The sequence below is a fragment of the Salvelinus alpinus genome, chromosome 22, assembly GCF_045679555.1.
Source record: "Salvelinus alpinus chromosome 22, SLU_Salpinus.1, whole genome shotgun sequence".
Lineage (NCBI taxonomy): Eukaryota > Metazoa > Chordata > Actinopteri > Salmoniformes > Salmonidae > Salvelinus > Salvelinus alpinus.
In genome coordinates this window covers 11121413-11264108 of record NC_092107.1, presented here as the reverse complement: position 1 = coordinate 11264108, position 142696 = coordinate 11121413, and the positions used below count along the sequence as shown (strand labels likewise).

General features: G+C 43.8%; 7 protein-coding genes and 1 long non-coding RNA gene across 24 annotated transcripts; 4 read left to right on the top strand and 4 right to left on the bottom strand.

Annotated features, from left to right (window-relative positions):
* Window positions 1–818: 818 nt before the first annotated feature.
* LOC139548988 (mitogen-activated protein kinase kinase kinase kinase 5-like) lies at window positions 819–23404 on the top strand. Of its 4 annotated transcripts, none has more exons than XM_071359008.1 (31): window positions 819–1089; window positions 7736–7793; window positions 8698–8788; window positions 8963–9027; window positions 9795–9850; window positions 9980–10027; window positions 10325–10367; window positions 10478–10550; window positions 10663–10794; window positions 11147–11209; window positions 11320–11428; window positions 12542–12658; window positions 12858–12939; window positions 14797–14849; window positions 15302–15363; window positions 15535–15579; window positions 15697–15717; window positions 17998–18043; window positions 18760–18919; window positions 19122–19222; window positions 19371–19412; window positions 19725–19880; window positions 20125–20185; window positions 20297–20399; window positions 20664–20722; window positions 20926–21029; window positions 21297–21474; window positions 21603–21671; window positions 21835–21927; window positions 22059–22182; window positions 22277–23404. In XM_071359008.1, the coding sequence occupies exons 1-31, from the start codon at window positions 982–984 to the stop codon at window positions 22371–22373; spliced, it is 2619 nt and encodes an 872-aa protein (XP_071215109.1). In that variant the 5' UTR covers window positions 819–981; the 3' UTR covers window positions 22374–23404. The 4 variants fall into 4 exon arrangements, with proteins under 4 accessions (XP_071215109.1, XP_071215110.1, XP_071215111.1 ...); XM_071359009.1 differs by having other exon boundaries at window positions 821–1089; window positions 11347–11428; XM_071359010.1 differs by lacking the exon at window positions 819–1089 and adding an exon at window positions 2644–2788.
* Window positions 22973–24932, bottom strand: LOC139548990 (uncharacterized). Its single transcript, XR_011669813.1, has 2 exons — window positions 24543–24932; window positions 22973–24349 (listed from the first exon to the last, which is right to left on the bottom strand). It is a non-coding gene; the product is annotated as an uncharacterized lncRNA (long non-coding RNA).
* On the top strand, window positions 24074–32702 carry LOC139548989 (WD repeat-containing protein 20-like). The gene is made up of 4 exons (XM_071359012.1): window positions 24074–24442; window positions 25189–25371; window positions 29535–30908; window positions 31122–32702. The coding sequence occupies exons 1-4, from the start codon at window positions 24074–24076 to the stop codon at window positions 31167–31169; spliced, it is 1974 nt and encodes a 657-aa protein (XP_071215113.1). The 3' UTR covers window positions 31170–32702.
* Window positions 32703–42660: 9958 nt separating this feature from the next.
* On the top strand, window positions 42661–61193 carry LOC139549724 (hypoxia-inducible factor 1-alpha-like). 4 transcript variants are annotated; one of them, XM_071360431.1, is made up of 15 exons: window positions 42661–42812; window positions 47393–47580; window positions 47765–47919; window positions 48820–48904; window positions 49001–49116; window positions 52017–52204; window positions 54164–54270; window positions 56730–56877; window positions 57022–57227; window positions 57497–57636; window positions 57758–57850; window positions 57992–58122; window positions 58596–58707; window positions 59411–59522; window positions 59715–61193. In XM_071360431.1, exons 1-15 carry the CDS (start codon window positions 42781–42783, stop codon window positions 59774–59776), a joined length of 1875 nt encoding a protein of 624 aa, XP_071216532.1. In that variant the 5' UTR covers window positions 42661–42780; the 3' UTR covers window positions 59777–61193. The 4 variants fall into 4 exon arrangements, with proteins under 4 accessions (XP_071216532.1, XP_071216531.1, XP_071216530.1 ...); XM_071360430.1 differs by having other exon boundaries at window positions 47762–47919; XM_071360429.1 differs by lacking the exon at window positions 42661–42812 and adding an exon at window positions 45411–45709.
* Window positions 61194–63743: 2550 nt separating this feature from the next.
* Window positions 63744–71577, bottom strand: LOC139549725 (sushi domain-containing protein 6-like). Of its 2 annotated transcripts, none has more exons than XM_071360432.1 (5): window positions 71369–71577; window positions 69067–69173; window positions 68462–68665; window positions 66417–66558; window positions 63744–64657 (listed from the first exon to the last, which is right to left on the bottom strand). In XM_071360432.1, the coding sequence occupies exons 2-5, from the start codon at window positions 69158–69160 to the stop codon at window positions 64333–64335; spliced, it is 765 nt and encodes a 254-aa protein (XP_071216533.1). In that variant the 5' UTR covers window positions 69161–69173; window positions 71369–71577; the 3' UTR covers window positions 63744–64332. The 2 variants fall into 2 exon arrangements, with proteins under 2 accessions (XP_071216533.1, XP_071216534.1); XM_071360433.1 differs by having other exon boundaries at window positions 63744–64654; window positions 71369–71574.
* Window positions 71578–72576: 999 nt separating this feature from the next.
* On the bottom strand, window positions 72577–102084 carry LOC139548987 (serine/threonine-protein kinase PAK 4-like). 2 transcript variants are annotated; one of them, XM_071359007.1, is made up of 10 exons: window positions 86598–86881; window positions 82220–82441; window positions 81474–81697; window positions 80920–81352; window positions 80334–80783; window positions 79909–80042; window positions 78965–79091; window positions 76462–76587; window positions 76240–76374; window positions 72577–76143 (listed from the first exon to the last, which is right to left on the bottom strand). In XM_071359007.1, the coding sequence occupies exons 2-10, from the start codon at window positions 82418–82420 to the stop codon at window positions 75988–75990; spliced, it is 1986 nt and encodes a 661-aa protein (XP_071215108.1). In that variant the 5' UTR covers window positions 82421–82441; window positions 86598–86881; the 3' UTR covers window positions 72577–75987. The 2 variants fall into 2 exon arrangements, with proteins under 2 accessions (XP_071215108.1, XP_071215107.1); XM_071359006.1 differs by lacking the exon at window positions 86598–86881 and adding an exon at window positions 101874–102084 and having other exon boundaries at window positions 75852–76143.
* A 10983-nt stretch (window positions 102085–113067) lies between these two features.
* Window positions 113068–136307, bottom strand: LOC139549723 (coiled-coil domain-containing protein 9-like). 4 transcript variants are annotated; one of them, XM_071360423.1, is made up of 16 exons: window positions 136188–136307; window positions 135579–135636; window positions 135108–135212; window positions 130910–131071; window positions 127560–128039; window positions 123388–123471; window positions 123101–123268; window positions 122706–122890; window positions 121743–121811; window positions 121352–121392; window positions 120568–120688; window positions 120343–120487; window positions 119670–120213; window positions 118677–119441; window positions 117954–118070; window positions 113068–114969 (listed from the first exon to the last, which is right to left on the bottom strand). In XM_071360423.1, the coding sequence occupies exons 2-16, from the start codon at window positions 135579–135581 to the stop codon at window positions 114965–114967; spliced, it is 2994 nt and encodes a 997-aa protein (XP_071216524.1). In that variant the 5' UTR covers window positions 135582–135636; window positions 136188–136307; the 3' UTR covers window positions 113068–114964. The 4 variants fall into 4 exon arrangements, with proteins under 4 accessions (XP_071216524.1, XP_071216526.1, XP_071216527.1 ...); XM_071360425.1 differs by having other exon boundaries at window positions 135579–135629; window positions 136188–136295; XM_071360426.1 differs by having other exon boundaries at window positions 135579–135633; window positions 136189–136260.
* A 266-nt stretch (window positions 136308–136573) lies between these two features.
* Window positions 136574–140278, top strand: LOC139548985 (putative nuclease HARBI1). Of its 6 annotated transcripts, XM_071359000.1 has the most exons (11): window positions 136574–137320; window positions 137408–137584; window positions 137675–137736; window positions 137819–137905; window positions 137993–138034; window positions 138103–138276; window positions 138356–138391; window positions 138490–139044; window positions 139114–139229; window positions 139326–139437; window positions 139532–140278. In XM_071359000.1, exons 8-11 carry the CDS (start codon window positions 138573–138575, stop codon window positions 139900–139902), a joined length of 1071 nt encoding a protein of 356 aa, XP_071215101.1. In that variant the 5' UTR covers window positions 136574–137320; window positions 137408–137584; window positions 137675–137736; window positions 137819–137905; window positions 137993–138034; window positions 138103–138276; window positions 138356–138391; window positions 138490–138572; the 3' UTR covers window positions 139903–140278. The 6 variants fall into 6 exon arrangements, with proteins under 6 accessions (XP_071215101.1, XP_071215102.1, XP_071215104.1 ...); XM_071359001.1 differs by lacking the exon at window positions 139114–139229; XM_071359003.1 differs by having other exon boundaries at window positions 138490–139229.
* The last annotated feature ends 2418 nt before the right edge of the window (window positions 140279–142696 follow it).

Below are 142696 nucleotides of genomic sequence, written 5' to 3'. Positions count from 1 at the left end.
GTCAAGTCTACACCCGTTGTATTTGGCGCATGTGACAACATTTGATTTGACAATATCATGCTATATAGCCTGCTGTCATTCTAACAACAGTATATGCATATTATTGTACAATGTTTTTAGTGCTCTCAGCAGGTCCAGAAAAGGTTTTCTCTTTTGTTTTCTTACTAATTTCTTATCACCAATACTGGAGCAATGTGATGCCTTTGACTTATGTCCTTTGGTAGTCAGTGAGTCAGAGAATTCAATAAATTTAGTATGCGTCAGAATGTTTTTTTCAAGTTTCCTCATTGGAAGTAATATTTTAGATAATGAACGCTACCACTCTGAAGCATGGTAAATAATGGTTTAATGTTTAACACTATTCTTGTTTCTCATGTGTATCGACATGCTACTGTTGCTCTACAGGAAGTCAGGCCATTATAAATGGCTCCAAACGAGAGCAGTGTTGCAGATTTGTAGCTCACACCTCTGCAGGCTTGCCCAAGTGACAAGAAAGAACCCACACAGAAAACCGAGTAGCGCAGCTGCACGCACGCACGCACACACCGCACACACACACCGCACACACACACACACACACACACACACACACACACACACACACACACACACACACACACACACACACACACACACACACACACACACACACACACACACACAAATAATGTAAAAATACCAATGGGGAAACTAAGTCTCATTCCCTCTCTCTGACTCTCTCTCTTTCTCTCTTTCATACACTCATACCTTCACAGACATACACCCAACAGGAAATAAAACCAGAGTAAATGTAAATGAGCTTCACTGAGCATGCAACAGAGAGAGAAGAAAGAGAGAGACCAGAGGGAGGGGGGTCTAAGTGGTGAGTGAAGAAGGAAGGTGAGAGAGAGTGTGGTGTGGTGTTTGTTCGCCTCAGCAGGAACAGCAGTCAGTGGAGGGAGTTTGCGTCTGTGTGTGTGTTTGTGCCATGCCCCAGGAGTAATGGACTCCCAGAACCGGGCTGCACTGGACATCTCCACCCGGAATCCCCAGGAGGACTTTGAGATTCTGCTCCGGGTCGGTGGAGGCACCTATGGCGAAGTTTACAAGGTCAGAGATTAAAACAACTCACAGCCAGGACATTTTCAGAGAGTTTTATGCTACCTTGTTGTTGTGCTTTTAACTTTTTTGTCATGCTTCTAATGGTGGCATGTGTTTCGAATGTCAATAGTCTGATTAACAGTAACATTTTCCATTTAAGATTGTATTTGTGGGGGCAGGCAATGGTTTGATTTCATGTAGGCCTAAATCATGTCTCAAGTAAATTAACCCTGTTGGATTATTTCATTCACATTCTCAGGGAATTTAGACTTCGGTTTTTTTGTAATTCCTGTTAAGTGGTTTTAGAAAAATATATTTTAGATTAACTTTTTTCATATACAGGTTTCCTTTGTCTCTTCATCTTTCACTTTTGGTTAATCAATATGGCCCTTTATATTACAAAAGTGTATTACATTAAAGCACACTTGTATCACTCTTGCTTTATCTCAGTTCTGTGGAATATGTTTCCTCAAATAGTGAAAGATTGGCTCATAGCTCACCAGGGAATAGAGGTTGATCTATGTTGTCTTTCTTGAGGTAACTGAGTCCTATACTCTTACCATGAGGTCAGTTGTGTTTACCCCTCACAGCTCAACCCCAGCCAGTTACACTGGGGCTTTGTATGTAGCAGTTTTGTTCATGGGCAGAATGTCTTCTCAGTCAGTAACTGTGTTGGAACAAGACAAATTGTCACTGCTCTGGAGAATTCACTGTCCTAAAGACACATTTATTGTGACCACATTAGATACACAATGTGTTAACCTTGAATCAGGATAGGTGCGTAAAGGATGTGACCATGAAGTGAGTTGGAACATCACATCCATTAAAACAAATACAGGAGCTTAATCATTGATATGCATGGATGTTGGGTCGCAATATAAAACTGTATCCTGCAGTAACACTTGTTTTCTACAAGTTGCAAGGACACATTCTATCTCTGAGTAAGTCATATTGTCGCCTGTCACAGAACTTTGCAGAAATGCAGTGTGCTTTGCACCTGTTTGAACACCACATGATGAGTGTGCTATTCAGCACCAGCCATGATCATTTCATTCAGTTGCTATGTGCCTTCTCTGTGTTGGACGCTAATGCTACAGTATAGCATGAATTCAATGTGAAGCACACCGTTTTAACTTTTATTCCATAAGGAACATTTGGTGCAAATTGTGTATCTTATGTGGAATGTATACCCCTTTCCAGGATCCTACAATGTCAATAATGGTATTGTAGAAAAATGACAAAGATTTTACAATATCATGAATGGCCTTACTGAACGAGCATTAGCAGAGTATGCCAGCTGCTATGTTTAGGGGCTTGCCCACTGTACATGTGACTGATGCAAAGTATGAGGGATATGGAGCGCACTTCCTCTCCAGAGAGAAACGGAGGCCATCGATAGATTCTGCTCTATTTTCACAGTACTTTGCATTTTTTCAACAACTTATGGTAGCAATGTCTGCAAACAGTTTTTTCTGCAAAGTGAATAAATACACATTCAAAGCATTGAAGCCACAAGGGCTTTCACAATAATACACTCACCCACAGGCACATACACACAAGCCGACACATACACACACATAGACACACACACACTTATCCACTCTCTAAGGCCTATGTGTTGATTCAACAAGCAGACTGAACACTGATGGAGACCTGCAGATGCGGCAGTTTGCTTACCCACAGTGTCAAGGAAACAGGCCAGCCTTGAGTGAGCATTTTAATTTTTTATTTTACCTTTATTTAACTAGCATGTGGGGGAGAGGAAGAACATGTTTGGTTTGCATGCTGTCTACGTTAAGTGTCTGGAGGGGCTGGGGTGGGGGCGGTCAAGGAAACAAAAATAACACCAGAAAAATACCTGGACTTCTGCCAATGTTTGTCAATGTCTCATATGTTCATTATCGTGGCAAGTTGTTCTTGTTGGGCAACAATATGAAGCTAAGTAATTGAAAGAGCTGTGGGGTTTTATGTGTTGGTAACTTTGTATTCCTGCTTCGGCACACTGTTCTATGAAAGTAGAATAATTTTTTGGGTACACATTTAGCTAAGACTCTTGTTTCAACTTCAACTCCTATCCTCTATCTAGGTTAAATCCATTTGAATTCAATCACTTTTTAATAGCACCCCTTTTGATTTGAACTAAACCTTCCAAACATACAGTATTTGCCCATTGTAGAAGTTGTCATAAAAGTGACTTTTTGGACCTGAATGCCAAAACATTCAAGAAATAAAGGTGCTCAAAGTTTACCTATTTTGTATACCCCACCATACCACGAGACAGTGATCACTGGAAAAGATAAACAGTTGAGATTTATTTCATTTAAAAGCTTACAAACAGGTTTTGTCAAAAGGTTTTATAATTCCTTGAAAAAAACAGTTTTTTTTATAACAATTTCATATTTTGATAACCTTAAATGTAAATTATCTAAAAATACGTAAATCTTTTTTTTCTTCTCATATTTGCATATGTTGTAGCTTAGACCCTATTTTACATAATCTGAGGGTTTGTGTTGTGTCTGCCATCAGTTGAGGCACAACATGCTCTTGAATACAGGGTAGGTGTCATGTTTTGGCTGATAAATGTACTAAAATGGGAATAAAATAGAAATGGTACCACAAAGATGGTTGGAGGTCCACACATCATAGAATGTTGACGTTTTTTGGTAATATCTGTTGTTTTAAATAATTACGTCAATCCTCCATAGGAAAGTATTGAAATCCTAGAAATATAGATGATAGAATAGACATTTAAGTTGACATTCGACGGTGGGTGGACCGGCGGCCATCTTTGTGGTAGTAATTAGAAGTAGAAATGTAAATTCTATTTAAATGTCAATGGTGTACCAGCTAAATTGCAGTGGTCTGAAGGGGTAGGTCCATTCTATGAAAAAAAAATGTAATGATTGAAATGATACCCACCCTGTATTCAAGAGCATTTTGTTTCTCAACCGATGGTGGGCTCAACACAAAAACCTCAGATGATGTAAGGTAGGGTCTAAGCTACTACATATGGAAATATGAAACAAATCTGAGTTCACGTGTTTTTCAATAATTTACACTAAACGAAAATTTGTCATAATCTTAATTTTAAAAATATTTTCCAAGAAGTTCTAAAATAGTTTGACAACCTTGTTAGTAAGCTTTTAAATTATATCAAATTCCACCGTTTATCTTTTCCAGTGATGAAGACATGGATGACTCATAGTATGGTAGGGTATGCCAAATTTGAGCACCTCTATCTCCTGAATGTTTTGGAATTCAGGTCCAAAAAGTCACTTTCTGACCACTTCTTCCATGGGCAAACATATATGGATACTTCCAAAAAGTGGTTGAATTCAAATGGATTTACCCTCTATGGAAGTAGACTTGTTTTGTTTGTAAGCAGGGATCCTACTGATGTGACATTCAGAAGAACTACTTACACAATCTCAAGTTCTCGATGCAATAGAATTTATCCCACAGGCTCAAATGCATTGACTCATCATGTACCAAACTAAGAAGGACAGGATAAGGTTGAGTTTCAGTCCGAGCCACAATACTTATAATTCTGAAAACAGTGGGTTACTGTAATGTGTCTCTGCCAATAAAATGCACTGACATGCTGTGCCAGGTGCAATCTTTGACAACAGGCCAGAAAGTGGAAATAAAGAAGTGAGAGAGTCATTGGTATTTATAGTATCTACACTTCACAAGAAATAGTGTGTGTGTGTGTGTGTGTGTGTGTGTGTGTGTGTGTGTGTGTGTGTGTGTGTGTGTGTGTGTGTGTGTGTGTGTGTGTGTGTGTGTGTGGACTTGTGTGGACTTGTGTGGACGTGTTTAACTAGACTTGTAGAAGTCCCCACAAGAATAGTAAACGCAAAAATTTTTTGAACCAACTGGGGACATTTTGTTGGTCCCCACAAGGTCAAATGCTATTTCTAGGAAGTTGAGGGTAAACGTTAGAATTAGTGTTAGTGTTAGAATTAGGTTTAGGGTTAGGGTTAGGAGCTAGGGTTAGTTTTAGAGTTAGGAGCTAGGGTTAAGGTTTTTGGGTTAAGGTTAGGGTTAGGCTTAAGGTTAGGGTTAGGGGTTAATGAAAATAGGATTTTGAATGGGACTGAATTGTATGTCCCTACAAGGTTAGCTGCTCAAGACTTACACTGTAATGGTAAATGGTGACAGGTGACCTTCAAGAGTGTCCCTGTGTTTGAACTTTTTGAACTCATAACACAACTTCCTCCCAGTGGTACTTCACAAAGTAGAACTGTAGATGACCTCTTACTTTTTGTTTAGCCAATTTTTTTCTCCCTTACTCTTTCCCAAAGTTTTCAGAGTTAAAGAGATAAATCACAAATCAGTCTAACCTATACACACATACACACACACACAAACTCCTCCGCCCAAAACATCTTCTGCATTCGCCTATTTTTATAGATTTAATTTGAGGGATCATAAGTCACTCATCATTATCGACTGCTGTGCTTCTTAAGACATTTGTCACTTCATCCTCTATGAGTATAAGAGCTGGTGAGTGTCTGCATCTGTGTGGTGTCAATCTGTCAATAATGTCAGTGACGTCACCATGGAAACGGCCTGACTTCGATCACAATGTTTCCAGTGGTCTGTGAGTTTTGTGGCTTTCCTTCAGTGACCATCTCTCTCCACTCAACCCAGCCCCCCGCCAGCTAACCCCACCCTATTGTCTGCCTACTTTCCACTGTGCACACCCAGGGGCTACAGTTGAAGTCGGAAGTTTACATACACTTAGGTTGGAGTCATTAAAACTCGTTTTTCAACCACTCCACAAATTTCTTGTTAACAAACTATAGTATTGGCAACTTGTTTAGGACATCTACTTTGTGCATGACACAAGTCATTTTTCCAACAATTGTTTACAGACAGATTATAATTCACTGTATCACAATTCCAGTGGGTCAGAATTTTATATACACTACGTTGATTGTGCCTTTAAACAGCTTGGAAAAATCCAGAAAATGATGTCATGGCTTTAGAAGCTTCTGATAGGCTAATTGACATAATTTGAGTCAATTGGAGGTGTACCTGTGGATGTATTTCAAGGCCTACCTTCAAACTCAGTGCCTCTTTGCTTGAAATCATGGGAAAATCAAAAGAAATCAGCCAAGACCTCAGAAAAAAATTGTAGACCTCCACAAGTCTGGTTCATCCTTGTGAGCAATTTCCAAACGCCTGAAGGTACCACGTTCATCTGTACAAACAATAGTACGCAAGTATAAACACCATGGGACCACGCAGCCATCATACCGCTCAGGAAGGAGACGCGTTCTGTCTCCTTGAGATGAACGTACTTTGGTGCGAAAAGTGCAAATCAATCCCAGAACAACAGCAAAGGATCTTGTGAAGATGCTGGAGGAAACAGGTACAAAAGTCTCTATATCCACAGTAAAACGAGTCCTATATCGACATAACCTGAAAGGCCGCTCAGCAAGGAAGAAGCCACTGCTCCAAAACCACCATAAAAAAAGCCAGACTACGGTTTGCAACTGCACATGGGGACAAAGATCATACTTTTTGCAGAAATGTCCTCTGGTCTGATGAAACAAAAATAGAACTGTTTGGCCATAATGACCATTGCTATGTTTGGAGGAAAAAGGAGGATGCTTGCAAGCCGAGGAACACCATCCCAACCGTGAAGCACGGGGATGGCAACATCATGTTGTGGGGGTGCTTTGCTGCAGGATGGACTGGTGCACTTCACAAAATAGATGGCATCATGAGGTGGGGAAATTATGTGGATATATTGAAGCAACATCTCAAGACATCAGTCAGGAAGTTAAAGCTTGGTCGCAAATGGGTCTTCCCATTTGTTGTGGCAAAATGGCTTAAGGACAACAAAGTCAAGGTATTGGAGTGGCCATCACTAAGCCCTGACCTCAATCCTATAGAAAATTTGTGGGCAGAACTGAAAAAGTGTAGGCAAGGAGGCCTACAATCCTGACTCAGTTACACCAGCTCTGTCAGGAGGAATGGGCCAAAATTCACCCAACTTTAAAAAAAAATCACTTATTGTGGGCTACCTGAAACGGTTGACCCAAGTTAAACAATTTAAAGGCAATGCTCCCAAATACTAATTGAGTGTATGTAACTTCTGACCCACTGAGAATGTGATGAAAGAAATAAAAGCTGAAATAAATAATTCTCTCTACTATTATTCTGACATTTCACATTCTTAAAATAGTGGTGATCCTAACTGACCTAAGACAGGGCATTTTTACTAGGATTAAATGTCAGTAATTATGAAAAAATGAGTTTAAATGTATTTGGCTAAGGTGTAAACTTCTGACTTCAACTGTATGTTTAGTGTTGTTGTGTCAACCAACAAACAGGGTCTCACATTGGTGTTCTCTAGTGTAAGTCGGGTGTGTGATTGGGCAATGCAGAAGTAAATAGGACAGTCCTGGTAGGTGTTTCCTCACAGCAGACCACAGATCTTTTTAGCACAGTAAACAAAACAATGAACACCACAGTAAAGCAACACCATATCAACTCTCAACAGATAATGAACACAGTTTTTCAAATGAAAGCAATTGCCGCATAAACTCATAGACCCAACATGATCTGTCCTGAGGTCAGTAAATCAGGTTATACTCCCCTTCCATAACAAGTCCACTGACTGATGCAGCTGTCTGTTACTCAGGCTCGGAACAAGCAGAACGGGGAGCTGGCGGCCATCAAGGTCATCAAGATGGAGCCAGGTAAAATAACCTCTCTCTGTTACTACAGATACTAGAGACCACACATGGGCTCAAATCAATTATTTATATATACACTAGATGACTGATATGGGGCGCTGTGTTGACATGCCTCCATCTTGGTACTCCTCCACCGTTGTAAAAAACGTTTTGGAATCTATAGAAATGCATGTATTAATGTCAAACATTTTTTTTGCCATGTTTATTCTATTACAGACACCTTAATGCATACTTTAAATTAAAGTATGTGAGCTAAACATACACATAAAAAAATATCTATATATTTTTTGTCCTTAAAGTATGATTTTTTGAGATTACTAATGTTACTGTCCCCACTACAACAACAACAAAAATACTTAAATACATGTAATTTTGTCCTTGAAACATTTAATTGAAATACTGTAGAATTCCATTCATTCCTATGGAGGACAGCTCCTACTGGGGAGTGCCAAGATGGCCGACCGGTGGCTTCGAAGCCTCTCAATGGCCAATGCAAAGCATCAGCAATCCAGGGTTTATATACATCATTGGTTCAAATACTATTTCATATCTTTCAAATACTTGCAGCGTTTGCTTTAACCTGTCTGGAGTGCCAGGTGGGTGGAGTTTGGTCATTCTAGACATTTATATTGGTTCCATCACAACAGGCAGGCTTAATTGAGCACAAATATAATATTTGAAATTATTTCAAGTAGTATTTGAATCCAGGTCTGAAAGAAACAAACCTTTCGATCCACATTGGTATCAGATTTCCAAGGTAATGCCGTTGTCAAATGTTACCGTTCCACAAAAATAATTGGTTACAAACCAAGATGATGTTGTGGTGCTATATTGTGACATCATCTGGCATCCATATACATTGCAGTGTGGAACATGGTATAAAATGATATGACATTTTCCCACACAGATGAGGACTTCTCAGTAATCCAGCAGGAGATCGTCATAGTGAAGAGCTGCAAGCACCGCAACATTGTGGCCTACTATGGCAGCTATATACGGTGAGTGGGCACTGAGCAGGCCCTGCCACACACAGCCACATATCATAGTCTAGTTGGAATGGGATGATACAGACTAATTGGGAATATTATCAGTTGTGATCATGATAAAGTTACTGGGAGTATAAACCTTTAATATGACAGATGTGTGTGTGTGACATGCGTGTGTGTTTCCAGGGCCAACACGCTGTCGATCTGCATGGAGTTCTGTGGAGGAGGCTCTCTCCAGGATGTCTACCATGGTGTGTGTGTGTATGTGTGTGTGTGTGTGCGTGCGTGTGTGTCAGCTTAGGTTGATTTGTGATGTATTAACTGAGAAAACTCTGAGGAGGAAGGTGAAATTGTTAGACTAACAAAAGGTGAGAGGTGATCAACAGTATGTGTGGATGAAAGAGACATAAAGCTGTTTGATCAGGCTTTGACTACAGATCAGTCTCACAACCAGCAGGGTTTACTCTGTGAAGTACCTCTGGCAGGAAGTTTTGTCACGTTAGCATGTGCACATAGTTCAAACACAGCAACACTCTTAAAGGTCACCTACACTCTTGTAAAAAAAGGTGCTATCTATAACCTAAAAGGGTTCTTCAACTGTCCCCGTAGGAGAACCTTTTGAAGACTCTTTTGGGCTCCATGTAGAACCCTTTCTACAGAGAGTTCTACATGGAACCAAAAAGGGTTATCCTATGAGGACAGCCGAAGATCCTTTTTGGAAGACTTTTTTCTAAGAGTGTATCACCATTTACCATTACGCTGCAAAACCCCTCCGCCCAAAACATCTTCTGCATTCGCCTATTTTCATAGATTTAATTTGAGTGATCATAAGTTACTCATTATCGACTGCTGTGCTTCTTAAGACATTTGTCACATCGTCCTCTAGAGTAATGTGTGTGTGTGTGTGTGTCTGTGTGGGTGTGTGTATGTCGGTGAACTGGAGCAGATTACGATCTACAACTGTGACAGAGTTTATAAAACAGTGTCCTACTTCACACCCTCTCTTCTCTCCCTCTAGTGACCGGACCTCTCTCTGAGCTTCAGATTGCATTTGTCTGCAGGGAGATGTTGCAGGTTAGACCACTCATATCACACATTACAATATAGCATGGATAACATGTCACTTGGCTGTTTTAGGTAATAGTTTTGATATCTCCAGCTTTGATATCAACACGTAACAGTGTACTAACTGTCTACCTGCAGGGTCTGGATTACTTACATGGCCAGAAGAAGATTCACAGAGATATAAAGGTGAAATGACCAGGGTTGACTCCCTAATCTGCTAGGATGAGTTATGCCTCTATAACGGTTATGAATGGCCCATAGGGGCAGGCGCCTATCTCCTGTTTCAGTAGCATGAGGAAACTTGATGTACTAGTACAACTCCTAGACAGGACGCTAGTCTGTCGCTATGGGCCGTTCTGGCTCAGACAAGGCTTGCTTTAAATTATGATGCAATGTTTGTTATGTTTTCATGGTGTCCAGACAGCATATACTGTACATATTGCTCTGTCGTGATCGCTTTTGTCTCTTCTTCCTGTTGTCCAGGGTGCCAACATCCTCCTTAATGACCAAGGAGAGGTGAAGCTAGGTTTGTGACTGTGAAGCCCTAATGCACTCATCAGGAAGTAAATAATGACACTGAAATCATAGATTTTTGTCCTCACATTAAATAAGTGACGTATTTATCTGGCTGTTTAGCGGACTTTGGGATTTCGGCACAGATCACGGCTACTCTGGCACGGCGGATGTCCTTCATCGGGACTCCTTACTGGTGAGGTTGAAGGTCAAATGAGTCCCCTCCCTTTGGCTCTTCTTGAGGTTGTATCTGATGTCAGATGGTCTTGATGTTGATGGTAGTGGTTGCGGTTACCCGTGTCTTCCAGGATGGCGCCAGAGGTGGCTGCCGTGGCGATAAAGGGGGGTTACAATGAGCTGTGTGACGTGTGGTCTGTAGGAATCACTGCTATCGAGCTGGCTGAGCTGCAGCCCCCATTGTTCGATGTGCACCCACTACGGTAATCACACACACACAAACACACACACAAATCATTCCTCTCACAGACACACACACATGCACACGCACACACACACACAACATTCCTTCTTACATTCACACTCCCCACAGAAAGAATCAAGACGTTCCTCTTTCTACACCCCCTCATGTTCCAGTTGTATGTACATTCATGCATGCCGTTTACGCACATACCGTTTACCCACTTTTTTACATTTCATTTCACCTTTATTTATACAGGTAAGTCAATTAAGAACTAATTCTTAGTTAAAATGTCGACCTGTGATGACACACACACACACACCCACAGACAGACAGACACACAAACCTCACATCAAAGTCTTGTCTTTTCTCAGGGTGCTGTTCCTCATGTCCAAAAGTGGCTACCAACCTCCTAAACTAAAGGAAAAGGCCAAATGGTATGCAGTAAAACCATTACTATCCACCTGAGCTGTGGCAATGATACTTGTATTCTTAAATTCCGTCAATTAATCTACAGTCTGTAATATGCTGTTGGTTAAAACAACAGTATTTTCTTCCACCACTTTCATGTTAGGTCCTCGATTTTCTATAACTTTGTCAAGGCAATGCTGATCAGGAACACTAAGAAGAGACCCAGTGCCTCAAAGATGCTGACAGTGAGTAAACCTCAAGAAACTCAGAGAATGTCTCTCTTCTCTGCTAGATCTCACTCACCCACCGGTCCTCTTTCTCCTTCCCTCACTTTCTTCAAATGCACTAGCTACAGTAGTGAAAGATCACAGGAGTGCAGCAGAGTAGTCTGTCTGACCTGTACAACAGAGAAGGGGTGAGAAAGGCAGAATCCATCCTGTCTGACTGTTCCCACCCCCTACAACATGAGTTCCAGGTCCTACCCTCTGGCTCCCAGTGTAGATTCCCCACTGTTAAGTCTAACAGGTACAGGCACTCCTTCACCCTTATGGCCATTGCCCTTTTCAATACAGGGAAGAGAAGGAGGTAGGCTAGGGATGATGATGATGTTGAGGATGACGACCGTAATATGTTGTTGATGATGGTGGTGTTGACGCTGATGATGTTGTTTTTTGTTTTTGTCGGCATGTTGTCGATATGTTGTTGACTAGATGATCTGAAAATGCACTGAGCACTTTACTCATTAGGTGACTTTGGCTTGCTATACTTTTGTGCTGCTGCTAATGTCAGTCACTAGTAGGCCTATTGTATACACTCAGTATACCAAACATTAAGAATATGGTATTGATATTGAGTTGCACCCCCTTTTGCGCTCAGAACAGCCTCAATTATTCAGGGAAAGGTGTCGAAAGAGTTCCACAGGGATGCTGGCCCATGTCGACTCCAATGCTTCCCACAGTTGTGTCAAGTTGGCTGGATGTCCTTTGGATGGTGGACCATTCCTGAAACACACCAGAAACTGTTGAACGTGAAAAACCCAGCAGCGTTGCAGTTCATGCCACAAGGCCTAAAAATCCTTCTTTAACCCGTCTCCTCCCCTTCATCTACACTGATTGAAGTGGATTTAACAATTGACATCAATAAGGGATCATAGCTTTCACTTGGATTCACCTGGTCAGCCTATGTACACTCAGTGTATGTGTCTATTGATGGCTGCCCTATGACTTCCTGTACTAGCACACAAATAAAGTTGAAACTTGAGCTCATCTATTCATCTCTTGTAATCACTGTACGCCTTTTTCTCTCCTTGATTTCCCTCTCTTTCTCTCTCTTTCTTTCTCTCTCCCTAATTCCTGCAGCACCTGTTTCTGACCCAGCCGTGTCTGAGACAGGATCTGATCTTGGATCTGCTGGAGAAGCTGCGTCACCCTGAGAAACTGAAGCCCTCGCTGCCATCTGAGGAGGAGGACGTGGAGGTCAGAGCATCACACACATACCCTCCACAATCAAACACACACACACACACAAACACACACTGTAATATCATATAGTAATATACCTTGTATACACAATACACATTAATGATACACATCAATAAACATGATCACACATTGTAAAAGACATGTAAAATGTAAGAATGCAGTACTCATGGCTATATGGTGATATCTCCTATAGGTTGTGGTACCCGGCTCCCTGAGAAGGATTTACTCCATTAACAGACACAACCAGGCAGAGAGAACCAACTCTGACATCAGCTGTGAGATATATATATATATATATACAGTGGGGAGAACAAGTATTTGATACACTGCCGATTTTGCAGGTTTTCCTACTTACAAAGCATGTAGAGGTCTGTAATTTTTATCATAGGTACACTTCAACTATGAGAGACGGAATCTAAAACAAAAATCCAGAAAATCACATTGTATGATTTTTAAATAATTAATTTGCATTTTATTGCATGACATAAGTATTTGATACATCAGAAAAGCAGAACTTAATATTTGGTACAGAAACCTTTGTTTGCAATTACAGAGATCATACGTTTCCTGTAGTTCTTGACTAGGTTTGCACACACTGCAGCAGGGATTTTGGCCCACTCCTCCCTACAGATCTTCTCCAGATCCTTCAGGTTTCGGGGCTGTCGCTGGGCAATACGGACTTTCAGCTCCCTCCAAAGATTTTCTATTGGGTTCAGGTCTGGAGACTGGCTAGGCCACTCCAGGACCTTGAGATGCTTCTTACGGAGCCACTCCTTAGTTGCCATGGCTGTGTGCTTCGTGTCGTTGTCATGCTGGAAGACCCAGCCACGACCCATCTTCAATGCTCTTACTGAGGGAAGGAGGTTGTTGGCCAAGATCTCGCGATACATGGCCCCATCCATCCTCCCCTCAATACGGTGCAGTCGTCCTGTCCCCTTTGCAGAAAAGCATCCCCAAAGAATGATGTTTCCACCTCCATGCTTCACGGTTGGGATGGTGTTCTTGGGGTTGTACTCATACTTCTTCTTCCTCCAAACATGGCGAGTGGAGTTAGACCAAAAAGCTCTATTTTTGTCTCATCAGACCACATGACCTTCTCCCATTCCTCCTCTGGATCATCCAGATGGTCATTGGCAAACTTCAGACAGGCCTGGACATGCACTGGCTTAAGCAGGAGGACCTTGCGTGCGCTGCAGGATTTTAATCCATGACGGCGTAGTGTGTTACTAATGGTTTTCTTTGAGACTGTGGTCCCAGCTCTCTTCAGGTCATTGACCAGGTCCTGCCGTGTAGTTCTGGGCTGATCCCTCACCTTCCTCATGATCATTGATGCCCCACGAGGTGAAATTTTGCATGGAGCCCCAGACCGAGGGTGATTGACCGTCATCTTGAACTTCTTCCATTTTCTAATAATTGTGCCAACAGTTGTTTCCTTCTCACCAAGCTGCTTGCCTATTGTCCTGTAGCCCATCCCAGCCTTGTGCAGGTCTACAATTTTATCCCTGATGTCCTTACACAGCTCTCTGGTCTTGGCCATTGTGGAGAGGTTGGAATCTGTTTGATTGAGTGTGTGGACAGGTGTCTTTTATACAGGTAACGAGATCAAACAGGTGCAGTTAATACAGGTAATGAGTGGAGAACAGGAGGGCTTCTTAAAGAAAAACTAACAGGTCTGTGAGAGCCGGAATTCTTACTGGTTGGTAGGTGATCAAATACTTATGTCATGCAATAAAATGCAAATTAATTATTTAAAAATCATACAATGTGATTTTCTGGATTTTTGTTTTAGATTCCGTCTCTCACAGTTGAAGTGTACCTATGATAAAAATTACAGACCTCTACATGCTTTGTAAGTAGGAAAACCTGCAAAATCGGCAGTGTATCAAATACTTGTTCTCCCCACTGTAATTATTTATTCTTTCCTTTGTGAACCTGTCCAGGAAATGTAATCGGTTGTATAGATGTGCGACTAATCACTGGATTTGTGTGTGTGTGTGTGTGTGTGTGTGTGTGTGTGTGTGTGTGTGTGTGTGTGTGTGTGTGTGTGTGTGTGTGTGTGTGTGTGTGTGTGTGTGTGTGTGTGTGTGTGTGTGTGTGTGTGTGTGTGTGTGTGTGTGTGTGTGTGTTATCAGTGGAGCAGCTCTACACCAGGAGGCCAGTAAAGACAGCCTCACCAGAAGCAATGGTAAGTGTGTGTGTATGAGTATGTGTGGGCAGTGGTGGAAAAAGTACTCAGTTGTCATACTTGAGTAAAGGTATAGATACCTTAATAGAAAGTTACTCAAGTAAAAGTGAAAGTCAGCCAGTAAAATACTACTCGACTTAAGTAGTACTTTAAAGTATTTTTTACTTAATACATTGCATAAAAAAACATGAGCTGGCGCACACCCAGAATAATGGTTTGTGTCGAGGTGCTGACTAACGGCGAATAAACTATAAACTATCAAAATAAAGGAGATATTATACATGGAGTGTGTGACTTTCTTTATTTTGATAGTTTATACTTAATACTTTACACCACTGTACCTGTGGTGGTATCCATGCCTGTGCATCACTGTGCTTCCTAGTGTGGATACAAATGTATGCCTGCGTATCTTATTGATCAGAGTCTTCTGTCATTGTCTTTCTGTACTTCAGGTACGGTCTACAGTGCAGTGGCACACACTGGGATCCACTGGCAGCGACAAGAGCCTAATCAGGTATGGGGATTACTGCTCAGCAAACCAATAACACACTGACTGATGTCTCCATCATCTCCAAGTCTTCCACTTACAGGACAAATTATCCAATGAGTAATGAGGAGACCACTATTGACTACCGATCTTATCTGGCACTGTGTTGATCTCCTTCCCTTTCTCTCTTCCCCATAGAGACCAATGCATGGACTCAGATGATGACTATGATGACGTGGACATGTAATCATAACGCACACTTGACTATTCATTCATTAGTTTATTGAAATATCTTCAGTTGTACATTTATCTGAGCTGTTTGACAACCCTCTCTCCCTTCTCTCTATCTTCTTTCCACAGTCCGACCATCTGCACCAGAAGGTAAGCAAGCCTACTGAGACATACTTCACCCATTCACTCTCATCTGTATTTCTGAGCCCATATTCATGGATCAGCACCACCTCTCTTATCCATTATGATAAAACTGATCCTAGATTAGCACTCCTACTCTGAGACACTTAGTGAATACAGGTCCGGATGTACACTCTTAGAAAGAAGGGTTCCAAAAGGGTTCTTCGGCTCTCCCCAATGGATAACCCTTTTTGTAAAGGGTTCTAGGTGGAACCAAAAAGGGTTCTTCAAAGGGTTCTCCTATGACAAATAACCTTTTTTTTCCTGTGTGTACTGTATTTCTCGGTTGGGATGGAGTGGATGGACTTGGTTAGGTTCTGAACAAATGGAGTAAAAACTCACAGACAACTAGTAAAAAACTCAAACCAAGTTTATTCACCCACTGGGTCAAACAGCTGTCTTATACACATGTCACGCTTCACATATCACTGTTGTTGACAACACACATAACCAAAATGATTCACAATTGTCTTCCTATTTCCACATAATCTGTCACAGTTCCCCGCCCCAATAGGGCATAAACCAACCTCTCTCCTTATTGCTACTGCTAAGACACACAAATCATGTTCAAACAACGTTTGAATATCTTGGATGGGGCTCTCATCCAGAACTTATAGGCAACCTTTTATCACCATCCACATTCCCACTCACTGACCATGTTTCATCAGCACAGATATTCTCAGATATCTCCTATTCTCCATCGTATGCACTTCTGTCCTTTGTCCTTCTACATGGGCTACTTCTCTACAACCTTTCGTACTAGTACACAAGCATGACAATTTATCCATACACACGCACACTCTACGGCCTCACGGCCACCACGGCTGGGACTTTCGTCCCAACTACGGATCTTGCAGGGGAACAACCCCACTAGGGACCTATCCTACACGGAACCTACCCTACACTGTAGTGTCACCCACGAATCTAGCAGAGAACCAGCTCCACTCGGGACCTATCCTTACGGAACCTACCCTACACTGTAGTGTCATCCACGGATCTCGCAGAGAACCAGCTCCACTCGGGACCTATCCTTACGTAACCTACCCTACACCAAATATTTACGACTGGTCATTACACAATGAGCCTACTGAATAAACTCAGGCTTTCTAGGTCCGTATCCTATAATTGGTTCAGCCTACGACTCTCATCTTCCCAAGATGTCAGAATGAATGGTAAAAGGTATAGGAACTGTGCCTACCTTGTTTTTAGTGCCGGCTCCTGTTTCACTGATTCGGACTCTCTAGTTCGACTGTAAATCGTGGTGAATCCTGCCGACAACGCCAACTGTTATGTTCTGAACAAACAGAGTAAAAACTCACGGACAACTAGTAAAAAGCTCAAACCAAGTTTATTCACCCACTGGGTCAAACAGCTGTAAAGACATGATTACACAGGCACATATATTTATACCCCCCTACTAGGAGTCAACTCCTTGCACATCTAGACAGCCAATACATCTCTATTGCCAGTCAGTTTTATGAAATGTGATATTTTAATTGTATATAACTGCCTTAATGTTGCTGGACCCCAGGAAGAGTAGCTGCTGGGGATCCTTAATAAATACAAATACAAATGGGACAAAATAGACAGGGTTGGCTTAGAATGTTGACAACGTAAACTATATTTTAGTCTCCAAATGTTTATTGAAAACATAAATACATTTGCACAATGAGCACTTGATGTCTCTCAAATACATCGTTACAGTTGTTGGTTAGCTAGCTAGCGAATTTTTGCCAACCCTTAGGAAAAAAGATTGTGGTCAGAGTGCAGTATAACTGCAGTACGCTACAAATACTGTGTCCAAAATAACACTGTTTTCTTTTGCAGTGTAATTGCAGTTACAGTACAGTATTACTGCAGTTCAACTGCAGTTCAACACAGTGGACTGCAGTTACTGCACTTTTATTGCAGTTCCAAAACTGCAATCTTTTTTGTGCTGGATATTAGTATAGACATGTCGTCAGTCAAAACACCTCAAAACAAGACATGGTATCAATAACAAGATACAAAGAGCTGAAATGAGCCACCTACGATTCCCCACATGGCAGCTTCTTGTAATTGTTGCTAGCTAGCTGACCGTTCAGAATGATAACAACGCCCACCTTCTGGACACATTGATGCGCACATCATTTTCGTGACATTGTCAGCCGACCCGTCTATATAACAGACCTTCATGGGAAAAGAGATCCGAAGATTTGGATGAAAACAACAATCTGAAACACTGAACTATTTCTGTTTCTCCCTGAACAGTGTAACAATCCCACTAGATGACATCCCACCCCCACTCCCTCCTAAGGTAAACAAACACTACATTTTCTAAACTATGGCCATTCGTTACCTCTACATATCCCATGTGTCTATGAATATGGTGTTGACATAGCCTACAGCATAAAGTTGATAAAAGTCACATTTCCAGTGCTTGACCTCATATGCCTACGCAGTGGTGGAAAAAGTATCCCATTGTCATACTTGAGTAAAAGTAAAGATACCTTAATAGAAAATGACTCAAGTATAAGTCACCCGGTAAAATACTACTTAAGTAAAAGTCAAAGTATTTGGTTTTAAATATTCTTAAGTATCAAACGTAAAAGTATAAATCATTTAAAATTCCTTATATTAAGCAAACGAGACAGCACCATTTTCATGTTTTTTTTTTTTTTTACAGATAGCCAAGGGCACACTCCAACACTCAGACATAATTTACAAACTAATAATTTGTGTTTAGTGAGTCCGCTAGATCAGAGGCAGTAGAGATGACCAGGGATGTTCTCTTGATAAGTGTGTGAATTGGACCATTTTCCTGTCCTGCTAAGCATTCAAAATGTAACGAGTACTTTTGGGAGTCAGGGAAAATGTATGGAGCAAAACGTTTTTTAGGAATGTAGTGAAGTAAAAGTAAAAGTTGGCCAAAATATAAATAGTAAAGTATTGTACAGATACCACCAAAAAACTACATAAGTAGTACTTTAAAGTATTTTTACTTAAGTACTTTACACCACTGTGCCCACGCAGCCCAAAGTTTGTCCCAGTTCAGAGGAGATTGTGACAGGAGAGGACGAACATGGCCGGACACTTCACTCCCTCTACGCCCCCTCGCCCCTCCTCCGGACCTTTAGTGCCACCCACACACGCCCCGTCCCCCGTCCGCGCTCCCGGCGAAACGTCAACTCCGGTGAGTGTCAGCTCCACTCTTATCCCTATTTGTTACCTACAGTTACCGTTATAGGATCTTCATTTGATAGCCCTGTTGTCCCTTCTGAATTGTATACTGTACCATATACAGTGAATGACCTTTGACCTATGACATTTACCCTGAAGCACATCTTCTCCATGCTCTCTAATGTACAGTAACAACATGATTGTGTCCCCTGTAGACCCTGTTTCCTTCCCATTACACATAACAGACAGACCAGCGGACCTCCAACCACCTGAGCTGCCCCCCAAGAAAGACAGGAGAAGGAGACAGCCCCCCCAGGTATGGATGGGACCAGGAATTAAAACACCATTTAATTTTTCCTTCTGAGAGGAGGACCAGGAAAACGCATCACTTGTTGGCTCGCAGAAATGTGGATAAACTGATTCCAATATGCATGTTTAGAGTATGTGTCTGTTTTCTATTACAGGATCCAGTTGAATGTGCCAGCCCTGTGCTGAAGAAACCTCCAGTAAGTTTGTCCACCAGTCTCACGAGTATGTCGCTCTACATCTTACGACAGTTACTGTAACTCTGTATTGATGCAATGAGACTTACTCACACCCTTACCTGGAACACTATACACACACTACGAACAATGACAGTGACTTCTGGGCCCATATTTATAAAGCATCTCAGAGTAGCAGTGCTGATCTAGGATCAGTTTAGTTTTGTTTATCATAATGAGTCAGATGATATGGACACGGGGTAACTGATCCTAGATCAGCTCTCCTACACTGAAACAGTTTATGAATATGGGTCCTGTTCTCTACCTCGTCTCTAGGTGTACTTTAAGAAAGTATTCCATGGCTGTCCGTTGAAAGTGAATTGTTCAACGTCGTGGGACCATCCGACAACTAAAGACCACCACCTGATCCTGGGAGCAGACGAGGGGATCTACAGCCTCAACCTGAACAGCTCAGAGGCCACCATGGAGCTGGTGAGAATCTGCTCTAATGTCTTTCTATGTCTGCAGTGAGGCTAGATCTGGTCCCCTGTTGAACGTGTCCTAACGCCCTGGACCAGAGCTACAGTGAAATTAAGCTCATGCTACAGTATGACTGTACAATTCAGTAAAATGGATGTTATAGCTGCAGTATTGCATTTTGCTTTGATATTGCTTGTAATCTCTACCTAACTTGAAAACCCTTGAAATGTTCTCATTGCCCGAATCTCTCCTGCAGCTCTATCCAGGAAAGTGCAGCTGGGTTTACACAATTAGTAATGTCCTCATGTCAATATCAGGTGAGATCTGCAAGCCATAGACATGCTACAACACTAACATCTGTCAAATAAATAGACTGAAATATGTGTATGTGTGTGTGTGTGTGTGTGTGTGTGTGTTTTCGTCCACAGGTAAGTCATCCCAGCTCCATTCTCACTTACTGAAGGAGCTGTGTGAGCAGGCCCGAAAAGAGCAGCGAATGGTGGCCTTGCCAACCCACAGACTATTGCCTAGGTAACCCTACAACTCATTGCCATATGCTAGTGCTGGGTCTTATTCATCAGTGAACACCGTAGCAAAGCCTTTCCCAACAGAAAAGCAAAACAAGCATTTCTTATTCTTATTTCTTATTAAGTTCAGTAGTAGTCCCACCCGTTTCGGCCCGTTTCCTTCCGCTTCGTTCCTAGTGAATACAACCCTGGTGTTTGTTGATTATAACAATGTATCCCCCTGTAGTTAATATTACGTATCAACATACATTTTCTTTCTTATTTGCAGGAAGTTTGCGGTGTCATGTAAGATACCGGACACCAAAGGCTGCAAGATCTGCTCAGTGGGTGAGAAAAGACAAGTTGAGAAGTTCTGTTTAGCTTGATAAAAAAAGGGTTCAGGCGGTTTAGTCACTGAACTTTAGTTGTAGTATTGTGCTTGTAACACGAGTGGGTTTGAAGTCAAAGTTGATTTAGATCAATGTGTCTGCTAAATGACTGTTATACTAGAATGCTGAGGTCCTCTTCTGTCCTCCCCTTGCTCCGTGCAGCCAGTAACGTGCAGCAGGGCTGTGTGTTCCTGTGCTGTGCCCTGGAGACCAGTGTGGTGCTCCTGCAGTGGTACGAGCCCATGCATAAGTTCATGCTCATCAAGGTGAGTAGACACAGGATCCCACAGCATCCCTTCTCACCATCCTGCTGCCCACTGTCTTCCTGGGTCCTTCAGTAGGGCACATCGTAGCAAAACAGTTTGCAAAAGATCTTATCGGATAAGTTCAGATAATTGTTCCCTGTTTCACACCGTTTCAAATCGTTTTCTCCCTACTAGAGACAACCCTGTAGTCACGTCTGCTGTCACAGCTGACAGACCCTGACTACTTCGCTGACTACTTCGCTGACTATGTGTATTTGTCCCCTGCAGCACTTTGACTTCCCCCTGCCCAGTCCCCTGCATGTGTTTGAGATGATGGTGACACCGCAGCAGGAGTACCCTCTAGTGTGTATTGGGGTACACAAGGGTCCCAGTCCTGAGCAGCCCATTAAACTGGACAACATGAACCTCAACTCCAACACCTCTTGGTTCACCAACACTGGCTTAGGTACTATGAACTGAACACATCCCAGAGCATGCTTGTTTCTATGAACATACAGTTCAATGGAATTGTGAGCTTTGTTCTTAGTTTGGACAATCTTACAGTTGTGTTGTAACTGTGTGTTTGTGTTCCAGAGAGCCGGTGTCCTGACACAGTGCAGGTGAACCAGCTGGACTGTAACACTCTGCTGGTGCTCATTGACAGTAAGTAATGTTGTTAACATCACCATCCTCAGGAAGAGTAGGCTAGTTACACACCAAGTCTGTTTTAACCCCTGAATGACAGTGTCTCTATCAATCTATATGAGGAAAATGAAATGTGTAGGAAGGGCTAATGTGTGTGTGTACCTCTCTCGCCTTTGAATAGATTCAGTACATATTGTGGACCTGGAGGGGGTGCAGAGGAGCCACCGGATAATTCAAGGCGAGACCACTTTCACTTTTGATGTGGAAGCTGTAGGTAAGAAGGGGAGGAGTAGAGGAGCATGGTCATCATGATAAATCATTGTGAGGTTTGAGGGGTGTGGGTATTGGGAGACGGAGGACCTAATGCGTATTCTCTCCGTCTGTCCGTCTGTCTGTCTGGTTCAGTGTATTTTGAGAACACTCTGCTGGCTGTGTGGCGTCATGGCTGGCAGAGGAGAGGAGAGGGCCCAGACATACTGCAGGAGATCACAGACCCCAAGAAGACCTTCCGTCTAGTGGGATCAGACCGGTATGTGTGCCTGTATACTTCCATGGGATACACACTCACACACACACAATCAAGTAAATATAGTTTTGATTAACACATTAATAACCCCCTGCAGGATAGTTGTCATGGAGACACGGCAGAGTGAGGACAATTCGGGGCTCTGTAACCTGTACATCCTGGAGATTGCGGAGAACTATGTCCCAGTACCTTGAGAACTCTAGCACATGGGACCAATCTCAAGGTAGCACCACTGCAAACACTCCAAGCAGCAGCCATGGCACTGTGTCCATGCCCAACAACACTGCTGTGCTGCTGGTTTAAAGGAGCACAGACAGAATTCATCCCTCACAATCTAGGAGCAGATGGAGCGCTTCCACTGCCAGCCCACACAGGCAGTGTGCCCAGACACACATGTGCATTCATTCCTCCACAAATACCTATTTATCCTGTAACAGTACTACAGTACTTGACCTCTGCTGCAACCTGGTCTCAGAGCATTTCGTATTATTCTGTATGTGAATCAGATTATTCTGTATGCGAATCAGATTATTCTGTATGCGAATCAGAGACACTCCGTTTGGTATGATATGTTATGTTTCGTAATGTATGTATTCATTTATGGATTACCATCACCCATTTCATATGTTACGAATTACAATTCATATTATATGTTATGAATTTCCAAATGTATAATGTGTTACGAATTTGCGAAAATGTACAATATGTAACGCATTTGCAAAATGTATGATATGTTACGAATTCTAGCTAGGTGGCGAACATTAGCTAGCTTGCTAACATTAGCTAGGCTAGGGGTTAGGGTTAAGGTTAGGGTTAAGTTTAAGAGTTAGGTTAAAGAGTTAAGGTTAGGGTTATGGGAATGGTTAGCTAATGTGCTAAATGGTTGCAAAGTAGCTAAAAAGTAGTAAATTGTTGAAAAGTTGCTAATTAGCTAAAATGACGAAGTTGTCTGTGATGATATTTGAAATAGCAACCTTTGGGTTGATAGATGTTTGCGTTATAAGCCTACCCATCCACCCCACTTTCATTTTTGCCTTATGTAACAATCTGTTTTACGTAACCATACCAAACGTAACATGGCATACTAATTTGAGTGTCCCGGAATTAAGTTTACTATGTTACGTCTACTCTGAGACCAAACTGTATTTTTTCATCCTCAGGCTCACAGACACACTTCCCATCACAATCTATTCAAATAAATGGGGAACATTACCCAATAAAGATCTTCCAAGTCTGAATTTTTTCTTCATAATACTGTAATGTCAACAAGTGGCCAAATGGTTTCACAGTACATGAAAGTGTTTTTGGAGTGCCATAAAGTTTAATTGCCCATATACACTATTCTGAATGGAGCTCCCATCTCTCTGAGGTCTGCGCAGACTGCACTGAAGGCCTCCTTCAATTTGTGAGTTGTCCTGATAATCTTATCAGGAGGTTGCTGCAAACTGATGAAAAACCTAGTGAAAACCCTAGTTTTAAGTTGAATATTATTTGCTAGTTCATGATGGTCAGCCAGAGGAATGAATACCAACGCTTTAAATCACCTCATTCTACACATCAGTAGCCAAGCTGCAGCTCCTCATTACAGATGTATAGCGACTGCGCAGCGCAGCTCGCCGACACACAAGTATTTGCAGCACCACTCGCACTATTCGATGGGGTGCGCGCCCCTGTGCTGCCGATAACTAGATAACCGTGACCAATGATTTATGACGCTTAAAGAGGGTCTTTCACCTTGTTAACTGAATAGCAGTCTTTTAAAAATGCGTTTGAAGACTCATTAATTTCTTGGATCAACAGGCTATGCCCGTCGCTCCCATTTTCATTGTAGTTTCGATAATTATTTCCAGGTCAATTTCAGTTTCCTGTGCGGCTTGTTTGTAGGCTACTAAAAATGGCCGGTGATGGAGGCGCTCTGAAGGATATCAATGAGATTAAATCCCAGTTCAGGACTAGAGAGGGTTTTTACAAACTGCTGACCCTCTCGGATTCACAACAACGAGGCGGACTACCTCGGGGTCTGTCCGCAGGTACCACGGTTGGACCGGGTTCGATACCCGGTGGTGGTTTAGGTCTGGTGCAGGGGCCCGGAGGTGCCTCCTCCTCCAATGCCGCAGCCAACTCCTCTCCGGCGGGCTTCCTCCCTCCTGTCAGGGTCTCCATGGTGAAGCTTCAACCGGAGGACCCGAGTGAAGAATCCGAGAGAGTGTGTTTTAACATCGGAAGAGAGCTTTATTTCTACACTTACACAAATATCAAGAAGGTAAATTGAATAACGGCGTTGCAAGTAATGAACTTAGTAATGACTTAGATCTATTATAAACTAACGTTAGCCAATTTGCTTTAGTTTGTTGTAAACTCACCTATTTTCTCGGGTGACAGTAGCCGCCATGTCCCAGATTATACTGCTCTAGTGGTGTTAATCCAAATTGCATATCCAGTAAAATCGTGATCACGTTATTTTGAGGCAATCAAGTCGTGCATTCATTATTGTTTTGTTATTTTTTTCATTTATTTAACCTTTATTTAACTAGGCAAGTCATTAAGAACAAATTCTTATTTACAATGACGGCCTCCGTAGACCACAGAAAATGTTACATGCACGTAAAGGCGTGTAGACGCGCTGGAATGCAACAATGTTGCAACATTTCAGAAATACAGTTGCAAGAATGTAGCTGCATTGATGTTGCAAGTAGCGCGTCTTTTTTGATAGCAAATGTTTGCATCCGGTTTTACACAACAATCAATCTTAGTTTGTAATGCAAAAAATGCCTCAATGGGGGGGGATCTCAATATACAACAGTTATTTCCTCTAATATTCTATACTCATAAAATGTATTTTAAACATGTACCAAATTGAACTTTCACAAAGGGGACAAACACTGAAGTAGAACACAGAAACAGGGAAACATTTTTGAAAAGGTTCTGTTGGATGACCTTATACCTTCACTTGTTCTTTTTAAAAGCTGCTTGCTCCTAACTCTCTTCCCCTCTGTGTTGTCTGTGTAGGCTGTGGACCTCAGTAAACCCATAGACAAGCGTATCTACAAGGGCACCCAGCCCACCTGCCATGACTTCAACCAGTACTCTGCCACAACAGACAGTGTGGCCCTCATTGTGGGCTTCTCAGCAGGCCAGGTTCAATACCTGGACCCCATTAAGAAGGAGACAAGCAAGCTCTTCAATGAGGAGGTGCGTCTGTCTGTCTGTGTGTGTCTTTGTTTTTGTCTGTCTGTGTGTGTCTTTGTTTTTGTCTGTCTGTGTGTGTCTTTGTTTCTGTCTGTGTGTGTTTCTGTGTGTCTTTGTGTGTGTGTCTTTTGTGTGTGTGTGTCTTTTGTGTGTGTGTGTCTTTTGTGTGTGTGTGTCTTTTGTGTGTGTGTCTTTGTGTGTGTGTGCGTCTTTGTTTCTGTGTGTGTGTGCGTCTTTGTTTCTGTGTGTGTGTGCGTCTTTGTTTCTGTGTGTGTGTGCGTCTTTGTTTCTGTGTGTGTGTGCGTCTTTGTTTCTGTCTGTGTGTGTTTGTGTGTTTGTGTGCGTCTTTGTTTCTGTCTGTGTGTGTGTGTGTGTGCGTCTTTGTTTCTGTTTGTGTGCGTCTTTGTTTCTGTCTGTGTGTGTTTGTGTGCGTCTTTGTTTCTGTCTGTGTGTGTGTGTGTGTGCGTCTTTGTTTCTGTCTGTGTGTGTGTGTGTGTGCGTCTTTGTTTCTGTCTGTGTGCGTCTTTGTTTCTGTCTGTGTGTGTGTGTGCGTCTTTGTTTCTGTGTGTGTGTGTGTGCGTCTTTGTTTCTGTGTGTGTGTGTGTGCGTCTTTGTTTCTGTGTGTGTTTGTGTGTGTCTTTGTTTCTGTCTGTGTGTGTGTCTTTGTTTCTGTGTTTCTGTGTGTTTGTGTGTGTCTTTGTTTCTATGTGTTTGTGTGTCGTGTGTCTTTGTTTCTGTCTGTGTGTGTCTTTGTTTCTGTCTTTGTTTCTGTCTCTGTGTGTGTGTGTGTGCGTCTTTGTTTCTGTCTGTGTGTTTGTCTGTCTGTGTTGGGAGGGGGGTTGAGCTATAGCCTATGTCTGTGTTGGGAGGGGGGTTGAGCAATAGCCTATGTCTGTGTTGGGAGGGGGGTTGAGCAATAGCCTATGTCTGTGTTGGGAGGGGGGTTGAGCAATAGCCTATGTCTGTGTTGGGAGGGGGGTTGAGCAATAGCCTATGTCTGTGTTGGGAGGGGGGTTGAGCAATAGCCTATGTCTGTGTTGCGAGGGGAGTTGAGCTATAGCCTATGTCTGTGTTGCCATTTGCTTTATTTCATTGTAATATTTGGAAAACTGCAAATACTTTTTCAAGAGCTCTTCTTTTGAAGTACTGCCTGCCTTCTTGGAGAATTATGTTCTTAAAGGCCCAATGTAGCCATTTGTATATAAATATCAAATAATTTATAAGTAACAATTAAGTACTTTACTGTAATACATTTCCATTAAAATGGGGGAAAAAATATTTTTTTGCAAAAAACATTCTAAAGCAAGAATGTTGCTAGTGAAACTGAAAAAAATCTGTTATTGACAGAGAGGTTTGTAGCTGTCTTTGTTATTGGTTTATTAACTAATTTACAGAATGCTGATGTCACTATGGAAATCCAAAACTACTGGAAATGCAAACCTGCTGATTAGAATGTCCTGTGTAGATTGTATTTTCAACCAGCAGCTATCAGGATTTAACACTGATAAAAATTTTCATCAGCTGTTGTACAATATGATATTAAAAACATAATTTTGACTGCACAGGGACTTTAATTAAATTCAGATGATGGAGTGTGATGATGAGTGATGATAAACAGTACTTCTCTTTGCCTTTGCTTGGTTCCTCCTCTGTCAATGAACCTCCTCCGGAGCACTGGATCTAAATCCGCTCTCTCTGCTGTTCTATCTCTGTCACAGAGCTCAGATATATCAACATGCCTCACTTTTATCATAGGATAACATAGAAAGTGGATAATATAGAAAGTGGATAACATAGAAACCATAGAAAGTGGATAACATAGAAACAAGTTGATGATATACAGTGCCCTCTGTAATTATTGGGACGGTGAAGCATTTTTTTCTTCTTTTGGCTCGATACTTAAAAAGTTTGGAAAGAATGACCGAGGTTAAAGTGCATACTTTAAATTTGAGGGTATTTTCATCCATATCGGGTGAACCGTTTAGAAATTACAGCACTTTTTGTACATAGTCCCTCTATAGGCGAGCAAAAGTATTGGGACAAATTCACTTAGTGGGGAGAACAAGTATTTGATACACTGCCGATTTTGCAGGTTTTCCTACTTACAAAGCATGTAGAGGTCTGTCATTTTTATCATAGGTACACTTCAACTGTGAGAGACGGAATCTAAAACAAAAATCCAGAAAATCACATTGTATGATTTTTAAGTAATTCATTTGCATTTTATTGCATGACATAAGTATTTGATCACCTACCAACCAGTAAGAATTCCGGCTCTCACAGACCTGTTAGTTTTTCTTTAAGAAGCCCTCCTGTTCTCCACTCATTACCTGTATTAACTGCACCTGTTTGAACTCGTTACCTGTATAAAAGACACCTGTCCACACACTCAATCAAACAGACTCCAACCTCTCCACAATGGCCAAGACCAGAGAGCTGTGTAAGGACATCAGGGATAAAATTGTAGACCTGCACAAGGCTGGGATGGGCTACAGGACAATAGGCAAGCAGCTTGGTGAGAAGGCAACAACTGTTGGCGCAATTATTAGGAAATGGAAGAAGTTCAAGATGACGGTCAATCACCCTCGGTCTGGGGCTCCATGCAAGATCTCTCCTCGTGGGGCATCAATGATCATGAGGAAGGTGAGGGATCAGCCCAGAACTACACGGCAGGACCTGGTCAATGACCTGAAGAGAGCTGGGACCACAGTCTCAAAGAAAACCATTAGTAACACACTACGCCGTCATGGATTAAAATCCTGCAGCGCACGCAAGGTCACCCTGCTCAAGCCAGCGCATGTCCAGGCCCGTCTGAAGTTTGCAAATGACCATCTGGATGATCCAGAGGAGGAATGGGAGAAGATCATGTGGTCTGATGAGACAAAAATAGAGCTTTTTGGTCTAAACTCCACTCGCTGTGTTTGGAGGAAGAAGAAGGATGAGTACAACCCCAAGAACACCATCCCAACCGTGAAGCATGGAGGTGGAAACATCATTCTTTGGGGATGCTTTTCTGCAAAGGGGACAGGACGACTGCACCGTATTGAGGGGAGGATGGATGGGGCCATGTATCGCGAGATCTTGGCCAACAACCTCCTTCCCTCAGTAAGAGCATTGAAGATGGGTCGTGGCTGGGTCTTCCAGCATGACAACGACCCGAAACACACAGCCAGGGCAACTAAGGAGTGGCTCCGTAAGAAGCATCTCAAGGTCCTGGAGTGGCCTAGCCAGTCTCCAGACCTGAACCCAATAGAAAATCTTTGGAGGGAGCTGAAAGTCCGTATTGCCCAGCGACAGCCCCGAAACCTGAAGGATCTGGAGAAGGTCTGTATGGAGGAGTGGGCCAAAATCCCTGCTGCAGTGTGTGCAAACCTGGTCAAGAACTACAGGAAACATATGATCTCTGTAATTGCAAACAAAGGTTTCTGTACCAAATATTAAGTTCCTGCTTTTCTGATGTATCAAATACTTATGTCATGCAATAAAATGCAAATTAATTACTTAAAAATCATACAATGTGATTTTCTGGATTTTTGTTTTAGATTCTGTCTCTCACAGTCGAAGTGTACCTATGATAAAAATTACAGACCTCTACATGCTTTGTAAGTAGGAAAACCTGCAAAATCGGCAGTGTATCCAATACTTGTTCTCCCCCACTGTATGTGTAGTAAAAGTGTTGTATTTAGTCCCGTATTCATAGCACGCAATGACTACATTAAGCTTGGGACTCTACACATTTTTTGGATGCATTTGCTGTTCGTTCTGGTTGTGTTTTTATTTCAAATCCAAACTTTGAGTATAGAGCTAAAATAAGAACTAATGGTTCACTGTATGTCTGGTTGTCCGGACAAACCTTAGTCCTGGACTTAAATCACTTTGAGTGGAGAATCTCCCTTGAACATGCTTCTTTGTCCAGGACTGTAATCTATGTCTAGGAAGCTGACCCATAGTCTTTCACTCCAGATGTCATTTCATTTAGGCTGTTGTTTTTTAACACTATTTTATGAGGACATATAACCTCTAACAGTTCAGATATTAGTTACAGTTGTTGTGACACCTGGCGTCCTCTTTCAGAGAAATCTCTTACCACTGTCACTGAACATAGCATATAAGCTTATCAAATGTACCAGTGTTGCTAATATCAAATTCTTCATGTTGCCTTTCAGAGGATGATAGACAAGTCCAAGGTGACCTGTCTGAAATGGCTGCCCAAGTCCGAGAACCTGTTCCTGGCCTCTTACGCCAGTGGCCACCTCTACCTCTACAACGTGGAGCACCCGTGTGGCACCGCCGCCCCGCAGTACTCCCTGCTCCGCCAGGGCGAGGGCTTTGCAGTCTATTCCTGCAAGACGAAGACGCCCCGAAACCCGCTGCTGCGCTGGGCCGTGGGCAATGGAGGCCTCAACGAGTTTGCCTTCTCGCCAGACGGCGTGCATGTGGCGTGTGTGGGCCAGGATGGCTGCCTGCGCATCTTCCACTTTGACTCCATGGAGCTGCAGGGCGTGATGAAGAGCTACTTCGGCGGCCTGCTGTGCGTCTCCTGGAGCCCTGATGGCAAATACCTGGCCACGGGCGGCGAGGACGACCTGGTGACGGTGTGGTCTTTCGCAGAGAGCCGCGTGGTGGCCCGGGGACACGGCCACAAGTCCTGGGTGAACGTGGTTGCCTTTGACCCCTTCACCACCAGCCTGGAGGACGAGGAGCCCATGGAGCTGAGCGGCAGCGAGGAGGACCTACAGCAGGGGCCGCTGCACTTTGGCCGTGTGCGCACAAGCAGCACGCTGTCACGCCTCTCCCGCCACAGCTCCAAGGGAGGCTCGCCCTCCGTCACCTACCGCTTCGGCTCGGTGGGCCAGGACACCCAGTTCTGCCTGTGGGACCTGACGGATGACGTGCTGTACCCAAGGCTGCCCCTGTCCCGTGCCCTCACCAACACCTTCGGCCCCACCATCCCTCCCTCGGTCAGCAGCACCATCAACAACACTACAGGTGGAGGGGTCGTAGGAGTAGGAGGGGTAGAGGGCCACCACCACCCCACCACTAACCCCCACCAGTCACCCCCCATGCCCCTGCCACTCCCCCGCTCCCTGTCGCGCTCCAACTCCCTCCCCCACCCCGCCGTGGCCAACGTCTCTAAGGGCCAGAGCACGACGGAGGGCGGGGGAGGGAGCGGAGGGGGCAACGCCACCCCCTTCAGTATCGGCCGCTTCGCCACGCTCTCCCTGCAGGAGCGTAAATCGGACAAGTCTGGAGGGAGCGGCGTGGGCGGGGAGAAGGAGCACAAGCGCTACCATAGCCTGGGCAACATCAGCAAGAGCAACGACAAGATCAACGTAGCGCCACGCAGCAGTCGCCTGGACGCCGCCAAGGTCCTGGGCACCACCCTGTGTCCGCGGATGCACGAGGTGCCCCTGCTGGAGCCCCTGGTGTGTAAGAAGATCGCCCACGAGAGGCTGACCGTGCTGGTGTTCATGGACGACTGCATCATCACCGCGTGCCAGGAGGGCCTCATCTGCACCTGGGCACGGCCGGGTAAAGTGGTGAGTCCTGCGCCCAGCGTCCGTAACGTTATGGTAGCAAAACATCTATCAATGAATAATGCTCTTTAGGCTGTCCTATCAGCTTTTAGTTTACTAGTTTATACTCCAAGTTATTAGAAAGGACTTGAGGGTATTTATGGATTACTTGCCATGAGTCTAAACTTTCTTCCTTCCTTTCTCTCCCTCCCTGATGCTGCCTGCCCCCTCCTCCAGAACTTGACAGCACAGAACGGGAACTCTCCCAGTGGCACGGTAGTATAGCTGGAAGTGGAACTTTGACTCCCCTCTCCCCCACCAAACCCCATCATGGCTGAAGAGGGGCCAGCATCTGCACCCTATCATCCCAGTATTGACCCCTGATGTATCCCCTTGCCTCTTCTCAGCCTCTCACCGCTTCTCTTTAGGAAGACTACAAAACAAAAATGGGGACCGTCCCTCTTTTCCCAGAAGCATAGAGAAGGCCGACTCCTCTCCACCCTGCAAACACGAAAGTAATTGTATTTTATTTATTTACCTTATCTCAAGACTGAAGTAATTTATATTGTAAATAATACGAATACTCTATCAATACAAATGACAAAGAGTATCAAAATATTGACTCAAGCGAGTGGAAAGACATAAAATATTACTATATGAAGATCCTATATTGTACATAGCGACACAGTTAACATTGAATGTCTGCAGTTAGGGACCTGAAGATAGTGTTTTTGTGTGATAGAGGTCCTTGATTTGTCGTCTCTTGAAGCAAACTGGTTTGTCGATGAAGATGGATGCATTTAGGGTCTCCGGCATCAAAGACTTCACCCTTGTGCAGTACAGAGAACAATCTTCCTATGGCTGCTACTGTACTCTTCAGCTGAGACTGTACGCTCCCAATGATACTTGTTCCTAACATTACTGCACAGTGACACACCGTACGCTTTCAAGCAGTGTAGCATCCATTAGCCTCCATTCCCCCTCACACCTGTAATGCCTCTTGCAAGATTTTGCACATTCAACATTGGTCATTTTAGCCCACAAAAGGAAACTGGAGGCAATTTGTCTTGTGATTTTCCATTTGTGTTTTGTTAATTGACATGGCTTTTATTTCATGTCATTTTAAGCTACTGATTCTAACTCGGCTGTATTATTTGTGGATTATTCTGTGTACGTGACATCCATGATATTTTACCAACCTGGATAAATGACAATGATCAGTGGGTCTTGCATCAAACCATTGTTTTACCTAGAAATGATTTAATGTGTGGGGTTTGAGGTTCGGTATGCTGAAAGGCATGCGACTGTCATGAATCAAAGCTACCGGTGTAATAACACCAGACTAGAAATGGTGGTGGACCAACTAAAATTATTTGTAGAGAAGAAGTGACTGTGTTTAGGATCTGGCCAGTTAAGATAAGAACACTGTTTATAATGGAATGTACACTGAAGACTACCATTTTATTAGTGTGTGTATGTCCTAATAACAGTTATGTGAAATGGCAAAAGGTGACACTAAAACCATCAACACTAAAATCATTTACTGTACACTGAAGAATACCCTCTGATTGAAGGCCTTTTTCAATACTGCAAGAGAATGGGAACTAACCATTTTATGCCAAGGGAAGAAAACCCATTACATTTGTTTTTCTTTTTGACCGTTTACAACAGACCATAGCATGTAATGTCATTTTTTTTATTCAGTGTGCATTATACACACACTTACATGTGAGGTGGTAAAGTTAGTGGCAAATTATATCACAGTATTAAGTTTGTATATAGGGGGATCTGTTATTAAAATTCTAAACCCAAATGCTACCTGTTACTCTCAGGCTATAGCCGTCTCATTGATTTGCAATAGGAATATCTGAATCGAATTCTGTTTTTTGTAGTTATAAACTCTCCAAGTTCTTGCACTTTATAATCCCAAAATATAGTGCTCTTGTCATCCAATATCTATTATCTTGTTATCAAAGTTAAGTTTTTCATGACTTTGATAAATGTGCAGCTGTATGACAGAACGCAACTAGTTTCTTTAACATTGAAACCCTGTCATGATTGTAATCATCGTGGGCATCTTTCATGACAAATGTTGAGTCAAAAACATGCCAGAGAATGGTAATTTAAAGAAAGAGCAATATGTAGACAGATATACTTGCGTTTGACAGAGACAGACAGGCTTGTTTGAGTTTGCAATGAGAGTTTTTATTTCACTGAGCTGTAAGATTGAGTCCAGAGAAATTACATTGAATAGGATTAAAACCGTTTCTTGCTCAGACAAGGTAAGCAGAGAAACAAACCACCTTATGCACCCTGACTTTCAGTACAAATGACATGGAGCACATAAATGACATAGATCTGTCAATACATCTGACTTAGTCGTTATTGTTTGGAAAACACTTCACATTACCTATGCATAACTATAAAGGAGTAACCTATGGAGTAATAAGTAAATACAGTCACGTAGTAATGTTTGGTAACGTGTATGAAGAACATCATGAAAAGTGTGAAGGTTGCTCACTTTAGCATGTCATTAAGGGACATGCTCCCCTTGTACTGTAAAATAGTTTGCACACCATCCCAAGAATAATTACGACCACAAATAACTGTAGCGACCCTGTGTTTGTTTATAAGCGCGGATATCGACTTTACCACTACCAGCATGCTTTTGTGGCGCAGTTGATGCCATGCACGGCTAAGGTTGAGGGTTCGCCTACCACCACGGACGAGCTCACTCTCTCTGCCTGTTTCATTACACTACGATCAGAGCCAGCTGCAGATGATCAACTAGGGGGAAATAAGATTTTCAAAATGTAAATGCTATATAATTATATAAAATATATGCAATGCATTTTCCAACAACACATTTCTGTGCCAATGCCCCAAACAACCAATAAGCAAAGCATAGCATCCCCGATTACCGACTTTGGGCTCTTCAAAATCATGGTTTGCGTTTACAACACCAAAATCAAATAGACTATGTCAATCTCGACAAAAATAAAATACATCCCTTCCTACCTTGTACACAGTATCGAAGGCTTGACAATCTCATAATTTCAGTCGTTGGTGTTTTGTAGCAGATATCTCTTTCCATTCATCAGTTTGAATGCTGGAAGTATATTAGAGTAGAGTGGACGAACGTGCGCAGGTCGGCTATAGGAGACTTCTGAAGTAGCCTAATCAGATTAAAACATGGTACTGGGCACAGCACATCATTTCAACGTGGAGAATTTGGGTAATATTAGGTAGAAACGTTGATTAATCAGATTCCAACCTATTTTCAACCACTCAAAAACTGCCAAAAATTTGTTGAATTGCCAATGTGTTATCACTATGCTTTCAACCATATAAAAACACAACCAAATTCCAATGGAAAATCATTGTAAAATGTTGTTTATTTAAGTACAACTGAATGTGTTATCACTGTTCTTGATCTAATAGCACAGCCAAATGACCTGGATTGCAGAAAATTGAGATTACATTAAAGTACATGGTGCAAGTGATCAATGCGTTTGAGGTTTTATGTAGATTATTATAACAATTGAAGATTTCTACAGACCTGCAGAATTGTGTTTGGTTGTCAGCGCAACCAAATATCAATTTATGAAGGAGATGTATCTTCTGATTGGATAGCTCCATCTGTGCCACTGAGCCTGGCTTTAATTCCAGTTTGTCTACAAATTAATAATTGATATGTTGGATTCACGTCTTCATTTCAACCAAATCTAAATTGAGGAATAGGACTACATTTTAAATGTATTTTAAATACAGTTTGATTTGATTTAATCCTATTCTTTAACTTTTATTTTTGGTTGAGATGTGAATCCAACATATTTTATACAAGGTTTGTCTATGTTGAAATTACTTACCACCATGACATAATCCTGTGGTTGAAATGAGTTCTCCTCAAAGCAACAGTTTACGTTGATGACTTTCTTCAAATCCAATGTATTTTCCACATAGATTACAAGTCACAATTCGTTGACAAATTACGTGGAAACAATTTGACTCCAATGCATCCCACAGTTGTGTCAAGTTGCCTGGATGTCCTTTGGGTGGTGGACCATTCTTGATACACACGGGAAACTGTTGAGTGTGAAGAACCCAGCAGCGTTGCAGTTCTTGACACACTCAAACCGGTGCGCCTTGCGCATGCTACCATGCGCTGTTCAAAGGCACTTAAGTCTTTTGTCTTGCCCATTCACCCTCTGAATGGCGCACACACACAATCCATGTCTCAAGGCTTAAAAATCCTTCTTTAACCTGTCCCCTCATCTACACTGATTTGAAGTCGATTTAACAAGTGATATCAATAATGAATCATAGCTTTCACCTGGATTCACCTGGTCAGTCTATGTCATGGAAAGAGCAGGTGTTCCACAATTTGTCAACTTATTCATTTTGTGTATGGTTTCCTAGAATCAAGGGTGGCTCAATTTACCCTTTTAGCCCAACTTACACCACTCTCCCCTCCACCATGGACACATGTCCATTTAATATCAAATTTGGTGTGTCAATCTGTCTGTTATATTTGTTGTTTGTGCACCACGCTGTGGGCATTTGTGATGCTCTGGACTGGATACTGGCCCCTTTAGGGATTGGGGGACTCTGAGGACTGTCATGTTATTCACAGCCCTACAGGGGGCACTCTACTAACCTTCCCCTGGACAAGGTGAGTCTCACACAAGCTCAAAGTACTTTTCTTTATTTTAAAGGAGTCAAAACAATCAAACACCACATTTGTTCCTTATAGATACATTTTCAAAAGGGTGAATTAACTATTTGTGAAATTTAGCTGTTGCCAATATTACACAATGTTTGAGACACTACCCTTTGTATTATTGGCCAACGTGCAATCATTGGAAAACAAACTGGACGATCTAAGATTAAGACTATCCTACCAACGGGACATTAAAAATTGTAATATCTCATGTTTCACGAGACGTGGCTAAAGGACAACACAGATAATATAGAGCTGGCTGGCTTTTCCTTGATTCTGTAGGACAGAGCAGCTACCTCTGGTAAGAGAAGGGGCAGGGGTGTGTGTCGATTTGTTAATAACTGCTGGTGCGCAATGTCTAATATTAAAGAAGTCTCAAGGTATTGCTCGCCTGAGGTAGAGTACCTCATGATAAGCTGTAGACCATACTATCTACAGAGAGAGTTCTCATCTATATTATTCATAGCCGTCTTTTACCACCACAAACCGATGCTGGCACTAAGACTGCACTCAACGAGCTGTATAAAGCCCTAACCAAACAAGAAAATGCTCATCTAGAAGCGGCGATCCTAGTGGCAGACAAACAAATCTGTTTTACCTCATTTCTACCAGCATGTCACATCTGCAACCAGAGTGAAAAAAGCTATAGACCACCTTTACTCCACACACAGAGACACATGCAAAGCTCTCCCTCGCCTCCATTTGGCGAATCTGACCATAATTAAACTCAGCAAAAAATGATACGTCCTCTCACTGTCAACCGTTTATTTTCAGCAAACTTAACATGTGTAAATATTTGTATGAACATAACAAGATTCAACAACAGAGACATAAACTGAACAAGTTCCACAGACATGTGACTAACAGAAGTGGAATAATGTGTCCCTGAACAAAGGGGGATAAAAATCAAAAGTAACAGTCAGTATCTGGTGTGGCCACCAGCTGCATTAAGTACTGCAGTGCATCTCCTCCTCATGGACTGTACCAGATTTGCCAGTTCTTGTTGTGAGATGTTACTCCACTCTTCCACCAAGGCACCTGCAAGTTCCTGGACATTTCTGGGGGGAAGGACCCTAGCCCTCACCCGCCGATCCAACAGGTCCTAAACGTGCTCAATGGGATTGAGATCCGGGCTCTTCGCTGGCAATGGCAGAACACTGACATTCCTGCCTTGCAGGAAATCACACACAGAACGAGCAGTATGGCTGGTGGACTTGTCATGCTGGATGGTCATGTCAGGATGAGCCTGCAGGAAGGGTACCGAAGGAGGATGTCTTCCCTGTAACGCACAGCGTTGAGATTGCCTGCAATGACAACAAGTTCAGTCCGATGATGCTGTGACACACTGCCCCAGACCATGATGGACCCTCCACCTCCAAATCAATCCCGCTCCAGAGTACAGGCCTCGGTGTAACGCTCATTCCTTCGACGATAAACGCAAATCCGACCATCACCTCTGGTGAGACAAAACCTGTCAGTGAAGAGCACTTTTTGCTAGTCCTGTCTGGTCCAGCGACGGTGGGTTTGTGCCCATTGGTGACGTTGTTGCCGATGATGTCTGGTGAGGAACTGCCTTACAACAGGCCTACAAGCCCTCAGTCCAGCCTCTCTCAGCCTATTGCGGACAGTCTGAGCATTGATGGAGGGATTGTGTGTTCCTGGTGTAACTCGGGCAGTTGTTGTGGCTATCTTGTTCCTGTCCCGCAGGTGTGATGTTCGGATGTACCGAGTCAGCTCGGTCAGCTGTCCGTCCTGTCTCCCTGTAGCGCTGTCTTAAGCGTCTCACAGTATGGACATTGCAATTTATTGCCCTGGCCACATCTGCAGTCCTCATGCCTCCTTGCAGCATGCCTAAGGCACATTCACGCAGATGAGCAGGGACCCTGAGCATCTTTCTTTTGGTGTTTTTCAGAGTCAGTAGAAAGGCCTCTTTAGTGTCCTAAGTTTTCATAACTGTGACCCTAATTGCCTACTGTCCGTAAGCTGTTAGTGTCTTAACGACCGTTCCACAGGTGCATATTCATTAATTGTTTATGGTTTATTGAACAAGCATGGGAAACAGTGTTTTTAAACCCTTTACAATAAAGATCTGTTATTTGGATTTTTATGAATTATCTTTGAAAGACAGGGTCCTGAAAAAGGTAGGTTTCTTTTTTTGCTGAGTTTTCATGTTTCAAACATACCACTGTAGTCCCTGTGCCCAAGAAAGCGAAGGTAACCTGCCCAAATGATTACCTCCCCTTAGCACACACGTTGGTAGCCATGAAGTGCTGTGAAAGGCTGGTCATGACTCACATCAACACCATCGTGCCGGAAACCCTAGACCTGCTCCAATTCGCATACCGCTCCAACAGATACACAGATGACACAAACTCAATCGTAATCCACACTGCCCTTTCCCACCTGGACAAAAGGATCACCTATGTGAGAATGCTGTTCATTGACTACAGTTCAGTGTTCAACACCATAGTACATTTACATTTAAGTCATTTAGCAGACGCTCTTATCCAGAGCGACTTACAAATTGGTGCATTCACCTTATGATATCCAGTGGAACAGCCACTTTACAATAGTGCATCTAACTCTTTTAAGGGGGAGGGGGGGGTTAGAAGGATTACTTTATCCTATCCTAGGTATTCCTTAAAGAGGTGGGGTTTCAGGTGTCTCCGGAAGGTGGTGATTGACTCCGCTGACCTGGCGTCGTGAGGGAGTTTGTTCCACCATTGGGGTGCCAGAGCAGCGAACAGTTTTGACTGGGCTGAGCGGGAACTGTACTTCCTCAGAGGTAGGGAGGCGAGCAGGCCAGAGGTGGATGAACGCAGTGCCCTTGTTTGGGTGTAGGGCCTGATCAGAGCCTGAAGGTACGGAGGTGCCGTTCCCCTCACAGCTCCGTAGGCAAGCACCATGGTCTTGTAGCGGATGCGAGCTTCAACTGGAAGCCAGTGGAGAGAGCGGAGGAGCGGGGTGACGTGAGAGAACTTAGGAAGGTTGAACACCAGACGGGCTGCGGCGTTCTGGATGAGTTGTAGGGGTTTAATAGCACAGGCAGGGAGCCCAGCCAACAGCGAGTTGCAGTAGTCCAGACGGGAGATGACAAGTGCCTGGATTAGGACCTGCGCTGCTTCCTGTGTGAGGCAGGGTCGTACTCTGCGAATGTTGTAGAGCATGAACCTACAGGAACGGGTCACCGCCTTGATGTGAGTTGAGAACGACAGGGTGTTGTCCAGGATCACGCCAAGGTTCTTAGCACTCTGGGAGGAGGACACAATGGAGTTGTCAACCGTGATGGCGAGATCATGGAACGGGCAGTCCTTCCCCGGGAGGAAGAGCAGCTCCGTCTTGCCGAGGTTCAGCTTGAGGTGGTGATCCGTCATCCACACTGATCTGTCTGCCAGACATGCAGAGATGCGATTCGCCACCTGGTTATCAGAAGGGGGAAAGGAGAAGATTAATTGTGTGTCGTCTGCATAGCAATGATAGGAGAGACCATGTGAGGATATGACAGAGCCAAGTGACTTGGTGTATAGCGAGAATAGGAGAGGGCCTAGAACAGAGCCCTGGGGGACACCAGTGGTGAGAGCACGTGGGGCGGAGACAGATTCTCGCCACGCCACCTGGTAGGAGCGACCTGTCAGGTAGGACGCAATCCAAGCGTGGGCCGTGCCGGAGATGCCCAGCTCGGAGAGGGTGGAGAGGAGGTACCCACAGTACCCACAGAGCTCATCACTAAGCTAAGGCCCTTGGGACTAAACACCTCCCTCTGCAACTGGATCCTGGACTTCCTAATGGGCAGCCGCCAGGTGGTAAGGGTAAGCAACAACACATCTGCCACGCTGATCCTCAACACTGGGGCCCCCTTAAGGGTGCGTGCTTAGTCCCCTCTTGTACTACCTGTTCACCCACGACTGCGTGGTCAAGCATGACTCCAACACCATCATTAAGTTTGCTAACGACACAACAGTGGTAGGCCTGATCACAGACAACGAGGAGACAGCCTATAGGAGGAGGTCAGAGACCTGGCAGTGTGGTGCCAGGACAACAACCTCTCCCTAAATGTGAGCAAGACAAAGGAGTTGATCATGGACTATGGGAAAAGGAGGGCCGAACAGGCCCCCATTAACATCGACGGGGTTGAAGTGGAGCGGGTCGATAGTTTCAAGTTCCTTGGTTTTTACATCACCAACAAACTATCATGGTCCAAACACACCAAGACAGTTGTGAAGAGGGCACGACAACACCTTTTCCCCCTCAGGAGACTGAAAAGATTTGGCATGGGCCCTTAGATTCTCAAAAGGTTTTACAGCTGCACCATTGAGAGCACCCTGACCAGTTGAACCACCGCCTGGTATGGCAACTGCTCGGCATCTGATCGTAAGGTGCCACAGAGGGTAATGCGTACAGCCCAGTACATCACTGGGGCCAAGCTTCCTGACATCCAGGACCTATATACTAGGCGGTGTCAGAGGAAGGCACAAAAATGAAGCCCCAAAAGGGACACCCAAGTCATAGACTGTTTTCTCTGCTACCGCACGGCAAGCGGTACCGGAGTGCCAAGTCTAGGACCAAAAGGCTCCTTAACAGCTTCTACCCCCAACCCATAAGACTGCTGAACAATTAATAATATGGCCACCCAGACTATTTACATTGTTAATTATCTATGAAAAGTCATTTTTCAAATTCCCTCGACTAACCTGTACCCGCACACATTGACTTGGTACCAGTACCCCCTGTATATAGCCTTGTTATTGTTATGTAATTTTCTTGTTACTTTTTCTTTTCTTTTCTTTTTTACTTTAGTTTATTTAGTAAATATTTTCTTAACCCTATTTCTTGAACTGCATTGTTGGCTTGTAAGTAAGCATTTCAAGGTAAGGTCTACTACACCTGTTGTATTCAGCACATGTGACAAATAAGATTTGATTTGATCAATGTTCACCAATGCATTCTGCTTTTCGCCACCCAACTCTCTAAGCCAATATGTGGTGGTAGTCAGACAATGATAGCAAAATACCACTGATCCATCCATAGAAGTAGAAGAAGAAATTGGACCGCTCAAGTGGATCAATTTCCCTAAGTCGGTGAACATTGTTGGTCATTGCCTTTCAAAATGTCGACTGCATGTCGACTGCATGGCTACATGTCGACTGCATGAACTTTACAAAAAAACATGTAATCAAAGGTCCTGCAGTTTTTTTATGAAGTCACCTTCAAGTTGCTGCAGTTGCTTCTCACTGGCTGCACCATGCAGCCATCAGCCTGGCAAGTGGGAGGCACTATTTGTCAACCAATCATTAGGGTGTTTTTAAATGGTGAATCCCAAACCTGCCCCTCACCCCTGCCAACTAGCAGGGCTCCAGGTCGTCACGTGTTGCTGACGAAACTCTGAGGGTGACTTCCAGAGAGTGGTGAGGGGATCAATAAACCCATCGGGTGTGTTAGAGCAGTAAGGCTTTAACGCAGCCGACTGTAGACGAAAGTCAACGAGTGAAGTCGGAGGAGGGGCACGGTTTGCCTACAGCAAGAGAGAGACTATAAGGACACTGCTGACCTGCAAAATGACTATCCAAAATCTAAAACTGACCCTTAACTTTAACCTACACTAAATCCTTAACTACTTTGGTCCCAGGGATTATTTTAACTGGCTAAATCCTGTGTAACACCTAGTAATTACTTTGTATTTATGTAGATATTTAATGTCCTCTGTGATGTACTAGTGTGTTTATCTTCCCACTTGGATTGCACTTCCAAAAGCTTTAAAATTAGGGCCAAGTTGAGACCCAGACCCGAACCCTAACCTCATTTTTACCAATTCAGAAATGAAATGTAGATTTGCAGGTCAGGAGTGTCCATATAGCCTTTTCCCTACAACAAGGCTCCTAGCAACATGACAGTGTTGCCATTGTTTATAAAAATGTTTAATTGTTTGTAATGTCAAAAATAAACATGGAATAAGCAGCTACAGCGACTTGGAGGCGCTTGCATAAAAAACTGCATGACCTTTGATCACATGGGTTTTGCAAAGTTCATGCAGTTGACATGTTGATGCAAGGCAGGTTTGCAACACACTTTGAAAGGCATGACCACAGACAGAATTGATCAGCTCAAACTCCTCCATATAAAGAATAATGGGCCCGTTCGAGCTGATCACTTTTGTCATGTCGGTCACCGGCTTTCAAAGTCTATTACATTACTGGGGAAAAAATTGTCGGACTTGCACCTTCATGTCCACTGCATGAACATAAATCATGTGATCAAAGGTCATGACATTTTGACTGCAGTCGACTGTTTTGTTTCTGCAGTTGCTCTTCACCAACTTCATCCTGCAGCCACCAACTGCATTGTGGGAGGCTCTAATTGTCAACCAATCACTATTGTCTTTTTGTTTGACCTACAAAGACGTTACTGAAACAGGAACCAACTTTGCTGCAATTCATGTATACAGTGGATATGTACAAATTCATGTGATATTTGGGACTGTCACTAATTGATTGAACAATGTACACACATTTGATTTCAGTTTGTGCTTGCGTGATATGGAGGTTGGAGGCATGTTTATTTTGACATTATAAAGAAAAACTTTGATAAACAATGACCCCGCCATGTTGATCTGAGTCTTGCTGTTGGAAAACCACATTGGTGTCCGACCATTCGGCTGACACCAAATGCACCTCCCCCCGACTTTACTCCAAGTTATTCTACTGTCGTGGCTTCACTCAAACGAGCACAATAGACAAAGTTGTGCCAGGGGTTCGTTCAGTTCGATTGAATGTCTGCTACGTTACGTCATGGTTTGTACTGAACCGCACGTTTCCTCAGAACGTCCTTCAACGTTCTTGAACAGACTTTGAGGTACGTTTGGTGGGTATAGTTTTAAAGCAGTGAGTGACGTTTTTAAAGTGCCGGTCCCCAACCCACCATCTCTCCGTTTTTGAACTGGTCGTTCAGAACCGCACCATGTCCTTTTAATTGAACGTTGCAGTACGTTTTTTCTAACTGAACGCATCCCTGTTGTTCATGCGAATCTTCCCTCTCATTGGCTAGAATGTCTGCCAAGGCGGAAGCCAGTCGGGATGAGGCGTTGTTGTTAGAGCTTTCTCGAGTCAAACAGTCTCAGCATAGAATTGAACAATAATAAAACAAATCAGAAGTCTGATCCTTGAAGTTTAAGTGTTTAATATGGATACGAAGGAAGAGCCTGTTGGACAACGGTAAGACATTTATAAATTAGTTATACATGTGCGTTTTCGGTTTCAATTAAACATCGTCGACATATCACAAGTGTTCTCATAGCCTATTGTCTGCCGACTCAAATAACTTGGACATGCGCACGAATGTACAGATACGAGATATCAAAAAGTAAAATCAATTTCTTTTCAATTTTTTCCCCAAGTCTTCTCCCAGGGGCGTCATGCACCCAAATTCGAGGGGGCACAAAGTATGTGCATTTTCAAACACCTGAAACGGCTTTTTCCTGCAATCTAGGGCCCAAAATCTTGCTTGCCTTTCTGAAGTCTACGAACCTTGCCAGCAGGCATGTGTAGCACATGGGGATGTGTGAAACGTATTCCTCAGCCACTTCAGACTTTAGCTAGTTTTTCATGTGGCGCTGACTGGTAAGATGTTTCAGGGTGGCGGTCATGTGTGCTAGCAAGGCAGAGGTCCAGAGTTTGCGCCAGGTATGCTCCAACTCGGGATGAAGTGGTACTAGCTAAGCAAGCAACGTGACATCCTTTACACATGCCAGCTAAGATAATTGGACAAGCTAGCTACTCTAACTTGATTGATAGCCTGAAATGGCTTCTTGGTACCAAGTTATGAGGTTGGGATATTGGAAACCTATCTGGGCTAGCTTAACCCAACTTGATCAAATTGTGGCTAGTAGTATTACAGAGAAATATATATAATTTTTTTTTTACAGGACAAATCTGAGGGGGCACTTACCCCTGTGCCCCCTATGGGCATGACGCCTCTGTGTCTCTGCATTTAGATCTTGGCAGTGGAAATTGTGCAACAACTATTAGACAACCTTATTTAAGTATATATTTTACTACATAGTTTTGGTTGAGAGATTCTATATAGTTTAGGATAGGATTGAGCCTACCCAATTCACACATCTCAATATCATCAACTCATTTTGAGGCGGATTACATTTAGAGCCTAGTAAACCTGTAAAGTGTGGGGTTGAAGACGTCATTGACCTTATTCCAGGGGGGTAGAGAGGATAGGGTGGCTTATTCTTAATGTTTGTCCATAGGCTACCAGAGTGAAGACAGACATTTTTCGGAATAAACGTGGTGAGTGAAAAACTTAATGAAATAGCCCACTCCCTACCCGGTATCTTATTCTGCCGCTATACAACTTTGTATGTGTTGTTTGTTGGCAACCTTGTTATTTACGTTTTTGGAACAGATTCCTGTTGGACCGTTCCACAAATTATACCCACCCGAGAGTACATGTTCCATTGGTTTTCATTCATGTTTCCCAGGTCAAATTGACACTGCCTACAGTCAGTCTTGCCGTTAGGACTCCAATTGCCATGGGTCACTTCACGTAGCCTACCAAAATGCCGGGCGGGGTAAATGCTCTGACGCTGCCCAAATGCTCTATCTAAATATTGATACGCCTCGCTTTCGATCTACGGTTTTGGAACCCTTTGGAGCCTACATTTTATATCGACGATAAATGATTTTCAAAAAGTAAAAGGTTAAAGAGAGGCCTAGTTCAGTCAATCTATATTTGGGTCGATTTACCTTAACCTTGAGATGTCTAAACTGAAGACCCACGGTGACAATATATTCTTAGGAAACTTAAGCTTGCAGTGCAGCATTGCTAACATCGGGTTGGCTGTTTACATTCATGACATTTGACGATGCGGACTGTGGCAGAAGTAATAAATAGATTGTTGTGGATTCTGTCACCAGGGACCTTGAGACACAACTCAAGTTCAGGGTAATTAGACCCAAATATAGATTTTGACTAAACTATGCCTGAACAACACATTTTATAGGGCTCTATCCTGTTCCTGTGGAGGGCTAAAACAGTCACACACACTTTTTTCCCCACAGTGTTGAAGTCGTCAGGCAAGCTCAGTGGGTCAATATTTCATTCCAGTGATTCCCCAACATCTTGTCAACATGTGCACCAAAAAATGGAGCAGATATCTCATACCAATCTGTCTGTATACATGTTTATCCTTAACAAGGCCCAGGTGTCCTTTAGGTGTCAAAAATCTCTCAAATGTCAACTTGTGTAAAATATTTCCATTAATTCCTGTAATTTATGACAGTATTTGTATGGCCAAAATGGCATTCGTTGATATATACAATCATTTTTTCATGTTGTCTTGAGTGTTTGAGTTTAGGTCAATGTATGGTCAAAAACCTCTCCAAATACAATTATGTTTTTAGACATATTCACAAAATATCTTGCACTCTCTTTTGTAAAATCGGTGATACTATCAAGAGCAGTGTGTGGTTTCCTTTTTCCTTCATAATTTCAAAAGCCAACAGTCTGGCTGAGAGGCTCCAGCTCACTCAAATACCCCTCCCCCACTCTAGCATACCAGCCACTGAGCTATGAAGATCCCAGGAGCAGAAAAGGAGCTGACTCCATTGAACTGACCAATCAGCAGTCAGGGGGCTTGGCAGGCAGTGCACTCTAACCCCTTAAACACAACAACTGTTACTTCAAAAGCAACTAGTGTATTATGGGACAGTATGGGTAAGCTGCAGTATTGCTGTGAGATAGGAGTGTGACGTCTTTGCCTATTTAATCTCAGAGTCTATACAAGACAGGAGATAGAAGCACAATCCTCTATTGACAAACAAAATATTATTTTGCATAGTGTGGGCTGTAGCATTTACTTTTAAATTGTTTGAATAATTGAGTAACAATCAATCATGCACAATGCGCGGCCAGTGTTGGAGAAATGCAGAAAACCGCTCATCTGTAGCCCAAACCGTTCAAAACTAAAGACTGGGGCTGTAAATGAAGCTGCTTCACATACACCTAAAATAACTTTGCGGGACTGGGGTTGGATTCAGGACCAGTTCTTGCGGGAGCAGGTGGGAGTCGGACAAGAAGTCAGCGGGAGCGGGTGGACGCGGTATGAAAAGCAGCCTGAGCGGGATATAGAAATCAGTCCCGTACTGTACTGTATTATCTACTGTGGTGTACTTTGATGTCCAAACTTGTGAAACATAGACTTCTATGATTGGTTCAGATTTTGTCTGGACCAACCAAATTTGGTCTTGCTTGGTAACAGAGCTCATTAAAATAATAGCCAGTATGTAGAATAATACCCAAAATGCAAAGGAGGATATTGCATATTTCTATCGTTTTGTGTACCTATTTAGGATACATCATGAAGAGAATGACATTCATATACATAATTATGCATTTCTGTGTTGTACAGATCAGGGACCCATGAGGAAATTACATTACCGTATTTCTGTTACCAGGTGTAAATCCACGTTACTTACTGTAGTTCTGCACATACCGTTTGAATCTTTTTGAAAAACGTGGTCACATAAAAAAACGGAGGGAGATTTTATCAAAATTCTGTTACCAAACTTTGTATCTGCACAGTTGTTCCAGTAATGTTTTTTGTTGTTGTAACATTTTCAATGTAAATTGTTAAAGGTAGTCTTGTGCGTAGAGTTGTATGGTTTGTTAAACTTTGAAATCAATGTTTTTTTGGCATACATTTTAAGTGAAAAATCAAAATTCTGTTACCATGGAAGTGCCCTTATGTTGCCTGTTACTTAGGCTAATACTTTGAGATCACATATCTGACCATATTAAAATCAAACCGAGCACATTCTGTCACACCCTGGCCAATGACGAAACTCATTACTCTCACTTCATATTACCACAGCTGGTAAGGATCAATTACAGTTATTAAATAATCAATTACATTTTCTTTGGATAAACACAGATTGTGAGATGCTAAGGGACTGGGAGAACTCCTGAACCGTTTCACCCAGCCTGCAGTCATACATGGAGATACACATTGCTTCTGTTTAAACTTCCTGTGAAAAGCCAGGGGGAAAGAAGTGAGGGCACAATCTCAGAAGCTCTCTGAGACTATAGAGGACAGAGGGACAATGGAGGACACGAGGGGGGGGTCTGTTGATTGGGGTCAGATGCCATAAACGGGTTAACAGAGCCTGCCTGTATCCCCGTGGTGCGAAGGAGGAAGCTAAGGGGAGGGAGGTAAAAGGAGATTAAGGGCTGTGGTTCAGGGAGGATCGTTTCCCTGCCCCCTCACAGACACAGTGTGAGACTCGGAGAACACTTCAACTACACAAAGAGAAAACAATTTAGGAAATACATTTTTGTTCCATCTGTTTGTATGTGTGAGTTTGAATATTTGCCTATTTGCTTGTTCGGTTATGGAGGTGTGATAGAGTAAAGAGAGGATCAGAGACGTTTGATGAAGAAGAGTAATAAACAATGTTGTAATTTTGTTTGTCTGAGAAGGAAGTGAATATTACACTGTAGATAGTAAGTGGATGTTAATTATCTGGTTTGACTTTGTGTACACAATGACTGACTTCACAGAAAAAGTATATTGAAATGTGTGTTGAAAGGGTTTTGGGCGTTTTGTGATTTGTTAGAATTTCGCACATCGGAAAATTGGATTACATTTGTGAACGCAAGAAATCACAAAGGATTTATCTTCATGAACGAACACCTCCTCAGTATGCCTTGCTCCTACACCGCCTTGGTCTGTTCTACTTCTCTTCCTGATTCATCACTTCCTCACCACTCTTTTTTTTCTGTCCAGGTCGAGTACGGTTCAGCGGAAGGTGCGTTCCCGGGATGCGGCGCGCTGCAGGCGGAGTCTGGAGACGGAGCTGTTCTACGAGCTGGCCCATACCCTGCCCCTCCCCCGCAGAGTCTCCGCCGACCTGGACAAGGCCGCCATCATGAGGGTGACGCTCAGCTTCCTTCGCATGCACCACCTCCGCTCAGGTGGGCTCCCATTGGCCAGTCATGTCCGTGTCCTGTGAATGGTTGAGAGCCTACTTTCTGTACTACTTTCCAAGTAATAACCAACTCCCAAGATGGTGGTAGTCTAGACCCTTGAGTCGAAAAGGTGGTGACATGACGTAGGACGCGTGTATTTTCTAATGACGTGGGTTTTATGTCGTAGCAGGGGATACGAGTGAGGAGCGCGTCACAGATGGGGACGAGGACACGATGGATGGGTTCTACCCCCGGGCGTTGGCAGGCTTCATCATGGTGATGACAGAGGAGGGGGATATGATTTACCTGGGTGACAGCGTCGACAAACACCTGGGCATCCAACAGGTACATACAGCCGCACATGGTCTTGGTAACATCAGGGTCATGGGTTTGATTCCCACTGGGGCGATCCATATGAAAATGGATGCACTCGCTGTTGTAAGTCTCCTTGGATAAAAAGCATCTGCTTAATGGCATATAGTAGTACTATAGTAATATACAGTTCCACTGCTGTTGTGTGATTTTGTTTACAGTCAGTCTGTATCCACGAAGCTCTAATTGAGTATAGTCAAGTAGAATGAATCCGTTATAGACTTACTAGAATGTCGACTGCAGACTCGATACAAAAAGTGGATTCTCCCACTTAACGCATGGCAACGAGTAATGTTAATAATATTCAGTTATTAATGCATGTTTTACAACGTTTTTATTCATGGCCTTTGATGAACAATTTGGTTGTCCAATTGGTTAGTTTTATGTTGCATAATTGATTGGTTTTTCAGTGTCTGACGTGAGTTAAACCACACGTGATATGTGTTCTTTATACATGCTTCCTTTTCTTCCTTCAAAACAGGCTGTGGTCTCTGAGAGCCCTCAAGTTCTACAGAAAAAAACAAGTCATCTCTCCCCCCCCTTTCTTAGCTTATCTTTCTTTTTATTATTTGACATGCAGGCTTGTAGTACAATCATAGCCATTACAAATAATCATCCCACAATAGTGAAATGGGAGCTAAAAGTTTATGGTCCCCTAGATTACCCTGCGGAACAAATTTAAAAGTCTGGTTGGTTGGATTACCAAGAAAATGCAGACATCATGTTTGTAGAAGTTAGCAAATAGATGCAAACTACGAAGCACCAGGTGTGATATTCTCGGATTTGCAGTGCAGCTTTTCCTAATCTGCAGTTCATGGAAAAGGCGCCTGTGTGGCATTGTATTGACATGGTTGTATTATTGTTGTTGTCCAGCTGGAGATGCTGGGCCAGAGTGTGTATGACTTTGTCCACCCATGTGACCAAGAGGAGCTACGGGATCTCCTGGTGCCTAGGCCAGGTGAGACAAACTACCCTTTGTGTGTGTGTGTGTTCATCATGCATGCTCACACAGAGCTATAGGCCTAAAGCCTGGGACCTATTCTCTCCATCCCAGGTGTATTCAAGAAGAAACCAGTGCAGCAACACACAGAGATGACCTTCTTTCTCAGGATGAAGAGCACTCTGACTGTTAGAGGGCGCACTGTCAACATAAAGTCTGCCACCTGGAAGGTACGCCCCCACACACACACACACACAGCTGAGCCCTAATGAGCCACCAACACCCCAAGCCCCGTACACCTGCGTATTCCACACCTACATAGGGCGTTAGGCTTTGGCTGTATACCGGGGTATTTTGAAATATTCAATATCATCAATACCGTTAACTATTTGTAGCTTGTTTTTTCATAAATGTGAATATTTGTTTTTAAATAAATACCTGCAGTCAACTTGTGCACTAATAAGTTAATAGATAAAGCAGATCGCGTCCTTCATTTTGCACGTTTCGTTATTTTTTTCATTAAGAAGTCGTTCCCCAAAGCAGTTGATTGAGCCAGTCACATGGTATGTTGGTTTACAAAGAGCACACTGAGCAAATGGAAGCTTTGTGACATGACGTGAATATTGATCTTCACACTTGAAATTCACACTTGAAATGCACAACTAATGCTTGCTAGCAAAATGTCTTATAACTATACATTTGACTATCTAAGATGTGCCATATCAATTCTCTTCAGCTCTGCATTTGGTTTGCTAACTTCCTCTCTAGCTAAGTTGCTAGCTTTCAAGATTTACAGCAGAGACGATCAATCCTCTCCTTGATCAAGATCCCCGTTGTCTAATATTTATTTTGTGCATGCAGAAAAATAGTAGCCTTTTGAGTATAACTCTATGAGCTGGGCTGTCTGTTCTTGCGATTCGTTTATGTCCGATTGCGCTTGGAGAGAGAGCGCCAGGCGCAATGGAGAGAGAGCGCATACAAGGGGCTGCTATAACGGTAATACCATGTACCCCGCTATGGTACAGGATTGGTATGAAGGGAAAGGTACAACTTACTAGGTATCCCCAACTGAAATGCGTCTTCCGCATTCAACCCAACCCCTCTGAATCAGAAGGTCTGGATATGGCCAACCCTATTCGGGCCGTCTTTCACCATTCAGTGAGATTCATATGTTGCTGTTACCAGTGGCGTTGCTAAGACATTAGCGAAACATCCGAGCTATAAACATGAGATGTGTTTTGGATTCAGAAGGCCAGGACACTTAATCCAGCTGAAAGGTTAGGTAGGACAGTCTGGCTGGCCTAGATATCAGGGATCTGTCTCCATTCTAATGATGAGACGTGGGGATTAACCATATCTCTCTGGTTTATGAGTCTGGTTCTTTACTTAATCCAGCCTGCCACCCTGCCTTACTTTCTTTCCTATTGGATCGACTATCATTGGTAGTATAGATGGTGTCCCCTCACCTTCATTTCTCTCATTTCTGCTTGGCTCAGTGTCCAGCATCGAGAGGTTGATCCAGGGGATTACAGCTTTATTTTTGTGAAATTTATGTAGTTTTTGGGGAGTGCTTTTTTTGGACCTTTTAAAAATACTATTTTCCCTAACCTTAACCCCTAAACCTAACCTTAACTTAAAACTCTAAAACCTAACCCTTAAACTTTAAATATAATTTTAACAAATTCCGGACAAGAAAAAAGTGTTTTCCTACCTTGTCAGGACGTTTGGGTGAATTGTTAGAACATTGGGGTCCTGATAAGGTCGTAAAACAAGTGCGCACACACACACAGGGCAGGGGTCCATCAGTGACCATGACTGTCAGAAAGCCTTGGCCCGGTTATACTCTGGATTCCAGTAGAGGTGTGTGAACAGTGTTGACTCAGCATTTGTGTTATTGAAATTAGTCTGTGTTCTCGCTCTTGGCCGTGTTACAAGGGCATCACATCCCATTTGTATACTGCTGTTCCAGTATACTGCTGTTCCTCTCCATCTCTGGTTATTTGGTCTGCTCCAGAGCTCTGGTCTGAAGTACTGCACTATATAGGGAATAGAGCTCTGGTCTAAAGTAGTCCACTATATAGGGAATAGAGCTCTGGTCTGAAATAGTCCACTATATAGGGAATAGAGCTCTGGTCTGAAATAGTGCACTATATAGGGAATAGAGCTCTGGTCTGAAGTAGTGCACTATATAGGGAATAGAGCTCTGGTCTGAAGTAGTGCACTATATAGGGAATAGAGCTCTGGTCTGAAGTAGTGCACTATATAGGGAATAGAGCTCTGGTCTGAAGTAGTGCACTATATAGGGAATAGAGCTCTGGTCTGAAGTAGTGCACTATATAGGGAATAGAGCTCTGGTCTGAAGTAGTGCACTATATAGGGAATAGAGCTCTGGTCTGAAGTAGTGCACTATATAGGGAATAGAGCTCTGGTCTGAAGTAGTGCACTATATAGGGAATAGAGCTCTGGTCTGAAGTAGTGCACTATATAGGGAATAGAGCTCTGGTCTGAAGTAGTGCACTATATAGGGAACAGAGCTCTGGTCTGAAGTAGTGCACTATATAGGGAACAGAGCTCTGGTCTGAAGTAGTGCACTATATAGGGAATAGAGCTCTGGTCTGAAGTAGTGCACTATATAGGGAATAGAGCTCTGGTCTGAAGAAGTGCACTATATAGGGAATAGAGCTCTGGTCTGAAGTAGTGCACTATATATAGGGATATGCTGCCATTTGGGACGGAGCGTTCCTCTTGTATAGAATAATCCTTACATTCCTTTATTTTCTTCTAACACGCCATGTCAAGTCCCACTGTGAATGTTGCTTAACATAGTTATGTCTGCCCTGAATTGTCTCTGCAACAGGAATGGGCAACTAGCGGGCAGCCCGTGGCACAGCCCCCATTTTTTAAAGGCCCTCGTATCAATTTCCATACAACAAAAAAGCGAGCCAATGCGGCCCCTCATGATGAGTTGTGATTTTTTTGGTGCCCCCCACCCCCATCAAAGTTGCCCATCCCTGCTCGACAACATTCACATTGGGACTTATTGGTTCTGTTGCTCATGCATGTGCCCTGTTATGTAAATATGGATAGTCATGGTTATCAAACTAACCTTCCTGCACTCTGTGGCCCCCAGGTGCTGCACTGTACAGGCCACATGCGTGTGTGCTGCAGTGACGAGGACTCGTCACCTCCTGCAGGCAGCTTCATGACGGTGCTGTGTGAGCCCATCCCCCACCCGTCCAGTGTGGAGTTCCCTCTGGACCGCAGTACCTTCCTCACTCGACACAGCATGGACCTGCGCTTCACACACTGCGAGGGCAGGTGAGGCTGAGCAGACACACACACACACAGGGTGAATTCATTACGCCAATTCTGTTGCAAAACGTTTAGTCTGTTGAAAAACCTTTTGCAACAGAAACCATTTAATCCAAACACTCTTCAACGTGACGTATAAGCTGTTTCATTCTTAAATGGAAGTAGTTCATTTAAATGTGCTAGTTTCCACAAGTTGCCGTTCCAATATGACAAGTCTGAAGTATTGGGCACAAGCTGCACATCTATAAATGATCAATTCTTCCATGCTCTAAAGCAGGGTTTCCCAACCACCCTCCCGGGGGCACCTTTTGGTTTTTGCCCGAGCACTATACAGCTGATACAAATAACCAAGTCATCATCAAGCTTTGATTATTTGAATCAGCTGTGTAGTGTTAGGGGCAAAACACTAAAACGTGCACCCAGGGGGGGGGGGGCCCAGGACCGAGTTTGGAGAAACCCTGGGGCTCCATCCAAATCTTTCCAGAAAGAGACACGACTGAACAACAATTTTCATTTGAGAACAAAACGTAACTCAACAGCATTTGAAGTAAACAGTTTCGGTTGCAAAACGTTTTGCAATAGATTTGGCCGTAATGGATACACCCATGATTAAACGAGACTGAACGCTACACTCACTTTTAGGCTAATACACACATGCATAGCAACAGAAACCTCGCACACAAACACACACCCACATACACACTCTGTAAAGGGGATTGTGAAATGAATAAAAGCAGGGGTTGGAAACGGTTCATGGAAAACAGTGAACTAATTAGAGGGAAGGAAACAGAACCGGAAACGAAAGTGATCTCTAGGGTTTCGAAAGATAAAAGTTATTTTAAAATCATGAGAAACGGGTAATAATATGAATTTATAGATTTTTTGTAAAAAAAAATTCAAAAATAATCACAATATCTATTATATAATTCTGTTATTCAGTGAAGTTCTGATGCTAGTAATAGCCTAAACACATTCCAAGTCATGCCATGATGTTCAGGACATCAAGCCACCTAAAAGTTCACCCCTCTGTCTCGATCTCTCCCTACCCGTTATATTTTGGTTCCAACCCCTGAATAAAAGAGAAGAGTAGTCGCGGTTATAGTCAATCATAAATCAATTCGGTTTCATACAAGTTTCAACGGGAGACAGCCTCCAGCATAGAAAAGGTCTGCCTGGCCTCCTCGGAGAAGGCCCTTATATCCACTATCAGCAGACAACTGTTCTGTCTTCAAGGTCACTAAATCTTCTGACTCCAACTAAGTAAGACCTTAGCCACTGTCGACACAGATTACCAGAAAGTATACCATCAGCACTTAAACAGGTCAAAGGTCTAAGAAGTAAAAGGATATCAGTAGTCAGTTACAACATAATTATAGACTAACAGAAGAAAACTACTTAGCCACACGTGGTCCCGTGTGGCTCAGTTGGTAGAGCATGGCGCTTGCAACGCATGGCGCTTGCAACGCCAGGTTCATTCCCCACGGGGGGACCAGGATGAATATGTATGAACTTTCCAATTTGTAAGTCGCTCTGGATAAGAGCGTCTGCTAAATGACTTAAATGTAATGTAAATGTACTTAACCAAACATGGAGTTAACATGGGGGTACATGGCTAATTCCGGTTTCACCTCCCAGGGGAATGCCTCGGTCCACGTCTCTCCGCTTATACAATTATATTTAGAACATATCATTAACAAATCAAGTACAGAAAATCGTGAATGAAATAATTCCCCACTACACACAAACAAACAGACCGCTGGAGATGGCCATCCCCATACCATGGGAACGGTTATAACCATTGTTTGTTGCCTACAATGTGGGGCTCATTACAATAACTCATAACTTAATCTGCTGGGGTAAATGAATCATTTTCCCTCTTGCAAAACTACCATACTGCATCATCGATGGGTTGTTGACTACAAGCTGACCTCTGACCCCCTCCTTCTGTATCCACTGTGTTGCCAGGGTGGCAGAGCTAGTGGGATACGAGCCAGAAGATCTGATTGGCAAATCTGCCTACGAATTCCATCATGCCCTGGACTCGGATCATGTGACCAAGAGCCTGCACATCCGTGAGTCTCTGAGCAGGGTGTGTGTGGATTGTAGGTGGAAGGGCCCATGCTAAAACATTGGTTTCACCGAGCTAGTCTCCTTTGTAACATTATCATGTGACATATAACAGTTCCGTGAGAGTCAGTGTAACACTTTAAGGCGTTATGCCGGTGAGTGACACATAGGTAAAATGACTCTGTGTGAGTACTGGGGACGACGTGTTGTTGTGACAGCTGTTGTCAGGCGGACTTGCTACTGCTCAGCCTTTCCTCCTGAGTGTCTGGGAAGCAGACTGAACAGTAAGGACAGGATTGGACAAATACAACTACTGCTAGACTGCGTGAATACATGGGGTGTTTCTCAATTTGCGTACTACTGTGAGAAGCGCTTACACTCCCCCTACTGTATTGCCTCACGCTGCACCTCCCATTCACTGAAACCTTCTTTCAGCCAGCAAAAATAGAGACGAGACCACACAGGCAAAAATGACCTAAAAGTATTGTTGTGCAAGGTAGATGTCAATTCTTTGTGGGTAGCTAGCTAACAATTGTTCGTGACTATCGGGCTAGCTAACAGTAGTGTCAAGTGCAGCGTCTGTTTGCTCCTCATTACACACCACGGACCAACAAATATTCTTTACATCAACAACATAGGAATCACTACAAACCTTATTGTATGACCTCTTATACACTATATTAGGCCCAGCCATTGGAACTTTGGTTTTCCTAGATATGTCTACTATATTGTGATCACTACATCCGGTGGATCTGGATACTGCTTTCAAGCACATTTCTGCAGCATTAGTAAAGATGTGATCAATACATGTTGATAATTTCATTCCTGTGCTGTTTGTAACTACCCTGGTAGGTTGACTGACAACCTGAACCAGGTTGCAGGCACTGGTTACAGTTTGAAGCTTTTTCTTGAGTGGGCAGCTTGATGAAAGCCAGTCCATATTTAAATCACCCAGAAAATATACCTCTGTTGATATCGCACACATTATCAAGCATTTTACACATATTATCCAGATACTGACTGTTAGCACTTGGTGGTCTATAGCAACTTCCCAGCAGAAGGGGCTTTAGGTGAGGCAGATTAACCTGTAGCCATATTACTAGTATTTATATTAACAGTATTTAACATGAGATCCTCTCTAATCTTTACAGGAATGTGGTTCTGAATATAAACAGCAACACCTCCACCATTGGCATTTCTATATTTTCTATAAAAGTTATAACCTTGTATTGCTACCACTATCGTCAAAGGTATTATCTAAGTGAGTTTCAGAGATAGTCAGAATATGAATGTCATCTGTTACTAGCAAATTATTGATTTCATAAACCTTGTTTCTTAAGCTATGTATGTTAACGTGGGCTATTTTGAGAACTTTTCTTTTGGAATGCTTACTTGTTTTCATTTGTTTACAGGGAAGCTCAGCAGATGTAGATATGTTCATGTTATTTATGTTAGTGCAGGGTGAGCTGCACACAGTGGACTTCCTCCTAGGGCACACCACCTCAGTGGTAACAGTATAAATCTGGTTCATAGGCACATGATTACTGTATACAATAGCTGTAGGATCAACAGAGGCATTCAGGGCAGTAAGAGGGACAGATTAGGTTACTTACATTGTGTCTACCGACGCCGCTGGTGTAATGTCCATTTGCTGAAGCATTATGACAACTCTGCGACACAATGGTAGGGATTAACTGAGCTGGGCTTGGGTCATTGATAAGTCATTGTCTCAACACAGCCTTATAATGCTGTGAAAGGATCCAGGAACCCAAACGATTTGGGTGGATCCCATCCTCCTTATAAAATGTGTTTGGTTTCCGAAAGGTATCGGAATTGTCAACAAAAGTTACACACATTGAGCTGCAATAATCACGTAGCCAGTTGTGAAGAGAAAGAATCCTGCTAAAGCGTTCAATACCGCGATTCAGAGAGGCCACAGGGCCAGATATGATCAGAGAGGCCACAGGGCCAGATATGATCAGAGAGGCCACAGGGCCAGATATGATCAGAGAGGCCACAGGGCCAGATATGATCAGAGAGGCCACAGGGCCAGATATGATCAGAGAGGCCACAGGGCCAGATATGATCAGAGAGGCCACAGGGCCAGATATGATCAGAGAGGCCACAGGGCCAGATATGATCAGAGAGGCCACAGGGCCAGATATGATGGGTCATCTATTAGTGTCTAGCAGAGAGTCAGTCAGCTCTTTTAAAATCCAGTTTCAACTGTTCAGAGCTGCCCTTCATAATGTCATTAAAACCCACATGGACACCTGACGTAGGACATTCGGGAGCAGCTTAGTAATGTCATTTACTCCACCTCCGGGAAAGGACATTGATTTATGAGCCCTGCTCGGCCTTTTAAGAGTGCTATAGTGAAGTGGTCAACTTGAAGTGTGCCTGTGGGTGTGTGCGCGTGTTTGTATGTGTACATTGATATGTCCACTGTCCCCACCCATCCCAGTTCTGTCTAAAGGCCAGGTGTGCACCAGCCAATACCGTTTCCTGGCTAAGAGTGGGGGCTTTGTGTGGGCAGAGACCCAGGCTACAGTCATCTACAACAACAAGACCTCCCAACCAGAGGCTGTGGTCTGTCTTAACTTTATCCTCAGGTAATGCCCCACCACCTCTACTCTCATCTCCTTTTTCATGACACATACGTTCACCCCTTTCCATTCTCCCTACCCTACATAATCTCTTTCTGTCTGTCTCTCTCTGCCTATCTATCCCTCTTTCTCTCTCCATCTCTCTCTCAGTGTGGTGGAGCAGGCAGATGTGGTGTTCTCAGTAGAGCAGACTGGCTGTGGGCTGAAGAGTGATCCTGTCTCTGAGGCCTCAGAGGAGACCTTGTGTGACAGTGACAACAGCAGCAGTGGAGAGCTCTTCCAACAGCTGAAGGAGAACCCAGAGGACGTCCTCCAACTGGCCCCTGTCTCAGGAGACCCCATCGTACCCGTCACAGGTCATCCTCACACTTTAATTCACACCTTAGTACTGTACCATCTTGTGGTTAGTGTCTCCCCTGAGGTTGGGAGTTTGATCCCCGGGTCGAGTACCAAAAGATTCTAGGGCCTGAGGCAGACCTGCGACAGACTAGTGTACTAGTAGATCAAGCTGCCTCACGTGGCAGCCTCCTGCCCTATGGGCCATTCTGGCTCAGACAGGGCTGGCTTACTACATATTCATTCACTGTCATAAGTGCTCAAAAGACTGTTTATGTTGTTTCTGCAGACTTTGCGGAGCTGTCGTTCAGCCTTCCATCAAGCCCTGACTCCGCCCCAGTTTTCCCACAGGACCTGTGCACCCCCGAGCTGTGGACGCTCCTCTCACCCATATTCGACAAGCCCACCTCATCACCAACACCAGCGCTGGTAAGAACTTTAGTTGATTCTTAAATGTCAGTGAGGATACAGTATCTCCTTAGAGTCTATAACATATGAACCCGGTGTGTTCTCACTGATGAGAAGTCCACTATATATCTGTCCTCGTCAGATCCCCATTGAGGAGCTGCCAATAGAGGATGAGGTGGAGAAGTTGTTTGCCGTCTGTCCAGAAGAGGTCGTGCAGAAGGAAGACCAGCCTGAGGTACATGCAGAACACAGCCGAACACTTAATGATGAGCATAGTTCTTTCCTATTTCTTCAATAAGTCAAACTATTTTGAGAGGGAAATTAGGAAGAGGGAGCCTATACCTGTGATTGAGCAGTCTGTCTCCTGTGCTGGCAGGACATGGAAGTGGTTGATCTGGACATGCTGGCTCCGTATATCTCCATGGATGATGATTTCCTGCTCAGCGTCCAGCTCCCTGAGCCCCCTGACAGCCCCTCCCCAGAGCCCCCCACTGCTACCAGGAAACGGTAAAAATCTACTCTACTGAACCACTGCTGTCTGGGTCACACCAGTGAGAGAGACGAGACGCCCGGTTGGATTGAGTGTTTGAGTGACAGACAGTAGTTTTGGAGTGACAGACAGTGGTGTTGGGTGTTTTGGAGTGACAGACGGTGGTGTTGGAGTGACAGACGGTGGTGTTGGAGTGACAGACGGTGGTGTTGGAGTGACAGACGGTGGTGTTGGAGTGACAGACGGTGGTGTTGGAGTGACAGACGGTGGTGTTGGAGTGACAGACGGTGGTGTTGGAGTGACAGACAGTGGTGTTGGAGTGACAGACAGTGGTGTTGGAGTGACAGACAGTGGTGTTGGAGTGACAGACAGTGGTGTTGGAGTGACAGACAGTGATGTTTGGTGTTTTGGAGTGACAGACAGTGGTGTTGGGTGTTTTGGAGTGAAAGTGTTCGCTGAATGTTAACGTTCCTAACTGTAACTTCTACAGGACCCATGAGCAGGATGAAGACATGCCCTCCCAGCTGATGAGTCAGGACAAGAGACTGAGACACTCGGTGTCTCCCATCGAGCAGGAACTGCTTCTCAGCTACACCCTACTGGTAAGGAAGGGGGTTTAGGGTTGGGTGAGGAAGGGGGTTTAGGGTTGGGTGAGGAAGGGGGTTTAGGGTTGGGTGAGGAAGGGGGTTTAGGGTGGGGTGAGGAAGGGGGTTTAGGGTGGGGTGAGGAAGGGGGTTTAGGGTTGGGTGAGGAAGGGGGTTTAGGGTGGGGTGAGGAGGGGGTTTAGGGTGGGGTGAGGAGGGGGTTTAGGGTTGGGTGAGGGTTGGGTGAGGAAGGGGGTTTAGGGTGGGGTGAGGAGGGGGGTTTAGGGTGGGGTGAGGAAGGGGGTTTAGGGTGGGGTGAGGAGGGGGGTTTAGGGTGGGGTGAGGAAGGGGGTTTAGGGTGGGGTGAGGAGGGGGTTTAGGGTTGGGTGAGGAAGGGGGTTTAGGGTGGGGTGAGGAGGGGGTTTAGGGTGGGGTGAGGAGGGGGGTTTAGGGTGGGGTGAGGAAGGGGGTTTAGGGTGGGGTGAGGAGGGGGGTTTAGGGTTGGGTGAGGAAGGGGGTTTAGGGTGGGGTGAGGAGGGGGTTTAGGGTGGGGTGAGGAAGGGGGTTTAGGGTTGGGTGAGGAAGGGGGTTTAAGGTGGGGTGAGGAGGGGGTTTAGGGTGGGGTGAGGAGGGGGTTTAGGGTGAGAGTTGGGGAGGGTGTATGAAATTACTTAATGAACAATGATGTGCTATTAAAGTTGAAACTGTGTGTGTGTTTCAGGACTGCCTGGAGGATATAGACAGCCCAGAGTTGGAGCCACGCAGGCGGAGTCAACTGCTGACGGACAGGGACCCCATCCTCGGGGAAGCCCAGGGACGATGTGACACCGCAGGTACAAACACACGGACATGCGTCATGGTACTACTGTATCTTAGGCAAATATTTAGGCTTCATGTGTGGCATTTGCATGCTATGTCATACTGTACCTACCAAATGCACTCTTGCTAATATCTACTGAAATAGGTGATGACCAATTCAACTCAGTTCTCCTCCTCTTCCCCTTCTCTCTCATGTTCTCCCCCAGCCTTGATGAGGGACCTCTTCTTGTGCCGCCCACCTGACCCCCTGACCTCCTCTCTGACTTGAGGAAGCAGCTGCCAATCATCCCCTGCCAGCTGCGGAGTTCTGAGATCATGGCGCCTCAACAGGATTCACACACTCCCCAACCAGGCGCGCGCATTCTCTCTGCCAGCGCCTCCAACTCAGACTTCGTCACGCTGGCCAGCTATGTCCACAACAACAACAGCCTACTATGGTTTTCTGCAAGGATGCTCTTCTCCCCACTCTTGTATGTCTCATGTTCTAGGGGGCAGATGGCAGTACTAGGTTTAGCCCCCCCTCCCCTCTCATTCAGGGTTGATAAAAGTGTTCTCAGTTCTTGCGAACACTTGTAGACTTTAGTCTAAACACTACACTTGACCCAATGGTGCTTCCGAGGTCAGAACAGACTCAAAAAACACGCGCACAAATCAAGCTTCAGACACACACGTCCAGTAAATCTGAGAGTGGTGTTTTAGGACACAGCGACGACCCTTCAGTTGGTCTACTGTTCTTCAGTACGGTATGTGGACCTTTGGGTTTATTATTATGATATTATTTTGTAACAGAAACGCACAACGGTTGTAAGATATTCCAATATTACCTCAGAACGATCGTCTATGGGTCATTTTTATAAGGAAGGATCAAATGAATTACTAACATCCTAAGCCATTGCTATTGACCAGTTGGATGCAGTACTCAGGCAGTTGTTGCCTCAACAGATGAGCTGTATGTCACGTACTCGACTGCCATCTCTTTCCAACCAAACAGACAAATTATTTCAGTGGCATCTTTTTACTTAGTATTTTATATACTTTACATGCTAGACTTTAGAAAGAAAAAAAACATGTATTAAATGAATGTTTTGTATGCTCGCTTATGGACTATTGTATAAACCGCAGTGTTTTCGTTGCTTTTATCATGTATTTCTAGGTGGTGCAAGATCTTGTCATATTCAAGCAGTAATTATTTCTTTTCGGAATATGGTTGCTGTTTTGCAAATTCAGTGGATAAAATATCTGATATACGCCTTTTGCGCATTCATTTCACGTACTGTAGAAATGATTACTTAACATCTTATCAATTACTCCCCCGTTGTTGTCTTTATTATGAATCTATTGTTTAAGAATACGAAAGAGATTGAAAGATAATTGGTTTGAAGCACACAGGATTTATTTTACCTGCATGATTAAATGATCCTATGGTGGCATTTGGTTCATCTCTATAGATTCATCAGAATGTGTTGTTTGTTCGCCCTGTATGATGAAAGAAGCAACATAGCCTTCTCACCTGTACGCTCTGTAGTGTAAACCTTGCCCTCCATATGTTTTTGGGGTGCCATTTGAGCTTTGGTTTTTTAAAGAATGTACTTTGCTTTTCATTACAAAATAATCTTCAATAGCAGGGTGGCATGGGGTTAAACCCCCCCCACTTTAGGTGACTCCAATAAAATGATTGAAGTACATTGATCTAATATTTTTTAATAAACTGATAATCTAATGAAGTTAGATCTATACACTTAAAAAAATATATATATACCAATAGGGAAAGAGAATTTCTCTCAAATAAAGTGGATTATTTATCCGTTTTTAATCAAGTAGTACAATTTATGGTGAGTATGTTTGGCAAAAAGTGTAATTATGCCCACCCACCTATTTCCCTTCAAAATGTGTTTACCTACGGATGGCACATATCAGTCTTACCCCAACCTACCCTATAATGATGTAGGTCTACCACCATTTGTAGTTATGTAATTTACATATAATACTTCTGTTTCTAAATTTGGCTTTTATCATAATTTTCATTTTCAAAGACTAGTGTTTGTCTGTTTTGCGTATTATTCACTGAATAGGATATAAATGCACTTTTTATTCAAGAGGATGTAATGTAAAGAAATACTGCCATCTTGTGGTGTTTATGGTAGATTCATATTTTCGTAGTGCAGGTTGCTGCCTGACTTCGGATTGCAGCATGTTTCTTTACTTGATATTTAATAATGCTCGTTTGTTTCCCCCAAAAAACCCAAGCTAATCTCGGAAACCCAGAACTAAAAAATCTCAGTTATGTTACATGCGTCTGTCCACGAGAGATTAGGTTACTTCTGACCTAGTTTTATTCAGTTAATGTAAAGTTTATGCAGTACCCCCAGACTAGTTATAAATTGTGTAACGGTGTAGTCTACACATTAGTCACTCTAAACACAGCACACCATGTGTAAATGGCATCACCTTTAAGTTTGGCGGTGCCAAATAAGTTGAACATATCATGAACATAACACCCATATGTATAATGGCCACAATAGTTACAAATTAACTGGCACTTTAGAGCAGAGGTGTCAAACATACAGCCCGCGGGCCAGATCCGGCCCACGAGGGGTCCAATCCAGCCCGTGGGTGGTTTGAGTAAAACTAAAAAAACAATAATATACAGTATGTATTTTTTGGGGGGTGGGGGAAACAAACTCCATATACTTTAAAATGACTAAAACCAAATCTAAACTGTGTAAAATGATAATGGACCTACATTCATAGTTTCTTGACTGTGTCCAGCTCACGAACAATCACAGAAATTAAAGCTATCCGGACAACGTTGAAGACGGAATGCGCCCCCCCCCCCAACCATAATGCACCCCCCCCCCCAACCATAATGCACCAACTCTGTTTTGTCAATGGGTCTTTCCATTCACTAACTACAACCTCAAAATCAGGGCTAACACAGTAATTTCTCAACTGATTCCAGTAAATAGGTCAGTATAGTAGTTCTGCATTCCTCATAAGCGGATGTTGTACTTCTCCATTTGGACACAGTTAGCAGGCTTGACAAGTTAAAGTGAGTCTACTCCACTTCCCTCACAGTGCCTTGCCCTGGCCATCCTGCTTGTACAAAGTTCTGAGTAACATAACAGAAGAATGAGTTGGTCAGATCCCATGTTACAACTTGGCTAAAACTATACTTTTTATATCATGGATGGTCAGTCCTACATCCTCTGACCATTTGAGAGTGGTTAAATTTCTCAGGCCCATCCTTCAGCTTTTTACTGAAACGGGGTGGCTTATTGTTTCAACTGCTGATAGCCGCTTTAAGCTGAAATTCCCACATAGAACTTTAACTTAATTATTCAACATGACCTGGTTATTACAGTCATTTGGTGTCCCAAATGGTGCCCTATTCCCTACTTATTTTTTTACCCCCTTTTTCGTGGTATCCAATTGGTAGTAGTTACTGTCTTGTCTCATCGCTGCAGCTCCCGTACGTGTAACAGTATAACTTTAAACCGTCCCCTCGCCCCGAAACGGGCGCGAACCAGGGACCCTCTGCACACATCAACAACGGTCGCCCACGAAGCAACGTTACCCATCGCTCCACAAAGGCCACGGCTATTGCAGAGCAAGGGGAAACCCTACTTCAGGTCTCAGAGCAAGTGACGTAACCGATTGAAATGCTATTAGCGCGTACCCGCTAACTAGCTAGCCATTTCACATCCGTTACATACGGACTCGGGAGAGGCGAAGGTCGAGAGCCATGCGCCCTCCGAAACACAACCCAACCGCACTGCTTCTTGACACAACGCACATCCAACCCGGAAGCCAGCCGCACCATGTGTCGGAGGAAACACCGTACACCAAGCGACCTGGTCAACGTGCACTGCGCCCGGCCCGCCACATGAGTCGCTAGTGCGCGATGAGACAAGGATATCCCTTCCGGCCAAACCCTCCCTAACTCGGACGACGCTGGGTCAATTGTGCGCTGCCCCAAGGGCCTCCCAGTCGCGGCCGGCTGCGACAGAGCCTGGGCTCGAACCTAGAATCTCTGGTGGCACAACCACTGCGCCACCCGGGAGGCCTATAGTGCCCTACTTTTGACTAGGGTCTATAGGGCTCTGGTCAAAAGTAGGGCACTTTATAGGTAATCGAGTGCCATTTGGGTGCAGACTGTGTCTCAGATCAACCATGCGATCTACTTTCCTTTGACTAATTCTTCCCAGAGAGCACCATAACTGAGTAAGGCCAAGAGGTTTTACAATTAGAAACAATGTTGACTTTTAGTCTTCTGTGCAATGCAACAATTGCAATATTATGTATATGTTACATTACATACATCCATTACATTTTTTCCTATTGAAAAGAAAAAGAGAAACAACTACATTCAATGTCTATAACAAATAAGTACATTCTGGGGGTTTCTACCCCCAAGTCTCCCCAAACTGGTCAATAATTCTAAGCAGATAGGGGAGAGGTGCAAGGTGGGAACAGGGTCGGTCTGCTGGTTTCTATATCGACGCTACAACTCTGCCATCATCGCAAATCATAAACCAACAAGAAGGACGTGCAGGTCCCTGTGATGTAACAGTAATGGCATTACCAAAGTCACCTCAACAAATGAGGCTCAGGTCCCATCACTGATGGGATATAAACCATGTCTCCATGGCAGGATACGTCTCATAACATTACAAATAGCCAATCAGAACTGGTGTGCTATGTATAAGGTTAAAACCTGAAAAGAAAGTCGATCCATGCTGGTAGGCTTGAATCCATATAAGTGCCTGAGCACATGATTTTACAAGTCAGTACATCATTGGTGGGTAACACAAATACGCCAGCCACTCAAATGTCCTTGTCATCGGGAAGTGCAACTTGTATGGCCCGCACGTCCACCTCACTCTGACTCTCTCTGGGACGGGATTGGATCTCCTCGTAAGGGGGCGGAAGGATCTCGGGGCTTTGATTGGATTGATGGATAAGGTGACTGGAATCTGATTGGTTGTGAGCTAATGATGGACCTGGAGCCTCCTGGGCCAATAGGAGCTGGGTGGGCCCTCTGCAGGGGGGCAGGTGTTGCCCCCAGCTCCCGTAGACAGCCTCCTCATAGGTGGGCAGAGACACAGGCAGGCCATCCACCATCAGATCCATCTGGTCAGAGGAGCGCCTGCTGAACAACAGTAGAGAGATGATCAGATCACTTCACAGACAGCACTCACACAGTGGGTGGATTTACCTACAATCTAACTTGACACTACAGCTATGAAACACCCAGCATTGATGATAAGATGACTATCAAACCACTGAATTTCCTTCATCCTCCTCCTCCTCCTCCACAGTCTTTCAACTTTCACTCATCAGATTATAAAGATGCTTTCATTACAGGATGTGATGCATTTCCAAGCCTCTACTGTACAAAGCCACTACAGCGCTGTAACCACCCAACAGATCAACACACCTGATTCAACCAATCATCAATCGTACACAATGTGTAATGGCGGATGGTTGTAAATCTGAGTCCATAGAGGTGCGCTCAGGTGTTCCGCAAGGTTCTATTTTGGGCCCACTGTTGTTCATTTTGTATATCAACAACATTGGGGATCTTATTGAAACAGCGGATGTTCATTTTTATGCAGATGATACTGTTCTTTATTCAAGTGGTAGTACTTTATCTTTAGCTTTTGAAAATGCCCAAAGAGCATTTAACATCATACAACAGAATCTGTATGATTTAAAGCTGATTTTAAATTCGGGTAAAACAAAATGCATGGTATTTTCAAATGTCAGGCATGTTACAAATCATGTCATTGCTACATTGGCTGGACATACTATAGAGAAAGTTAAAGTGTACAAATATTTGGGTGTGTGGGTTGATGATAAGCTGAGCTTCACTGTGCATGTAGAGAACTTGATAAGGAAGCTCAAGCTGAAAATAGGATTTTATTACCAATATAAGGCTTGTTTTTCTTTTGAGGCCAGGAAGGAGCTGGTACGATATACATTACTGTCGGTTTTAGATTTTAGTGATGTTATATATATATATATATAACATCACTAAAATCTAAAACCGACAGTATATATATATATATATATATATCTATATATATATAGATATATATATAGATATATCTCAGCCACTACCCTGAGAGCACTTGATTCAGTGTATCATGCAGCCCTCAGGTTCATTTCAAATCAGAAACGTCTAACACATCATTGTGATCTCTACAGTGCTGTTGGCTGGTCGTCATTGACCTTGCGTAGGCTTAAACATTGGTATACACTGATTTATAAGGCCATATTGGGTAAAATGCCATTTTATCTCTGTTCTTTTTTAGTCAGGTCAGTAAATAAATATCAATTACGGTCCCATTCTGATTTGCTTCTAACAGTACCAAAAATTAGAACAGGACATGGTAGAAATAGTTTTAGTTACTAAGCTCCGTGGTCCTGGAATTCTGTCATGAACATTTAAAATGTGATGATCTAGTTTCGTTGGTGGAGTTTAAACACTTGATCGATGTATATATCATAGAAGAGTGTAAAACCAGCTGTTTTTAGTCAAGACGTTTGTGTTTTTAATGTACAATGTTTTTGTTGTGTTTATAGTTGTTTAATGTTGTGTTAGTTTAGGTAAGTTGTTTTGTCTGAAACGTTGTTCCCTCTGCTGCTATTGGACCAGGTCTCTCTTGGAAAAGAGATGTTATCTCAATGAGAAAAAACCTGTATAAATAAAGGTAAAATAAAAAAGAAATGAAAAAAATCAAGACCTTGGTTAGCTGAATCAGGTGTGTTAGTCCTGGGCTGGAACAAAACCTACGTACACATGCTCCAGGACCAGGGTTAGTAGTGACAACACCGCTATAGAGGATCCAGTCATATGAATATAGCTGTGTGAGTGACAGGGATAAGAGCCAGTCATATGTGCCTACCTGTGTGAGTGACAGGGAAAAAGGCGGGACTTGATCACCAAGCAAGCCGTGGTGGTGAGAAGGAATATGGACACTCCCACCGCCGTCGTGGCAACGCTGGGGAGTGAGTGTGCCACCTGGTCCTCATAGTTAACATGTATGTCTGAGAGAAAACACAACACAAACAATCAACACACACACCCATCAACTACCTACAACACACTTAGCTGTGGTCCAGTGCGTTAGTGTGTGCACTCACTAACGCCCCCGAACGCACACTGTCACCCTGGACCAGAGCTACAACACACTCAACAAATACATTCAGGAAGTACACACGTCATTTAGGTGAAACATACTACTGATACACATATGGACAGTATAAAACAGGGTCTCTCAAAAGGGAGTCAGTCATGCATCTGCAGGTGTGGTTTCCTATATCCATGACGCACTACATTTCCGTGAGGTTTAATATGGCAGAGGAAAGAGACTGGTTAGTTTGGTGACTTTGCTCACTTCCCGTTTCTTGATGCTGGTTTCCTGCCTCGATGCATCACAGGCCGAAAGAGGAAGCAAGAGGCTCTAAAGTAGCATGTTAAGAATCTGCTATGTCGGCTTTTGCATCTCAAGGGTCATTGACCTCGTGTGGAACTACGGGGTTGGTACCAGAAAGTTACGACAATCAAATCTTAGCACTTAACAGGCCACACACCATCCTGTTAACCACCCTAACACACTGCTCAGCTCTAGTGCCACTCAATGCTCATGTAGGCTATACTCAAGGTCATTGAAACTATAGCACAACAGTCATGGAGTGGTATCGAGTGCATGCTTCCACTTGCCTCTTCCACATTCAATAAGACATGGGTGGGCAATTCCAGTCCTCGAGGGCCTGATTGGTGTCACAGTTTTGCCCCAGTCCCAGCTAACACACCTGACTCCAATAATCACCTAATCATGATCTTCAGTTTAGAATTAGAGTAATCAGCTGTGTTTGCTAGGGATGGAGAAAAAGTGTGACGCCAATCAGGCCCTCGAGGACTGGAGTTATCCATCCCTGCAATAAGAGGACGAATGAAGGAGGGTGGTCATAGCATTGCTATTAATCAGCTTATGAGATGACTATGTGGAAGAAAGCCATGTAACATTTAAATCATCAACTCATAACCTCCATGCATGCATATACCCAAACCCGGAATCAGCCAAAGTAATTGTTAGGTGTCTGAGTTAATGCATTTACAAAGGCGGTGAGTGATTGAGTACAGAACCTACCTTAAATCACACTGCAACCTTTGACCTGACTGTAGTTAACCTAACACTTATCTCATATCAGTCACTCATGGACATACTCCACACACATGCGCTAGACCAGGGATGGGCAACTGGCGACCTCCTTTTGTAGGCCCGTGGATCCATTTCCAAAAATAAATAAGCTGCAATTTCAACATTTGGTTGTGTGCATCAGCAGTTTTTCTCTTGTTATGTCAGTCACTGACAGTCACTCAATTAGCCCATTGAGTGACATTTTTTAGATTGGTAAATTTGTATAGCAGCCAGCTAGCTAAATGTATAGTAATCATGGTCTAATACTGACCAGGGGACCCCCATTGATTTTGTTAGTCACTCTCACTCAGATATCATATTAAAAACTGTTTCTCTCTCCGTCCCACGGCAAAATGAGTAGAATTGCAGGAAATTGACTTGTCATTTTTTCCCAAAAATTTTAAAATCTTCCCTCCACCCCATGGCAAAACATGTAGAATTGCAGCAAATTGTCTTTAAAACTGCAACATTTTATCTACGCCCCATGGCAAAATTGCAAGAAATGAACAATAAAACATCAATGTTTTCTCTCTGCTGCCACTAAAATGTTTTGCTCGCAAAGTGGGGCTCTGACTGCATATGTGGGTATGGATGTGGGTACACAGACCCGTGAGCCACCGCAGCCCCTCATGATGAGTTCAGATTTATTGTGCCCCCACCCCCATCAAAGTTGCCCATCCCTGCTCTAGTCCATTACACTAGGAGCAAAGGTTTACCCCTCCTCCCACACGGCCGTAGTGACTCACCTGGTGTGGACAGACAGGTGGGCACGCTGGGGATCCATTTGCCGTGGCGGCAACGCGAGCTGTGCACCTCTTTTGGGATGGTGTAGCCGGGCTCACAGAAGTAGTAGATCAAGCTCTTCTGTGGGAAGCCTCGGCAGGGGGAGGGCTCGCAGTGGAAGCCCCCGTGTTCTGGCACCAGAGGGTGGCTGCAGTTCCCTAGCCTGCCTGCGGATGAGGCATACAGTTTAGTTGTCAGACCTTGTTGTTAAATCTAACCGGCAGTTATTGTATCTCAAAGATCTGTGAATCAGGTTGAAGAGGAAAAAAGCTTTTGGTAGAGAGTTTTTTAATAGATACGGTCGTATGGATGGGGTAAGACAGGTGGAGTCTGGGAGGAGGAGTCTTACAGGTCTGGGGAGAGGGCTAAGTATCATTGCAGCATGATGCAGGTTGTATGTCCAGATAGCCATATAATTAGCTCTTACAGATGGATTACAGCTTTTGGGTGCAGTGGTGACTGTTTCAACAAGTGCATGGTGGTGCAACTTGGATGCCTAGCAGAGGTGATGACCGGGGTGGGCAATTGTGGGTGGTTAGGGTGGGTGGTTGGGGAGGGAGACGGGTACCTGTGGCGAGGTCTGGAAGGGCGACCAGGAGAAAGAGCCCGTAGCCCAGAGTGACGTGTCCACACAGCCATAGAGACTCCCGCCGCGCAGACATCAAAACAGTCTTCCTGCAGGTGCAATAAACAGAGGACTCAGTGCCCTGCAGATATTCACGCACATACATATGCATACAAACAAGCATGCACGCATGTGCACACACACAGTTGCAAAATATCGACAAATATCTAATCATGCACTTGGAAAGCCTCCCCTTTTGCCCTAACAAAATCAGGGGACAGTGGTTCACAGCTGCAGCTACCATAAACACCCACAGCCTGACTCTTAATGAGTGAATCATTCCCCAACCCTGTACCCTTTAATTTCCAGAAACTGGAACTAAACTTGGGTTATTGTTTAACACCGGACATTTATCTACATTACTTATATGACTGGTCGTGTTTTTTTTTTCTTCACCTGGCCCATATTTCCTCTCTTAGCACTGAACTTCACACACAGGTATGGCACAAACACAAATCCCATGGTGGGTTTCGGAGCGCTTTCATATTGGGGGTGCAAGTCATCTCTGGAACAGCAGGGGAGGTCCCTGCCAACACCATGTGTGCCGTTCTCACATAGCCTACAGGTGTAGGATCTTAAATTGAGCCAGTTTGCTACAGCAGGAAAATAATCCTGCAGCAACAGGAAATGTGAATTATTTTGTGGATTATAATTAATTTACATTTTTGTAGGGGTTGATACAATTTTCATAAGGGAAAATCCAGTCTGAAATTTCTAAACATTATTTACAAATTTCCGAAGCCTTTTTAAACCTCAAACACACTACAAATGTTATATTTCCTGCATTGCTGGAAGGTTCTCCTGCAACAGAGTGAACACATTACTATCCTACACCTGTATCTATCAGGCAGTGAGCTGTGACCACAATGTAGGTGGGTGGCATCTTACTCACCATCTTATTAAAACATGCCTTCTGTTCATGAACAAGCTGTGAAGTATGCCATTAGAAATTGCTCCAGTTCCATTATAAAGCACTACTTTAAAACGCAACACTATAAAATGAAATGTAATGAACATCTATCAATACATTTACTAATGTAGACACAATAAGTTGTCATCAACAAATCTAGTAAAAAATAAACATGTTTTTCTCCTCTGTATGGATTTGGTAACTGTTTGTCTTCTGTGTGCCTGTAATGATTCCCATGTTTGATAGGTTAGTTAGTTAAGCAACAAGGCCAGAGGGGGTGTAGTATATGGCCAATATACCACGGCTAAGGGCTGTTCTTAAGCACGACGCAAGGCAGAGTAAAAATAAATGTTTTGTCATACCCATGGTATACCGTCCGATATACAACGGCTTTCAGCCAATCAGCATTCGGGGCTTGAACCACCCAGTTTATAATCAGCATTATAAACTGGGTGGTTCGAGCCCTAAATGCTGATTAGCTGACAGCTGTGGTATATGAGACCGTATACCAGGGGTATGACAAAACATTTATTTGTACTGCTCTAATTACGTTGGTAACCAGTTTATAATAGCAATAAGGCATAGCTAAGGGCTGTGTCCAGGCACTCCACGTTGCAGATCTGCTCTGATTGTCAAACTACCCAGCTGCATCCCTGTGAGATGGTTCTGCAAGTGTCATACATGTATGACATTGACACACAGTAACACTTTTCATGCCATCCCACTCATCCAAGAGGTATAAGCAAGTGTTCAATTATAATATGACTCACACTACCTATGTCTTTGTGTTGTCATGTAAAGTGAGGAAATATTATCAATGGTCATTTTATGCGTCCTATCAAAACACATCCAGGCACAAATTATAAGGAAGGACCTTGTAGACTACGGCAGAATATGGTAAGCAAAGGCTATTGTGTTAATCAAAACCAGGTAGGCTCATAGAAATAAGGCTCGTGTTTGTGGTACGTTCATGACAAACCGACTAAATAGCCTACCAGCGCTCGCTGAACATAAATGCGAAACGGAGCGGAATGCACAGGTGCATACCCAGAAATCACCAGATATCCCCAAATAAATACAAATGCCAAAGCTGACGCATTTAAAACATATCCAGAATACTAATATTAACATTAAAAATCCCAATTTTCTTTAGCCGACTAAACTCAACTCCCAATAATTCAAAAAAATATTCCTACAGCCTACATCAACACTCTGTCCTACAGGCTCGCTATATCCTACATATCACATGCTCTTTTATTGGGGTTAAACTTATCTTTAGGCAAGTTTAAAAAAAGACTTGGCTAAAGATAACCTCTCACCAATAAGGCTACTCACCTGTAGATTCTAGATAGGAATATTCCGTCCAAGGACTAGTCCAAAATGGTATAAATCAAAACTTCCCCGTCTGTTTGATATACGATCCGCTCGAGATCAAAATCTAATTTGTTTTATTCGACAAACCTCCAGATGAATGGGGCATATAGCAACAACTGGATCTATTTCTCAGCTGTGTTTTTGACAGTATCACAGGCTCCAGTCCCGACTACGCGCGCTGGTGACATTGATCGAGTTAGTTTTGCAGGGTGGGTGGAGTTGCCTCATTTTAGGCCATTCCATTGGTCCTTAAGCGAACTCTCCACCGGGCCATGCAAAACGAACTCAACCACTGTATACAGTGCGTCTTCACACAAACCCCGCCCTGAGCACGCGTCCGCTGGACCTTGTCATATTCAGTAAATTCGAGCTATATTTCGCAGAACTGTGGAAATTGAACGTTCAGTTCATCGCAGTATAATGAGGGGTCATTGTTTTGGACCACGCTTTTCACAAATCCTCTGTTTACAACACTGTCCCCACCGTGGTCGCCTGCTAAGATGAGTGAGTATACAGTGCAAGGCCAGATGATACAGAATCACATCTGACAGAATGACTAGACGGAAGTGCTAAACATATAGTGCGCCAATGCAACAGAATTTAGTTCCTTCGAGATACATTAATATTGTATTATGTAATATTTGACCTTAACATATTTCTCCAATGTTTCAGGTTGAGAAATATGAAAATAGACAAACGTCTGGCCGTACCTAAGACACAATATAACTAACGAACTTATTAGCTATCAACCACCTATAGGACATGGGCTCCAGCCCATACCTTCAAATGTATGACGATTTAAAACCATAGCCAAATGTTATCAATACCATCATAATCATCCTCACATAACCACAGTCCAAGTATTTTTATTTAACCTTTATTTAACTAGGCAAGTCATTTAAGAACACAAACCTGGACGACGCAGGGCCAATTGTGCGCCGCCCTATGGGACTCCCAATCACAGCCGGATGTGATTCAGCCTGGATTTGAACCAGGGACTGTAGTGACGCCTCTTGCACCGAGATGCAGTGCCTGACCGCTGCACCACTCGGGAGCCCAAGATGATTAGTACCATCTGAGACAAAGGCTATTGCTATAACACAACTTTGAAATGGTTGACATCCTCAAATGGTCACACGATACACAATGATAGTGCATGACAAGAAAAATACATTTTTAGAAGAACTGTATTTGCCAAAAATATTTAAAATTGCAGTAAAAAAAAATCATTACCAGCAGAAATGCAAAAATCCAGGGGGGGTTGGGACTCAAGAAAAACGGTCAACCATCAAACTTGACAATACAGACGCCTAAATGATTTAGCACACAAAAAAAAGTGTGAGAAAGGATCATACAAACAAGTAGGAGAAATTCACACAAATATATTTCCAAGTAGACCAGTCAGTAGGTGTCACAGCTCCTAATTGGAATTTGAGCATCCTCTCAACAAACACAAACCAACGATAACAATGAGTTTACTCTGAGGCATTACAGATTCCCGGAGATTTGTAAAATCATGTACATTTGCAATTAACAGCAATTACAAAGAAAGGGAATCATATTGATCATGTTACTTTCTGAACGTTAAGGCATTAACACACAAAATAACCGGGGGAAAACTATGTTAAGCCGTTCTAACCTTGACAGGCATTCCATTATGTAGAAGCTACAGGAATGTCAAATACCAACTGCGGAATGTATGTGATTGGTTTCATACCAGCCACTGAAAACTGTAGTTGACGTGAGTGAAACCAATGAGACGATTCAATTCTGTAGTTTGAGGAATGATACGTCTGTTTTTTGTTGTTGTTGCATTCATCTTTACAGTATTTGATTAAAAAAAACACAAAATACCAGTGTGCCATCACTTCACGGTAATGATTAGTTAAGCGATTTAGAAATATACAGTATGCAAAGATGGATTTAATGAGTATCAAAATAGTATTTGTTTAGAAAATTAGTTTATCAAAATGCTGCACAATTATAGTTACAAAACTTTGTGAGCAATGAAAAGTGATCAGTTTAGAATATTGTTGAAAAAGCAGACAGTGAATTACTAACTTTGATTGTCATTCTTTCAGCCCATCTTTTCACTCAGTTTTGCAAAACTAAACTGGAAGAACATTTATTTTTTTACACATGGAACACAGACGGATCACATCTTACTCAGGCTTGCCAATCATCATGTCACTTTTAAACAGACGTCCACTTGTCTTTCGGAAATATGGAATATTGACAGAATGTTAAAACCGTACAGTAACCTCTGACACATCTAATTAACAACAGTACTTCACAATGTAGTGTTAGTGTCTACTTATGGAGTCTGTTCCGATTTCCTCACTGAAACTCAGAACAGACACATTGGCTACTCTGCTGTGCACTAAGGCCTCGTGGTCTTTGGATGCTCTCTAGGGTGAATGTACATATGCGACTTCGTCTTGCTACTCTAGAATTTGAGGGGGAAGCGCAGAGAAAAATGATGGACTAACGATGAATAGGGCCCTATAATATCGGTTAGATTTTTTGCCCAAATTCTGTTTTTCCAAGTTTCCCTCCGTTTTTTCATGTGTTCGCTCTCAACAAAAAATCACGTTATAAATAAAAAAAACAGCAGCATTTGATGTTCTAAGTCCACCACAATGCTTAAACCACATCAGGAGATCACTTTCGAGGTCTGTGAAAAATCAAAGACATTTATATTTTTGGCTGTAGTGTACACCAGCCAATAGACTTGTTTGGTTAGCTGTGTTTCTGTAGCGTGTGATTGCAGTCTGCTGAACAATTTTTTTTAAATTAGAAGACGGTGATTATTTGCATCATTGCTAACGGCTACACAAAGTGGTAGACAAACGTGCACTCAGACAGGGGCATTACCATGCCTTTGCTTCTGAAAGTTGAAGGAAAATACAAATCACTGATGCAATTTGTTAATGTCTTATAATAATCTTGGCTAAAAACTACATTTTCAAATACATTTAGTTGATTTCCTACCAAAGTTCAATAAATGTTTTAATATTATTGAATTCCGTTTTAATATCTGGATTTGTGATTCCACCCGCATAGACTTTTGTAGGGCCCTGCATGAAGTGTGTGTGGGTGATTGTGGTGAGTGTTTACTATTTGAGTTTGCATCTGTGGGTCTGTTTTCTGCCATACAGTTCCTGTCATTGCTACATTGTGGATAAGAGTTCAGTTCTAGCATCTGTTGCACACTTCATTTAGCTAAGCGCGGATTTTCACCTTGTGTGTCCGTTTCCTGTTCTAATAAGCCCTTAAAGCTGGGATCCTTATCCAAAATGGTGAAAGTCACGTCCATTTGCGATATTACAACAAAGTAGTAACTGCAAACACCCCCCCACCTCATTGCACACACGATAGAAGAGGACAATATTTTCTGCTTTGTTTTTTTTAACCATGCTGCTCGATGCTCCTCAGCTCGGCATCAAAAAAATAATGGTGGTGGGGCAGCCGGTGGCACTGTTTCCCCTACTGCAGATTCCATCTTTAAACACAGAGCCAGTTTGTAGCTCAGCACTACATTCACATAGTCCAGAACCATTGTCCAGACTGGCCAGGTCAGGCATTTAAGAAATGAATCATTAGAAAAATGACAAAAAATATACTTTCTGTATATACAGGTGTGTGTGTGTGTGGGGGGGGGGCTTTCATAAGGGTTGTCACTACTATAAACTAACAGCGGAGGTCTACAGCAGCAGATCGAGGGGTTACAGGGAGCACAATCTACATTGCTAAATTCCTGAAGTATAAATACGCCTTTAGAAAAAAACTGCTGAAACTCTGCCTTGATGTTCAATTTATCATGATATTCTATTAAACACAGGTATATTAAAAGAAACAAATTATCTTGTAATAAAAAAAAATAAAAAATAAACTATATGATATATTGGAATCAACCAGGAGTGCAGCTTCTATCTCAGAACAGTGCTTCAAATCTCACTGTAACCCCCCCAAAAATAATCACAAAATAGAGAAAACAAAGCGGATATATCTATGCTACAAGAAAAATAAAGAAAATAATCTAAAACACAACTCCAGTGTCTACTTTTGCTTAGTGTTTGTAACAGGAACCAAGTGTTTACTTTCATTAAAAAAATACTTCGATGCATCATGTGGTAAGAGAAAAGCATGGTCCTCCTTCAGTAGTCTTTTCTGATGTCCTGTCTATTGGAATAGAGTTGAGTCTGGGCCATGTAGTGAGGAAGTCCTGTAGTGTGGAAGCATGGTTCATCCCTTCAGCTAGGATGCTAACAGTGTTTTTTGTGAGTCACCCCAGCAGCACTTTCCAAGCCTCATTCTGCACCAAACCGCTCAAGCTATACATCCTTGTAGTGTCAAAATCTTTTCTCCCACAGGAAAAGGGACAGCGCTCCTTTTCATTTCAAAAGGTTCTTTAAAAAAAATTATTGACCAGTAAAAATGCTAATATGAGCTGGGCAGTGTTTCTCCGCTGCCCCCCCAACCTCCTCGCTCCAGAACAGCGTGAGTCCGAGGTGTGAGCTTGGGGAGTTGAGGGTCCATGTGACACTACTCCTTAGTGGGCGAGAGGTCTCCGCTCGCTCTCATCTCATGCGGTTCTGCCTCATGAGAGGCACAATGCAGGAGGGCGGGCCAGCCTTGCTCAGGAAGGGGTGCTTGAGTAGCTCATTGGCTGAGGCCCTCTGGGTGGGGTCTCGCACCAACAATTTGTCCAGGAAGCCCTTGAGGAGAGGAGAAACCTGGGAAAAATAACACCAAAGGATGACTATCAATTTCAAAATGTTGAATAACAGGGCCTTGTGTGAGAGAGAGGCTCTTTGTAGTGTGCCTAGTACCTTGTGTAAGTTCTTGAGTTTGGGTGGTAGGTTGTCACGGATCATCTTCATAGCTTTGAGGGGGGGCTCATTGAAATAGGGGGGCTCTCCGTCCACCATCTCGATCACCATCACCCCCAAGGACCAGATGTCCACCTACGGGGTAGAATATTGATCACACAGTGATCAGCGATAGTTTCGAATTATAATGCATGCACACAGACACAACTAACTGGACATTACCTCAGGCCCATAAGGCAGTCGTGAGATGAGCTCCGGGGCCATCCAGTACGGTGTGCCCACCAGGGACTTGCGCCGCTGGACCTCTTTCGACACCTGGGCGCAGAAGCCAAAGTCTGACAGCTTCACCTGGGATGGGCATAGAGGAAAGGGTCAGAGTTTTTAATGAATTATTTACGGGGAAAAAAACAGGCATTCTAAAAATACTGCCATCTTTACAAATGACTAAATCACAGACTTTTCAGCTGACACGGACGTTGTGTGTTATAGATTGACAGGCTTAACTCTTAGCGTACCACAAACATTCCTCTATCTAGCAATGTGCTGCTTTACAGTATTACACATCACAGTAGAACACCTCCCAGTTTTCTGAGAAAACCTTTGCAATGCCTGGGTGGATAAATATCCTGTCTGCCAATGGTGACCTCTGAAGAACAGGGCTCACTGACTACAGCATGCTTTGAATTGGTAAGGGGAAATGTGAATACACACAAACTCGCGCAAGCACACACACACACACTCTTCTGCCGAGAATCAGCTGAGGGTAACTGTCTACACTTCCCCTTGGGTCAACCACAATAAGAGTTAAGCACAGCCCTTAGCATGCCAACCATGACAGCTACAAGTGACTTCAGGGGGCTTCAGGTTGACACTTGGGCTCAATAAAAGATCAAACGGTTGTATCTACAAACTGTTGTCGGGTAACGTAAGATCTAAATTAACAGCGTGAGCTTCAAGCCCTCCATTACCTCTCATACTGTATATTACAATACTTTGGGAACAAACATGACTGCAGCAAGTTCCTCTTTTCCCATATCCTAATTTTCACAGCTGGTTTCATATCGTTTCGATATGTAAATGAGATAGCCTGTTATGACTGGGTGGTATGGGGAGGGTTGTCACGATACCAGTAACCCCAATACTCGGAAGTATATCATGGCAAAGAAACAAAACATGAATCAGACATTCTGTTGGATACACAGAGCCTTCTTTTGTCACTCAGAGTCACATGAGTTATTTTCCAAAGCTAGGCCTATATCACACAATATTTTATATCATACAGCAGGTTTTTCAAGGACCATAGAGGTCAGTCTATTTCGTGTTTTCTTCTTTTGCCATGGAAAATTATCATATCATTGTGTATGAAGCAGGGTTGGGGTGAGTGAGGTGTACATACGCCAGTCTTATAATTGTCTATGAGGGAGGTGGTGATGTAGGGTTGGGGTCAAATAGCAAAAAAAACAACCCACGACTGAAACTTACATCGATCTCAGATCAATTGTCTGGGGACAAGTTAACCTCCCTTTCATGTAAGAAAGTCATGACCATCATGTTTGACCAATTCTAGTCCCCTTGCTTAGGTTCTTACCTGGGATCATTTTTATGTAGAAGTACTGAGAAGCTCAGTTATGGTGACTTTTTGAAAGGACATTCTACTCCAAAATTAATGAAAACATGATGCAGACACCAGCTGAAATATAATTTCTATCGCCTAAAATGGGCCCAATAACATATTGGAAAAATGTTAGTTATTTTAACATATTGGACCATGTCCATATAACCTATGCATGGTCTATATTATCAGATGTGCTATTAGCAAGAAGCATTATCACCTGTAGCCCAACTGATGAAGCATAGTGGCTATAAAATGTACATAGGCTGAAGCATTGGGTTTGTCCTTCTGCATTCACACTATTGGACACAACATCCTGATTGTTATTGATTATTATTATTTTATTATAAATACATATAAATTAAAATTCACCATTAGTGTCATTGCCCTTGTAAGATGACTATGCCCATTTAAGTGGTCTGTTGCACAGCTGCCCCTAAACCATGCTTGAAACTAAGTGTAAAACTGCATTTGTAAAACTATGCCACGCGCGATTAAAGGAGTAGAGAAATAAAAGTGTGAGCAATGTAAAACCGGGATATTAGTCTTAAAAAATTAAAAAGTATAAAATAAAAAAAGGCCAGTACTGCTTTCAAAATACATTTGCCAAAACTGATTTCAAAAGTGTTTCCCGCTATTGCATTAAGAATTGCTGTGCATTGACTGCTTGTCAGAATACGTTTCCCTCCTACGGCTCTCGCAACTTGAATGTGCCTCGAGAGGAATATAGTATCTAGCATAGAACACATAAGATCAAGACGACTAGGTAACTATTCTACTATGGGGTTGTTGTATTTTGTTTTAATTACAATACTACATGGGAAAATAGTAGCAGTGGAAAGTTCCATCCTGAGTGATAAAGTAGAGGCTTTGAATGACTTTGCCAGCCGCTACAATAGGCTACACAGCGCCGTCGGAGCTGAGCGCTCCTGCGGTGCGCATTAAAGAATGTCAGTTCAGTGCATACAGCTTAACAGAGAAAATTTAATATTTGAGAAGAAACTTATTTGGGAATATATTTAACAGAACAGACATGGCCCGGCCCACCCCCCATATATGAAGGAAATCCAATGCAGTCACAGAACTTTAACCTCTGAATTCAGGTATACGTACTCTGCCGTCGTGGGTGAGCAAGATGGAGTCACTCTTGATGTCCCTGTGGATGACACCCTGGGTGTGCAGCACTGACAGAGCCTTCAGCACAGACAGGCACACTGTGGCTATCTGCTCCTCATTCATCCTGGACACACACACACACACACAGGTCATTAGCACTCAGAGCTGACAGAGAAATAACATCTCACACTACAGGTTGCATTGCAGTGACATGAGGGTGTAGCCATGCGACACTACCACCTAGTGGTGAAACATAACTAAACAAAAAACTTAAGAGTGGTTATTTTTTATTTACCTAGGCAAGTCAGTTAAGAACAAATTCTTATTTACAATGAGGGCCTACACCGGCCAAACCCGGACGAAGCTGGGCCAATTGTGCGCCGTCCTATGGGACACCCAATCACAGCCAGTTGTGATACAGCCGGTATGGCCGGCTGTGATGCAGTGCCTTAGACCGCTGCGCCACTCGGGAGCCCTTACCATTGCTTGTACTGTAAAAACAGCTACGATATGAGCAGTTGAACACTATATGACTAGTATGAAACACAGACATCTTAAATCTAATCACCATAGCCCAGGGCTGCCCATGGCCCTTCCTTGAGATCTACCGTCCTGTAGGTTCAGTCCAAATCTATTTAACACACCTGATTCTGCTCACCAAAACCTTAACTAGCTGAATCAGGTATGTTATGTTAGGGTTGGACTGAAAACCTACAGGACGGTATAGTTCCAGGAAAAGGGTGGGCAGCCCTACCATAGTCTATAGTCCTGCTGGTCAGTTGTCAGAGCAGCAGATCAACGGTCATTGCTATCCGGGATCCTTGGTACATCCAACTCTGACATCACCCCATTGAAGTTGAAATTTAAAATAGTTGGGGTTTAGGCTATGGAAATCCCAAAGATGCCAGATAGCACTAAACCGCAGATCAACAGACAAGCACCTGGTGTGTGTGACAATGTCAGTCAGAGCCCCTCCCTCCAGGAACTCCATGACGACCCAGAGTTCATCTCCCACCAGGTAGCTGTTGTACATCTCCACCACGTTGTCATGGTGATAGTCCCGCATGATCACCACCTGAAGAGCACAGGAACCAGCGTTACTAAGGAGACCGTGGGCAATTACACGGCACATGACATCACTCATTACACCACTGCAAAGATATGCATGAACCGCACCCCCCATGCAGGACAAATCTTTCAAACGTTCGCAAATCAGCTCTGTAATAGCCACTATAAAAGATTATGGATCACAAAACTAATAGCTTATAAATTCATTATACTGTATTCCCTGAACATCAAAAATCTTAAAGACCTTCATCATCTCAATTGCATTCTGTTCAAGTCAATACAGGCCGTAAAACCCCACCTCATTGAATAGCAGCTCCCGGCGCTGCTGCTTGCGCAGGTCCATCTTCTTGACAGCCACCAGTTTGCCGGTGCTCTTGACGGTGGCAATGCACACAATGCCGGTGGAGCCCTCTCCAATCTTGATGTAGTGGTCCAGGTAGGTGCGCGGGTCACCCGGATCCACCACCATCTGCAGCGCGGCACGGAACTGTTCATGGGACACCCGCTGGGGCTCCCTCTGGGGCGATAGGGCCTGCTGTGGTGGTAGGGCAGGGGCCGGGGGGCGGGGAACTGGAGCCTTCTGCTGCTGGTGGCCGTGTGGGGGCTCAGGGCCCAGGACAGGGTGGGAGGTGTGGTGGGGGTCTCCTCGTAGCTGGCCCTTCTGTGGTGCTTTTCCCCCGTCTCGGCTGGAGGCACTAGAAGGACCGTTGTGTGGCGGTGCTTCGTGTGGTCTGGCTGGCTTCAGCTCCTAGAAGGGAGAGAAAATGACACTGTATGAACAACACTTATGTCAGAGGTCTGTTAAAGACATGCGATAGAACATTAGCGGCACTGGTTTCCATATCTCCCAATGTCCTGGTGTTCTCCAAGCAGCCTGTCAGTACCTGGCTGGTGGGGCTCCTTCCTCCTTCACTGTCAGCGCGGGGGTAGGTGTTGAACGGCCTGCTGCTCTGCTGTGCTGTTTTTATCACCCCCTCTGTGACAGGCAGGTTAGGCATACGGATGTTGGGCCCCGAGAGAGGCCTCTTATCCCGGGGCGACTGGGGGCTGCCGTCCCTGCCCGTGTAGCTGGACTTAGGCCTCTTGTCGCTGGGCCCGTCCCTGCGGACTACCTGGTCGTGGTGGTCCAGTGGGTCCATGTCACTGGGCTTTGGCGGGGGAGGGGGTGGGCCGGGACGCTCCCTCTCTCGGTGCCTGCTGCTTGGTTCCTGGCCCCGGGGCTGCTGCTGTGGCCTGCCGTCCTCTCGCTGAGAGCGGGGTACCCGCTGGGGCTGCCGGGGGTCTCCACCAGCTAACTGGTCCGGCCTGGGCCGCTCCCTAGTGCAACAGAGAAACGGTAAACAGGTTACATCTCTCTGGAGTGGTGGAAACATTTCTTCAGAGCCATTTTACAGCTGAGATCTGAATACCCCGTGGGCCCCTACTGCCGACACTGTACCTGTCTCTGATGTCTCCATAGTGATCTGGGTGGTGGTGTGGCCGGTGTGCCAGGTCCCCGTTCTCATGGCCCCCCCCCCCCGAGGACCCGGAGTCTCTGCGGGGCTGGATAGGGGGGCTGCCTCGCCTCAGGGAGTTGGAGCGGGTCACCGACATGGTGTCAAACTCATCCAGCAGCCATGTCAGCGAGCCGTCCACAGCGATCTTACTACCCCGCACTATGGTCTACAGGAGGGAGAGGCAGAGACACCAAGTAAGGATGGGTTGAGATCAGACCAGTCAGGACAAGAGAGACTTCCTGGACTGTCACAGCTTCATTCTAAAAAGAGATATGATGACCGGCAGATTCTATTTTCAGTGATGTCTTTCGCCTTCACTGCGTTTATTGTTCAGGAAAGAAGACAATCATGTTTACTGTTTAGGTTCTGTGGATTCAGACTGTGATCCAAATCTGACGTACAGTGAGCTGAGACAGCTACAGTTCTGTGCCCTTTCCCATGGCCTACACACTGAAGGCAACAAAGCCGAAACGTCTGTGTACGCTATCCCTGATCAAGTGAAAATAACTTAAAAAAACATTGAAAATTAAGTAAGAGTCATGTGACATCTTCGAGTGCATGACTCATTACAGCTTTTTACCATGGCATTCTCTCAAATTACAACAGAGAATGCCACCACAGTGAAAATATCACTTCATGTTTGTGACACGCCCCTTTCCTCCCACATCCCATTTTGATGACCCCTGACCTTGCGGGGCTCCACCGTGGTGATGACGGTGACGTCGATGAAGGGCTTGGGCCTCTTGGCCGTGTCCTCGATCAGAGACTGCCATTGCCGCGGCAGCCCCACAAACTTCTGTTCCTGCTCGTCAAAGTCTGTGTGCACGCGGTGCTCGAAGTTGGAGGGCGCCGAGATCTGGACACGGGGCTTCTTCTTCTTAGTGAACATGGCGGCAGCTGGGCATCAGACCTGGAACACAGAGAGGAGAACAGGGATGTATTCAATAGTGCACAGCGTGGTAAACTGTAGCAAAACATTTTGCAAGGAAAAACAGTTTGCAACTAAAAAAACAAGTTTCTTATGTGACAATTCCAGGTGGCTCCCTTCCCTCTACGGTCTGTTTGCTTCCGTTTGTTTCCAAAATAATACACGCCAGGAATGACTTGGGAACAGCGTTAAACACATCAGCAGTTCATCATTGATAATACCAAGGAAGTCCTGTTTCTTTTCAATAGAGCTGAGAGGCTAACGCATGAAAACTTGGTCTGTCATGTGGCCACATTGACACACTTCAGACTATAGAGCTGAAAACCTTTTCATGTAGACTGACATAATCACACAGTGAATATCCTTTGGCAAATGCACAGAGAGAGAGAGATACAATCAGAGTACACAACCGTGTATGTAACTTCGACAAGTTGACATTAGAATATGACAGTATCATTTATAGGGACATCTCCCATAAAGACAAATACCTTATACAAGTAGCAGCCACTTTCTTCAGAGCCAAAACATTTATTAGTCAGGTAAGTATTACTCCAGGGTGAGCACAAGGCCCCCAGAAAAATGACTTCCCCTTTCCTTCACAAGCACATTTTCCCACTATCTTATTTCTCTACGCTCAAACATTCTGGATTCCTTCTCTTGCTTTAGATAGAGGCAGCTCTCCCTGAATCCAAACACTGTGCTGCCTGCCTGCGATATGCTGCCCGTTCGTGTCCACGGTCCAAGACCCACCCAAGCTGCAGGGAAGGGGTGCTTGGCGAGGGGATGAGGGATACCACCTGACTGGCCCAAAAAGCAGAACTGACTCAGTGAGTGTTTGAAGTGTAATGGGATCATCCACCCATCTGCACAAACCTGTACAAAGGGCCAGAGAGGAGGTCAACACGGGCCTTCCATTAACTATTTAAAAGCCACCATTGCTGGTCAGAGTTGAACGACTAAGTCAGCATGATGACTAAATCAAATGTAACAAATAAGGCGGCTGCTACTGACAGTACCGGTAGATGATTTATTTGCTAAGGTACTGTATCACAGATCCGGGTTTGATCCCAGGCTGTAGCACAACCGGCCGTGATCAGGGGTCCCATAGGGAGGCGCACAATTGGCCCAGCGCTGTCCGGGTTAGGGGAGGGTTTGGCCGAGGGGGGGGGGCTTTATTTGGCTCTTCGCGCTCTAGCGAGTCCTTGTGGCGGGCCGGGCGCCGGCAGGCTGACTTCTGTCGTCAGTTGAACGGTGTTTCCTCCAACACATTGGTGCGGCTGGCTTCCGAATTAAGCGGGCGGGTGTTAAGGAGTGCGGTTTGGCTGGTAATGTTTCGGAGGACCCATGACTCGACCTTCGCCTCCCGAGCCCATTGGGGAGTTGCAGCGATGAAAAAATAAAAAAGGTTAGATGAGTTTACAAAAACTGACTGAATGGGAAACATACTGAGCAGCAACCACAGAGCCCCACATAACTGAATCTTGCTGACAGACTTGTAAAGTGGTTTGCTGAAGTATTCGGTTGCTCCTCTGAAACCCTGCCTTAGTGGAGCCAAGCAACAAAGGGGGAAATAGTTTAACACAGCCAAGGAAAAATGATTATTCAATGTCAGACGTTTTTTTGGCCATCAGCAACTGCTGAGATGACAAAAACATGTCCAAACTGATATTCAATAATTCTGAGTCAGAGACTGACAGAATTGAGTTGCATTATGATCTGGTTGACAACTTGGGTGTCATGAAAACAGCAATAACATGGCATAGGCTTAGGATAAGTGACTGAATGAAACCGGAAAGCACCACAAACCACATGGTGGAGCTCAGGCTGCAGCCTGCAGGCAGTGCACCGGTGAGACAGGTTTGAACAGGTGAGGCCCAGCTGTGAGTGACGCAGCAGCAGGTGTAGTAGCACCTCCCCCAGAACACAGACCTCTCTCTTCCGTGTTGTACACTTCCCCCTACAAAGCAGGTAGCAGGGGAAGAGAGATTCAAGTGTCCATGCACTCAGACTAGACAGACAGTTACAAGACAGAAAATAAGATGCCCCTGGGAGACCAACAGATGCACACATTTTCAACTATAACTGTGCCAATTTATCATTTCAATTTTCGTCTTCCAGTCTGTCAGGAAAGCGGTCATAAAGCCTAGCTTGTATAACTACCATTCATTGATAATTTCCCTCTGTGTATGAAGAGAGTAGAGCTGCAACCACCCACGCAGTGAAGGAAAAAACGGTGCCGTTCACGACACACTATCCCGTTTATGGAGTCTCTCACATTAGCATACTATTATGCACCGGTGAGCAGTAAGAAAGGCACTTCAGTGGCAGCGTAGACCCAGATGGGTCATGGCCAAAGAGCTACTGTCTGTCCAAGCACAAGGGGTGGTCCACCAGACTCCAGGCACAGCCATGGGTGTCAACTTTGTGCTGTAGCAACGCAAAACACTTCATTTGAGCTTTGTGATGGGTTAATGCGGGGCTCTCAGTCAAAGTAGTTAACATCAAAACAATTGTGCTCAGGGCAGGCCCACTCTGGAGGAGGATAAACCGTAAGGCATGACTGACGAGGCGGCCATTCAAAAGGTAAGCCCCTCATCATTAAGACTGCACTGTCACCACACAGATCCGGACAACGGCACCTCTAGTCGTCAATTGTCTTATTCTGTTAACTCAAATGGTTTTCCTCTGTCCCATTTACGCATACCATTTTACAAGGACTACACTTGAAGGTTAAAGGATATGTAAACATCTCAAAACCAAAAATAGATTTAGGTGATGACTTATTTCCAGGAAGGCTTTTTAAAGAGAACCTGTATGAGTCATAGCTAATCACTATTCCAAATGCACACATGTCAAATATAGTAAGAGTACACACCTATATTGTATAGTACAACACATGCATGCCTTTGACATGAAAACGAATCAGGTTAACTATTTTCATTGCATTTCTATCGGCAATGTTCAGTGTGTTGCATTCCCTCCTGATTGCAAATGCAGTAGGTTGTGTCATCGCGGACACTATGCAGGGTTCAGAGGTGACAAAATGAGGTCACATCTTCAGGGATTTGTCTCACCTCGTCCTGCATCCCTCTGCCTGTAGCAATCATCATTCTGTCAACTTATCATGATGTAGCTTAGCCTAGATGTTTGTGGGCATGCTCCACTGTCCCACCCTTTCATTTGAAGTTTAGCCTAGTGCCCTGTGATGAGTCAGAAATGCTAACTAACAGAATTCTACCCTCTAACTGAGGTTCCCTGATTTAGGAAGTGCAGTGGAAACAGTGTGACCTTGGAGCCGACCCAGATTCCAGCCAGAGTGCTTCTTATCAAGACTTGCCTATCTGTTGTTGTTTAACAAGCCTGGTGTTAGGGTGCAATTTGCAGCAAAACAAACGAGGATAGGTCTGTGAGCAATTACCTAAATGTAGGAATTAAGAAGAGTACCAGTTTCCCATCCACAAGCACGTGGGCTACAAGCAGTGACTATACTGACAGTGTCAGATCCAACTAAATAACAGCTACTACACCATTGGTTTCATGACCTTGTTATGCTTTCTTTAGTGTCAAACATTACGTTAGGCTATAGCTTGCAAAAACACTACCAAAAGAGAAACTATGGTCTGAAAAATATCGTTACTTCGCGGTGTAGCCTACCTCCCTCAATTTCATGAGCGTAATCCCGTTGTTTCTTATCACTTTGACAGTTGTTTACATGTGAAACAGCACTAGGGAAGTAGTCTCATGATCGTATAGCAAAATAAAACTAAAACAGACATGATGAGCAGGTTTACGAACCAAACGTCAGATGGGAGAAAATAAATACCAGAATTCCACATGCTGGTGGTAAAGATTATGTGTAGCTTAATGTGTAGTGAGAAATCACTGCGTTTATTACTCATGTAATGGCTGTACATAGAGCATTTGTTGGATTTGACCGCTATAATAACGTTTCAAGTTGATTTGAGGCTAATCTTATGAGTGAGTTTTGACCTCAGAAATACAAATATACATTCTGCAGTGGAGATAAACTTCTCACGGTCGAGAAGCATATTATCTTAAATTCTATTCGATATTTTGACGTAAGAATGACTATGAAAACAATGATTAACGACAGTAAAACTGCCTTTGATTTACTCACCAGAATGTCTATCCAACGCGATACAATACACCTGATACCATTTCACGATCACGCATGAGAACAAGGAAGAAAATTAACCCAGGCAGCCTCGCTCTGTGAGGAAAGACTCTCCAAAGTGAGATCAATAAGTTATTTCCGCAGCGTTTCAAATAGGTAAAGAGCTGCTGTTAGTGCACACGCCGTATTTATCCAAAATGTACGTTTATGATAAAACGACTTATGAATAACTTCCGAAATAGAACTGTAAACCTCTCAAATCAATGTTGTCGCATTCCGATGGTTTCACTAACGCGGGCCAGTATCATGACGTCACCGGGAAACAGGGGTAAAATGAGAGTCACGTCTGACTCATTCAAATCCCGGAACGCCCACTGCCTGCGGTGTCTGTTCAATGATCAGTCTTGGTCTTCTTACTAGTCATTATGATTGTTATGTAATCTATTATATGACACGACCAAGCTGAAAGCTTGACCTAGGCACATCAGGGGGAAACAGGAATGTTCAACTACTGGTAAATACTAATGTACTCGCTTATTTATTATAGCACTGTCTTATCAATACTTTAACAGCATCTTGTGAAATACCCAGAGTGACTGCTAATTTGAACAGGATTGTCTGCGGATGAACACAAGCAACCAGCGAAGAGAAAGGCCTCGGAACAAAAACATGCACTGTAGCTTCCTCCATCAAAACTGTTCATAGTGTAAGCAAATGTTGTCAAATTATAATGTTGAAGCAAATTACTAATCTTTTTGACAAGATCTCATGACTGCCATCATAATGAGTTGCTGCTAATGTGCTGGGGAACACTGATATATATAAAAAATATTATTGTCACATACACATATACAAAAGTATGTGGACACCCCTTCAAATGAGTGGATTAGGCTATTTCAGCCACACCCATTGCTGACAGGTGTATAAAAATCGAGCACACAGCCATGCAATCTCCATAGACAAACATGGGCAGTAGAATGGCCTTTCTGAAGAGCTTAATGACTTTCAACGTGAAACAGTCATAGGATGCCACCTTTCCAACAAGTCAGTTAATCACATTTCTGCCCTGCTAGAGGTGCCCCAATCAACTAAGTGCTGTTATTGTGAATGGAAACATCTAGGAGCAACAACGGCTTAACTGCGAAGTGTTAGGCCACAAGCTCTGAACGGGACTGCCGAGTGCTGAAGCGCATAAAAAACATCTGTCCTCAGTTGCAACTCTCACTACTGAGTTCCTAACTGCCTCTGGACACAACGTCAGCACAATAACTGTTAGTCTGGAGCTTTATGAAATATACAAGCCTAAGATCACCATGCGCAATGCCAAGGGTCGGCTGGAGTGATGTAAAGCTCGCCACCATTGGACTCTGGAGCAGTGTAAACGCGTTCTCTGGCATGATGAATCACGCTTCACCATCTGGCAGATGGATGCCAGGAGAACGCTACCTGCCCGAGTGCATAGTGCCAACTGTAAAGTTTGGTGGAGGAGGAATAATGTTCTGAGGCTGTTTTTCATGGTCCGGGCTAGGTCCCTTAGTTCCAGTGAAGGGAAATCATAATGCAGTTTGGAACTCTGTAGTGAAGCCACTAATTTGAAGGGGTGTCCACACACTTTTGTATATAGTGTATTCAGACCCCTTGACTTTTGACAGTTTGTTACATTACAGCCTTATGCTAAAAATGTATGAATTCGTTTTTTACCCTCAATCTTAACACAAAACCCCATAACACATTTTGAGATTTTGGCAAATTTTCAAATATAAAAACAGATACCTTACTTAAATAAGTATTCAGACCCTTTGCTATGAGACTCGAAATTGAGCTCAGGTGCATCCTGTTTCCATTGATCATCCTTGAAGTGTTTCTACAGCTTGATTGGAGTCCACCTGTGGTAAATTCAATTGACTGGACATGATTTGGAAAGGCACACACCTGCCTATATAAAAAGGTCCCACAGTTGACAGTGCATTTCAGAGCAAAAAGCATGCCATCGAAGGAATTGTCCGTAGAGCTCAGAGACAGGATTGTGTCGAGGTACAGATCTGGGGAAGGGTACCAAAAACATTTCTACAGCATTGAAGGTCCCCAAGAACAGTGGCCTCCACTCGTAAATGGAAGAAGTTTGGAACCACCAAGACTAACTAGAGCTGGCCCCCCTGGCCCAAAACTGAGCAATCGGGGGATAAGGGCCTTGGTCAGGAAGGTGACCAAGAACCCGATGGTCACTCTGACAGAACTCCAGAGTTGCTCTGTGGAAATGGGAGAACCCTCTAGAAGGATAACCATCTCTGCAGCACTCCACCAATCAGGCCTGTATGAGAGAGTGGCCAGACAGAAGCCACATGACAGCCCACTTGGAGTTTGCCAAAAGGCACCAAGATTGAGCTCTTTGGCCTAAATGCCAAGCATCACGTCTGGAGGAAACCTGGCACCATCCCTACGGTGAAGCATGGTGGCAGCATCATGCTGTGGCAATGTTTTTCAGCGGCAGGGACCGGGAGACTAGTCAGAATCGAGGGAAAGATGAACGGAGCAAAGTACAGAGAGATCCTTAATGAAAACCTGCTCCAGGACCTTGGACTGGGGCGAAGGTTCACCTTCCAACAGAAGAACGACCCTAAGCACACAGCCAAGACAACGCAGGAGTGGCTTCGGAACAAGTCTCAATGTCCATTAGTGGCCCAGCTAGAGCCTGGACTTAAACCCGATCGAACATCTCTGGAGAGTCCTGAAAATACCTGTGCAGCAATGCTACCCACCTAACCTGACAGAGCTTGAGAGGATATGTAGAGAAAAATGGGAGAAACTCCCCAAATACAGGTGTGCCATGCTTGTAGCGTCATACCAAAGAAGACTCGAGGCTGTAATAGCTGCCAAAGGTGCTTCAACAAAGTACTGTGTAAAACATATTAACTTACGTAAATGTGATCAGTTATTTATTTTTAATAAATTTGCAAAAAATTCTAAACCTGGATTTGCTTTGTCATTGTGGGGTATTGTGTGTAGATTGATGAAGAAAACAATTTAATCAATTTTAGAATAAGGCTGTAACGTAACAAATTGTGGAAAAAGTCAAAGGGTCGGAATACTTTCAGAATGCATTGCATCAAATTTGCATAAAGTAACATTTTCTAAGTTCATAAATTGTTTCAAATTGTTAAACTCTTCAGTTTTGCATAAGGCATGAAGATCTGTTAATAATATGACCACCCTACCTTAAATTGGGTTAAATTACTGTAATTATGTATTCCGTACTGCCTCATTTGCAAATTAAGTTCCTAATTTGTATAATTCCACTCTGGGTGAGTGGTTTCCTGTTTGCTATTCATTGACTACAGCTCAGCGTTCAACACCATAGTACCCTCAAATCTCATCACTAAACTAAGGATCCTGGGACTAAACACCTCCCTCTGCAACTGGATCCTGGACTTCCTGACGGGCCGCCCCCTGGTGGTGAAGGTAGGTAGCAACATCTGCCACGCTGATCCTCAACACTGGAGCTCCCCAGGGGTGCGTGCTCAGTCCCCTCCTGTACTCCCTGTTCACCCACGACTGCATGGCCAGGCACGACTCCAACACCATCATTAAGTTTGCAGACGACACAACAGTGGTAGGCCTGATCACCGACAACAACGAGACAGTCTATAAGGAGGTCAGAGACCTGGCCGGGTGGTGCCAGAATAACAACCTATCCCTCAACGTAACCAAGACTAAGGAGATGATTGTGGATTACAGGAAAAGGAGGACCGAGCATGCCCCCATTCTCATCGATGGGGCTGTAGTGGAGCAGGTTGAGAGCTTCAAGTTCCTTGGTGTCCACATCAACAACAAACTAGAATGGTCCAAACACACCAAGACAGTCGTGAAGAGGGCACGACAAGAGGGCACGAAAAAGATTTGGCATGGGTCCTGAGATCCTCAAAAGGTTCTACAGCTGCAACATCGAGAGCATCACTGCCTGGTACGGCAATTGCTCGGCCTCTGACCGCAAGGCACTACAGAGGGTAGTGCGTACGGCCCAGTACATCACTGGGGCTAAGCTGCCTGCCATCCAGGACCTCTACACCAGGCGGTGTCAGAGAAAGGCCCTAAAAATTGTCAAAGACCCCGGCCACCCCAGTCAGACTGTTCTCTCTACTACCGCATGGCAAGCGGTACCAGAGTGCCAAGTCTAGGACAAAAAGACTTCTCAACAGTTTTTACCCCCAAGCCATAAGACTCCTGAACAGGTAATCAAATGGCTACTCGGACTATTTGCATTGTGCCCCCCCCCCCAACCCCTCTTTCACGCTGCTGCTACTCTCTGTTTATCATATGCATAGTCACTTTAACTATACATTCATGTACATACTACCTCAATTGGGCCGACTAACCAGTGCTCCCACACATTGGCTAACCGGGCTATCTGCATTGTGTCCCGCCACCCCCTCTTTTACGCTACTGCTACTCTCTGTTCATCATATATGCATAGTCACTTTAACCATACCTACATGTACATACTACCTCAATCAGCCTGACTAACCGGTGTCTGTATGTAGCCTCGCTACTTTTATAGCCTGTCTTTTTACTGTCGTTTTATTTCTTTACCTACCTATTGTTCACCTAATACCTTTTTTGCACTATTGGTAAGTAAGCATTTCACTGTAAAGTCTACACCTGTTGTATTCGGCGCAAGTGACAACTTTGATTTGAAAATGTAACTTCTGTGTTCTACAGCAACCCTGAAAATGTCATAACAATATGACCACTATCTTAAGATATTGGACTAAATGTGTTGAAATTAAGAATTCAGACAGGTGATTTGGTGCCTTTTTGACAAGGGATTACCATTTACCTGTCCGTGACCTTTTTGACCTTTTCTGATCATGTGAAAATAAGATCTCAGCAATGGTAAATCCTAACCTCATAAACTAAAGTGTTCTGTGTTCCTGATAAGCTGCTCTATAACATGGAATACAAAGTATAACACCAGAAAAAACATTATCATTTTGAAGGGGCAATCGTCTACATTGGGTGTACAATTTTCTATTATTTAATCTGCAGTTATTCTTCTGCTATCTATTCTGTTACCAATAACATTTACATGTTTAAAGTATCTTCTGATTACAATTATGTCTCCTCTTTCAACTAAATGCAATCTATTAGATTCCAAAATGTATGTAGGTATATCTAGCTGTCCGATAACACATTCTGCCCTTTGTAAAAACCCAGAGTGCATTGAGTAAATGTTGGAAATAGATCTTGGTTTCTTTCTAAACCTAGCAATGTGAATGCAAAGGACTCAGGCCAAAAAATATGTGAAGTGAACTGTCAAAAGAGTTGAGTCCGCATTTCACACTGCCCTAACCCATCTGGACAAGAGGAATACCTATGTAAGAATGCTGTTCATTGATGACAGCTCAGCATTTAACACCATAGTACCCTCCAAACTCGTCATTAAGCTCGAGACCCTGGGTCTCGACCCCGCCCTGTGCAACTGGGTCCTGGACTTCCTGACGGGCCGCCCCCAGGTGGTGAGGATAGGTAACATCTCCACCCCGCTGATCCTCAACACTGGGGCCCCGCAAGGGTGCGTTCTCAGCCCTCTCCTGTACACCCATGACTGCGTGGTCATGCACGCCTCCAACTCAATCATCAAGTTTGCAGACGACACTACAGTGGTCGGCTTGATTACCAACAACGACGAGACGGCCTATAGGGAGGAGGTGAGGCCCCTCGGAGTGTGGGGCCAGGAAAATAACCTCACACTCAATGTCAACAAAACTAAGGAGATGATCGTGGACTTCATGAAACAGCAGAGGGAGCAGCTCCCTATCCACATCGAGGGGACAGTAGTGGAGAAGGTGGAAAGTTTTAGGTTCCTCGGAGTACACATCACGGACAAACTGAAATGGTCCACCCACACAGACAGCGTGGTGAAGAAGGCGCAGCAGGAGGCCGAAGAAATTCAGCTTGTCACCAAAAACAATCACAAACTTTTACAGATGCACAATCGAGAGCATCCTGTCGGGCTGCATCACCGCCTGGTACGGCAACTGCTCCGCCCACAACCGTAAGGCTCTCCAGAGGGTAGTGAGGTCTGCACAACGCATCACTGGGGGCAAACTACCTGCCCCCCAGGACACCTACACCACCCGATGTCACAGGAAGGCCAAAAAGATAATCAAGGACAACAACCACCCGAGCCACTGCCTGATCACCTCGCTATCATCCAGAATGCGAGGTCAGTACAGGTGCATCAAAGCGGGGGCCGAGAGACTGAAAAACAGCTTCTATCTCAAGGTCATCAAACTGTTAGCCATCACTAACATTGAGTGGCTGCCAACATACTGACTCATCTCTAGCCACTTTAATAATGGAAAAATGTATGTAATAAATGTATCACTAGCCACTTTAATAATGGAAAAATGTATGTAATAAATGTATCACTAGCCACTTTAAACAATGCCACTTTATATGTTTACATACCCTACATTACTCATCTCATATGTATATACTGTACTCTATACCATCTACTGCATCTTGCCTATGCCGTTTGGCCATCGCTCATTCATATATTTTTATGTACATATTCTTATTCATTCCTTTACACTTGTGTGTATAAGGTAGTTGTTGTGAAATTGTTAGGTTAGATATTACTGCATGGTCAGAACTAGAAGCACAAGCATTTCGCTACACTCGCATTAACATCTGCTAACCATGTGTATGTGACAAATAAAATTTGATTTAATATATTGTTGTCTCTACCATCTTGCCCTTTGTGCTGTTGTCTGTGCCCAATAATGTTTGTACCATGTTTTGTTGCTACCATGCTGTGTTGTCATGTGTTGCTGCCTTGCTATGTTGTCTTAGGTCTCTTTATGTTGTGTTGTCTCTGTTGTCGTGATGTGTGTTTTGTCATATTTTATTTTTAATCCCAGCTCCCGTCCCCGCAGGAGGCCTTTTGGTAGACTGTCATTGTAAATAAGAATTGGTTCTTAACTGACTTGCCTAGTTAAATAAATAAATGGCATGGGGTAGTGTGGATACAAAGAGAACAGTTCTCTATATGGAAAAAAACAACAACAATGCAATGTGAATGGGGCTTGACATGTCAGATACTAACCAATCCAGAAGCTGGGTTCAAACAAAGCCCTTGCTGCCTTAGCCAATCCATGCAGACTTCCAGGTCTGGCTGAGGAATGTGGAAAGGTCAATGATAATAGAGGGAACGTGAGCTTCCACTGGGATACGGGTCAGTCGGTTCAAAGTGCTTTGATAGATTATTTAAAATGTAGTGTTGGCTGTCTGTCTGGACTTTGACAGTCAGAGAGAAGGGCCTCCCTAAAATTCTCATAAATACATGCCGTCACAGAGGTCAAGAAAAAGAGAGAACTATGAGATTAATTTCCTAAGCTTCCAGCTTGCAACTCAATAGTCATAATAATTGTTCTCTTTAGTTGAGCCTAAAGCACACTGCAGAGGTTGACAAGCCAGGCTTTCATTGCATAACGACTCGGGTGCTATTCAAACAACTTGTCAAACTACGCTAACAAGCATGTTTGACATATCAAGCTACGCTAATTCAGTTGAGAAACAAAACAATGACATTTCAAATTAGGAGAGCTCATGTTAACTGAATCGGTCAATCAAGTTAAAGGTAGAGTCAGCGATTCATGAACTAAACAACAGTATCGGGCTGACCTCCACAACAACTAAGAGGAACAAGAGTGGGGCTAAACTCCTCTGCTGTCTTTGTCCAGCTGCGGTCATGTTGTAGCTTAGTGAAGCGGACCCATGCACATGCTCAGCTACTCTGAGTGTGCATAATCTCACATTGCATTCATTTACAATATCTGTAGCTTGTGGTAACGTCACACCACGGAGTCTCAATTTTAACATGTGATCGTAACAAAACTGTCCCTTCCACCCAGTCTGTCTGCAGTTGATGCCGAACCAACCTTAAACAAGCCCAAAAGGTTGACTCATACAATGTGATGACAAACTTGCCAGGTGACAAGGAAGAGGAAGTAATGAATTATGCAACTGCTATGAGAGTTGTGTTGCGAGAGATATGTCACAGTATGTAATTGTTCTGCTGGGCCCAGGAACTAGTTGGCTTGACTAGAGCAGGGATGGGGAAACTCCAGTCCTCGGTGTCCTGATTTGTGTCACTTTTGTCCCAGCTAACACACCTAATAATAATCATGACCTTCAGTTTAGAATGCAATTAGTTTAAATCAGCCGTGTTTGCTACAGATGGGGAAAAAGTGACACCACTCCGGCCCCTCGAGGACTGGAGTTATCCATTCCTACTCTAACCCTCCATCTCTTCAGCTCAAACAACAAACCACACAAAGCCTAGCAGCCCATGGAGGGCTGCACCTCAACGTATTAGGTCCACACATCAAAAAGGACCTGGGAGAAATCACAGCAAACAGTAGAGATTAAAAAAGAAACCAAACTCTTCAACCAACAGCCTCCAATTTCAAAGAAGCTCTGTTTGGGGGGTTGAACATAGATGTATGAATCTTACACACTGTAATTGGCAAGGTAATGTTGCCGTGCTTAGCCCTGTAATTAGCCTATGGTATGTTACCATCATCAAAACAATTATGAAGTCATACTGTCAAGCACTTGTATGATCACATGTAAATAGAGGTAAAAGTGGGCCCCCTAGGCTAATATCTATCTTGTGCAGAGCAGCTTGGAAAGTTTGGTGTGAAATAGAAAAATAAATGGATGACATTAGTATCAAAATGGCAGTCAACGCCGTCTTTGCTCAGTCTGCACATTCAGTGTAGTATTTTTCATGAGTACAGTGGCAGGGCCTATTCACCGGCAGGAACAAAAACACTGCCTCATTCACTTAGAATATTCCAGGGTTATGCGGCAGGTAGCCTAGTGGTTGGTGCGTTGGGCCAGTAACCGAAAAGTTGCTGGATCTAATCGCCGAGCTGACAAGGTAAAAATCTGTAATTCTGCCCCTGAATAAGGCAGTTAAGCCACTGTTCCCCGGTAGGCCGTCATTGTAAATAAGTATGTGTTCTGACTTGCCTAGTTAAATAAAGGTTAAATAAAATAAATATGCCTGCATAATGCAACAGCACCTTTTTTCTTGTTTTGCAACCACAATTCATTATTATATTCTCTCATTGTGCAACAGTTAAAGCAGAGGGGAAATGTGGCCAGCCCATTACCCACAATCCCCCGGCAAGCTGTGTACACAAGAACTTTCTATTACCAGGCAAGCAGGTCCTAGCTTGATTGTGGACCTCGCTGATTGAAGCGATTACACATTGCAAACATGGAAAACAATTCACTGTGCTGTGTGTAGCCTATAGTCTACTACACTGAGCCTATATTACAGTCAGCATGACCTACACAGACAGGGCTTTGTTTAAGAGACATAGATGACAAGAGATTCTCGATGCCATCACTCTTACCCACACAGTGACATATCAGCCTTATCTGAAAACAATGCCAGCCAGCTGCAATCGCTGCTTAAAGGAAATATGAAACTGAAATGCAGAGTATGATAATGTGAAGCCAGGGCTGAAGAGATGACCAGTCCACACCACACATTCAGGACTACAGCATAATATCCTCTGATCACTCTCCCCCTCAGTGTGACTAAGTTGATCCGAAGAGAGTGAGGTAGAACTCAGAAAGCGAGACAGGAATGTGCGAGCGAGAGAGAGCGAAGCGCCACTGATGAGAAAGTGAGTCCATTAGATTCTGTGTCTTATATAACTATAATCAGAGAGAGAAAGTGAGTTAAAGACTCAACGAGGAATTGACTCTGTCTAGTTGAAAGTTGGAAAGTGAGACGCCTCCCTGGGTCAGATGAAAGCACTTTAATAGCCAAATAGTGAGGCATGATGTGAAAACACAGCAGTAGCTGTGCTAAAGCCCTTCAAATGAAAAGCTGACTCCACCTTTCGCCTGGGGCGGAGGGGAGAGAGAGGGCTCCTAAAAAAATATATAATATGTAGGCCTAGAGGGTGTGGAATAGTAGTGGGAGGAAAAAAAGCAAAGCACATCATTATAGGCTAGCCTACATTACTTTGGTAGCTGAAATGAGAAGATTTCACACATAATGGCCCGAACATCTGTACATACACTGGAAGTCTGGTTTTAGGACTAGTCTAGGCCCTACAGGTTGTGTGGATGAGTTAAACCTGAACATGTTCCTAAGTGGTCTACGAACATGACCAATGAATGCACGTAGGCCGTCCTCTATAAAATCAGCACTAGAGGCTACTTGATGCCTTCCATTTTTCCCCCGAATCCTCTACTGAAAACGATTTATACAGCTGTGTTTTTCTCCCCTATGGAGGCAGCCTTAGGGCTCAGATCAAAAGAACGACAACATGCCGTCCGTGATCATGTGAACCCAGTGTGGCCTCTGATCTAGGGTCTCTCAACTACAACTTCACACTGCCGCCCCACTCCACTCTCTGTTCTCTACTAAAAAGGGGATTTATGCAGGCAGGAAAAAAGGAAAATGAGAAATGGAGTTAATTGAATCCTCCTGGTAGAAAGAGTTACAATTGTAAGCTTAACTATCGGTGAACTGAATGGTCTAGACATAACCACCCCCAAAAAATAAATGTGAGAGCACAGAGCAGTAATAAAATGGCTTTTCTACTAACTACCAGCGGAAGCATAGGCCAGGCGTCCTTTGGTCTCAATTAGAGGTTGACCGATTAATCGGCATGGCCGATTTCAAGTTTTCATAACAATCGGTAATCGGCATTTTTGGACGCCAATTATAGACGATTACGGCCGATTACATTGCATTCCACGAGGAAACTGCGTGGCAGGCTGACCACCTTGTTACGTGAGTGCAGCAAGGAGCCAAGGTTAGTTGCTAGCTAGCATTAAAAACGTATCTTATAAAAAACAATCAATCTTCACATAATCACTAGTTAACTACACATGGTTGATGATATTACTAGGTTAACTACCTTGTCCTGCATTCCATATAATCAATGCGGTGCCTGTTAATTTATCATCGAATCACAACCTACTTCGCAAAACGGGTGATGATTTAACAAAAGCACAATCGTTGCACAAATGTACCTAACCATAAACATCAATGCCTTTCTTAAAATCAATACACAGAAGTATATATATTTTTTTTTAAACCTGCATATTTAGTTAAAAGAAATTCATGTTAGCAGGCAATATTAACTAGGAATATTGTGTCACTTCTCTTGCGTTCATTGCATGCAGAGTCAGGGTATATGCCACAGTTTGGGCCGCCTGGCTCGTTGCAAACTAATTTGCCAGAATTTTACATAATTATCACATAACATTGAAGGTTGTGCAATGTAACAGCAATATTTAGACTTAGATTTGCCACCCGTTCGATAAAGAACGGAACGGTTCCCTATTTCACTTTGTTTTCAAAATGAGAGTTTCCGGATTTTACCATATTAATGACCAAAGGCTCGTATTTCTGTGTTCATTATATTATAATTAAATCTATGATTTGATAGAGCAGTCTGACTGAGCAGTGGTAGGCAGCAGCAGGCTTATAAGCATTCATTCAAACTTTACTGCGTTTGCCAGCAGCTCTTAGCAATGCTTGAAGCACAGCACTGTATGACTTCAAGCTTATCAACTCCCGAGATTAGGCTGGCAATACTATAGTGCCTATAAGAACATCCACTAGTCAAGGTATATGAAATACATATGATATAGAGATAAATAGTCGACGCGTCATAATTCCTATATTAACTACAACCTAAAACTTAACTGGGAATATTGAACCACCAGCATTCATATGTTCTGAGCAAGGAACTTAAACGTTAGCTTTTTACATGGCACATATTTTTGCATTATTTAAACCAAATTGAGCATGTTATATTATTTATTTGAGACTAAATAGATTTTACGTATTATATTAAGTTAAAATAAGTGTTCATTCAGTATTGCTGTAATTGTCATTATTACACACACATATATATTATATATAAAAATAAATAAATCGGCCGATTAATCGGTATTGGCTTTATTTGGTCCTCCAATAATCGGTATCGGTGTAGAAAAATCATAATCGGTCGACCTCTAGTCTCTATGTGATTTAAAGAATTTGTTTCCTATTTTATTTGCTTCCATTCCACAACTCTCAGAATTCATGGGGGAAAATTAGCCTATGACACACAAAAATGCTTATCAGAAATGTGTTGGTTCTGATAAATAGCCACATATCCCAGTGGTTTTGGGTAAACAAACTAAAAACACTGTTTCTGGACAGTGTGTAGATACCCTGTCAATCTCCTAACACAAAACTGGGAAGAGCTTAATAACTTGACACAGACTAGGTGGGGGAACACACTAGTCATGACTATTCCAAAACCCCTTACAGCTTATCACTGCGTCTGTTGATCTCTAACATCCATCCCTAACAAACAGTGGTGGTACAGAGCTGTTGGGGTGACTGGGTGTAGTGTAGGTATTTGTTTGGGTAGAGTGCAGGGGTTCCGTCTGTGTGACCCTCAGCAGCACTCAGACATGCCAGGAATGTGTGGAGTGCCCGGCACTGATCGCACAACCCTGCTTACTTGCACCCTGTCACACCAGCACTAAACATTTATCAGCTGCCAAGTCTCCAAAAGTAAGGATGGAAAGAGAGAGTGGTTGTCTACACTTGACACTTACATGCAACTTCTGCTATCAGAATACGAAGATAGCATTGAAATGTCGCTTTGGGGTGTGATGGGTGTTCAGAGCCGGCTGACCATCTCAGGAGGTGGTCAGGGATGCATTGTGTGCGGATTTCTCCTCAGTCTAGACGCAATACGGCTACCGAAAGCGCATTCAGTGGGCGACATCATCAGCACTCCTCCCACAAGTATCCAAAATAAACTCATGTTTTGGGACCAAGAGACACCTTCTCACTATAACGTTATAGGAAATACATACCTAGCGTGTGAGGAACATGTTTGCTGGCCTCAAATGCTAGCCAGCTAGCTAATACTTTGAATAAATACTTTTTGTTTGGCTAGAGTTACGCTAACCAGTTTGCAATCCCTTTAGTGTTATTTGCTAGTTTGCTGGCTAGCTACAAAGATGGCTAGTTAGTTAGAGTAGCTGGCTAGTTAGCTAGAGTAGTTAGCTAATGCCATCAGTTGTTGTGTTATCATATGTTGCCTATTCCACCATTTGTGGAATTCATACTGACATCTGTATATAGCACAGGAAAAGGGAATAAGGACACGGTAGACATATTTAAATGTAGCAGCATGAGACGTTCAGAATTCCATGATCAGAACTCTATGATCAGAATACAAAAGCTTCATGAACTGTCAAGTCGAGAGAGAGGAGTGTGTGTTCAGGATTAGAGTTGTAACGTAAACTCACCCCATTCCGTACAAATGTGCGCAACCGCAACATTCAAACGAGGCTACAAAGAAAACTAATGGGACTGTAGCGAATGTGTTGACTTCAAAATCGGGGGTGTGAACTAGGTTTCTATTCAAGCGTTGATCGACATGGTAATGGCTCTATAGTATGGGAGAAAAGTTGAAAAAAACGGACCCTCCGTTACATCGTGACGTGTCATGTCGTAACGTACAGCACGCATAAAGCAACTATTTCTGTCTTACAATCTCTCTCCACCAGGTGTAGCACTTCTCTCATTATTTAAAAACAAGAAATGGACAGTGACGGGGGTAAGGGGGGATACCTAGTCATTTTTGGCGTCATCATTGCATGGGATCATCATTCTTAAAGCCGTTGTTTACTTCATAAATCACTTTAGCACCGCCCTAAAAACCGACTCAAATTCGACACAAACCTTCAATTAGGTATGTAATGACACATTATATAAACTCTTTATAGTGTTTTATTTACATTTTAGAGGCAATAAGGTGATAAGTTGGACAGATCGAGTGAAAAAACACAATTTTCCCACACAACATCTCTCCTTCTCACTATCACGCATTAGTTTTGCTTCCCCACCCGCCATTCTTTTAAAGACCTGACGGGGCTCATTGCCTGCTTGAATTATGCAGAAACGGGCAGCGTTTAGGTCATGTAATTGATTCTGTTGGAAAGGGGAGAAATTACGCTTTACAATGGTATTGACATTACAGTTGATCTGGAAGTATTACGTTTTTGGGGTGCTAAAATAAGGGCAATTGTACGGACCAAGGCGATGTACGAGTTTACATTACAGGGCTAGAGTTCAGGATTTCATAGATGAGATAAATAATAATAATTTGGTGGGTGCTTACATGTGTACTATTTTACACAAGTACAAATGTGTATTGTGTGAGAATTGGACATTTGTTTTTGCAAATGAGACGCGGTCAGAGAGTGGGGTCACGGCCAGGGATCAGTCATTATTGATGGCGACCCTGGAGCAATTAGGGTTAAGTGCCTTACTCAAGGGCACAGAGATTTTTCACCTAGTCGGCTCGGGGATTCAAACCAGCGAACGGTTACCTGCTGCCTGGTTCTGCTTACAAGAAAGAGTAAATAAGGCCATAATACAAGGCCTGAATTCTTCAGTAGAGCAGAAAGCTAGATTAGACTGCAGCTAACATCAAAGGTCTCTGGATAGAACCTCAATTTTGACTTTCCAAACAAAGTAATTGCTCCTCCCGAGTCCAATTTTGTGTTATTGACTGTACTTTAGTTTATCCCACGTGTAACTTTGTGTTGTTTTTTGTCGTACTGCTTTGCTTTATCTTGGCCAGGTCGCAGTTGTAAATGAGAACTTGTTCTCAACTGGCCTACCTGGTAAAATAAAGGTGAAATAAACTACAGCACAGACTACACACATCACTTAGCTCCCCTAGGGCGTTTGAATAGTTAGATCAAGCTAGCAAAATCATTGTTTCTCAGCATAACAGCTACTTTGAGGTATACGGTTTCTACCTATAGCAGTGGATTACTAGCATACTTTAACCAATGTAATGTTTGTTAGTTTACCAGTTGGATTTGTCAACTCACTAAGCTAACTTAGAGGTTCTTATTGGCCGATAACGTTAGCTAGCTGCTATATTTTTACAATGAAAGAGTAGACTAACGTTAGCTCGTGACTCATTTCACTGAGTTTCAAGACCCATTATGAATGACTTTATATTGCATAAAGTTACTCTTATTCTAGACAAGTTCGTTTTTGGTTCACTAGCCAAACAAACTCATTCTAGCTAGCAACTAGCTAGCTAGTACTAATGATAGCAAGTTGCTAACGTAGCTAGCTAAACTTAGTTTAGATAGCTAACGTTAAGTCAGTAGGCATAGCTGGATGAATGAAAGACAAATGATTCGTGTCATAATTACCTTAAATTTCCTTCGTGCACCGCTAAAATTGATAAAGTGGATAAATAGTTTATTGATTCGCTTAATAAAAGAAGCTGCCCAAAACTATGTAATATTAGCCGAAGTCTCACTTTCCCGTCGTCATATTGAGGCTGCTGGTGGTAACACTACATCCGGGGAGCTGCTACGTTCGAGCTCCGTAGCAACCAATACTACCATGCTTGATTGATTCACTGAATGGTTGTATTGTTTCATTGATATGACATCAGGAACTATTAACCTTGCCAAAATCACAGTTGGTTTAACACAAAAAGAAGGGTAATGACTAGGGAGTTCAGCATGGTTGCCCCAAAGCCGTACATTTATACAGTACCAGTCAAAAGTTTGGACACACCTACTCATTCAAGGTTTTTATTTTATTTTACTATTTTCTACATTGTAGAATAATAGTGAATACATAAAAACTATAAAATAACACCTATGGAATCATGTAACCAAAAAAGTGTTAAACAAATCAAAATATATTTTATATTTGAGATTCTTCAAAGTGGCCAACCTTTCCCTTGATGACTCTTGGCATTCTCTCAACCAGCTTCACCTGGAATGCTTTTCCAACTGTCTTGAAGGAGTTCCCACATATGTTGAGCACTTGTTGGCTACTTTTCCTTCACTCTGTGGTCCAACACATCCCAAATCATCTCAATTGGGTTGATGTCGGATGATTGTGGAGGCCAGGTTATCTGATGGAGCACTCCATCACTTTCCTTCTTGGTCAAATAGCCCTTTCACAGCCTGGAGGTGTTTAGTCATTGTGCTGTTGAATAACAAATGATTGTCCCACTAAGCCCAAACGAGATGGGATGGCGTATCACTGCAGAATTCTGTGGAAGCCATGTTGGTTAAGTGTGCCTTGAATTCTAAATAAATCACAGTGTCACCAGCAAAGCCATCACACCTCCTCCTCCGTCCTTCACGGTGGGAACCACACATGCGAAGGTCATCCATTCACCTACTCTGCGTCTCACAAAGACACAGCGGCTGGATACAAAAATCTCAAATTTGGACTTATCAGACCAAAGGAAAGATTTCCTCCTGTCTAATGTATATTGCTCGTGTTTCTTGGCCCAAGCAAATCTCTTCTTCTTGTTGGTTTCCTTTAGTAGTGGTTTCTTTGCAGCAATTCGACCATGAAGGTCTGGTTCACACAGTATCCTGTGTAACAGTTGATGTTGAGCTGTGTCTTTTACTTGAACTCCTTGAAGAATTTATTTGGGCTGCAATTTCTGAGATTGGTAACTCTAATGAACTTATCCTCTGCAGCAGAGGTAACTCTGGGTTTTCCTTTCCTGTGGCAGTCCTCATGAGAGCCAGCTTCAGAATAGCTCTTGATGGTTTTTGCAACTGCACTTTAAAAAAACTTTTAAGTTCTTGAAATTTTCCGAATTGACTGACCTTCATGTCTTAAAGTAATGATGGACTGTCATTTCTATTTGCTTATTTGAGCTCTTCTTGCCATAATATGGACTTGGTCTTTTACCAAATAGGGCCATCTTCTGTATACCAACCCTACCTTGTCACAACACAACTGATAGGCACAAACGCATTAACAAGGAAAGAAATTCCACAAATGAACTTTTAACAAGGCACACCTGTTAATTGAAATGTATTCCAGGTGACTACCTCATAAAGCTGGTTGAGAGAAAGCCAAGAGTGTGCAAAGCTGTCATCAAGGCAAAGGGTGACCGCTTTGAAGAATCTCAAATATAAAATATATTTTGATTTATTTAACACTTTTTTGGTTACTACATGATGATGTGTTATTTCATAGTGTTGATGTCTTCCCTATTATTCTACAATGTAGAAAATAGTAAAATAAAGAAAACCCCTTGAATGAGTAGCTGTGTCCAAACTTTTGAATGGTACTGTTTATCTAAATATACAGCTACGTATATGTATGTTTATGGGCAAACCATGTTAAATCGAGAATCACCACTGAATATGCTTTTAAGTTCAGGGTATGCTACACACCTCAACATAATGCCATGGGTATGCTACACCTCAATATAATGGAAGGTAAGCCCTGTAACTCCCCCTCATGGTCCCCTTACCAAAATACAAAGAGCCTACCTGTCATGTGCTTTTAGTGTCACCATAGCAACATATCTCCTCCAATAAGCTGAAAGAGCATGATGATGGTAGTAGAATATATCAACATGTTTTGGAAAAAAAAGGTTAAAGGCTCATTGGCTCATCAGATATGTGAGAGAACAAAGGAAGGGAGGGAGGGACAGTAATGGAGAGTGCTGACAGCCTGGGGGGCCTTTCCATCTAATCAATATGTTATTGGGCACATTGCAATACAGACTGACCCTGCACACTCAATCCACATTCTGGGATGTTATAGTGAGTGTTGATAGAGAGCGAATGTGTCGAGCTCTTCTTCACACCTTGGCACCCCTGCTGACATGATGGATGAACCAGGTGGTCTGATCAAGCGATCTGGTGTGGAAATCTTCCTCCAGGCCATGGAGGAAGGGAAGGTCCAGCTAGCCCACTTCATCCTAGCTGCACTGGGTGAGGCTGCGGTAAATGCCACCATAGAGGAGCAGCAGGGGCTGGCGACAGGCCGCACCCCACTGATGTGTGCCGCAAAACTCCCACGGACCGCAGATCGCACCCATTTCCTGAGGCTGCTCCTGGCTAGGGGGGCGGAGGTGGACCGTAGAGACAGCGAAGGTCGCACCGCCCTCAGCCTGGCCAGCGAATGCGGCCATTTGGATGCCGTCCGCCTCCTAGTCCAGAATGGTGCACACCCAGGCAGCTCAGACAGCCAGGGGAGGACGCCTCTCGCTTATGCCGCCCGCTGTCGCCACAGTGCCGTGGTCAAGTTCCTAGTGAAGGATCTGAAGAGCAGGGGGGAGGAGGGGATGGGGGAGGAGGCTGTGGGGGAAGAGACATGGCTTCTGGGAGAGGAAGAGGAACATGATGATCACTCACTGGAGGATCTCCATGGAGGGGTAGAGGGGGTCAAGAAGACCCAAGAGAACCCCTCAGAGGATGGACCCTCAGCAGTTGAAGCACAGGGTGGGCAGAGAAAGTCTTTGGAGACTGCAGATGTTGAAGGGTCAGGTAGTGGCTATTTCTATCTCAGACTGAGTGCTCCCCCAAAAGACATGGGCTACTTTCTCTGTGAGAACACCGTGGGTGACCTGCTCCTGGTTGACCATGTGATTTGCAACCCTTATGCCCTGGACGAGGAGCCTGGGGGTGAGTGTGTTAGTGGAATGAGCCGTGGCCACTGCTCCACTTGTTCAGCAATGTCCCCACTCCTCCTCCAGTCACTGACTGACCAGGTCATCCAGAACCCTCTGCTCTGCCAGTCAGGAGCCAGAGAGGGGTATGTCTGCCACTCCCAACCCTACCAATCACCACAGGGCTCAGGGGAAACGCCCAGGAGTAGGTTAATCTCTAGCTGGCTGAAAAGAGGACACTCCTATAGTATTGACCAGCCTCCCACAGAGGTCAACTCCACCAAACCCTCTAGTAGCTTCTGGAAATGGATGACACCCAGACGAGTGCTGCTGAGCACTGCTGGGCCTGGACCTCACATCCCTCTGACTGACACCTCTCCAGAGTCACACTCAGAAAACAACAATCCCCTACAAGATGAGTCTTCCTCCACCACCTCAGCATTGGAGTCCCACTACACATCTTAAGTCACCATGCTCCAAAACTGGTGCTTTCTGGAGTCACCAAGGACAGCAGATACAGCTGTTACAGATTGGAATAGAAAACTGGCATGATGTAATAGTCCACATTCTCATAATTTATATAACAATGACCCCTAGTGGTGAAACAGGTATCTTCTCCCTTATTAGTATTGTGTTGAAGGGGAAATGTTCGATAATGACCACATCTTTTACACATTTTCTAAACTGTAATGAAATATTCGTATTATTACCTATATATTAATATCTTTTAGTGTTCTATTAGAGCACAACAATTGCAATTCAGTGTATTGCTATTTTTATGCTATTCTTTTATTAATTGACAATAATAATAGATAATAAAGACAATTCTACCTTTCTAATGACTTGAACTTATTGAATTTCCATTGGTCCAATGGTCTTGAACCCGGAGTGGATATTGTTATCAAGAGAATTCCACACAACCAAACTAAGAACATTGAGGAAATGACACGATTTCTTGTGGAAATTAAACTATAGCAGTTAGTGAGACGGTTAGGGAAAATATCCTATCTTGTTTCTAGTGAATGTAATGAGAGAACATTAGGGCACAGTGCTCCCATTGCAGGATCCCATGGCATCGTAGAGCACCAGTGTCATTTTCTAATCAGTGTTGTTCAGTGTACTGTTTAATATCAAGTACAGCAGCGTAGTTAATACTTCTTTCCCTACACAGAAGGCAGAACTCTCATAGAGCTGATCCTGACAGCAGGAACATGAGGGGAATGTCTGGTGGCAGACTTGTAGAGGTCAGATCCAGTCTGATCCAGCTTAGACAGGTCCCTCAGTTCCCTTCTTAACGACACTTACCTTTGTCAACTTCTGTCAGGAGTGTCCACCCTAATCCACCAAAAATGTAAGTGTCAACTGACAGGCTTCTTCAGGAGCCATCACATCACAGCTGTTGAAAAAGTGTGACCTCCTTGGGGCTTTTGATCCGTCATGCTGAGTCATACATGGGTGTCGCCTCAGAGCGAGGAGATGGAGGCAAAGGCAGACAGGGAGAAGGAATGGGTCCTGACAACTTTCAGTGCAATTTAATTATTGATTGAAGGAAGTGTTGCAACTCTCTCCCGCTTTCCCCATATGCCTTCGAGACATAGGGAGAGAGTAGTGGGTTACACCGACTGACTGTTCAGTGGTAACAATAATTGTCAATCATAGCTACTGTCATGATGTTTGAAAGCAGTGGGCTAATGGTAGGCTGTGTTTACTTCTCTTAGCAATAGACCACCTGAAGTTTGATAAAACAAAGAAAGATAGACAGGCAATGACAAAAATTGACAAAAAAGAGGTGCCGATCAAGAGGAGTTTACATAAACACCTGAGGTTCATAGAGGACAAACTCTTTCATCACTATTGTGAACCATGTAGGATCATAGGAGACGCTTGCCTCATTAAAATACAGAGGCAGATGTAGTGTGCCCAATTCCTGTCCTCCATGGAGCAGTAACAAAATAAACATCTGCTTGATTCTAATTGATTGGCTTTTGAGAATATCATATTACACACAGAGAATAATGGAATTCAAAACATACATTGTGAATGTTTATGTACTTAGAAACTAAATGTTGTCTATAATGAAAAAGTAAAACAACGGTCACATTTTTGTTATACCACCTATTTAAATTGTACAGGGGGGGGGGGGGGGGGGGTACAGTGCAACACAATAGATAACAGATAGTCCATAGGGGTGTGTCACAGGCTACAACAGTTTCACTGAAGGTGAATTATTTGTCTATGCTCTGGAGTTACGCGCTAAACTGTCTCTACATTTCTATAGTAAGAGATAATCTGAGTGGATGGGTTAATTTAATAAATGTCCCTCCCTCTGCATCCGAAAAGCTACAGGCAATCACAAGTCTTTAGGCTGTCAACCTCTAATTTGATTCCTGGGTAGGCTAACCTGTATAGTTCAGCAGACTGCTGCAAAAATCCCAATATCCTTCTTCAAATAACGTCTTGCTGTCCCCTCTGTCGCGGTACACCATTGCTGCGTGTGCCTGGGTTGTCTCCAGGTGTCCTAAAGCGCATCTAAAAAGTGTCAAGCATTGCGCGGGATATCACCGCGGAGGATAGTCTACGGACCTAACGCAGTCATAACCTTGGCTGGCACATTGTGTTATTGGTTACTGCCGGGATGGTGACATTGTCCGATGCCGGGCTATTGACAGGATCCGGACTCCAAAAGAAAACATAGTAGATTGCCAGAATGAAGGCAGATATTGACACGCATAGGAAATAAGCAATCGCCATCGCCACTTTCACCCAAATCTTTGTGGTTGTGTTGGCATGTTTCACCCGCTGGTCGCCGGTATAGCTCGGCCTCCTGTTCATATCCCCGTTCTGCTTCACCGTGGTAACATGTGTGTTGGCTTTCATCTTGCAATTGTTATATCCTTGTTCTGGCAATGAATGTAGTCTGTTCATGTGGTAGTGTCCAAAGCCTCCAAATGATATCTTCCCCTTTCAAGTCAGGTAGGCATTGTGGAAACCGCTGTCACTGCTCCTCGTGGGATGATGCTTTAATTAACCCTCTCTATAAACTGGACAGGGCGACTGGAGCGGCGCACCAGAAAAGCTCACAATTTAAAAGGTTCAAATGGGGCGGGTCAAAAGCACATTGATTGGATTATAGTTTCACAGTTAGCAGTTAGCCTACGTCCCAGAAATATGATAGGTGCATTTGCCTATGTTTATCGCACAGACCCCTATCAAAATGTTGTCCACGAAGGTTGTAGATCTAAAAATCAAGTTAGATTTATTTACCAAAATATTAACATAAAAATCTAAAGGGGATTCATTTATTTTATTTTCATATTTCTGGTCTCGTGGATGGTGAAATAGCTTTAAAAGCATCAAACAATATTCTCCCTGGAGCGTTCACATTATAATCCCTACACTCACAAGAGGCGCACAATACGTCAGGCAGCCGTTTGAGGTTGCACTTATTATTTTATTGAACCTTTATTTCACTAGGCAAGTCAGTTAAGAATACATTCTTATTTACAATGACGGCCTACCAAGAATACATTCTTATTTACAATGACGGCCTACCAAGAATACATTCTTATTTACAATGACGGCCTACCAAGAATACATTCTTATTTACAATGACGGCCTACCAAGAATACATTCTTATTTACAATGACGGCCTACCAAGAATACATTCTTATTTACAATGACGGCCTACCAAGAATACATTCTTATTTACAATGACGGCCTACCAAGAATACATTCTTATTTACAATGACGGCCTACCAATACATTCTTAATTACAATGACGGCCTACCAAGAATACATTCTTATTTACAATGACGGCCTACCAAGAATACATTCTTATTTACAATGATTGCCTACCAAAAGGCAAAAGGCCTCCTGAGGGGAGGGGGGCTGGGATTAAAAATAAATATATATAGGACAAAACACACATCATGACAAGAGAGACACCACAACATTACATAAAGACAGGCTAAAGACAACAACATAGCAAGGCAGCCACACAACATGGTAGCATCACAACATGGTACAAACATTATTGGGCACAGACAACAGCACAAAGGGCAAGAAGGTAGAGACAACAATACATCATGCAAAGTAGCCACAACTGTCAGTAAAAGTGTCCATGATTGAATCTTTGAATGAAGAGATTGGGATAAAACTGTCCAGTTTGAGTGTTTGTTGCAGCTCGTTCCAGTCACTAGCGGCAGCGAACTGAAAAGACGAGCGACCCTGGGATGTGTGCGCTTTGGGGACCTTTAACAGAATGTGACTGGCAGAACGGCTGTTGTATGTAGAGGATGAGGGCTGCAGTAGATATCTCATATGGGGGAGTGAGGCCTATCAGGGTTTTATAAATAAGCATCAACCAGTTGGTCTTCCGAACAGGTATACAGAGATGACCAGTTTACAGAGGAGCATAGAGTGCAGTGATGTGTCCTATAAGGAGCATTTGTGGCAAATCGGATGGCCGAATGGTAAAGAACATCTAGCTGCTCGAGAGCACCCTTACCTGCCAATCTATAAATTATGTCTCCATAATCTAGCATGGTCATCCATCTGAATCAGGGTTAGTTTGGCAGCTGGGGTGAAACAGGAGCGATTACGATAGAGGAAACCAAGTCTGGATTTAACTTTAGCCTGTGGGTTTGATATGTACTGAGAGAAGGACAGTGTACCATCTAGCCATACTCCCAAGTACTTGTATGAGGTGACTACCTCTAAACCCTCAGAGGTAGTAATCACACCTGTGGGGAGAGGGGCATTCTTCTTACCAAACCACATTACCTTTGTTTTGGAGGTGTTCCAAACAAGGTTAAGCGTAGGGAAAGCTTGTTGGACACTAAGAAAGCTTTGTTGTAGAGTATTTAACACAACATCTGGAGAGAGGCCAGCTGAGTACAAGACTGTCATTTGCATATAAATGGATGAGAGACCTTCCTACTGCCTGAGCTATGTTGTTGATGTAAATTGAGAAGAGCGTGGGGCCTAGGATTGAGCCTTGGGGTACTCCCTTGGTGACAGGCAGTAGCTGAGACAGCAGATTTTCTGACTTTGTACACTGCACTCTGAGGTAGTTAGCAAACCAGGCCAGAGACCCCTCAGAGACACCAATACTCTTTAGCTGGCCCACAAGAATGGAATGGTCTACCGTATCAAAAGCTTTGGCAAAGTCAATAAAAATTGCAGCACAACATTGCTTAGAATCAAGGGCAATGGTGACATCATTGGGGACCTTTAAGGTTGCAGTTACACATCCATAACCTGAGCAGAAACTAGATTGCATACCAGAGAGAATACTACAGACATCAAGAAAGCCAGTCAGTTGATTATTGACAAGTTTTTCCAACACCTTTGATAAACAGGGCAAAATAGAAATAGGCCTATAACAGCTAGGATCAGCTTGATCTCCCCTTTAAATAAAGGATGAACTGTGGCTGCCTTCCAAGCAATGGGAACCTCCCCAGAAGTAGAGACATGTTAAAAAGGTCAGAGATAGGCTTGGCAATGATAGGGTCAGCAACCTTAAAGAAGAAAGGGTCTAAACCATCTGAGGGTCAAGTTTCAGGAGCTCCTTTAGCACCTCAGACTCAGTGACTTCCTGCAGGGAGAAACTATGTGGAGGGGGAGGGGAAAAAGAGGGAGAAGAGAAGCATCAGGGATAGTCGCATTAGAAGGGGTGGGAGATGAGGAAATGTTGGATGGGCAAGGAGGCATGACTGAGTCAAATAGGAATCCTGACTTAATGAAGTGGTGATTAAAGAGCTCAGCCATGTGCTTCTTGTCAGTAACAACCACATCATCAACATTAAGGGACATGGGCAGCTGTGAGGAGGAGGGTTTATTCTCCAGGTCTTTAACAGTTTTCCAGAACTTCTTGGGGTTAGACCCACAGAGAGAGAACTGCTCCTTAAAGTAACTAACTTTGGCCTTCCGGACGAGAGCCAGTCAGCCTGAGTATGCGTGTGCCGAGCCTTTAGCCAAATGCAATTCCTGAGGTGGAGTAACTCTGCAAGATCACTCTAGAACCAGGAGCTGAACCTGTTTTTAAATTCTCATTTTCTTTATGGGGACGTGTCTGTTAACAATACCACTGAAAGTATGAAAAAAAAAAAAGAAGAAAAAAAAGGTCCAAGCGTCTTGGACAGAGGGGATCAAGCTGATTCTATACCATTTTACAGAGGCCAGTTCATGAAGGAAGGCTTGCTAATTAAAGTTTGACAGGTCGTTTCACTGAGCAGCCATTACAAACACAGGCTGCAAAACAGTGATCACTAAGGTCATTACAGAAAACACCAGACTGATACCTATCAGGATTATGTGTGAAGTTAACATCAAGGAGACTATCTTTTTCTGGATGTTTGGAGTCATACCTTGTGGGATTGGTAATAATCTGAGAAAGATTTAGGGAGTCCCATTGTTTCAGGACTTGGTCAAGTGGTTTAATAACCATGTCCCTGTTTAGGTCACCTAGCAGAACAAATTCAGACTTAGTATAAGGGGCCAGGAGAGAGGTTAGGGCAGGTAGGGTACAGGCCGGTGCTGATGGAGGACAATAGCACCCAGCAACAGTCAACAAAGTACTATTTTAAGTTTAATGCTTAAAACCAGCAAATCAAATTGTTTGGGGACAGACTTGGTGGAGACAACCGAGCACTGAAGGTAATCCTTGGTAAAGATCGCCACTCCCCAACCTTTGGAAGATCTGTCTAGCCGAAAAAGGTTATAACCAGAAAGGTTAACATCAGTATTCAAAACACTCTTCCCCGTCTCAGTAATGACCAACACATCTGGATTGGAGCTGTGAACCCACACTTTCAATTGATCCATTTTAGGTAATACGCTTCTAGTGTTAACGTGCAGAAAACCCAGGCTTTTACGAGAGCAGAAATCAGTGAAGCAGATATCGGAGCACAAGTCAGAATTGGGGCTAGCAACAGTAGATGGGCCAGGGTGTACATGCACATTTCCAGATATCATCAACAGTAATACAATCAAGGCACGGCATAGGACAGGGAGAGCTCTGCGTAAACAATAGAGTCAGAGTCCCGAGTGTGGGAACAAACAGTCTGTCCCACGGTTGGGTAAAGAAAGTTCGTAGTCAACAAAGCATGCAGGAGTCATGAGGCAAATAGCAAAATGCAAAAAAAAAAAAAAAAAAAAACTTGGGGCTAGCAATTAAGTTCCGTCACTCGCTCCAACAATGCGTGTGATGGAGGTGAGCGAAAGCTCGGCAGGGAGGGGGGAGTGGGGTGGGGGTACCTCTACCAGTCAGGGGGAGACAGACCAGGGTAGACTGTGAACAGATCGCCAGGTGGAATCCAAGCAGCAGTGCAGCAGGCAACAGGAGTAGATGTCACAACCACTTGGGAGAAACTTTTATTTCTGGAGGCAGATTTCTTGTAGAAAATCCCAGTGGATGATCTCTGAACAGCAGGATGGGGCTTCAAATACTCCTGCCACGTGTTGGTCCCAAAGGCTTCAACACCTTTCACTTCACACCTCAGTGCTAATTGAAGTTATATCTGGTCTGTCCTAGCAAGCCTGGCAGCCTTAACTCAGCATTCAGTCTCCATAAATTAAAATATATCATTGTAATGTACTTTATTTTTATTCTTGGCTTTCAAAATAGCATCAGACCAAACACTACTCACTCAGTTCCAGGTTGGATGGTGTCCTCAGGTCTCTGCTGTTTGTTTGCTAGAGCATCTGTATAGCTTGGAAACAGGAAACCTTGGCAGCAGTAATCTATCTGGTTAATTTTGGCCAAAATTAGGTTGTAGGTTTGGAGTTTTTATCTGGAGCGAAGGCCACGCTGTGGAGGGTAGCATCCTGCATATGTCCCTGACGAAAAACTCATTACTCCAAATCTATCCGTTTGTAAAAAACATGTTGAAAAATGTGCGAGCTCACATGCAGCCGTCTCTCTCTGCCTCCCCAAGACTATTGTAAATCACAAGAAACATAGAGACCTGACCACCATACATTTATTTGATATGAAAACTAAGAAGCAAAATAAACAGAATACATTTCATGTTGTACATTTGACAGTTGCGCATGAACCAATGAGTTTCCTGCCAAATAACAAATTAATACTTAAAGAAAAAGCTATCAAATGTAATCTTCTGCTTGATTGATTAAAGTGTCAATATCTTGGGATAAAAACTAATTCATGGTAATCAACAGATAAACAAGTCTTGAATTTCAGATCATGCTAGTTTAGATAGGCCAGTTACACTCCACTCCAAAAACAAACCCAAATAATGCAGTTTTATATTCAAACACAGATATTATAGAAGTGCAGGAAAATTTGATGCTTATAATACAATCACTAAGTCATCAGAAACGGAAAAGAATGAGGATATCCAAATGAAAATCACAAAGAACAAAAATAGATGCCTTTTTTCCCACACAAAACATTGGAATGTTTAGTTGGAATTGAAAATACTAAACTACATATTGCATTTCCTTGAGTTCTTGATCCATTCAATTCATTTCAACTCTTCATTCCTTTTTAAGAAATACAATTAAAGCATTGTTTAATATCTGTGCTCGTGTTCATTATAGGTGAGCCAGATTGAGTTCATGACCAAGAGTAGGCTAAAAAAGCCAACGAGACTTAAAAATCTAAATAAAATCTTGGTCTGTTGAGGTACATGTTCTGATGCCCCTTGATTAAAACTAGAAAGGCCACTAGCGATCTATCGCAAATGAGAAACGAAAGGAAAGCTTTGGATGGTTATTAACAAACATTGTCAGGGTCACTTTATGCCTGTGCTTGGTTAAGTACAGTGTATCTCACTTAGAAATAAACTAATATCATTTTAACTATACTCCTCTTGGGGTCCCAAATCTAAACCAACTTTGTTACATGATTATTAGGAAACAGAATGTACATTTTTCAATGCCATGGCTTAAATTTGTTCACATGATTTGTTTCATGACAAAATACAACTAAAAAGTATTGAGTTAAGGATAAAGGGGACCAAACCCTACCCATACAAACTCCACAAAGAGAGGGTTTGTGTCGCAAATGGCACCCTATTGCCTCTATAACGTACTACTATTGACCATGGCCCATAGGACTCAAAGGTAGGGCACTATATAGATATAGAGTGATATTTGGGACACAAACTTAGTGTCCAATAACATTCAAACATTAATTCAGCTTTAACAGGCAAACAGGTGAGGACATTATTGGGTGGGTTAGGGGGGGGGGGTCTTGGGAATCTTTAAAGTAAGGGCTATTAAAACAAGTGTGGATAAACTGTAGTCAATAAGCTGTCTATATTCAGGGAGGAGAATGCTCTTTCAACTGTTAGCATTCCAAATATGTATTTTTTTTGCCATGTTGAAGAGGCATAACAGTCTCTTTGACCTTCCAAAAGAGGTGGAGTTAAAAAAAAATGCTAAGGTTGAACAATTGAGGTGAGAGAATTTCATATTTGTCAGTCTTCGCTAATTGTAATAGTTTGATTTGTTAAATCATACACATATATCAAAAGGTAAAAACAAGTTGGGGCTTTGTTGACTTGACATCACAGTAACATCCTAATTGGCTGCTATAAAACCTAAGCCATTTACCATAGTGGCTCAGATGAATGGCAGTATCACTATTCTATGCAATTTGCAGCTCCTAGTCAAACAGTACAGAACATACGTGGTCTGATTATTGAGGAGAGGGAGATGTTTGGAGGCCAGGTGCCTGGCCACGTCCCTCCAGGATGTCTGTGATGGCAGCTCCGGTCATGGTGCGCGAGGCCCGGTTTCCTTTCTTCTTGTAATTATTTTCTCCCCTCCTCTTTCCTCATCCTACCATCATCTGTGAACCACTAGCACTGAAAAGTCAGTTTCCCAGAGCAGCTCTCAGCCTGTCGATAGAGAACAGAGGGAGTGTGGGGGTCACTGGCTGCAAGCTGGCTTAATCTGCTGTCTGGCTGTCTGCAACACTGCTAACGCAGCACCACATGCATGGGACAGCATGGCATGGTATGGTAGGGCATGGTCCTGGTCTGGTCTGGTATTAGCTCTCAGCAGACAAATAAGTACCAATAATTGTCCAAAAATGTATGTAAAACTCATTCATGATATTATAGTACTACGATATATATAATATGCATAGATTAACATAACCCAAGCTACTCAACATTGATAGTATGTGTCCAACAACCAAACAGGCCTTTTCTGCAATGCTCATTTGATTGCCTATTCAACGCAGAATTGGCTAACAGTCCCTCTCATGGACCAATATTAGTCTCCCTCAAAAACATCAAAAGAACTCGAAGAGAGGCGGTTTTAATCAATCAGGCTCAGAGTTCAAAAGGGTTTCCATTACATCCACACCATCATGTCGGTCAGACTGCGGCTAATCTCCTCATAAAAGCCTTTCAACGTTAATTGTGCCTCTTCCTGTACTTCACCAATCTCCACCCTCATTAGACTAATCGGATTTGGCGCAGTGAGCGTCTTCATTCAGCCAAAGCATAGACACCCAGGTTTAGTCCAAAATGGCACCCTATTCCCTTTATAGTGCACTACTTTTGACCAGAGCCCTATAAAAGTAGTGCACTATCAAGGGAATGGGGTGCTGTTTGGGATGCATGCCCAGCCATTAGCTGTGGTGATTACCACCGGAGAAACACTTAAAAGGCTGTAAGGAGAAGCCTAACAATGATGACAAGGACCAGACAACAAGGAAACATTTATCTACTCAGAAGAGCCGTTTACAGACTATGGGAGTTTTCACTACATTAGCTTCAATAACAAAAACAGTCATAACGGTATCATGTTGTGATACAGAGGTACTGCTGTCAATCACCTCATATGTGAAGTCATGGCGTCAGATGGGTGCAATAACCTACAAAAACCAAAACCAAGGGAAAAAAAACAATCCGTGTTGAAGCTATCGGTCTACAACAGAACACTCATAAGGGTTGGGGGACGGATTCTACATTCTAGTACTCACGACTAAACATCTCCAAAAATCTAGTCATAGAATCCCACCTTCAAAATGGCAATTTTTTGGGGCATTTAAGCTGCGTTGTCAAAGTGTAGTGCATTGTAGCTCCACAGGGAAATGCTACATTTATTTGTTCTGTGTATCAGTAAATATGCCATCTGGGCTGTTACAGATGAACTCTACTGATGTTTTAAAGAGTATAAAAACTTCAGTCATTAATAAATTATCCACTTCTAAAAAGGCATGTCATTGCTAATTCTTAGCACTCTGCCCTCTGAGACAAAGGGAGTGCGCAATGAATGCACATTATCCTACACATCGTTAAAAAATGATTTATAGAGTGCATTTTATACTGTGCTAATGGGCCACATTTTATCATGTAACTATTCATTTATTTTTATTTTTAACTAAGCTCATGAGATAGCAATAAATGGTTTCTGAAAACATTAAAGCTAGAATCCTTAATTGAAACAATAACAAAGTGGTCACACCGCTTCTGTTTTGGTATCACGCTAAGGGATGGGCCTGGAGAAATGTAACTGCTCTCAAATTCATAGACAGAGCTATGGATGCAGACACTGACCATCCATGATATCGAGATGATCGTTTTAACCATCTTTTGAGGCTATAGTGTTTGTTTACAAACATTGGAGTAAAACAAGCTTATATTTTGGGTTCTCTCATAGAGTATGACAGTTGAACTAAGTTCATGAGGCATTTTTTTTTTTGTGTGTGTACTTTTTACACAATTTTTCTCCCCAATTTCTTTATATCCAAATTGGTAGTTACAGCCTTGTCCCATCGCTGCTCCCGTACAGACTCGGGAGAGGTGAAGGTCGAGAATGTGTGCCTAACGGCATCTCTAAGTTATACTCTTCAAGAATCAAATGGGCATACGTCATTAACTTATACGTCCAACAATGGATGTGGCAACTAAGTACTCTAGCTTTAAGTGAGAAACACAGGAATCGTTATGTTTGTCATTGAATAGCTTTAAAGAGATGCGGTATTCACCTTCCTAGGAATGTCAAAGTGGAGACTCTGGGAAAGGCTAAATTATGCATTTTGATGACATGAGACAAAATACATAACAAACAGCGCAATTTTTTTTCTTCCCCAAACACATATTTGTTTGGTGGTTTCAATTGAGTAATGCACTGTTTAAACATGATCCGTTACCATCCAATGAGTGTCTGGTTCTGGTTAGCATCATTTGCATCATTCCATTTCAGGCGTAGTGAAGTCTAAGCCAAACAGAGGTCAATTTAAGAAGCAGAGAGCATGACGAGGAGAAATTAACGGAAGAGCAAATTTGATTATCATCCTTCTCAAGCCACTCTTCATCCATATGTCAGTCATGCGATTAACAAACCCATGAAAAACAGAAAATATATATGATTCTGCTCATTCGAGGTTGGGGACAGGGTGGGCAGCATGCGTAGTAAATGCATTAACCCACAAAACAAGGAAATGAGAAGGAGAACCAAAAGGAAAAGTGCTCAAGGGGTAAAAAGACAGGGGTTCACACAGTGAAGTGTGGTAGCCATAGTGAAGGGGACGGAGGTTAGTACATTCAGTTCCCCAGGAGGAAACAGCAAGGCGGAGGAGTTTCACAGAGGATTTGGAGAAAAGAGAGGGCTTCAATTGGCCAAAGAATGCCAAGTGATGCAGTGAGTGACAGACGTTGTTTGTGGGTTCATGCCAGTCAGCCAACTTCCGACAGACAGATGGAGAGGACAGAGAGAGGCGAGTGGCGAACAAAGAAAAATAAATAAGAGGGAAAGATAGAGGGAAGCAGGGAGGTACGTTGGTTTGTGTTTTGTGGTTAGTGCTCGGCGGGAGTCAGAGACTTCTTACAGAAAGCCACCGTCTCAAAGTCAGTGATATGAACCGCACCTGAAGATGACTGTTCCGAGGTGTCTGGGGCCATCTCTGGGGCAGTGGCCAGCTCAGACAGGCTCTGGTCATTCTCCAGGACAGGGGCAAGAGTGGCGGCAGGGGTCTCCTCCTCATCTGGGTCAGATGGTACAGGGAAGGAAGAACGAGTCAGACACATTATTTGATTTTTACCACAGCCTTCAAGTGGTCATAAATATAAAAAAGTCAATGCTGCTTTGCCTGCATTTATATTCTGTGTGTAATTCAGCCCTATGGGATCTTCTAGTCTCCATTTTAACAAGAAAGGCAGAGTGCAGTCGAAAACATGATATTCATGTGTTTTATATATATTTCTGGAGGCTGGAATAATATTGTGAAATAGTGAAAATTATGATAATGCCCTTTTAGTGTAAGAGCTGTTTGAAAAGACCACCTGAAATTCTGCCTGTTTAGGTGGGATGGAGTTCTGGCCTGCCTGGTGACATCAAGCCAATTAGTTAATAGACCAATAAGAAAGAAAGTTCTAAACCTTTCTACTAATAACAGCTAGTTTTCAGTTTTTCCCTCCCCACTCAGACCACTCACAGACGGTCCTAGCAAAATTCTTTCTTCTTTGCTAAGAAGCTATTTTTGTTTCTTTTTGACCACTTTAATTGAAAACAATTAGTAAGGTACTTCATTGTTACCCAGAAATGATTTGATATTGAGATAAAAACAGCTGGTTTGCAGTGTGATAACTACCCTCTGTGGGGGTAGCAGGTGTCTCCTGGGCTGGTGGAGTGGTGGTGGTCTCCTCTTTCTCTGGGAGGTCAGTGGGGGTAGCAGGTGTCTCCTGGGCTGGTGGAGTGGTGGTGGTCTCCTCTTTCTCTGGGAGGTCAGTGGGGGTAGCAGGTGTCTCCTGGGCTGGTGGAGTGGTGGTGGTCTCCTCTTTCTCTGGGAGGTCAGTGGGGGTAGCAGGTGTCTCCTGGGCTGGTGGAGTGGTGGTGGTCTCCTCTTTCTCTGGGAGGTCAGTGGGGGTAGCAGGTGTCTCCTGGGCTGGTGGAGTGGTGGTGGTCTCCTCTTTCTCTGGGAGGTCAGTGGGGGTAGCAGGTGTCTCCTGGGCTGGTGGAGTGGTGGTGGTCTCCTCTTTCTCTGGGAGGTCAGTGGGTGTAGCAGGTGTCTCCTGGGCTGGTGGAGTGGTGGTGGTCTCCTCTTTCTCTGGGAGGTCAGTGGGGGTAGCAGGTGTCTCCTGGGCTGGTGGAGTGGTGGTGGTCTCCTCTTTCTCTGGGAGGTCAGTGGGGGTAGCAGGTGTCTCCTGGGCTGGTGGAGTGGTGGTGGTCTCCTCTTTCTCTGGGAGGTCAGTGGGTGTAGCAGGTGTCTCCTGGGCTGGTGGAGTGGTGGTGGTCTCCTCTTTCTCTGGGAGGTCAGTGGAGGTAGAGACAAGTTCTAATGATGATGATGATGATGATGATACAGGAGTTTTTTCCTGGATCAGAGTCTCCTCCAGTGGAGCAGCAGTGACCACAACTGTGAGTTATAGAGAACGATAGGGGGGGTGGGGGGTATGAGTGTGGATAAAGAAAACCCAGAACAGACAACTGACAGAATGCTGAGCATCAAAATACACATATTCTTCTGATCAACTTTGCTGGTTTATCCTGAATTAAAATGGTAGCACATTCAACAGCATGCCAAATGTACGTTATGCTCTTGCAATATAATACAACCGTCAAACCAGTATATAAATATCTGTACCTGTCCGTGTGTCCCTCTCCTTCTCTGGCTCTGCTGGCTTGCTGGGACTGGGGGTTGGGCTGGGGCTGGAGTTGCGGTTGTCTTCTTGGACCTTAACCTGGGCAGGGCTTCCCTCAGTGCTAGGCGGTTTCAGGTGGTTCTCCCCCATACTGATCCGGGGGGACTGCATCTCCATCTCCTCCCCCCAGTCTGTGACCGGCTGGTGGCCGTCCAGGGGAGAGAAGGGGCTGAGGGGCTTGGGGCCAGCGGGGGAGTCCTGAGCCTCCTGTTGGGAGGGGATATAGACCTTGGGCCTCGGGGTGCGCTGCTCTTTAGGACTGGCTGCGGAGGGGGGAGTGGAGGGAGGAGATGAGGTGGCGGCGGACTTCCCTGCTGTAGTTTCTGGGCGAGGTCCCTTCGTCGGGGACTGTCCGTCTTCCCCTTCCTCATCCCCCTCTTCGTCTCCCTCCGAGTCATCAACCCCGTCCATATCATCGTCCTCTTCGTCGCTGGCATCCTCCCACTCATCCTCATCCTCTTCTGCGTCACCACTCTTCTCCTCCATCTAAGAGGGAAAGAAACAGACAAGTCACCTCTTAATGTGGATCATGGAAAGAGATCATGTTCAAAAACAACACAGGCATACATGTGCTTTAACACAGACCCCAGTGTAGGGTAGTGGGAGACGACATACCTTTTTTGATGAGGGAGCTTTGGGCTTCGCTTCCTCCTTCTGAGTCTTCTCCTCCTTCTTGGGTTTGTCTTCCTTCTCTTTCTCCTCGTCCTTCTCCTTCTCCCCGTCCTCCTCCTTCTCCGCCTCCCAGCGGTTATCGTGCATGCTGTCAAAGAGATCCAGTCATTGGAATGGAGAGGAACCAAAACAACAGATGCAGTCAGAGCCTTAGAAGAGAAGCTATACCTGTAGCTCTGTCTCTGTCCTCGTCCCCTACCCCGCTCTCCACGGCCCCCCTCCCTGGGTCCTCTACCCTGCCCCAGGAAGTCTCCGAACGTGGGAGCCTTGGGAGGCGCCTTCACCTCGTCTGCGGGAAGTAAAGGATGAGGGAGGAAGAGAGTTCAGTTTAGAGGGGTTGGGGTGGAAGACTAGGTTTCAAGACCTTGAAAACAAATTAATGGCAGCCCCAGTACTGACACAGCAGCGCTGCTCTGAAATGGCATCATATTCCCTTTATAGTTAACTACTTTTGACCAGGACCCATAGGGCTCTAGTTAAGAGTAGTGCACTAATAAGGGAATAGGGTGCCATTTGGGGGACACACAGAGCTGCTGGGTTTCGAGGAAGGGATGGAGAAAGACTGCAACACATAGCAGCTCAGAGACGCCACAGAGCGACAACTGTGAGACAAACACACACGGACACACAGCCAAAGCAAGTGCATTCAATGAGGGAGGCTAGTTCCATCCTCGGGAGAGCATCTGAGGGGCAAGGCATATATTCAGACTACAGACACACTAGTATTCCAGGCTAGGTTGTGCTTGATCAACCCCAGTGGCGGCATTCCATGGTTGTCTAGAAGTCAGACGTGATGTCTAGAATAGGGCTCAGTCCCAAATAGCACCTCTATTACCTATGTAGTTCACTACTTGGGAATCGGATGCCGTTCGGGACACAACCTAACACACACCAGAATGCGGGGGGGGACACACGGAACACACACCAACTCAGTCCCATGCCATTGGCTAACCTGAGGCCCCGCCGTGAGGCTGCGTGCGGGAGCCACGCCCCCTGGCTGTGGGGAGGACACACAGAGTGACATCACTCACATCACTACACACAGGGCCACCACAACAACACTATCTACCATATACACAAATAATACACTATGTTAATGGGGCCTGGATAAAAGTGTTCTTCAAATGAGAGTGTTGCTCCGACAAAGCATCAACGTGTCTAAGGGAAAGGTTTGAAGTGTTGTTTGTGTGCATGCACTTATACGTGAATGGGTGAACGTGTTTGTTTGGGACAGAGAGGGAGAAAGGGTTGAGTAAAGTCCGCCGTCCTTGTCCGTCAGTGATTGTGGAACAGTGGTAACTAACAACGCCTTGTCATCGGAGTCTGGGGGTCGGGGGTGTGACTTGCCTCTCCTTCTGCCTCCCTGGTCTGGCAGCATGGCCTCTGCAGCCACAGCTGGGTCCTCCTTAAACCTGTGAAAGCGCCACAGGGTCAGACCTTCTCACCCTGTCACACTGCATCACCACTGGACCTGTCAATCCCTACCTGCCACCACCCCCACACCTATCGCACCTTCACAAGAAACAGAGACATGCCTAAAGGACAATCAGACTTGTGAACATATTCCCTAGCTGGGTAATGCCGCTTTCCATGTTATCTGTCTGTAGCTTGTGAGGTGTGGAAACACTGTTGCTGTTATGCATTTTGTTTTCTTGCTTTTTGTGCTATTGCGCTGTCTATCTGTCTGATACGTGTAGTTTGTCCTATGCTGCTCTGCATGTGCTCGCAGCTCATCGTTTATCTGTATTCTTAATAACCTGCCGAGGGACATGCGGTTGAAAATTAGCCATCTGGCTAAAACTGGCACTTTTACTGAAACGTTGATGAATGTGCACTATCCCTGTAAAAAATAAAAAATAAACTCAAACGCAACCCCTTCTCACGGCCATGCCTCTGACCAGCCTCCCCAACATGCACCTGTACGGACCTCCTAATCTCACATGGCCTCATGCTCTCATGGCTAAAGAAAGAGCTAAAGAGAGGATGTGTTGAATGTGATTCACGTTTATCCACTATTATTTAGATATGTGCTAATCCAGACATCTTGCTCCTGTGGTTCTCCCTTTCTGGGCTGCATCTCAGGATGTACAGTAAATTGAACACAACATCTAAAACATCAAGTGTGGCATCCGGTAATAATGAGATACTTAGGAGCGGTGTTGTCATTCTTGGGCTTCAGTATGCCCTGTCTGGTTTGGTTCACTGAATGCCTGCTGTTGTGGTGTTTTTGTGAATAAAGCCCTGGCTGTCTCCGTGATCAGAGCGTGTCAGTGGTGTTAGCGGTCCTCCTCCAGTCAGTCACTCACAAGCCGTCAGTCTTCTGGGCGTCCCATTCCCGTCTCCACTGGCCTGTGGCGTTCCTGTGCCTGGCCAGACGCTCCTCGTCAATCTCCTCACGCTCCTTCTTCCAGCGGAGGTACTCGGCACGCTCCCGGCCCGTCATAGACATGGTCATATCCATGGAGCCCTTAGGGACTCCTGGTCTCCGACTCTGTTGGAGAGAGAGAAAGTGTAAAGTAGCAGGATGTAAGAGAGAAGGGAATTAATAGCACGATGCAGAGAAAAAGGAAAGACATTATAGACGGATAAATCAAACTTTGTTCTAATTTTGAATAAAGGAATCGTTTCAACAAAAAGAAGAAGACAAAACACAGAACATTTGACCGATCATGTCTTCTACAAAACAGAACAGAGCACTCACTGTCCACTCCTTCTCCAGCTCAGATCCCGTCTTCACATTGTCAAAGTCTACTCCGCCCCAGTTTCGGACATGTCGGCGGCTGCCCTCCTTGCGGTCCATGTCCGGGACTGGGCCGGAGCGCCGTGGGTCATCCAGGAAGTTACGGATGGGCTTGTCTCCCTCGGCAGGCTGCAGAAGGATTCCAAAGACAGCACCCTTACATTATCTATTTCAGGTCTTCAACGCTAAACTGTCATCAAATAATCTGATTGTAATCCGATTTTTACAAAATGGCTTCCTGTACATACCCTTTGTCCTCTTTCAAACTCTGCAATCTTCTCCATCTCCTCGTTCATCTTCTCAATGTTCTGCCTCCTTTTCTCCTCCCACTCCTACAGAGAGGCACAATATTTTAGAAAGAATAAAGAGAATAGAGGAGTATGCCATCCCAATTCGCTAAATTTCACACCCATATATTCTAAATCTTGTTCAGTCTTTTTCTTCAATTACTATAGTATGTACTCATCTTCCCATTACTCATGTCATTGCAAAGTAACCAACATCATCATCACCAAGATAAACAGTACAACCATCATTATGGTTATGTGTAGTTAACCGACCCTCTCTGCCCATTCATCACCATTTTACCTGTTGTTGTTTTAGCTGATTAGCTGTTGTTGTCTCACCCGTTGTTGTCTTAGCTAGCTCTCCAAATCAACACCTGTGATTACTTTATGCCTCTCTCATATGTCAATATGCCTTGTATACTGTTTAGGTTAGTTATCATTGTTTTAGTTTACAATGGAGCCCCTAGTTCCACTCATTATACCTCTGAAACCTCCTTTGTCCCAACTCCCACACATGCGGTGACCTCACCCATTATAACCAGCTTATCCAGAGATACAACCTCTCTTGGCATCACTCAGTGCCTGGGCTTACCTCCGCTGTACCCGCACCCCGCCATACCCCTGTCTGCACATTATGCCCTGAATCTATTCTACCACGCCCAGAAATCTGCTCCTTTGTCCCCAACGCTCTAGGCGACCAGTTTTGATAGCCTTTAGCCATACCCTCATCCTACTCCTCCTCTGTTCCTCGGGTGATGTGGAGGTAAACCCATGCCCTGCGTGTCCCCAGGCACCCTCATTTGTTGACTTCTGTGATCGAAAAAGCCTTTGTTTCATGCATGTCAACATCAGAAGCCTCCTCCCTAAGTTTGTTTTACTCACTGCTTTAGGACACTCTGCCAACCCTGATGTCCTTGCCGTGTCTGAATCCTGGCTTAGGAAGGCCACCAACAATTCTGAGATTTCCAACTACAACATTTTCCGTCAAGATAAAACTGCCAAAGGGGGAGGAGTTGCAATCTACTGCAGAGATAGCCTGCAAAGTTCTGTCATACTTTCCAGGTCTATACCCAAACAGTTTGAACTTCTAATTTTAAAAATTAACCTCTCCAGAAATAAGTATCTCACTGTTGCCGTCTGCTATCGACCCACCTCCGCTCCCAGCTGTGCCCTGGACACCATTTGTGAATTGATCACCCCCCATCTAGCTTCAGAGTTCGTTCTGTTAGGTGACCTAAACTGGGATATGCTTAACACCCCGGCAGTCCTACAATCTAAGCTAGATGCCCTCAATCTCACACAAATCATCAAGGAACCCACCAGATACAACCCTAAATCTGTAAACATGGGCACCCTCATAGACATTATCCTGACCAACTTGCCCTCCAAATACACCTCCGCTGTTTTCAATCAGGATCTCAGCGATCACTGCCTCATTGCCTGTATCCGCTACGGGTCCGCGGTCAAACGACCCCCCCTCATCACTGTCAAACGCTCCCTAAAACACTTCTGCGAGCAGGCCTTTCTAATCAACCTGGCCCGGGTATCCTGGAAGGATATTGACCTCATCCCGTCAGTCAAGGATGCCTGGTCATTCTTTAAAAGTAATTTCCTCACCATCTTAGATAAGCATGCCCCGTTCAAAAAAATGCAGAACTAAGAACAGATATAGCCCTTGGTTCACTCCAGACCTGACTGCCCCTGACCAGCACAAAAACATCCTGTGGCGGACTGCAATAGCATCGAAGAGCCCCCGCGATATGCAACTGTTCAGGGAAGTCAGGAACCAATACACGCAGTCAGTCAGGAAAGCAAAGGCTAGCTTTTTCAAGCAGAAATTCACATCCTGTAGCTCTAACTCCAAAAAGCTTTGGGACACTGTAAAGTCCATGGAGAACAAGAGCACCTCCTCCCAGCTGCCCACTGCACTGAGGCTAGGTAACACGGTCACCACTGATAAATCCATGATAATCTAAAATTTCAATAAGCATTTCTCAACGGCTGGCCATGCCTTCCTCCTGGCTACTCCAACCCCGGCCAACAGCTCCGCCCCCCCCCCGCAGCTACTCGCCCAAGCCTCCCCAGCTTCTCCTTCACCCAAATCCAGACAACAGATGTTCTGAAAGAGCTGCAAAACCTGGACCCGTACAAATCAGCTGGGCTAGACAATCTGGACCCTCTCTTTCTAAAACTATCCGCCGCCATTGTTGCAACCCCTATTACCAGCCTGTTCAACCTCTCTTTCGTATCGTCCGAGATCCCTAAAAATTGGAAAGCTGCCGCGGTCATCCCCCTCTTCAAAGGGGGTGACACCCTAGACCCAAACTGTTACAGACCTATATCCATCCTGCCCTGCCTATCTAAAGTCTTCGAAAGCCAAGTTAATAAACAGATCACTGACCATTTCGAATCCCACCGTACCTTCTCCGCTGTGCAATCCGGCTTCCGAGCCGGTCACGGGTGCACCTCAGCCACGCTCAAGGTACTAAACGATATCATAACCGCCATCGATAAAAGAAAGTACTGTGCAGCCGTATTCATCGACCTGGCCAAGGCTTTCGACTCTGTCAATCACCGTATTCTTATCGGCAGACTCAATAGCCTTGGTTTTTCTAATGACTGCCTCGCCTGGTTCACCAAATACTTTGCAGACAGAGTTCAGTGTGTCAAATCGGAGGGCATGTTGTCCAGACCTCTGGCAGTCTCTATGGGGGTACCACAGGGTTCAATTCTCGGGCCGACTCTTTTCTCTGTAAATATCAATGATGTCGCTCTTGCTGCGGCCGATTCCCTGATCCACCTCTACGCAGACGACACCATTCTGTATACTTCTGGCACTTCCTTGGACACTGTGCTTACTAACCTCCAAACGAGCTTCAATGCCATACAACACTCCTTCCGTGGCCTCCAACTGCTCTTAAACGCTAGTAAAACCAAATGCATGCTTTTCAACCGTTCGCTGCCCGCACCCGCTCGCCCGACTAGCATCACCACCCTGGACGGTTCCGACCTAGAATATGTGGACAACTATAAATACCTAGGTGTCTGGCTAGACTGTAAACTCTCCTTCCAGACTCATATTAAACATCTCCAATCCAAAATCAAATCTAGAATCGGCTTTCTATTTCGCAACAAAGCCTCCTTCACTCACGCCGCCAAACTTACCCTAGTAAAACTGACTATCCTACCGATCCTCGACTTCAGCGATGTCATCTACAAAATAGCTTCCAATACCCTACTCAGCAAACTGAATGCAGTCTATCACAGTGCCATCAATTTTGTTACTAAATCACCTTATACCACCCACCACTGCGACCTGTATGCTCTAGTCGGCTGGCCCTCGCTACATATTCGTCGCCAGACCCACTGGCTCCAGGTCATCTTTAAGTCTATGCTAGGTAAAACTCTGTCTTATCTCAGTTCACTGGTCACGATAACAACACCCAACCGTAGTACACATTCCAGCAGGTATGTCTCACTGATCATCCCCAAAGCCAACACCCCATTTGGCCGCCTTTCCTCTGCTGCCAGTGACTGGAACGAATTGCAAAAATCGCTGAAGTTGGAGACTTTTATTTCCCTCACCAACTTTAAACATCAACTATCTGAGCAGCTAACCGATCGCTGCAGCTTTACATAGTCCATCTGTAAATAGCCCACCCAATATCCCTACCTCATCCCCATAGTGTTTTCATTTTATTTACTTTTCTGCTCTTTTGCACACCAGTATCTCTACTTGCACATCATCATCTGCTCATTTATCACCCCAGTGTTAATCTGCTTAATTGTAATTATTCGCTCCTATGGCCTATTTATTGCCTACCTCCTCATGCCTTTTGTACACACTGTATATAGACTTTCTTTTATCTACTGTGTCATTGACTTGTTTATTGTGTTATTGGCTTGTTTATTGTTTACTCCATGTGTAACTCTGTGTTCGTGTCTGTGTCACACTGCTTTGCTTTATCTTGGCCAGGTCGCAGTTGCAAATGAGAACTTGTTCTGGTTAAATAAAGGTGAAATAAAAAATACAAATAAATTATGGAGACTATACCCCTGGTAAACCTCAACCTGGCACATCTATAGCAACATTGCCTCGCTAGTTATTAGCTGATATGATTTTGCTCACAGACCTTAGACTTCCTGTCACCACCCTGTGGTCCTCCTCCTTCTCTTTCTCGTCCTCCTCGGCCTCCTCTTCCTCTCCGTCCTCCGCGTGGAGCACGTTCACTGCGGCCAGGCCCCTCTCCTGGCCCCTCCATGACCTGACCCCTCTCCTCTCGTGGTGGACCCCTGTCCTCTCGTGGTGGACCCCTGTCCTCTCGTGGTGGACCCCTGTCCTCTCGTGGTGGACCCCTGTCCTCTCGTGGTGGACCCCTGTCCTCTCGTGGTGGTCTGTCATGGGCCTGGCGTGGGTCTGCTAGGGGTCTGTCAGGGCGTTGCTCTCTCCTCTCCTGCCGTGGTCCTCCCCCTCTCTGTCCACCCCTGCTGAGCCGCCCGGACGCGGCCCTCCGCGGAGGGCTTTCACCTTGGGCTCTGGGGCCGTCTCCCTCTTCAGAGTCCCGCCTGCCTCGAGGTGGCCCTTGTTTCCAGTCATTGATCACCCGTTTCTCCTGCAGGGAGAACACATGTTTTGATTAGACCCGCTTGACCCACTAAAAGACCGGAATAACCCTTGCATACATACAGTGCTATGTTGTCACTCCAAATTCTCAGACACACAACAGATGTCTCTGAAAACAAAGGTCAAAGATATAATATAAGGTGTCAGAAGACTTAGGTGTCCGAACTTTTAACTCTAAAACGTATCCATATCATAACCCATTTAGGGCAATACCACAGCACCCTCAACAAGTCCCTTCTTGTCTGAATGAGTGACCTTTAGTGTGAAGAGTGGGGTGGATCACAGCTGTAGGGGCCATCTGAGACCAAAACCTCAACAGGCTTTGATTAAAATGCACTCCAGCCTGTCTCTCCAGTCCACAGGAGGCTGATTAAAAAACATACTGTCTGACAGGAGGTGGTATGTACTGGAATTACATTCAAGAGCAGCAATGGCTTGAGAGCATCTCCTTCAGGTAAAAATACAGGGTGCTACCCAAATGGCACCCTATTCCCCCATAGGCTCTGGTCAAAAGTAGTGCATTATGTAGAATATAGGCTGCCATTTGGGACAACCATAGCCAGGGATTTGCATTCACCTCTACCTATGTAGAATGGAATTATATAACTTAGCCATCTGAATATACAGTAGATGTATAATCATCAAGCTGAAGCAGGGGTATAAAGTTGGAACCAGACACAATTTCCATGAGTGGTTTTCCATTTCCATCTCTCTGTTCATGGTGTACGTCATCACTTTCCTGTCTGTGTCAGGTGTACCACTCAGCTAGCATCATTTCACCCAGCTGCTGTAAGATATACAGTGGGGAGAACAAGTATTTGATACACTGCCGATTTTGCAGGTTTTCCTACTTACAAAGCATGTAGAGGTCTGTAATTTTTATCATAGGTACACTTCAACTATGAGAGACGGAATCTAAAACAAAAATCCAGAAAATCACATTGTATGATTTTTAAGTAATTAATTTGCATTTTATTGCATGACATAAGTATTTGATACATCAGAAAAGCAGAACTTAATATTTGGTACAGAAACCTTTGTTTGCAATTACAGAGATCATACGTTTCCTGTAGTTCTTGACTAGGTTTGCACACACTGCAGCAGGGATTTTGGCCCACTCCTCCCTACAGATCTTCTCCAGATCCTTCAGGTTTCGGGGCTGTCGCTGGGCAATACGGACTTTCAGCTCCCTCCAAAGATTTTCTATTGGGTTCAGGTCTGGAGACTGGCTAGGCCACTCCAAGACCTTGAGATGCTTCTTACGGAGCCACTCCTTAGTTGCCATGGCTGTGTGCTTCGTGTCGTTGTCATGCTGGAAGACCCAGCCACGACCCATCTTCAATGCTCTTACTGAGGGAAGGAGGTTGTTGGCCAAGATCTCGCGATACATGGCCCCATCCATCCTCCCCTCAATACGGTGCAGTCGTCCTGTCCCCTTTGCAGAAAAGCATCCCCAAAGAATGATGTTTCCACCTCCATGCTTCACGGTTGGGATGGTGTTCTTGGGGTTGTACTCATACTTCTTCTTCCTCCAAACACGGCGAGTGGAGTTAGACCAAAAAGCTCTATTTTTGTCTCATCAGACCACATGACCTTCTCCCATTCCTCCTCTGGATCATCCAGATGGTCATTGGCAAACTTCAGACAGGCCTGGACATGCACTGGCTTAAGCAGGGGGACCTTGCGTGCGCTGCAGGATTTTAATCCATGACGGCGTAGTGTGTTACTAATGGTTTTCTTTGAGACTGTGGTCCCAGCTCTCTTCAGGTCATTGACCAGGTCCTGCCGTGTAGTTCTGGGCTGATCCCTCACCTTCCTCATGATCATTGATGCCCCACGAGGTGAAATCTTGCATGGAGCCCCAGACCGAGGGTGATTGACCGTCATCTTGAACTTCTTCCATTTTCTAATAATTGCGCCAACAGTTGTTTCCTTCTCACCAAGCTGCTTGCCTATTGTCCTGTAGCCCATCCCAGCCTTGTGCAGGTCTACAATTTTATCCCTGATGTCCTTACACAGCTCTCTGGTCTTGGCCATTGTGGAGAGGTTGGAATCTGTTTGATTGTGTGTGGACAGGTGTCTTTTATACAGGTAACGAGTTCAAACAGGTGCAGTTAATACAGGTAATGAGTGGAGAACAGGAGGGCTTCTTAAAGAAAAACTAACAGGTCTGTGAGAGCCGGAATTCTTACTGGTTGGTAGGTGATCAAATACTTATGTCATGCAATAAAATGCAAATTAATTATTTAAAAATCATACAATGTGATTTTCTGGATTTTTGTTTTAGATTCCGTCTCTCACAGTTGAAGTGTACCTATGATAAAAATTACAGACCTCTACATGCTTTGTAAGTAGGAAAACCTGCAAAATCGGCAGTGTATCAAATACTTGTTCTCCCCACTGTATGTCCCTCTCAAGTCCACCTCATTTCAACATCCTGATACCATTAGGTATCACTAATCTCATCCAGCTGCCACAGCAGGGGAATATGAATAGTTTGACTGACCGGAAATTGGATGTGAGCGGGCAAATAGATGGGCACCTGTTAAAGTCTATGAGACTTGTTCTGGTAGAGTCTATCTTTCAGAGCTCAGGGGGTTCTCTCCAAGCAAAGTGTTTGAGAGTGGACATTGTCATGGATTTGGTCTTCTTAAATCATGTTTGTTCAGTTGGCACAAACTGAATAAATATTTTTCAAATGGAAAATGTGTGTTCTTATTGGACAGGTTCAGGTAGTAACTAGTCCATATCTCATTTTTGTGCCTAATGAACATGACTGATTTGGTCATTAGTTAGCTTGGTCTAATATAGCCTGGTACTACAGTATGTGCTGAGACAGAGCCCTCATTCTGGCCTCACCCCTGCAGGTTTGGAGAGGTCTACGGTGACAGTGAAGTTCTCTTTCTCTGTCCTCCATCTGTCTCCCTCTGGCGGGCCATCGTGAGGGCGGCCCTTCCTGGGTGGGTGCGTCTTCACGGCAATCCCCTCTTGCTCCGCCTTCTTTTTGTCCTCTTCTATTTCCTGCAGAAAGATAACAAAACAAAGGTTGGTTGATTAGATACTCACAAAGGCGCATCAGTGTCTCTCCCTAACCTGATAAATCAAGCATGAATACAGGGAGATTCAACAGAAAAGTGACAAATGACCATAATATGAATATCCTGACAGTCAGAAAGCTATTTTGCGATGTGGCTGTGCAATTTACAGTACCAGTCAAAAGTTTGGACACATTCAAGGGTTTCTCTTTATTTTGACTATTTTCTACATTGCAGAATAATAGTGAAGACGACAAAGCTATGAAAGAACACATATGGAATCATAAAGTAACCAAAAAAACTAAAGTCAAAATATATTTTATATTATTCAAAGTAGCCACCCTTTGCCAGTGGTGGAAAAAGTATGACACAATTGTCATACTTGAGCAAAGGTATAGATACCTTAATAGAAAGTACAAGTGAAAGTCAGCCAGTAAAATACTACTTGAGTAAAAGTCTAAAAGCATTTGGTTTTAAATATTCTTAAGTATCAAAAGTAATTTAAAATTCGTTATACACTGCTCAAAAAAATAAAGGGAACACTTAAACAACACAATGTAACTCCAAGTCAATCACACTTCTGTGAAATCAAACTGTCCACTTAGGAAGCAACACTGATTGACAATAAATTTCACATGCTGTTGTGCAAATGGAATAGACAAAAGGTAGAAATTTTAGGCAATTAGCAAGACACCCCCAAAAAAGGAGTGATTCTGCAGGTGGTGACCACAGACCACTTCTCAGTTCCTATGCTTCCTGGCTGATGTTTTGGTCACTTTTGAATGCTGGCGGTGCTCTCACTCTAGTGGTAGCATGAGACGGAGTCTACAACCCACACAAGTGGCTCAGGTAGTGCAGTTCATCCAGGATGGCACATCAATGCGAGCTGTGGCAAAAAGGTTTGCTGTGTCTGTCAGCGTAGTGTCCAGAGCATGGAGGCGCTACCAGGAGACAGGCCAGTACATCAGGAGACGTGGAGGAGGCCGTAGGAGGGCAACAACCCAGCAGCAGGACCGCTACCTCCGCCTTTGTGCAAGGAGGTGCACTGCCAGAGCCCTGCAAAATGACCTCCAGCAGGCCACAAATGTGCATGTGTCAGCATATGGTCTCACAAGGGCTCTGAGGATCTCATCTCGGTACCAAATGGCAGTCAGGCTACCTCTGGCGAGCACATGGAGGGCTGTGTGGCCCCACAAAGAAATGCCACCCCAGACCATGACTGACCCACCGCCAAACCGGTCATGCTGGAGGATGGTGCAGGCAGCAGAACGTTCTCCACGGCGTCTCCAGACTCTGTCACGTCTGTCACATGTGCTCATGTGCTCAGTGTGAACCTGCTCTCATCTGTGAAGAGCACAGGGCGCCAGTGGCGAATTTGCTAATCTTGGTGTTCTCTGGCAAATGCCAAACGTCCTGCACGGTGTTTGGCTGTAAGCACAACCCCCACCTGTGGACGTCGGGCCCTCATACCACCCTCATGGAGTCTGTTTCTGACCGTTTGAGCAGACACATGCAATTTTGTGTCCTGCTGGAGGTCATTTTGCAGGGCTCTGGCAGTGCTCCTCCTGCTCAAAGGCGGAGGTAGCGGTCCTGCTGCTGGGTTGTTGCCCTCCTACGGCCTCCTCCACGTCTCCTGATGTACTGGCCTGTCTCCTGGTAGCGCCTCCATGCTCTGGACACTACGCTGACAGACACAGCAAACCTTCTTGCCACAGCTCGCATTGATGTGCCATCCTGGATGAACTGCACTACCTGAGCCACTTGTGTGGGTTGTAGACTCCGTCTCATGCTACCACTAGAGTGAGAGCACCGCCAGCATTCAAAATTGACCAAAACATCAGCCAGGAAGCATAGGAACTGAGGTGTGGTCTGTGGTCACCACCTGCAGAATCACTCCTTTATTGGGGGTGTCTGGCTAATTGCCTATAATTTCCACCTTTTGTCTATTCCATTTGCACAACAGCATGTGAAATTTATTGTCAATCAGTGCTGCTTCCTAAGTGGACAGTTTGATTTCACAGAAGTGTGATTGAGTTGGAGTTACATTGTGTTGTTTAAGTGTTCCCTTTATTTTTTTGAGCAGTGTATAATAAAAGCAGACAGCACCATTTTCTTGTTTTTAAAATGTATGGACTGCCAGGGGCAGACTCCAACACTGAGACATTATTTACAAAAGATGCATGTGTTTAGTGAGTCCGCCAGAGGCAGTAGGGATGACCACGTGTTCTCTTGATAAGTGCGTCAATTTAACAATTTTCTTGTCCTGCTAAGCATTCAAAATGTAATGAGCACTTTGATTGTCAGGGAAAATGTATGGAGTAAAAAGTACAATATTTTCTTTAGGAATGTAGTGAAGTAAACGTTGTCAAAAATATAAATAGTAAAGTAAAGTACAGATACCCCAAAAAACTACTTAAGTAGTACTTTAAAGTATTTTTACACCACTGCCCTTTGCCTTGATGACAGCTTTGCACACTCTTGGCATTCTCTCAGTTTCACCTGGAATGCTATTCCAACTGTCTTGAAGGAGTTCCCACATATGATGAGCACTTGTTGGCTGCTTTTCCTTCACTCTGTGGTCCAACTCATTCTAAACCATCTCAATTGGGTTGAGGTCAGGTGATTGTGGAGGCCAGGTCATCTGATGCAGCACTCCATCACTTTCCTTCTTGGTCAAATAGCCCTTACACAGCATGGAGGTGTTGAGTCATTGTCCTGTTGAAAAACAAATGATAGACCCACTAAGCGCAAACCAGATGGGATGGTGTATCACTGCAGAATGCTGTGGTAGCCATGCTGGTTAAGTGTGCCTTGAATTCTAAATAAATCACAGACAGTGTCACCAGCAAAGCACCCCCACACCATCACACATCCTCCTCCATGCTTCACGGTGGGAACCACACATGCGGAGATCATCCGTTCACCTACTCTGCGTCTCACAAAGACACAGCGGTTGGAACCAAAAATCTCAAATTTGGACTCATCAGACCAAAGGACAGATTTCCACCTATCTAATGTTCATTGCTCATGTTTCTTGGCCAGAGGCATATCTCTTCTTCTTATTGGTGTCCTTTAGTAGTGGTTTCTTTGCAGCAATTCGATCTCCTCTGAACAGTTGATGTTGAGTTGTGTCTGTTACTTGAACTCGGTGAAGCATTTATTTGGGCTGCAATTTCTGAGGCTGGTAACTCTAATGAACATATCCTCTACAGCAGAGGTATCTCTGGGTCTTTCTTTCCTGTGGCAGTCCTGATGAGAGCCAGTTTCATCATAGCGCTTGATGATTTTTGCGACTGCACTTGAAGAATCTTTCAAAGTTCTTGAAATTTTCCAGATTGACTGACCTTCATGTCTTAAAGTAATGATGGACTATCATTTCTCTTTGCATATTTGAGCTCTTCTTGTCATAATATGGACTTGGTCTTTTACCAAACAGGTCTATCTTCTGTATACTGTCCCTACCTTGTCACAACACAACTGATTGGCTCAAACGCATTAAGGAAAGAAATTACACAAATTAACTTTTAACAAGGCACACCTGTTAATTGAAATACATTCCAGGTGACTACCTCATGAAGCTGGTTGAGAGAATGCCAAGAGTGTGCAAAGCTGTCATCAAGGCAAAGTGTGGCTACTTTGAAGAATTGTTTAAGTTTAACACTTTTTTGGTTACTACATGATTCCATATGTGTTGCTTCATAGTTTTAATGTCTTCACTATTATTCTACAATGTAGAAGACAGTAAAAAAAATTAAAGAAAATCCTTTGAATGAGTAGGTGTGTCCAAACTTTTGAGTGGTACTGTAGCTGTTTGATATAAGCTAATAATATAATAGGGTATATTATTTAGCAGACACTATCTGAAGCAAGTTATTGTGTGTACATACATTTTCGAATGGGTGGCCACAATGGGAATCGTACCCACAATCCTGACATCGCAAGTGCCATGCTCTACCAACTGTGCCACATAGATAATGCTGCTGCTACAACAGGACTATATCTCTGATCCTGTGGGAGCTCACCTGGTACCTCCGGACCAGAGCTTCATTCTTCTTGCGCAGAGCCTCGATCCGTCTGTCAAGCTCTGCATCCTTCTCCTCCTTTGTCTTGAGATCCACCACTGTAGACTGAGAAATGTAAGGTGTATATACATTTAGAATAAGATTCTACAACGGGTTGGTCAAAACAAGCACTATGATTGGTGCTGATCTACGGTACTCGGCTCCGCCTCGTACCTATGGCCGCAGCACAGCTGTGCTAAAACAGTTGTTTCCCACTGTACAATTGCTTTAGTATTGCATGTCATAGTTAACCAACTGATACTAGTATCAGCACATTTGATTCCCATTATGGTTTGCATTATCACATACTCAGAGAAGCTATTATGTATGATTATGCAATATTTGAATTAAGACTAAAATAATACATCATCCTAAACTAGTCAATCTGCAAAATTACAACACATAATATATAATTGCATTTCAGAAGCTCACCATGGCCTCTAGCCCGTCCTGATGCGCAGGTGGTGGGCTGAAATCCTGCCTCTTCCAGCTGATGTGGGTTTAAAAAAGGTCTGTGAGAAATTCAGTCTGGAGGGTTGTTTACACAATAACCACTGCGGTGCATAGAAGGGGGGTGCAACTGTGAAACAGCCGTGTGTACCGCATGAACGGAGTACCAGAATGGAATTGGCCACTTAAAGACTATTGGTAGCCAATAATTACATAAAGCGAAGGTGTTGTAGCCTACGTGAATCCATAAATCCTTCATGAGTCCAAGCTGCGTTCTGTGAGAAAGCCTTCTTAAGCGTATTAGTGAGTGTACATAACCTAGAAAGGAGCTTAAAATGACACGCAAACCACATGTTATAGCAAATACTTTACACATTAGCCTCTCTTTACAAATTAAACAAGTAAGTAACCTTGGTTTTAATAGTTTTCTTTAGACACATGTGAGGTATGCACACCACACCGGGCCATGTCTACGCTATCAATAAGGAGTTGAAGCCCCCTGTTGGAAGTAACTGCATTAAAAATATGCAACATTGTTTATGAGGTTGGCGTAAAGATACAAAGTATCACAACACAGTCGAACTAGATTACCTTTATCAAAGCGAGTTGTGTTTACCGACAGTGTGATCAATACAATGTATCAGATCCAGCTCCACGACAATGTGTCCCCATACTAATTTCCTGTAATGCAAATTCAACTTCCTGCCAAATTTGGAACCTTCACAGTTTTTAAAGAGACAGTAAGCATAGCGTGCTATTTCAAACCTGCCTCCACAATGTGGGCTATGTTAACAGATAAATAGCCTATATATCTTGGAAATAAATGAAGGGATAGCAGTTTATGTTTGATAATGATTTACATGAGTGAAAATGCATATAGTTTGCCTACATCTGCCAAATCCACAAGGGGGCGACAATGTCTACCAAAAAAGAAATACATCAATAATCCTGCGTTGTCTAGTCTGGGGCCTGTTGCACAAAAGTAGAATTAAGACATCCGGGATAAATGACTCAGCTGAGCTCAATGAAGCCAAAACATGTGCGTCCAGGCTTAATTGGTTGCACAAAGACCAAGCCAGGATGAGCAGACACGGATTCATTAAGCCAGGTGAAACCAATCCTGGATAGGTGCGCGCTCACGGCTCACTCAAATAGACCCCGCCACAGATCACAGATTAACTGATTTACCATGGCAACTAGAGCCGCGTACTTTTCCCCGTCGGAAGCACAAATCCTCATGGAGGCATACGAGGAGGTAAAAGATATAATTAAGAAGAAAGGCAACACCGCCACAGTGATAAAGCAAAGAGAAAAAGCGTGGCAAAGTATTGCAGACCGCCTGAATGCGTAAGTAGTGCACAATTACACACTCACCGCTCCGCTGAAACATCACAATTACAATTCAAATATTTAATTCACATCTCCAAAAATGCAGTTGTACTGTAATTATGAAACGGTTAAATTTTTAATTGAAATGCACTGCAGATATGAGTGAAATTGTGTAAAGTAACTCCATCACACTGTATAAAGCTATGATACATATTTTGATATTTTTACTGAAAACAAGACAAAAATACCAAGTACTTTTTGCAGTGTGACTCCATTAAATGTGTGTGTGTGTGTGTGTGTGTGTGTGTGTGTGTGTGTGTGTAGATTAAAAATGAACGGGCCAAAACGGACATGGCAGCAGGTCAAAATCAAATACAAGAACATTCTGCAGAATGGTATGGTCCCTGACTAATATTTAACAAAGCACAAGCATATATTGTACCCAGAAGGTGCCTGCTCACACATTGTCTGTACTGTTTTAGCAGTGAAAAAGAATACCCACAGACAAGGCACGGGTGGTGGGTCACCAAAGGCTGACCTTACCCCAGCAGAGGACATGGCCTTGGAGCTAAATAAAGGCAGGCCCGTCTTAGAGGGGATCCCTGGGGGGAAAGAGACGAGCATAGGTTCCTCCCAAGATGCCACCCGCTTCATTCAAGGTATGTCCTTCCATCTCTACATGGGATACAACCACATTCATATTGAATCAATTTGGACTGTCTGACTTTGGTTTACCTATTGCCTTGCAGTGTCTGGCAGCACTGTGTTCCTGTTAGAGCCACCAGCACAAGCACCAGACGATGCTGATCCAGTGAGTACTCCATCAAAGGCATACTGTAGGCCTGGCATGTCTTGTCTACTAGCTTCAATATGAATCCGATTAAATGTGATAGGGTGAAGGCCCCAGTGCAGCAGCAACAGCACATGATGGAGACGATGATGAGGAGGAGACCATCTCTCTGGATTCCAGAAGGCATGAGGTATCATGTTAAGACTGTGAAAGTACTATTTACTCTACAAAGGTGAGGAGTCCTCATCAAAATCAAAAAATCTAATTTCTTTTACAGGACCCAGATGCTATACAGTGGGAAAACCAGCCTGGCAACATAGTGCGTATTAATAAAAGGACACCACATCCTGCCAAATTCCAGCTGCGCTAATTGTATTGTGTTCACAGAGCTCACAAGCTATCAGAAAGTTGTATGGCAACCACCTCCGGCGCCAAATAGAACTGGCAGACATAGACATTCAGTACAAGAAGAAAAAGATGGAAAATCTTGCACTGGAGTCCGAAATAAAAAATAGGACAATTAGGAAACTGGACCTTGAAATAAAAAAACTTGAGAGGGAGGTGAGATATGCCTTCAATGTACACTGTATGCTAACTGTAACACAAATGTATTAATCATTATTTTTCTTTCCTCCCCCAGCTCCAAGAAGATGACACAGCTCAAAATAAAAATTAGGTATATTCTCGTAAAGTCAAGTGAGCCATGACATATGAGCTCTTATTGTGAGCACACAGGACGGTGGCATCTTTCTAAGTTTTTTTTTATTTTCCCAGCAATCAGTACAACCAAGTCATCGTTATAAGGCATCGCCCTCTTTTGCCCACCCCCCCAGCACCAGGTGTGGCCACTAGCCTATATGAAGGGCCAAAATTGTGTGTTCCTTTCTGCTCTGACAATGGCATGCCCATTCGTGCGAGATGTGGTGGATGAAGAAGCACTTGTGCTGAGGAGAGCCTTCAGGCGAGAAAGGGTCTTCAGGGACCGGTTGGACCCACTGGCCTTCCCTGATGACCATCTATATGAAAGATACAGGTTTTCTGCAGATGGCATTAGGTATCTATGCAGACTATTGGGTCCCAGGATTAAGCACCGCACTGCACGGAGCCATGCACTGAGTGTGGAGCAAATGGTTTGTGTGGCCTTGCGCTTTTTTGCTAGTGGAGCCTTCCTGTACTCAGTGGGGGATGCAGAACAGCTGAACAAGGCCACAATTTGCCGCACAATAAGGAGTGTGTGTCTGGCTATCAAAGCATTAGCAGATGTCTTCATCTCCTTCCCTGGCCACAGAAGACTCTGTGACATCAAAGAGGAGTTCTATAGGATTGCAGGTAAGAGGATCTACAAATTACAGGACAACTGTTAACACATAGTAGGATACTCATTACTTTGTGTGACAGGTTTCCCCAATGTCATTGGTGCAGTGGACTGCACACACATAAGGATAAAAGCCCCCTCAGGTGCCCATGAGGCCGATTTTGTGAATAGGAAATCCTTTCACAGCATTAATGTTCAGGTGAACATAACTTTTTGATATTGTCCATTGACGAACACTCTGCATTGCCAGTGATGTGCATTGATTGGTGTAATATTCCTCATCTTATGATTTCAGATGGTCTGCAATGCTGACTGTGTGATCAGCAATGTTGTGGCAAAATGGCCTGGCTCAGTCCATGACTCCAGAATCTTTCGGCCCTCTGAAATCTATCAGTGCCTATCACAAGGTAAGCCACACAACCCCTATTTATAACCATCATGGCTGTGTCAAGAATATCACTGTGTTTATGAGGTAGTAATGATGAGATTTTGTGTTGACAGGTGAATTCTCTGGTGTGTTGCTGGGAGACAGGGGGTATGGCTGCCAGCCTTTTCTCCTGACACCTTTCACAGACCCCCAGGAAGCACAGCAGGCCTACAACCATGCCCATGCCAGGACCAGGGCCAGAGTTGAAATGACCTTTGGCCTCCTGAAGGCACGCTTTCACTGCCTTCACAAATTAAGGGTCAGCCCTGTTAGGGCATGTGATATTACTGTGGCTTGTGCTGTCCTCCACAATGTGGCCTGCCTGAGGAAGGAGAGGGCCCCCAGAGTGCCACCAGCCATGGACTGGGACAATCCGGCAATCTTCCCTGATGACGACAGTGGTCGGCTGCTGAGGGACCAATATGTGTTGAATTATTTTAGTTAGTATGTGTGCTTTCAATTTTGGTTAAATATGTCCTGCGGTGGCAGAGGAATTTGGTTTTTTTTGGGTTCGTTTTTTGACGAATTTGGCCTCTTATGATGTTTGTGCGGTATACTGTGTGTAATACAAGGCTGCAGGGAGGCTACTGCATCCATTCATTTGTCTGTTCAGTTGATGTGTATGGATTTGTCCTGCATTTATTTTAGTGTGCAGACATGCAGGGTGTGTTATATACAGACCTTTGAATGTGTATGTATCATTTTGTATAATATGCTTGGATTCTGTGCTTTCCATCTTGTAGAGTCACTGTGACTTCAGTTTCGAAAGGAGCTGATGGTTTACCTGCTTTGTTTTGTCCTTATTCAATAAAGGAACATAATGTTAGTCATTGTGTTTTTATATTCATATGGAATGTGTATTTCTTTATATGACAGAGTACTAGGGCCACACTGAAGAAAAAGGATAAAGTCATAAATTTATGAGGCTGGTTCTTTCTGCAGAAAAGCTACATATTGTTTTTACAGTTTTGATACTTATGACAATGTGATACTTAATATTCTGGCACATCAGCATGTCTTTGTTTATGAAACCATACTGAAGTACAATTTCACGAAATGCCCCACATCTGTCATTTTAACAACTGTCCTCCTTTAAAACAACTGGTTACAATATTATGACTTGTGTTTTTTTCCCCTCTGTGGCCCTAATATTCTATAATTTTATATATAGCCTTATAGTCTATGGGAAACTGTAAATTATCTAATGATAGCAACATCATCTAAAAATCATTTTTTATCCAAAATCATTGAAATTAATGATCACAAACGTTTAAATAATAACAGTGGGTCTAGTTATATGTGATAACAATGTATAGTGAGCAGTGAAATAACTATTGGTTTCCATTTGTGGTGACTGCTGACTGACATTAGGGATGAGATTAAATAGATCCTGGAATTTAGCCTGGTCTGGAGCAGGCTAGCTCCACAGAATAAATCTCCATGGTAATTTATACCATAACATATCCTCCTGCCCCCTATCCATCTTTAGTGCAACCGGATTACGGATCAATTGAGCCAGGATCACCAAGATATCCTGGCTTAATCCCTTATCCTAGTTTTGTGCAACAGGCCCCAGGTAGTCTACATCTATCAGTTATTACGGTTATTATAAGGGTTCGGGTTATTAGAGTCAGTGGCCTTATAATTAAGATACTTAACTGGATCAGGGACGGGGCAATATAACACCCCCTTCACATTTCAATGCATTCAAATAGATTCTATGAACATATGAGATCTTCTGGCCACATGTTGCCAAATATTAATTATGGAAACAAAAAGTGTAATTGTGGTGAAATGGGAATATAACATTTTAAAATAACAATAATGTTTAGGTCTATAACAACTGAAACAATTTGGACAATTAAAACAATTGGTCCTTCCTTATACAGTTTAAAAATAGGTGCATGTGTCACTATCCCCTGAATAGGCAGGCAGACAAATGGAAAACGGATGATGTTAAAACCGAGTGACACAAGCACTTCATTTAGTTACTGACATCCTCTCAACGGCTTCCATGCCACGCACAGTTCCAACCAATCGCTCATTCCCTGCCACTGCTGCCCCTACGCTGTTTCCGGGCAGAAGAGATTTATAAAAGGAAAACAATCCGTGACAGATATGGTATCGCTCTCTCACACGCACGCTCTGTTGTAGGGACGCATAATTCGAGATTACCAATCATCACGTGGTGCATTCAGCAGATTCTTTATGAAGTCTTTTCCAGGGGTGTCATGCACCCCTTAAATCTGAGGGGGCACAAAGTATGTGAGGATGCCTGGAGGCTGGTCCGGAAAGGTGCTATGCCCATAAATTGGAGACTGTTGTATTTTTCAAACACCTGAAACAAAATTTGAGGGGGCACAAAGTACAGGAAGATGGCTGGTGGCTGGTCCGGAGGGGTGCTATGCCCAGTCCATAAATTGGAGACTTTTCCAAACACCCGAAACAGCTTTCTCCTGCAACGGTTCCAAAAGGGTTATTCGGCTGTCCCCATAGGAGAACCCTTTTTTGTTCGGCTCCAGCTAGAACCCTTTTTGGTTCGGTTCCAGGTAGAACCGTTTTGAGCTCCAAGTAGAACCCTCTGTAGAAAGGGTTCTACATGGAACCCAAAAGGTTCTTTAAAGGGTTCTTTTTTTAAAGAAACTACATATGCTTCTCTGCATTTCTGCTAAAATCTGTGTAAAAGATTGAAAGGAATGTGAGTCTTATTCAGTACATTTAGTTATTGCTTGCTTTTCTAAAATCTATCAACCTTGTCAGCAGGCATGCCAGCTAAGATAGACAAACTAGCTACTCTAACTTGATTGATAGCCTGGAATGCCTTCTTGGTAGCTAGTTATGAAGGTTGTGACATTGGGAACCTATCTGGGCTAGCTAAAGCCAACTTCATAAAATTGCTATGTGGCTAGTAGTATTACAGGACAAATCTGTTTGGGCACCCATGGGAATGACGCCTCTGGTATTTTCTATGGCAGAAATTATGATAAAGGTGCAACAGGTTAGTTAGAGTTGTGTCAAGAAAGTGTAGCCTACAAGAAATTGACAAGAAAGTGTAGCCTACAAAGAAACCGATGAGGTAAAACTCTAAATAACAATAAATCCACCATCTTACTCTCCATGGCTCATGCACTGATGTACTGAACACCAGGATGTAGGTCTATATTGCATTTACATTTGAGTCATTTAGCAGCTGCTCTTATCCAGAGTTATTTACAGTAAGTGCATTCATCTTAAAACAG

Bases quoted from the DNA above. Each gene is read 5' to 3' on its own strand.
- LOC139548988 (XM_071359008.1), top strand. From the start codon at position 982: ATGGACTCCCAGAACCGGGCTGCACTGGACATCTCCACCCGGAATCCC. The intron at 1,090-7,735 runs GTCAGAGATTAA...TCTGTTACTCAG, and splicing joins CCTATGGCGAAGTTTACAAG to GCTCGGAACAAGCAGAACGG. The intron at 19,413-19,724 runs GTAAGTTTGTCC...CCTCGTCTCTAG, and splicing joins CTGTGCTGAAGAAACCTCCA to GTGTACTTTAAGAAAGTATT.
- LOC139548989 (XM_071359012.1), top strand. From the start codon at position 24,074: ATGGCCGGTGATGGAGGCGCTCTGAAGGATATCAATGAGATTAAATCC. The intron at 24,443-25,188 runs GTAAATTGAATA...TTGTCTGTGTAG, and splicing joins CTTACACAAATATCAAGAAG to GCTGTGGACCTCAGTAAACC. The intron at 30,909-31,121 runs GTGAGTCCTGCG...CCCCTCCTCCAG, and splicing joins GGGCACGGCCGGGTAAAGTG to AACTTGACAGCACAGAACGG.
- LOC139549724 (XM_071360428.1), top strand. From the start codon at position 45,504: ATGCACAATGCGCGGCCAGTGTTGGAGAAATGCAGAAAACCGCTCATC. The intron at 56,878-57,021 runs GTAATGCCCCAC...TCTCTCTCTCAG, and splicing joins TGTCTTAACTTTATCCTCAG to TGTGGTGGAGCAGGCAGATG. The intron at 58,123-58,595 runs GTAAAAATCTAC...TAACTTCTACAG, and splicing joins CCCACTGCTACCAGGAAACG to GACCCATGAGCAGGATGAAG.
- LOC139549725 (XM_071360432.1), bottom strand. From the start codon at position 69,160: ATGTCTGCGCGGCGGGAGTCTCTATGGCTGTGTGGACACGTCACTCTG. The intron at 68,666-69,066 runs GTACCCGTCTCC...CCTCATCCGCAG, and splicing joins CCTTCCAGACCTCGCCACAG to GCAGGCTAGGGAACTGCAGC. The intron at 66,559-68,461 runs GTGAGTCACTAC...GTTTTCTCTCAG, and splicing joins CACCTGTCTGTCCACACCAG to ACATACATGTTAACTATGAG.
- LOC139548987 (XM_071359006.1), bottom strand. From the start codon at position 82,420: ATGTTCACTAAGAAGAAGAAGCCCCGTGTCCAGATCTCGGCGCCCTCC. The intron at 76,375-76,461 runs GTAATGTCCAGT...TCTACCCCGTAG, and splicing joins GACTGCCTTATGGGCCTGAG to GTGGACATCTGGTCCTTGGG. The intron at 76,144-76,239 runs GTACTAGGCACA...TATTTTTCCCAG, and splicing joins AACTCAAGAACTTACACAAG to GTTTCTCCTCTCCTCAAGGG.
- LOC139549723 (XM_071360423.1), bottom strand. The intron at 121,812-122,705 runs GTGAGTGACTGA...GCGCTTTCACAG, and splicing joins GCCCAGAAGACTGACGGCTT to GTTTAAGGAGGACCCAGCTG. The intron at 119,442-119,669 runs GTACAGATATTT...TATAACTCACAG, and splicing joins GGAGAGGGACACACGGACAG to TTGTGGTCACTGCTGCTCCA.
- LOC139548985 (XM_071359000.1), top strand. From the start codon at position 138,573: ATGAAGGGCCAAAATTGTGTGTTCCTTTCTGCTCTGACAATGGCATGC. The intron at 139,045-139,113 runs GTAAGAGGATCT...TTTGTGTGACAG, and splicing joins GGAGTTCTATAGGATTGCAG to GTTTCCCCAATGTCATTGGT. The intron at 139,438-139,531 runs GTAAGCCACACA...TTGTGTTGACAG, and splicing joins CTATCAGTGCCTATCACAAG to GTGAATTCTCTGGTGTGTTG.